This window comes from Mesoplodon mirus (genome assembly GCF_964341445.2).
Source record: "Mesoplodon mirus genome assembly, chromosome: 8".
Classification (NCBI taxonomy): Eukaryota; Metazoa; Chordata; class Mammalia; order Artiodactyla; family Ziphiidae; genus Mesoplodon; species Mesoplodon mirus.
The window spans coordinates 94814936-94959114 of NC_138984.1; the positions used below are offsets into that span (position 1 = coordinate 94814936).

At 37.7% G+C, this 144179-nt stretch overlaps 1 protein-coding gene across 3 annotated transcripts; it reads left to right on the forward strand.

Annotated features, from left to right (window-relative positions):
- Positions 1-7054: 7054 nt before the first annotated feature.
- Positions 7055-96915, forward strand: UBE2E3 (ubiquitin conjugating enzyme E2 E3). Of its 3 annotated transcripts, XM_082631185.1 has the most exons (7): positions 7055-7403; positions 7840-7904; positions 8444-8662; positions 10472-10522; positions 90456-90588; positions 94493-94640; positions 96281-96915. In XM_082631185.1, the coding sequence occupies exons 3-7, from the start codon at positions 8469-8471 to the stop codon at positions 96376-96378; spliced, it is 624 nt and encodes a 207-aa protein (XP_082487311.1). In that variant the 5' UTR covers positions 7055-7403; positions 7840-7904; positions 8444-8468; the 3' UTR covers positions 96379-96915. The 3 variants fall into 3 exon arrangements, with proteins under 3 accessions (XP_082487311.1, XP_082487310.1, XP_082487312.1); XM_082631184.1 differs by lacking the exon at positions 7840-7904 and having other exon boundaries at positions 7056-7403; XM_082631186.1 differs by lacking the exons at positions 7055-7403; positions 7840-7904 and adding an exon at positions 7698-7812.
- Positions 96916-144179: the final 47264 nt, after the last annotated feature.

Consider the following 144179-nt stretch of genomic DNA (forward strand, 5'->3'; position numbering starts at 1 on the left):
CCATTTTAAAAAATATTGTTTTACTTCTTTGATATAAAGACATTTAAGTAAAATGGAAACTTGTTTATCATTGCAAATTAAACTACTTTCTTTGCAGCCCCAAATTGAAACATATTGTTTCTTACTGAATCTCTTCCAATTAGATAACCACTTGTGCAATATGGAAAAGATGGCCAGAATCACAAGTAAACTGGCCCTTAACCCAAAATGATTGTTTGCATATTTCTTCCAAATCTCTTGTATACATTTTCCAGGCAATCATAATTGCACATACAAGTTTGTTTTCTGAAGCAGAAAGTATACACTTAACCTGATTTTACATATGACATACTGTAAAGCATCTTGGAAAAATTTAAGTGACGTAATGTTAAGTAAAAACAACAGTTAAAAAGATGATGCATGACATCTTTGTTAGTTTTATTAAGTAAGTAGGACATGAGCTGATCTCACAGAAAAGGATTTACCATGAGAAGGAATTGTTAGTACAAATGATAGTTAAAATACTCACTGTTTTATATTCATGTACAGTCCATTGAGTGAATGGACCATAATTTACTAAAGCATAGCCTTTATGTGGGACAGTTTGAGTGGTTTCCATTTTTATATAGTATAAATTACACTGGGATAAACATTGTCAAGCATATGGCATTTTTTAATATTTTGGATTATTTCCTTAGGATAGATTCCCAGAAGTAGAATTACTAGGTTAAAGGGTATGAACATTTTTATGACTCCTGAAACACATTGCCAAATTGCTTTCCAAAAAAAGGTTATATCAATTTACAATGCCACCAGCAATACAGGAAAGTGCCCTTCTCATAATATTCTCACAAGTATTTGGCATCATACAGCTTTTAGATTTGTAAATTTTGTGGAATATATATATATGTGTGTGTGTATATATATACACACACACATATATATATATATCTTAGATTTTTAAGACAACATGTAGTTCTCAATAACCTCCAATTTCTAATCTGTCCTTTAACTGTCTATGATGATTTGATATTTTTATAAGTCTACTTAGAATTATATGTGATGTATATTAATCTTTTTTCATAGTACAAACTGCTCTATTTTGATGTTTCAGCTTGGTGACTGCATGTGCGTATGTGTGTCAGGAAGCATACTGAGGATTCAATTTTTGTACCTGGTCAAATACATATTTTCTTCTGTGATTTTTCTTTTTCTGTTGGTTTTTAGCATAGCTTATCATAACTCATCTCTATCTATAATAAGTAATCAAATTATTCTAACTTCCCCAAGGAGCAATTTTTTAAAAACTTAACTCTTGAATTCATCTGTAATTTATGTTGATGTATATATATATATATATAAGGTATGGTTCTAAGTTATGTTTTCCATATTGGGAACTAGTTACCTCAATATCATTAATTGAATAATCCTTCATTTTTCTATGTTTTAGATGAAGTCTCATTTGTTATATATTAAATCACCTAATTCTTACTTCTTCTGTTTCAGTGATCTATCTGTCCTTGAGCCAGAGCTTACTGTTTTATTTAATGAAGAGCCCCTTCACAAAGCTTTTTAAGGATTTTAAAAATGGCCTTTATTTTTTCTTATATCGACCTTAAAACTTTGACAAATTCTGAAAGTCTACGTGTATTTACATTTCTTTTAATTTATAAAAATAAAAATTTTTTAAAGTTAAAACAGTATTTATTTTCACAAAATGTACACCTCTGTATTTATTGACACCATTTTTCCTCATTATAATAGTAGCCTGCTCATTAAAAAAAAATGCTGAATATAGAAAGAATTAAAAAGGTTATTCATAGTTGCTCTAAAGTATAAGCGTAGTTAACCTTTTATTTTATTTTATTATTTTTCTTTAAAGTTTTTTTTGATGTGAACCATTTTTATAGTCTTTATTGAATTTGTTACATAATTGCTTCTGTTTTACGTTTTCGGTTTCTTAGCCTCGAGGCATGTGGGATCCTAGCTCCCTGACCAGGGATCCAACCCGCAGCCCCTGCATTGGAAGGTGAAGTCCCAACCACTGGACCGCCAGGGAAGTCCCTAGTTAACCTTTTAGAGTATATTCCTTTCAGATATTTTTGTCTTGCTAGCTGTACAGATATAGTACATATTCATTTGACAGATATTTATTGAGCACTTACTTTGTGCCAGATACCTTCCTAGGCATTGAGTCAAGCTCTGGTTTCACAAAATGGACAAATCCTGCCCTCACTAACATTTTATCATAATCCATTTTTGCATATTCCTCATATGTATTACTTTAATAACTGCAAATTTTATTGTGTGGGTGAATCAGTTTGTGTAATCATTTTCCTATAGTTGGACACTCCCAATTTTTCAATGCTATTTTTTCCACATTTAGAATACTTTCTTAAGATACATTTCTTGAAATGGAGAAATTTGGTTAAAGGCTATGAACACATTTAAGATTCCTGACACAGACTTACAAACTGCTTTTCAAACAGCTAGTACCAACTTTCATTGCCACTGGAAATGGACAAAGGGAAATTTTTTTACTAATTTGCCAGCAATGATTATAATCACTAAAAACTGTTTTTATTATTTTGATATGTATCTCATTTTATTTTTCCTTTTTTTTTTGATACCTAGCAAGGTTGAGGGTTTTGTTTTGTTAAAATAAGTTTAAATAAATGTATTTTTAAAAAAATGTATCTGTTCAGGGAATTCCTTGGTGGTCCAGTGGTTAGGACTCTCCACTTATACTGCAGGGGGCCCAGGTTCCATCCCTGGTCAGGGAACTAAGATCCTGCAAGCCGGAACTAGGATCCCACAAGCTGCACGGTGTGGCCCCCAAAAAATGTATCTGTTCATGACTTTTGCCTTATTAAGGTGCTTATGTTTTCATTTCATGTGTACAAGCTCTTTATGGAATAAAGACACAAGCCCTTTTCGGTATATACTCTCCCTCAGAATCATCTCAAAGGAGAAAAGCGGGAAATGATCACTGAGTTTTGTGCCTTGAAGTCCCTGAAGTCAAACAGAGGCTTAATGCACCTTTCCATTTCCGCACCCCAGCCAAGGGTCTGGCACACAGCAGGTTTTGTACACATGACACAATGGAGGAACACTAGATGTCAATCAGTGCATTGGACTCTGGAGGTCCAGAGACACTGAGACTAACAATGGCAACCATGGCTTCTTAAACTAAGCCTGGGCCAGGAAATGACTTCCTAATAAACCAAACTCTTTTTTTTTTTTTTTTTGAATGGATAGTAAGAGAGAGTTTTATAGCCAGAGGACAAAAGGATACAAGTAACTGGATAGCATCTGAAACAGCCTGAAAAAAAGAAGGGTAAAAGGAAGGGATGTTGAGAAAGGTTACTGTGTGGAAGGAAACAAATGAAAGCACTCTGAAATCAACAAAACAAATTAGTAAGTATTCTATATCCATTATGTGTAAGGTATGTTGTTGGCCATGGTGGGTGATTTTAAAAGATCCGTGGCCCTACCGTAGCTTATATAATCACTCAATTCAGAAACTTATTAAGCAAATCAAACGTATATTCCTGTAGAATTCTTGGTTACACACACACACACTCATGTACCTATATAACACTGAGACCCACTGAAAGGCATGGGAGAAAGCAACTCCCAAACCAGGTAAGTCTAAAGGATTCTGGGTCCTGCCTTGTCTGCCCTTGTAATGACCAGTTCCTTTTGGTCACAGCATTTGGGGGGGAAAGAGAGAAGAGGTCTTTGTGGCAATATCCGCTGCAATTGAATTTTTTATCTTTCCTCTTACTTCTGCCTTTTTCAGAGTTGTGAGTGAGAAGCTGGCAGGACCCCATACCAAGAAGAGAAAAAGAGGAAACCAAGAGGGAACAATCTTCTTGTGGTAGCTGATGTCTACTTTGTGGTACTATTTTGAGGGGTCATATGGGAAGAAATTTTTATTACATACTTTATAGAATAATTTGCACTAGATGAAATATGTATGTGCTCAGGAATGCCTATAAGACATGATCCCTGTTTCCAAGGGTAGACACGGCAAAAAAAAAAGAGAAAGATAAAACAATTACAAAACAGGTGTCCTGTGAGGAAGAACTTCAAGTTAGATAACAATTCATAACTTACAAGTTGCTTCTGGTCAAGATAGTGATGTCAGATGACCTTGGAGGAGAGCTGTAAGCTGGAAAGAATTTCTTGAACAAACCCCTTTAGTCAAGTGAATAATGGTAGCTGAGTACCTAATACTGTGAGGGCAGGCCACTAATGTCCCTCACCTTATGGAGCCATTCATTTTCTTTATGGTGACTTTAACAATTTGGTAAGTACTATTTATTGAACACCTATTATGTCCCAGGTACTTCGCCCAGAGCATTATCTATATTATCACTTATTGATCCCTCCAGGCCCGGTTCATTGCAACTTCTTCTTTTTTTTTTTCATTGCCACTTCTTTTGACCCACACCCCATGGTGCATAACCCCACGCTGAATTAATAATTCCATTACTAATTTTTAATTCATAATTAATAACACTCCACTCATTCTGTCCACTCCTTGAATGCAGCACTTCTCATCCTGTAGTCTACATTTCTGGCTGTTCCACTACCTACTGAGCTCAATAAGAGCAGCACCCATATTTCACTCCAATTTCTTAGCATTTGGTAGTTCCTAAGTAATCTGTTACGTGAATATTGAGTGGAACTCCATGACTTCAAACTCATTGAAGAATCATGAAATTTTTGAGCAAGGATTTACACTTCTGCTACATACGAGAAAGACTGAACTAGAAAGAGTAACTTGCCTGGGTTTCCCTGATGGTGCAGTGGTTAAGAATCCACCTGCCAGTGCAGGACACACGGGTTCGAGCCCTGGTCCGGGAAGATCCCACATGCTGCGGAGCAACTAAGCCTGCGCGCCACGACTACTGAAGCCTGCGCGCCTAGAGGGCGTGCTCCGCAACAAGAGAAGCCACTGCAATGAGAAGCCTGCGCACCACAATGAAGAGTAGCCCCAGTAGCCCCCGCTTGCCGCAACTAGAAAAAGCCCGCGCACAGCAAGGAAGACCCAACGTAGCCAATACATACATACATACATATATACATAAATAAATACAGTTTATTTTAAAAAGAAAGAGTAATTTTCCTGAGGTCACATGAATTTGATAGAATAAGATTAGAATCCAGTTCCCTTGCTTTTCAGTCCACTGTTGTTTCTTTTATCATGGAAAATGCTACCAAACACAACTAAATATCTTTATCTACCAATCTCCTAGACCCACCCTAATCCTATCAGCAAATTGCCATTGGGCCTTCAGTCTACTTCTGTGATATTAAATTTCCTAAACTATCCCACTTTTTTATATATAGCTTTCCTTTCACAACTTCCCATTCCAAATAGAGCAAAATCCAAACTCCAAATTGGTTGGCTTTTGCTGTAGCAGCACAGTGTAAAAGTTGGGGGAAACTTCTGCCTGTATTTTCACTAACAAGCTCTTTCCACAGGTGCACTTTGATCCAGCCCAGTGAAACTTCTTGTCAACACACACACCATGCTCTGTCTTCCACATCTGAGACTCCCTATTCCTTCTGACTAGAGTGTCCTTCCTCCTAATCGACCTGGTGCACTTTAATGACCTGTTCCCCTTCTGGACTGGTTGCTTCTAGCACAGAATAGAGACCTGGCTTGAGTCACACAGTAATTGAATGAGTGCATTTTGTGTGTCCAGCACCTAGGGCATAGCCCTCTGAAAGGTTCGCTGAATGACTGTTGTCTTTGGAAAATCACAGAAATGTAACTTACTCGTCAGAATTGTAAGCACCAATTTACCAAAACTTTTCTATTTGGAGGAAAAATAATATATTGGCTCACTCAGCCTTTTTTTCTTTTTTCCTTTCATTCTAGTTCAGATGTTATGACTCTGCTATTGTCACTCCCTCTGTGAACTCCACATTCTCCCAGCACCCCTGCCCCTGACACTTGTGGAAGAGGAATCCCCAAATTCCTTAGGGGCTCCATCACTGGAGCAAGTTCTCAGTAGCAGGAGAAGGTCTGGGCTGCAAACAGGAAGTTTTTGTACTTCTGGCCACTTTGTGCCCGGGGCAAAAACTGCAGAGTCCACCTGGAGATTGCAAGCAAGAATGACAGAACAAAACTAACCTTCCCTTAACCCCATCTGAAGCTTTTCTGCGTAGACATTCTGACCCAGTATCACTTAGGGCTTCTCTTTCCAGAACTGGCGTCTAGCAGGCACGTCAGAAGGGCATCCAGCAAAGCATCAGGTATGAACCCTCCTTAAAAGACCCTCTTCACTTTAAAAAATCTTGAGTGGGACATTTCAATAATTGTTCTGAATTTTTAAGTTTTCAAAGCATCCGAAGGACCTTCCCCTTTGGAAGGCTGAGGGCCAAGGAGAAGCAGAGGCTGGTCACCTAGTCTCGAAATCCATTTTTCCTCCTTCAGTGCCCAAGACCCCATCTTGCCCCTTTAGCTCACACGAGGGGCAAGAGGCAGCTTTCCTCCGCCTGCGTGCCTGGCTTCGTCAACGACACCCATTAGTCTCCAGTCTTCCAGAGCAGCAGGAGACTCCCGGCCACGCGCCCCGGGCCCTTGCCCAGGCGTGGGGGCCCCGTGGACCACGCTGGCCCGTGTGTAGGGAGAGGAGATGCGGCCAGCCCCGGGGATGACCCTGGCCCCAGCCTGCGGGGCGGGTAGTCCAATGGGCAGCCTCGCTCCGGAGGCGGGCTCAGGCCGGAAGCCACCCCGCGGCACAGCGGCCCCGCGAGACGGCGCCCGCGCCCCCGCCTTCTCCGGTACCGGCTCCGCGGCCAAGGGCGTCAGGGGCCAGCCCGCCGGGTCCCCGCCGCGCTCTTTGTCCTGGCCACGCGCGGGCGGACGCGTGCGCCCCCCGGGTGAAGGGAGGCGCGGAGAGAGCGCGCGGGAGCGCGCGGGAACAGCTCGCGCCCGCCGGGCGCCGGCAGCGCGCGCCCCTCCGCCAGGCAAGCAGCGAGCGAGCACGCGCGCCGCCGCCGCGCCCTCCCCTCCCCCCCGCGCTCGCCTTGGAACTTGCTGACTGCGCGGCCGGGAGGAGCCGAGCCGGGCGGCGGCGGCGGCGGCGGGAGGCCACAGTGCGCGGGGGTCTCCCGCGTCCCCTACGCCTCGCCGGGAGCTCGCGCCCTCGCCCAGCCGAGCTCCCACCCCCCCTTTTTTTCCGAAGGCGCTGGGCGGCGCCACCCTCCGGCCGGAGCCCGGCACTGCACAACCCCCTCCGACTTTCAATGTTCCACACTCCCCGGCCAGAGCCTCCTCGGCTTCTTTTTTTCCCTCCCCCCCCTTCCCCCCCCCCAGCTGCCTCCATTTCCTTAAGGAAGGGTTTTTTTCTCTCTCCCTCCCCCACATCGTAGCGGCGCGCGAGCGGGCCGGGCGGGCGGCCGAGGTAAGGCGGCGGGGCCGGGGGGCCGCGTGGGGGGCGGCTGGGGCGGCGGCAGCGGTGGGGGAGGGGGCGGGGGCGGGCAGCTTTGTTCGCGCCGGGAGCCCGCGCCGCCGGTGTCCGCGAGCCGCGGCGGGGCCGGCCGGGCTGCTCGCATCACTTGGCGCCCGGCGCGGTGAGCGCTGCCCGCGGCCCCCGCGCGGCCCTCCCCACAAAGGGCCGCGGAGCTGCGTGGCCGCCGTCGCCGGCCGCGGCTCGCCTCGGCGGGAGCGGAAATTTGTTGCACTTCTTGGGGCTTTGTTTGTTTGTTTGTTTTTCCTCTGAAAATTTTTTTTTCGTTATTTTGGACAAAATGTCGGTCCGTGATGTAAAAATTGAGCGAGGAACCTTGATGGCACGGGGAGCTTTGCAGAAGGTGCAGTTTGAATTCTGCTTTTCCCAGGGTGGCAGCTCGGTCTTGGCCGGATGAATCTTCTCTGCTGGCGGTGAAAACGGCCAGAGCAGCTTGTTAGTTGATTTTTTAAAATTCGTTAAGTGTTGTATTTAAAGGTTTACGGGCTCAGAGGAGGAATCGCCACCTTAAATAAGCATATGGGCTATTAATAGGGTATGTTTTCCTCTCGGAAAGGGAATTTGGTAGCTTTGACCAATGTCACTGTGTAAATATTTAGACGTTTTTAGTGACTTTTTAACATTTTTCAGCGAGCTCTGTTATTTACAGTGTGTCATATGTTATTAATGCTCGTTGCCTAAGTTCCCTGGCAAATCTGTTTCATGCCTTCTGAGAAAGTAGACAATTGATAGATTGTCCAAGGGATGGAAAAAAATGTGAGTGGGTTTTCTAACTTGAGTTCGGTAAAGCCCTGAACGCCGCCGTTGTGAGACACATCACCTCCCCAGTAACCTTCCTGTACGATGAGATGTGTGAACACTTTTGAAGCGTTTTCATTAAAATATGATTTCAGGTGAAGATTAAGAGAAGAAAATGCTGTTGGCTTATTTCTTAGACTTACATTTCCTTTTTTTCCCCCTTTTCTCTTTAAAAGTTTTCCAAGAAATAACTTCACCAAGATGTCCAGTGATCGGCAAAGGTCCGACGATGAGAGCCCCAGCACCAGCAGTGGTAGTTCAGATGCGGACCAGCGAGACCCAGCCGCTCCAGAGCCTGAAGAACAAGAAGAAAGAAAACCTTCTGCCACCCAGCAGAAGAAAAACACCAAACTCTCTAGCAAAACCACTGCTAAGTTATCCACTAGTGCTAAAAGGTAATGTGTAAAAAAAAGGATTAAGCACGTTGTCAGGTTGTCTTCCAAATGGCTGGACGCTTTTGTTGGTTTTATATCAGTAGCAATAGTTCGAAAACATTTCCTTTGCGCTCAGTTTTATTTGGACTTGAATGAGTTGTCATTCTTTAGGTGGCATATAATCCGCCTCCCTAGAATTAGACTTTTAAGCAAACTCGTTCTATACTTTGGTGACTTCAGTGAGAGTGTCCTTGAGCAGAGATTGGACTAACATCTGACAGATTGTTTAAGGAGTTGGCAAGGAAAATTTGGTGAACCCAAATTAGCTGGTACATTGAGGATGTTTCCTTTTTATGAGTCATATTCGGCTTCCTTGAAATTGACACTTAGATCAGCAGTGTCTTCATGAAGCTTAATGATCAGAAATGGTCATGTTTGCTAGAAAATTTGTAAATTCAAGGCCTTGGCTATATTTGAAAGCAGATTTTAAAATTGTGCTCCAAATCTGCTTTCAGTTTTACAAACCTTACTTTAAGTCGTGTATCCCAGGTATTACTTTTGGTAATTAAGCTATGGTTATATAGCTCTGTGTCCTTGTGAGGGCAAATAAAACTGAAAAGTAGCCATTTACATTTTAGGTGGCACTTGGTGAGTGACAACTTTGTCATTTTTCCTGTTCACTCTAAAACTTGTGGATATGCTCGTCACGTTAATACTCAACAGCAGGAGAAACATATTTTGTTGGATATAAGGGAAAGATCATTTGTTTCTTGGTGATTTGTGTTATCTGTAATGGTGAAAGAAAGACTGTCAGTGGGACCACAGCAGTGGTAGTAGCAGTGGAATACCCATGATTTCTAGTAATTATACATCGAATGCTTCCATAGCGTTAACCAGTATCGACATTTTACTGATTTTTGTTGATCACAACCAAAAGAGAAAGAAAACGTAAAAATAAATAAAAAATAAAAACAAGAGCTGATCAAATGTTGGCATTCTGTAGCGATATTCTATGGATTTTCACCTCTATTACATCAATAATCAAGTATTAATAACGAGAATATTTATGAAATAACAGCAGTCTTTGAGATAACTTAAAATTCTCAATTTGTTGTTATCTTGTTGATGAACATATTAGACACATCTTAAGTTTTGAAAGCATTTTAAATTTTAAATTTGAATAAAATAAGGACTGCGTTTTTCCCTCTTACCTCAGGGATGTCATTATCTCTTCTCCCAAATTTATTAAATTTAAGTGCTGTAACTTAAGGTCAGGGAAAACAGATTCAGTTAAATAAGAATGCCAGAATCCTTTGGAAGTTTTTCACTGGTAAAAATATTTGTAAATTTCAAACTTTTTTTTTTTTTTTGACAGATAAAATATTGTCAAAATTATTAATGTACTCTTGCAGTAGCTTGTTAACTCTTACCTTGGTAAAAGTGACTTGAAGTCATTGTCAAATATTCTAGTGCTTTCCCTCCTCCCTTCTTGTCTCATTTGCATATAAGCTTGAAAAGAGAATTTCTTTGGTAAAAAGTGTTTTAAAATACATTTTATATCCTTTACTGAGTACTAGTGGGGGGCTAGTTCTCAAATCAGGTGTAAATGTCTTACTTATTTATAGTAGCAAGTGAGAAAAAAAGCTGCAAAGTTTCTGTTAAGGGATTTGGGTTATGCCTCTGAGAACAAAGAGGAAGCAGCCATGTTAGCATTACTGAAGGCGAAGCCAGCCTTGCATTTAACTGCATGGTGGTAGAGGGCAGTGTAATTCCCCGGTTATTCTGTAGACTCCCTCAAATCCTTTTTGTCTGTTCTCATTTCACTAACAGAATTCAGAAGGAGCTAGCTGAAATCACCCTTGATCCTCCTCCTAACTGCAGGTAAGAAACAAATTTTGTTTTAATTTCAAATTGTGGAAAAATAGCAAGAGATTTATGTATTGTCCTTGAATATGTGTGCTGCAGAAGAGGCTACATTTGTTTCTTTTCAGCTTTGCAAGTGGATTAAACAAAAATTGTCTTGGGTGAATTAAATTAATTTGGGAGGATAAAACCCTTTTTAGCGTGTATCATACACTTTGGACTTACGAATATGATTTTGTGCTTCTTGCTGGGATTAGTATGAATAGTGCTGATTTTTGTTCTGCTGTAATAGTTCTATACTGTGTTTATTCAGAAGTATATTGCAGAAACTTCTAAAATTTTGCTAAGCATTAAAGTTACTGCTTGTGTGCAATCTGAACTGACCTTCCAAATTTAGAAAGTGCTGAATGTGGTGTTACAAAATGTAAATGCAGTAAACAAGAGTATAGTTGTTTCTGTTTGATTTATTCAGTAACTTGCCTTAAGGACAAATTTTACGTGCTAAGCTAATGGTTTTAGTTGCTGTTTTCTAGAGAATGCCTTGCTGGAATTATTTACATTTTAATTAAATGGCCTAATTTGGAAAATTCTTAGTAATTTTAGTACTTGAAATATGTGTATAAAAAGCAGTGAATGAGTTGGAATTTGTGGGAAGAAGTCATTTCAGTGAAACTCATGTAGAATAATTTAAGATTGTTGGTCGGTATAGGTGTATTAAAAGTAACTGGTTGATAATTTTTTCCCTGAAATTTTTTTTTAAATTCCTCTTACTTAGTGCTCACTTTTTCAATAGTGACTTTATGGCTTCCAAAATTCATCAAACTTAGAAAACCAGTCTTTAGATAATTTGCATGGAGATACCTGCTCAAGAACAAGAGTGGCTGCTAGAAATAAGGAAGTGTGGTTTGATATGAAAATGTTTTCTTGTCTTACCTATATTTTTGCTACAAGTTGTGTTCACTTGTGATGATCAGACCTATTTCTGAAGTCTACTTGAGATATAATAGGATATAATCCAACTGCCTCTTATCATGTGTGTTAACTGGCTCCTCCAATAAGGTGATCTGATCCTTATTTGCTCATACTTGTAATCAGACATTTCAGTTCAAAAAGGAAACATGAATGTATACTAATTTTAAACATAGTGGTATGTCAGATCTCAAAGTAGTGCTTACGAGCTGCACTGTCCAGTAATGTAGCCACTAACCACTTGTGGTTATTGACCATTTCAGTTGTAGTCCAAAAATGAGATGTTCTGTAAGTGTAGAATACACATCAGATTTTGAAAACTTAGTATGAAGAAAAGAACTTTTGTAAAATATCTTACTGATTTTCTGAAAAATATTTATTGCATGTTGAAATAGTAATATTTTTGATATGTTGGGTTACATAAAATGTTTTAAAATTAATTTCTTTTTTTACCATTTTAATATGGTTATTAGACAATTTAAAATTACATATGTGGCTCGCATTATATTTCTGTTGAACAGCACTGCTTTAGAGAATAAATAAATCAAAGTATTTCCTTTCAGGCTTCTAAATGGTGTGTCAAATCTGTAGCCATTTAGGGAGGTCAAGTTAAATTTGCTCTGTGGAAGAATCACTTAACTTGCAGAGTGTATTCTGGTATTTCTCATTGTAAAAGACGTAAAGATCTATCAGTTCAAAGGTCTTAAATGTTTTAAAATTGCATGTTAAGGTCAAACATTTTTTAAAGGTTTTTGTTGATTTTCTGCAGATGGCACAAACTAGTGTTCTTGTGTAAATCTAACGAACCCAGTAGAGATGTGTGAGATGCCCTCAGAGCAGTAGCTTAGTGTTGCAGTTGCCGAAGAAATGTGCTCTACATGTTTAGCCCAGGAATGTTTCCACAAGGTCACTGACGATTATTTTAGAGGAAGCAGAGTCTTTCTTGGAGATAGAAAGTTTAACTTGTTATTATTTTTCTCTTTATCTACCAGATTTCCTTTCAGTCCATGAAATAATGCTTCACATTTAGTGATTAGGCTAGTGAAATAGTGAACCTTTGGGCTTGCCCGTGTGCAGTAACTTGGGATACATCATCTGTGCTTTCCCTTGTCACAACTTGTGATCACTGTCAACTATTGCAAATTACATCTTTCAGTTCTCTGCTTCTTGTTATGTATGAGTTTCTTTGTGACTGTGTGAGTGATTAAAGAAAAAAAAACGGAAAATATGAGTCTTAGTAGGAGACTGGAGAAGTTTTTTTTATTAGTTTGGAGACAGCCTTCCTTCATATGCTGGATAAGTAAAATACCCAAATAGTTTTGTGTGTTTTTCTATAAGTCTTCAGATTCTTTTGGGTGGAAGAACATCTAGCCCTTGTTCTTGAGCAGGAATTTGGAATAGTGAGTGTTTAGTGGAGGCCTTTTAGGATTTTGACAGCTAATTTAAAATTTGTATTGTATTTTTACCTTTGTGTCATACTTGTGGTGTTCTTGTAATTCACAGGTGCGTTGGTGAGAATTTTAGCTTTATGATGATCGTACGGTTTAAATTTGTTAATTTTTGTCTTAATTAAAAGTGGGACTCCATATTAATAAATTCTAGAGTATGTGAATTCATATTGCCTGAAATCTATGAAACCTAATTCTTTTGACTTTAATGTGTAGTTAATCAGAATTCCATTTTGGTTTTGAATATGATTTTTATAAGCTTATCAAAGTACGTGACACATTTAATTCTTCCTCAGGGAAGAAATGTAAAGTATGTCTGTGTACATTCAGGAAAAAGTTGAATGGAATACAAGAAAACTCAACAAAACCAAAATTACTCAGACTTGATTAAGATTTTTCTTAAATTCCTTCCTATGTTTAATTAATAAAATATTCTTTAGTTACTATACAGCTGTGTCAAATATGTATACACCCAGGGTGATCATAGGATAGACTTAATTACTGAATTAAGTGTGTGGCTTTAAACATGTTTGAATACATTTTGATAGTATTGACATTTCTTTTCCCAATAGTATAAAAGTTTGGTAAAATGTTATTTCCAAAGATTTGATGACATTTCAATTTTTAGGTATTGGAGTGCTTTAGGCCAAAGCATTCTAAACATAGGGATATGACATTTAGTGCCTTCAATTCATACTCTTTACTGTATTCCAGATTAGAGTATAAACAGCTGATACACCAGTGAGAATGAAGGGAAATTGTATGTGCTATTAAGACATTTATGTTCCATCCAAAGAGTGTCCTTGTCCTCTCAGGACTTGACAGGTGGTGGAAGTTTAGAAAGGTGCTGGATTTTGAACTTAGCCTCTAATTCTTTCTGTATCTGAGAAAGTAGAAAAATACTCTCCAAAAATATTCTTTAATATGTTCAGATTGAATCTGTGTTAAAGTAGGTATTCAGGGACATTTGTAAATAGTTTTTGAATGTGGGAAAGACCTTATTGGGAGGGAGGTGTGACGGTATCAAGTTATAGTATTAATATGCGAAACCTGAAAGTAGGTACTAAGTGCTTGCAAATTTTGCTCATTTCCTTCTTTCTAAAAAAAAAAAAAAAATTAAGGGAAGCAGTTAAGTTCTAAACCAGAAGTTGGCAAGCCCTGATTTATTTGTAAGCCTAATTGTCTAACTGGATGAGCTCTATCTCCCTTTGAGGGTTACCACCACTTTGCACCATTTCTAGGGAAGATAGAACTTCGCTGCTCAAAGGGTGGTCTTCAGACCACCATCATCTGCATCACAGATGAGATTTTAGAAATGTAGAATCTTGCCTCCCCCACTGCAGAAGTACTGAATCAGGATCTGAATTTCAACTAGATTTCCAGGTGAATTGTATGTATATTAAGGTTTGAAAAGCAGTGGTACTGGAACTGGACTGTCTGGGTTCAGATCCCTGCTCTGGCACTTAATAGCTATTTTAACTTAGATAAGGTATGGAATATTTCTGTCTTTCAGTTTCTTATCTGTATAATGAAGATTAAAATGATATCCCTCTTTATAAGTTTGTTGTGAGGATTAGATGAATTAATATGTTTAAAATTTTTTTAACGATATAAACTTGGTCAATAAAGTGGCCGTAGCATGGTTAAAGAGCTAGTTTATAGCAGTATGCCTTCACTCTTGCTGGCATTTTCTCTAGTGCATCAGCATCCGACTGTAGGAGTAATTTCATCTTAACCAGCTCCGCACCTATTTATTGAGACTATGTCAAGCAGCTGTTTTTCTGATGTTAGTAAAAGCAGTTCCTTGGAACTTGAGTAAAAAAGAAAATAAACCTAAGAACATTGGGTAAAGCTGAACAAATAGTATATCCTCTTTAAAGGAATATGCATAAGGTTAATGATACTTAATTCAGTAGAGAATGCTCTGACTGTCCAATAAATTAAAATAAAAAATTTTTAAATAATGGTGATAGTTATGTTTTCCCTTTTAAATGTTCCATTGTAGGAATTTGTAGTTTTACTGTATTGAGAATGAGATTATATCAATGTTTTTGTAAAATTTAGATCCTGAATTGATACAGTTTACTCGTTACCTAAACATAGCATTCTCTCCTTCTCTGGAGAGATTTTGGAAGCTTTCTCTAATTGGTGTATGAAGGCAGGTCATGATCAAAATAACATGTGATATCTACATAGCTTTGTTGGTTGCTTATACAATACTTGGTTTTAAACCCTCCCACACATATGGATAGATTGCTTTTTCTTTTTTACTTATACATTTGATTGTTATTGGCCAACAATATTAGCCAGTTTGTATTAGCCAGTGTGTGCTATGTGAAGGTACCCTATTTTATAAAACAAAATTGTGTCATTAATCATCTAGTCCTTTTGTTTTCAACTCTTGAAAAAAAATCCTGTAATTGCCTTTTTATAAAAATTAAATCTCAGTTGGACGCTCGATTTGTGAAACAGTTAAGTATAGAACTACTCTGACTGAAGGTGTTTTCCATCTCACTCTACTGTGGTCATCTACCAAGGAATAGTTCTTATTTTATTATAAATTAATTACATTTTGGCATCAGCATAGACCTCAAAAATCATGAGGATTTTTCTTGGTACTTGGACATTCCTGATAATTTGAAATGTTTTATTTTTCAATAAGCTAATAGTTGGTTCAGCACAGCTGTAATATCAATACATGAATCCAGTATGTTAATACTATACAGTATAATTATTTACTTGTTTGTCTACCTTCTGCAAGAGTTAGTGTTCCTTTGAAAGGAGGATTGTCTTGAACATTTTTCTGTCTTGCTTCACACAGTGCTTTTCATGTGAAGATTTATTAAGTTAGTAAATAAGCTGAATTCTGTCAGATTGACGGGAATAGAAATTACAGGCAAAACAATGAATTTGGATTGGAGAAAATCTATTAAATATCCCATATATTCTTTACTTTTTCATAATTGTAATTTTTAATGTGATTATTCAGAGGTATTTGGTTACCATTTTTATTATAAAAGGAAATTGATTCACAGTAAAGCTAATTATTTCCCTCATATATGCCAGTGTAGCAGAAGGACTCAGTTCTGTTGTGACTAAAAATTTTTTCCAAAAGAATGATGTGATTGAAAATAATATTCTTCCCCATCTAAAGGTCACATTTTCATTAGGGATCTGTTAAGTTCAGTGCAGATAATGTAATTAGAAAGTATGTGAAAACTGTGCATTTAAAAAGTTGCATGGTTACTTTGCTGCTGCATGCAAGACTCAAATTGTTTTGTACCCTTCTATACATAACCAACTGGTACCTTATTCTCTCCTTGAATAAGTTGCTGTAACAGCAGATGGGTATGTTTAGTTATAAGAAAGTCAACAAGTCATTGTTCCTGAGAGTGCCCGGCGCTCCGATTGATAACGGAGAACTTGATCTGCCATTCTGGTCTTTCCTACAAAATTAAGATTAAAAACATAGCATAAAACCACCTGTAGATCTAGAGAAATAGAAAATGTTTTTTTTCCCTTCTCATACTGCTTTTAACAGGGAAGTATATTTGGCATTTTAGAATCTAGAAGAATAAACATCTTTAAACGTTTAATATTTCTCTTGCCTCAGTTCTCAACTGGAGGCAGTTTTTGCCTTCTTATTCCCTCACCCCACCCTGGCCTAGGGGGCAATTGGCAATGCCTAGAGACTTTTCACAACTGGGGGAACAGGGGCTGCTACTGATAATTTAGTGAGTAGAGGTTAGGGATGCTGCTAAATACCTTGTAATGCCTAAGTCAGCTCCCTCCAACAAAGATTTATCTGAGCTATAAAATGTCAGTAGTGCTGAGGTTGAGAAATCCTGCTGTAGATGTTTATTCCAGTACCTTGCCTCTTTAATTTTTACATAGTTTGCTTTTTACCATTTTCCTATCTTACTAGTGATGCCTACTGAATACATTCTCCTATACCTTCCTCAGAGTTGGTGTCCCCATCTCCCACTACTCTTGTGCTGTAGTTTATCTTATGTTATCTGATACATGTCTGTTTTTTTATGTGAACCTACAGGAATGGCTACCTTGAGTACCTGCCAAATTATGGTCTATTGAGGCCAGAAATGCTTACAGCAGTATTTTTAATTAACTAGTCTCCTTCTAGTTAATTATACCCTCTCATGATTTAGCTTTAGGCTGGTTGTATCTGTGTGCTACTGGGAATATTGTAGTATCATCAAGTAGAAATACCATTGGAAAGTCATCAAAATTCAGTTGGATTCAGTACGTTGATTGAACTACAAACAGGTTAGAAAGCCATGCTCTTCATTTGATTTTTATTTTTATCATTAAGACCATACAGAGATTATTTACTTCTATTATTGTTACAAGTCCACAGTCCTTTATTTCAAACTCTTGGGGCCAGTAATGTTTCAGAATCTGGAAATTTTAAGATTTTAGAAAGGGAATGTGATATATTTGTTGTGTTTTATGTAACACTGCCAGTGGGATCTGGAGAAGCACTCCATAATCAAACACATTCATATTTCTACAGTCAAATTGTATGAATGTTCATATTAAGGGGATAAATAGACACTACAGATAGTTTTTGGTTAGTTCATGTTTGGTGTTGCTGCCAAATTATTTTTCTCCAAACTTACTTTTTTTTTAATCTTTGATTTTTAGAGCTTTTGGGATATTCCAGAATTGCGGGTAAGCAATTGTGGCTCTATAATACTTCTGTTACAATGGCAAGTGACTTCAGCTATTTTACTCATGGTGAAAGGGTGTTTAAAGTCTTGTTCAGCTTTTCTTTCTTTTACCTGTTTCCTGATAGCTGTTTTTAGTTTCTCAGTTGTTATTTTTGTACTGTTGCTTTTTTTTTGTATAATTTGCGTGCCTAACTAGAAAAAAGTTTAGACTCTTGATTTTAGAATTTTTTCTCCTTAAGGTGAAACTATAAGTATCAGTTTCTTTTTAAGTTGTTCTGTGTACATTGGATTACTTTTCTACTTTGCTATCAGAATTCTCTTTTAAGCATTCTATTCATTCTGGATATACAAAATTACACAGAAAGGAAGATATCCTTTAATACCTAAGCTCAGGACTTGCCATTTTTATGTATGCATTTTGTCTAACATTTGAGTGCAGTTAGGCTGTAAAAGGAGACGCTGAATTTTGCTAAGCTGTGTTGCGTTAACAAACAAACCTAGAAAGCTTATAACATGAACATATAAACGTTTGTCTCACTTGTATGAAGTCCTCTGTGGGTCCAGGGACTCTCCTGTTTAGCTCTTCCACGTGTCGGCTCAGATCTGTGCAGCTTACATCTTGTAGCCCTGCCATTTGGAACATGTGTCCAGGCAAGATAGCTAGAGGGTCATGTGCTGGCTAACTGTTAAGTGCTTTGGTCTGGAAGTAAGGCATGAATTAATCACATGGCCTCGACCAACTGCAAGGTGGCTGGAAAATGTTGGGGAGCATATGGATATTCAGTGAGAAATCGATTTCTCTCCCTATATTCAAAGGATATATACTTCATGAATAGGTGAGCACCCAGCCTGACACTACTGGATTCCATAGTATAGTGCCTATTAATATGCTATTTTATTTAATTCCCAAAACAATCCTTTCAAGTATCATTCTTGTTAAGATTTCAAAAGCTAATCTGAGAGTTGTCACACATGTAGTGCATATACATAACAGCTCCAGGGCAAAAATTTAGGCTTACTTTTTTCTTTTTTAATTTATTTATTTATTATTTTTGGCTGTGTTGGGTCTTCATTGCTACTCGCAGGCTTTCTCTAGTTGAGGGGAGCGGGGGCTGCTCTTCGTTGTGGTGCGCAGGCTTCTCTTGTTCAGAACGCGGGCTCTAGAGTGTGCAGGCTTCAGTAGATGCGGCGCGTGGGCTCAGTAGTTGTGGCTCATGGGCTCTAGAGCGCGGGCTTTATAGTTCTGGGGCACAGGTTTAGTTGCTCTGCAACAAGTGGGATGTGGGATCCGCGGCATGTGGGATCTTCCCGGACCAGGGCTTGAACCCATGTCCCCTGCATTGGCAGGCAGATTCTTAACCACTGCGCCACCAGGGAAGCCCTTTAGACTTACTTTTTACGTGAAGGTAAGCACTTTTGCTTTTGTACACTGCTGCTTGAGAAATCTGGTAAAAGCATTCAGAGTTGTTTAAGGGTTTGTAGGTGCATGCTTTAGTATGAGTACATCCCATTTGTTTGCTTATAGTCTCTTGAAGGATCCAAAATACTGTATGGTTTTAGAACCTGGCAAGTGAGGTCCAGATGGTGAGTTGGAGAAAGAAGAGTTGCCTTCTTTGGCTTGGGGGTGCTAGGCTCGCCTTGGGGTTTTTTTTTTTTTCTTCTTCTTCTTCTTTTTAAATCATTCAGAAGCATTTTCTTTTCAAGGAGCATTCCCCAAGTTGCCAGCTTTCTTGGCTATTCTCTTGCCTTGTAAGGAAGAAGGTCAGGGATTGAATATGATCGTAATGGAAAAGGCAAATCTTTGTTCTCTAGCTTGTAGTTCCTTGTGTAAGGCTTTTCTTTGGGCAAAGCAATGAGACTTTATTTATTTATTTTTTTTTTTGCTGTACGCGGGCCTCTCATTTTTTTTGCTGTACGCGGGCCTCTCACTGCTGTGGCCTCTCCCGCTGCGGAGCACAGGCTCCGGACACACAGGCTCCGCGGCCATGGCTCGCGGGCCCAGCCGCTCCGCGGCACGTGGGATCCTCCGGGATCGGGGCACGAACCCGCGTCCCCTGCATCGGCAGGCGGACTCTCAACCACTGCGCCACCAGGGAAGCCCTTATTGTCCAGTGTTTTTTTTTTTTTTTTTTTTTTTTTTTGCGGTATGTGGGCCTCTCATTGTTGTGGCCTCTCCCGTTGTGAAGCACAGGCTCTGGACGCGCAGGCTCAGCAGCCATGGCTCACGGGCCCAGCCGCTCCGCGGCATGTGGGATCTTCCCAGACCGGGGCACGAACCCGTGTCCCCTGCATCGGCAGGCGGACTCTCAACCACTGCGCCACCAGGGAAGCCCTAGCAATGAGACTTTAAATCTGCCTCTACTTTTTTGTCTGGGGTATTGTGAAGCGGTCTATGTTTATGAATTGCTTTGAAGTTGGAAAAAAATCTGTGGATAAGAATTTCTAGCTTTATGGAGAAAAGTCCTAATCACAGGATTTTAGGAGTATTTTAATGCTGATTTCTCAGCAACATGTGCACTTGTTATTTTTTAATACTGGTACTAGATCTGACTTTTTATAGAAATTTGGCTTTATATTAGATCCCTCTTAATTTTGTCTTGTTTTATATCGTTTCATAGTTTATTTAAACACTATTTTTCCTAAACTTGTGAATTTATACCAAAATATTTCCATATAATAGTATGGAGATTTGCTTTTTTCCTAGGAGTCTCTCTGGAAGAGGAACTGTTTCACTTAGCAAAACAGACCTAATGTTTTCCGTGTGACCTGCTAGGTTGATATAGTTCATTTCAGATTGATAAAACTAAATGAGTTTTATGAATCAAATCTGTGTCTTGCATCTTGTCTAAATGCTGTATTAAAATTAAATTCTAAAGCTTTCAGCTTTTTCTTTCTGTTGACATTTTATCAGTTTTATAAGGGTATAAAAGGAAATAGCGTAAGCTTGTTTTTAGCACCTGTTTTGGATGTGATGGTTAGTAAGATGTGATTAACCTTAAGTAATAGCAAGAGGGTCAAATTTCTAGAGTTATTAAATTTTTAAAATCCCAGCCTCCTGTTTGGTCCTTGTTGTAAATAATAATTGTTTTAATTTTATGGTTATTTGCAACAGATAAAACTTTGAAAGGAGTTGCAATATTGCCTTGTTCATTCATTGTCCAAGGTTTAGTCTGTCTGTTTTGGAGGGATTTGGACCAGTTTTGCCATTCTGAAGTTTCTTTGCTGCTTCACTGTCCCAGAGTAAATGTACTTTGTCATTCTGTTTAACTTCTAGCTTGTCTGGGGAAAAATAAAGACATCTCTAGTCTGAAATTGCTTTTGGGAGTATAGCTCCACATGTTTTGGTCTGAGTGAAAGGCCTAGGGAAACATGAATTTTGTTACCTTTTTATTTTATTTTCCTTTACTTATAAATCATCATGATGATTCTCCCTTTATATCCATGGGACTCGCTTTTCATAAACACCATTCATTCCCTTTCTGAGGGTGGTTATTTGTAGTTTGTTTTGCCATTTACAATCTTATAGGTCCTTTACAAATGGATCATTTTTTTACATTAAATTTTAGTAGGTCAAGAATCCATTTATTTAGGGTCCCCAAGAGAATCGATCTCAGAAGATTGTGGCTACACATTTTTTATGGCTTCCTACTGCTTTCTGTAGTCTTCTCAATTTAAACAGTAGCAACAACAAAATATAGAGGGCATCATAAAGCCTTGGCTTTATGGTTTTATTTTTGTTTCACACTTGTTTCTAAGGGTATTGGTAATATTTTTGGATTTGTAAATACTTGTAGTAAATCTACCTGCTATCATAAAGAGGGGAAATCTGGCATTTGAAGGGTTTAAACACAAACTTAGATGCATGTGACCTGTGTGGAATTCAGTGACCGTTTTAACTAGTGCACCTTTAGATTTTCTTTATTTTATTTACATCAGTGTCTGTTTAAAATTTTTAAAGACATTTCTGTTATGTTCTCCCAGATGCTTAATATCCCCATATCCATTAGAGGACTATGCCAAGTATTCATTTTGTTATTTTATAAGCCCAAAAATAAACATGTTGCAAATGATCGCTTTTCCCTCCTGCTGAGGTTTCTTAATTTTTTTAAAATTAACTTATTATGGAGAACTTGAAACATATACAGAAGTAAACAGACTAGTGTGATAAATACCCCTGTAGCCTTCACCCAGTTTCAGTAGTTACCAACCTTTGACCAATTTTGTTTCATCTATAACACCAAACCATTTCACCCTCCCATATTACATTGAAGCAAATTTCAGACATCATTTCATCTGCATTTTTAAAGAACAGCTATTTCAGTGTGCATTTTCAAAAGGTAAGGACTTCGTTTAATTTAACCACAATGTCATTAACACATCTAAAAATATCAAAATTCCTGAATCAGTCATTGTTCAAATTTACAAATGTCTCAGGTATGTCTACCTTCCTTCTTCACAACTAATTTGAATCAGTATCCAAATAAAGTAGAGACACTGATTGGTCGATGTTTGTTATGTATCTTCCAATCTATAAGTTCTCTCTTTTTTGTTTTTGTCTTTCTCTTTTTCATTTTTGCAATTTATTTAATGAAATAGGGCTGAGTTTCTAAGTGTGGATTTGCTTATTGCATTCTTAGTCATAGTATAATATCTTTCTTTGTGTTCAGTGTTTCCTGTAAAATTGGGAGTTAGGTCAAGTTAGGTTCATATTCAGGGTTGATAGCCCCCCACACTTTTTTTCTTTTTACAAAACTGCTTTATAGGTTTTAGTGAGCTTTTCTATCAGGAAACACATCTGATTGTCTTTTTGTGATGCTGGTAGCTATTGGAATACATCTCTTAAGAGAAATTTACCCACATCTTCCATTTGGTTACCAATTTGGTGAGTTACATAGTGAAGGCATACATAGAGTAAGTGGTTAATTCTTCCCCTTGTTTATCAGATTTATTTTTTTCTTCCTTTTCATAATAATAATAATGGTTTCCTATTATCCTTTTCAGACTCATTGTGAACTTGTATTTGTTGTGTTTCATTCCATTGCAGTACTTCAGTATATGCTGCTATAGTCCTTACAGACCTTCTTAATTTTAAATAAACTTCAACTTAAATTGCTTTGCCTTAGGAAACTTTGGATGTATAAAAGTTGCATGGACATATTTGGTGGTAAAATAATGCAAATGCATGTCATTCAACTTAACCAATGCCCTAGGTGTTATTTTAAAAACTGAATACTTACTGAAACTATTGCTTTAAACATAACATATTTTCCTGGCCACCTCTTCATTTGTCAAGGGATAATCAATGTCTTAGCATTAGAATAACCAAAATTCCTTTATTAGAACTATATGTCTGTTCTTAAGTTCTGAATTAAAATAGATTAAGGTGGAATGCAAAGACCTTTATCAGAATCAAATTATCACAAGAATTAAATTTAAAAATGAACTTTGTTGTTCATTTTTATCTAAATATACAAGGAGAATACACAAGAAAAGCGACCTTCTTTGTCTGTTTACAGTGTTTCTTACCAGTGTCCACTTTGGCATTTTGGACTGGGTTGTTCTTTGCCTTAGAGGACACTGAGCATCCTTGGACTTCGCTGACATAGTGCTAGTAGGGCCTCTCCCAGTATTGTGGCCACCAGAAACCAACTCCTTCTCCCATTTCCAGATGTCTAGGGGGGAGGAAGGGTTATCATTTCCAGTTGCAAATTACTGGTCTAGATTCCACATTATAATGATAGCAAATCATAATGCTGTAATAAAAATATTTTTGTATAACATTGCTTTAAGTAATGTATAATTTGTAATAGACTTCTTACGTAAAATCTATCATGACCAAATGTGTATGATTTTACTGCATATGAAATTGTCTTTTATGCAAAAAATATTTTCTTCCTCTAGCATTTTACTTTTTACACCTCCCCCAAACTCTGGAATCTTTCATTAAATTTAAGCTTTTTGTATGACCTTAACGTGTACATATACACACTCTCTGGCCAATATGTATCTTTGTATATTCCTTTGATCTTTTTATTGTGAGTGAATTTGATTTTATTTACAGGAAAATCTGTGCTCTTAACAGGATTTTTCTGCTAGCCCATTGCCTGAAACTGAACCTTTCCTTTTCATTTATCTCCAGTCTCTTTCCAATTATTAACCTTATCCTGTTTCTGAGAGTTTTCCTTTTTTTAGGCCCATTTAATTGTCATCTTTTCTCTTCTTATCCACTATCTGGCTGCCCATTTATCTTTTAGTTTACTGAGCCATATATATAGCCACATCTCCACTTTTCTGTCTTGTATTTCTTTCATCTTTTTGTAATCTGGCTTCTCCTCTTCTATTTTATTTGAAAACGTTATTTGGTAATCTGGCTGTCAGTGTTTTCTTCATATGACTTATTTTTATTTCTTTTTTGTTTTAACTGCCTGCCTTCTTATATGTCTTTACTTTCAACTTCTTCTGATGTCCCTGAAATGTCTCTTCTTTCTCCTACTCTTCTTTAAGTATTTAGTATTTCCTCTTATGTGGGGTATTACTCTTTTTTTTTCACTCTTGTATCTTTTATCCCTTCTCATTTCCCCTGGGCACTCATGCCACATTGTGTCACAGCTTTTTTTTTGATTATGGAATTCCCTCAGGAATTTTAGTGGGTGTCCATCAAAATGTTCTGCATTTGGTTCTTAACTTATCTTTATTTTTAATTTCTGTTATGTATAAAAGCTATGCTCTGGCAGAAGTGGTCTGCTTCCCACCCCCTGGGCATAACATGGGTTTCTAGGCTCTGCATCTCCGTTTACCTTCTCTCACTGCATAGAATGGCTTTCATCCACCAAACAATAGTGCTCCTTTAAGGCCCATTTCAAATCCTACATCTTGTGAAGCCTTTCCTGCATATCTCTCTTTTGAGAGACTTACATATTTATTCTCTGCTACTTATCGCCTCTTGTCACATGCCCTTTCTTTCCAGCTGAACTGGGCACCAGAACTGGGTGTGGAATGTTTCTTTATATTTTCACCTCTTAGTATAATACTCTTGCACTACATTTTAGGATAATGTTAATGAACTCCTAAGTTGAAAGTAGTTCTGAAACTAGCCAAATTCTCAAAGGTGTGGCATACCACAGGAACCCTACTTTGACCATACATCCTGGTTTATATCTTTTGTCTTGGTGTAATTGTTAATAGCATTTCCTTTCACTTTCAGAAATATCCCAGTTAGTATGATAAGTTGTAGGGCTACCTTACCCTAATGCTGTATGTGGGCAGTGTTCTGGTTAGGCTTGGTGAATCAAAATATTCTTGTAATCAAGCATTGTCCAAAGCAGAGATTCTAATTTCGTAGTCCAACAGTGGCCTGAGAATGTGCATTTTGAGAAGCATGTCTTAGGATTCACGTACTAGCTGCACTGTAATCAGTTTTTTGAGAAATAGTGCTCTGAGGTTTAGGGTCATTGTTGGGATGAGGAGAGTTGGGAAGGGACGGGGGAAATAATGAAATACCATTTATTCTCTATGAAGCTAGAGAACAGTTAAGATCGTGTTTCTTACTTGGTTTTTAATGGCTAGCTGTTTCTTAACATAAGCGCTCTCTATACTTTGATCGCCTGTGTCATAATGCAAAAGATTGGTAAAAGTGGGAGGAGTGTGCGAAACACTAGGGCCGTGTGTATATTTATATGTATGTGTGTGTAGCTAATGACTTAATGAGGGCATGAAATTTTAGTGCAAACAGCTGAAAATAAAAGTAAATCAGAACTTAATAAGATGCAACTTTGGAGGAAGATGGCATTAGCTAAAAGCACCAGAGACATCCCTAAATCTTACTAGATGTTTTTATTTTTTAAAAAAAAGAAAATTTAAACCAAACTTCAACAGCAGTCTCTTAACGATAATCGACAGAGGATGATTCATTTGAAAACATGGATTAGATTATTTGTAAAATAACTTCTAAAAATTTATGCTTAATACTTTTATTAAATACTTTTCTCTATAGATTTGCAATTAAGATGTTTTAAACTTCCAAGTGGTAGCTCTTTCCCATGTTATCTTTTATTCTAGAGCATAGGAAAAGATGACAAACTACCTTAAGCATGTTTTGAGGCAAATATGACCTAAGTCCCCTAGCATGATACTAGTACTGCCAAAATGACAATGGTCTAATTTCATTGATGAACAAAGAGCACTAAAATTGTAAAAACAAATAGAATACTCTTCAAACAAAGGAAGTTTGTTGCAAGACTGAAGAATGGCAGTTCCCAGTCCTCTGATATATCACAACAGTAGGCTAAAGAAGAAAAGTTATTGAGCGTTTCAAGAAATACATATGATATAACTAAAAAAAAAGAAAAGAAGCAGACTTACAGATACAGAGAACAAATTAGTGGTTATGGGGGGAGGGCCAGCATAGGGGTAGGGGATTAAGATGTACAAACTGTTATGTATAAAATAAGCTACAAGGATATATTGTTCAACACAGGGAATATAGCCAATATTTTATAATAACTATACATGGAGTATAACCTTTAAAAATTACCAGTCACTATATTGTACATCTGTAATTTATATAATATTGTATATCAACTGTACTTCAATTTTTTTTTAAAAAAGAAACACAATATGAAATAAAAGCATTTGGTACATTTTATCCACTCATAAGTTATGGACATTTTGATTGTTTCCACCTTTGGGCTGTTGTGAATAGTGCTGCTGTGAACTTGTGTGTACAGGCATTTGTTTGAATACCTGTTTTGAGTTCTTTAGGGTACATTCCTAGGAGTGGAATTGTGGTCATATACTTGCCAAACTGTTTTTCACAAAGTCTGTGCTACTTTACTGTCTCACCAATAATGTATGAGGGTTCGAATTTCTCCACGTGCTTGCCATACTTATTTTCTGTTGTTTGTTTGTTTGTTTGTTCATTATAGCCATTCTGGTGGGTGTGAAGTGGCATCTCATTGTGGTTTGGATTTGCATTTTCCTAATCACTCCTGATGCTGAGCACCATTTGGTATATTTTAACTGACTCTCAAATCTTAAACAGTGAAGTAGAAGAGAATTTTTCCTTAAAATAATAAAATATGCTTCTCTTTAACAAAAAGCCAATATTCTATTTGTTGAAAATACTTGCGAACAGTTCTTTTAAATTTAGGGGTGGGGGGAAACCAAAGGTGCCACCATTATAGTTAGGTAATAACTGTGACTATAAAATTCCCAACTATTGGGAAAGCAGAGACAGATTCCGCACCCTTCCCCTCACCCCGCCCCGCCTGCAAAACAAACAGATGAGCAAAAACTGTCCTTTTGTACATCCAGGAAGTCCAGCTGACCCAGATAAAGGGCTCTGGAGTTAGACAAATACAAGTTCAAGTCCCAGCTCCACAAATTAACTGTGAGCTTTGAGCAAGTTAACTCTTCTCTCAGAAATGCGGATAATAATCCTATTTCATCTGTTTATTTTAGTGAGTTAGATATTACATACCTTGTATATGTTGCATGGAATGGTAAATAGCAGTTATATGGAAAAATAAACAGGCATGTTTATGGGAGAACATTTTGAAAAAACGAGGTATTAGAACCAATGATTGTACAAAAAAATAATTCTAGTCCACAAGTAGCAGTGATGAGTGGGACAGAATACGAAGATATTATACAGCATGGTAACTGATTTATTTCTCCGGTAAGAGTTAAAGTCTTGTGTTCAGCAGCCATCTTTTGCATTTTTCATTATCAGCATTTAGCCCAGTTTCTAGCACGTGGAAGATACATATGTATTTTTTTAAGTTTTGTTGAATACAGGTTCAGATTGACAGAGAGTATATTAAACAAACACTTTAAAAAAATCTGTTAAAGTAACTTTCCAAAACATGGAATTAAGAGTACTTATTAAATCAAGTTGAGGTAAATGAATAGTGATTTTAAAAATTGTTAATTGGCCTTCTCTGGCGGCGCAGAGGTTAGGAATCCACCTGCCAGTGCAGGGGACATGGGTTTGAGCGCTGGTCCGGGAAGATCCCACATGCCGCAGAGCAGCTAAGCCTGTGCACCACAACTACTGAGCCGGTGCTCTAGAGCCCACGTGCCACAACTGCTGAGCCTGCGTGCTACAGCTGCTGAAGCCTGCGTGCCTAGAGCCCGTGCTCCGCAACAAGAGAAGCCACCACAATGAGAAGTCCGTGCACCACAACAAAGAGTAGCTCCCGCTCACCGCAACTAGAGAAAGCCCGTGTGTAGCAAAGAAGACCCAATATAGCCAAAAATAAATAAATTAATTAAAAATAAAAATTGTTAATCACAACTTTTATAGTATAATCTCCATATGGATGAAAATCTTAAATATACTGTAAAAAGTCAAATACTTATGTGTAACATTTCAGGAGGTTTGGGGACCACAAATTTCCTTCCAAGCACTAATTTTATAAATGGATTATTACATTTACTGTAAATTAGTATGAAGAGACAAATTAAAATTTGTCATTTATTCAGGAAAGATACTTGGGAGAGAAATAACTTTATACCCTTTAGAAAGTTGAGAGCTTGCATGTTGAAAGTAGAATTAAAAGAGCTTCTTAAATAGCTGGTGAAAAGAAAAATAAAATTATGTTTTGCCTTGACTTTCCCCCTTATGAATGTGTGGGGGAACAAGAGTGGAAATATAACAAAAGAGAAGATTTGGAGAAGGGGTGGGTTAATGGAACACTAGATCAGTAGGTTTGTTCAAGCACAATGGAAGGAATAGGCGGAAAAGTAGAGAAAAAAATAGAGATTAGCCTAATGAAACTCAAAATTGAAGATAAGGATCCTGACATGGAAGGGCAATAGGAAATCTCTGCAGAGTATTGAAAAGAGGAATTAGGATTTAGAGGTGTAACAGATGAGCCTCTAAAGTGAGTTGTAGTGGTTAGAGACTTAGGTAACTAATTGACACATGGATGCTCCTAGGGGGAAATGATCTGGATGCAGTTCATTGTTCAAATCAATTAATATATTATTTTCCAATATGAATGTGGAGATTTTATAATTTTACCTTTTTAAACCTCTTGTAGTGCTATTCTCACTTTTAAATACTCAGTGACTAAAAAATGACACTTACATATGTCTTTGTGTTTTAATAATGGAAGTTTACAAGGAAGTTGTACTTTTCTAGCTGTTGCACATTGGGGATTCAAAGACTTGAGTATCACAAGCAACAGGCAGTAATTACATTATCACAGAAGCCCAGTTGTTATTAGTAGGAACTACATGTGGCCTTCCACGCCTAGCTGGCAAATAAAATTCTGGGAATTAGGTTGACTTTATGATTGGCCTACTAACCACCTCTTGAAATGGATTTGTTTTAATGGATTTCTGTTTTGATGAAAATGTGTATCAGTTGTTGGCTGCATGACAAAAGCACTAGTACATTAGTAACAGCATAATGTTCAAGTATATAATCTATATTATATATTAATACATTTATTCTGTATTTGTAGTGTTCACTGCTGTTAACAAGTCCTAAGAGGTTGTGTGAAAAGTACGGAGGTGGGACAGGAAATGTAGATTGTGTAAATTGGCAGATGCTTATCTCTTTTTTGTTGTTAAAGACAAACTTAGGAATGATTACAAATGAAGGAAGTCCTCTAAACTCATAGATTTAGATGCTATGACTTAGAACAGTGCCGTCCAATAAAAATATAATGCAAGTCACATATGTAATTTTCAATTTTCTAGTAACATTATTAAAAATATTTTAAAATGTGAAATTAATTTTGAAGTTTTTATTAATGCAGATATCCAAAATTATTATTTCGACATGTAAACAATATATACAGTATCTTTGAAATTTGGTCTGTATTTTACATTTACAACATATTTCATTTCAGACCTAGCCACTTTGTAAGTGCTTAATAGCCATAGGGAGCTAGTGGCTACTGTATTGGACAGCATGGATTTGGAATGTTTGCCATGTCTTTTTGTCTGTCATGGGTTAACTTGTCTTTTACTCCCTCTTACCACTTTTTATTGTGCATAGATTTTAAGAACTGGGACACACCCCAGTTTGTAAAAGTAAGATTAATAACCCTTCATGGCTGGAGGTAATTAGATGTGAAAGGTCTAAAAGAAAGCTCAGCACCCAGTGTAGAAATGCAAGCTGTTTTCCAAGGGATTCTGTTTTGAAATATATTTCTCTGCCCATGATTCTTCATTATTGCTGTCTTACGGTAGTATGTGCATCCTTTTCACTTGCGAAAGAATCTTTTCTTTTTGTGAATGGAGAGTATGTCTTGAACATCACTTTTGTGACAGGAAGTATATTTGGCTTAATTAGGATTCCTAGATGGAGGAGTTTATTTAGTAAGGAGGTTACATTGGACTTAAATGTATTATTATTGGTTTTCTAAGCTGAAATGTCATGTTATGAGTTTAATTTTTTATATTAACACCTTTTAAGCAAATGTAAGCTTATGTATTTGTAACTCTTTTACCTTGTTACAGATAATCTTGCCATTAGCACTCATGTTTTAGACAGTCTCTAATGAGCAAATACGGTGTTCTCACTCTGAGCATTTTTAGAAGTACTACTTTAATTCAAATTATTTGTGTCTTATTTTCTAAGAACTTAATTCCTGGAGGGATAATATTATCTCAAGATGTAAAGTTGACTTAATCTAATTACAGTTGGACCTTATTTGATGTAAACTTTAAATAAGATAGATAGTTCTCTGTTTTTTTGGATTGTGGTTTTTATTTACTACCCTAATGCCATAGTCATTTTGCTGTTTTTGAACACTTAATTTGAATATTAAAAACTTCATGAAACAAAATTTGCTTATAGTACACGGTAGAACCAGACTATGTTTTCCAAGGCTTCTAATCTTTTATATTTTTATACCATTTTTTCTTATGTGTTGAATTATGATAAGTGTCACTTAATTGCAGGTATGCATGCCCATTTGATGTAATAGCTATTACTTATTGACTATGCTGGTTACTTTGCTAGGTAATGTACATGTATTATCTTTTTTCTCAGTTCTCTCAGGGAGATATTATAATCATCTTTTTAGAAATGAGAAGAGTAAATCTTTGAGAGATTAGGTAACTAGTCTAAAAACATGCTAATTAATTGTGGAAGCAAGCTCCAAGCTCAAGTCTGTCTGATCCAAAAAGCCATGCTGTTCATCACAATGCCTTAGATATTCTGACGGCATCAGGTGTGAGTGTGTGAGTGTGTGTGTGGGGGGGTGCACGTGCCTTAGTGCACGGCTGTGTGTATTTGTGTGTGGGAGAATGTGTATGTGGGGTGGCGGTGAAGAGATGAGGATAATCATTTTAGCACAGTACTCTGTGAATACTTGTCAGTTTATGCTTGTGTTGTGTGCACATGCTTAGGGCTTGTTTCTTTTTAAAGAGGCCTGGGCGTTATAGTCTGCTATACTTGTAAGAAAGTAATATATATTATGTAGTGACGATCAAGGCTGCTGTTGCTTCTTGGCCTTTTGCCAAATGTAGTTTTGAAGGCTAGTACTGGTATATTAAATCTTAAGGTATACTATATCTTACAAAGAAAATATTTTGAAAAAAATTACATAAAACCCAAGAGTTTATATTTGCATATACTTGCGTACCGGCAGCCTGTAAGCCAAACGTAGCATTGTGTGTTTGTGTGAACTGTTTTAAAAAACTGATTTTGAATGCCTGTATCGAGACTCACTTGGTTGCAGTAGTAGAAAATTCAAACCAAACTGGTTTGAGAAAAGCATTAATTTGTTGGCATTAACTGAATAATGGCACAACTGAATAAGTTAAGTTGTCTCACATAACTGGAAAGTTCAGGGTAGAGTTGGCCTTAGGCATGTCCTCAATGTCTTGACTTACCTCTCCATCTGCCAGGTCTGTTTCCTTTTAGTTGACTCCAATATTGTACAGGCTTTGTTGTTGTGGTTATAGAATAACTAACTGCGAGTGCCTCCCAGCTGCATCCTTTAGGTTCAGATGCAGTATGAAATAGTGTGAGATTACTGGCCCCAATATATTTCTGTCAGAAGTCCAGTTGCATCTCCATAACTCTAATTGGGTTCATCATTGAATCAATCACAATGGGGTGAGTGGAGTAAGGGTGAAATGTTATGCACTTATGGTTCATGCCTATCCCTGATATTGGGGTAGGCGTATAGGTTATGAGAAGGGCTGCAAATGTGAAGTGGCTTACCACACATCAGGTGAGTGGGGCTGAGTAGCAAATCCAATGTGCATTTCTTTTGGGGTGGCAGGTATTCTTTTTTTTTTTTTTTTTTTTTTTTTTTTTTTGCGGTACGCGGGCCTCTCACTGCTGCGGCCTCTCCCGCTGTGGAGCACAGGCTCCGGACGCACAGGCCCCGCGGCCGCTCCGCGGCATGTGGGATCCTCCCGGATCGGGGCACGAACCCGCGTACCCTGCATTGGCAGGCAGACTCCCAACCACTGCGCCACCAGGGAAGCCCCGCAGGTATTCTTTATTTCACCATAGTCCTCACTCTTTCAAGCGTGCTGGCTTATTTAAGTAATTTACATTACCTGCTTGGTACTGTCGAGTACTTGGTTTTAATTCCTCTGGTTTATATCTTCCTGTTATCGGAAATTATTGAAGAATTTGTTGTGTTTATATAAATGTATATTTTTCTCTACTGAATTTAACAGATCTATTTTTATAGTTTAATCTTTTGGATATCTGTGGCTTACTTTTTGAATAGGAAATTACATTTGTTTGAGTTGTGGAATGGCAAAGATGTTTACAAAGGGTTGGGTTATTTTTTAACCAAAACAAGTTTGTTCCTTGGTTAAACCTCAGCCAGTTGTCTTGAACTGCTTCTGGCAGTTTTTTAGAAGACCCTGTAGCCAAGGTTTCGGCATGTATGTATAGTTACAACTAAACCAGGAGCTACTAATCTAAACACCAGTGGATGGGCTGCTATAGTTGGAAGGAAGAGGTTCCAAGCCTAGCGCTTCTGTAGGAACAGAATCAGAGGCATTTCTAGAGTCCCTGACTCAGAGCAAGCCAGAACTGGATGGGGTAGAGAGGCACAAGTCTGTGGCACTATTTGGGAGTTGTGTCAACAGGTTAAAATTAAGAGTGGGATCTAGAATTGAGTACAACTAATGTAGAAAAAACTCTTCTGACAGGATTCTCTTGCACTGGCATTAGATTCAGAGCCTTAGGGTTTGCTCTCAGGCATGTCTTTGCATGTTTTAAAGACACACCTCTCAACCCATTGTCTATATTTACTTTCTCTATATTGATGGTGATTTCCGATTTTGTCGACTTCCACTCTTTGCCTTTAATCCTTTTGAGTCTAGGGTGGCCGGATAAAATACAGGACACCTAATTAAATCTGAATTTCAGTTACACAACAAATAACTTGTTAGTATAAGTATGTCCCAAATACACATGGGATATACTTATACAATATTTCTTGTTCATATGAAATTCAATTTTAACTGGGTGTCCTGGGTTTTTCTTCAAATAAACTTCTTATTTTGAGACAATTGTAGATTCATATGCAGTTGTGAAAAATAATTCTGAGAGACCACCCTGTATTTTTATTTGCTAAATTTGGCAACGCTCTCTGGGTCTTTTCATCATGAGGCAACCCAACCTCAAAGCAATTGTGTTTTGCCAATAATAAATATTAGTTGGAAACCTTTTGGAGACCCTCTAATACTTCAGAGAAGATTGATTTTTGAAAGAATAATGTTTGAGGTAAGATACTACTAAAAGTACTTCAACATTTTCAAAATTGCAGAATAAAATTACTTTAAAAGCTATGCAGGATACTGCATTGGAAATGTTAGGAAACAATGAACTAATTTAGCTTGAGACATCTCTGAACAGGTAATATTTTGAGCCAGGTAGTCTCAGATCTCTTTCATCACCCAGTCCTTTAAAGTCGTTACAACTCCTTTGACCCAGATTTGGCAAGAGGGTTTATAGTTCTATCTTTTCTAGCAGTTTGTGGTGATTTCAGAACTGTGGAATTATAATTTGCCTACCACACCTTTGAATAAGATGGGAAACAGAAAAGACCGGATGCTTTGGGTTTTCAGAGTTCTTGCTCAAATTGAATCAGCTAGCTTGTTTCAATTTGTCCTTTTTCCTCATCTTGACAGGATAGCATGGGGAGAAACATGACCAACTTGTTTCCCACACAGCTACTTAGTCAATCCCAGCTGTTACTCTTCATTGGTAAACAAACCTCATTAGTACTTTTATTTTAGAATAGACTGAACTGGGGGAAAGGAGAGGAAGTAGAACTGCGAAGTAAAACTGTATATACTTAGTAAAAATTGATCATCTCTCTTTTTCCTTTATGCTTGGAAATAGTTGGGTAAATAGCTCTACAACATTGTTCTCTAATGAGGAGATGAAAATTGGAGCTGGAATTAATTAGTCCACTGGACCTTCCATTGGGTCAGCTCTGGTCTCCAGCTTTACCTCCTCTGGAGGGGCACTGCCTCGATATGTTCTTTGTGTCACCACTCCCTGGGAGGCAAGACAGTGCGATGAGGCCTTTACGGCAGTGGTGCTGCTGCAGGGCTCTGATTACAATAGCATTGTCCAAAGAACTTTCTGCAGTGGTTGTAATGTTTGATCTGCCACATTTGGGAACTGAGCACTTAAAAGGTGGCTAGTACAAATGAGGAACTGAATTTGTAATTTAATCTTATTTTATTTTTTATTGAAGTATTGTTGATTTACAATGTTTCAGGTGTACAGCAAAGTGATTCAGTTATATATACCCATTTTTTTTCAGATTTCTTTTCCATTATAGGTTATTACAAGATATTGAATATAGTTCCCTGTGCTATACAGTAGGGCCTTGTTTATCTTTTTTTATGCAAGGTAGTGTGTATCTGTTAAACCCAGATTCCCAATTTGTCCCTCCCTAATTTTAAATTTTAATAACCATATGTGGCTAGTGGCTACCATAGTGAATGGAGTCTTAAATCTTTATCCAAGCTTCTTCAGGAATAGACAGGTCAATTTGTGTTTGTTCCCCAAGCATACACTGAAAATAAAACCAAACAAATATAGTATTTTGAATAGTCTATAGCCTGGCTTTTTAAAGTAGGGCTTGACAGGTGTCAAGATCTAATCATTTAAGCTTTGGCCTTAATGATAAAATCACCAGTTGTGACATCATGGGTCTCTACAGTATAGACAAATATGATTGCTGTACCAGTCAGGCAGTTATTTTGTATGAGGGTTTTGTTTTTCTACATGAGGCTTGGCTGAATGCTTTGCAAGTAAATAATTCTGATATTTCTTGAACAATCACTATTGCTGGGCATTATTCCAAGTCTCACAGCAGCTTTATGGATGTTATTCTCACTTAAGAAGAGAAAACTGAGGCACAGAGAGAGAAAATAATTGCCTAGGATCACACAGTTCGTAAAAGGTGGAACCAAGATTTGAACTCAGGCATACTGGCTCGAGAGTTCATGCTCTTAACTTCTGTACTGCACTGATCTTGTTAAGTTGTTGTTAAAGTGGCCATAGACATTTTGTTTGTATGCCTACAAGCTGAGTACTGGTGGAAAATGTGTTCTTAGTTCCAGTTGAGGTCCAGGGATGTATACTGCAGCCCTGATTGTGTAAGGAAAAGTATCCCGGTTCTAAGCCATCGAGGGGAGTGCTGGGGTCAGCTCTGGGTTCTAGCTGAGCGATAGCTTGGGCCTGGCTCCTGTGCTGAGGATAGGGGAGTGGGAAGGGAATTCCTCAGTGGCTTTGGGTTGGAAAAAGGGCGTACTTAAAGCAGATCAGGAGCACTGGGCATGGCTAAGGCAGGTCAGCTTCTTACAAGCAAACATTAAACAGTTACTGAGAGGTGATAGATTAATCTCTTGGAAGGTAAATTCGAAATAATAATTTGATACATTATGACCATATACTTTGACAGAGTCATTCAGTCTAACAATACTTGTTCCTCATCAGACCAGGCTATAATTTGTTTTATTTTCCAATGGAAATATAAAATTAGTTGAATAGAATAACACTGGGTCTTGATGCATTAAATACTATGGCAATGCTAAAAATACTATGGCAGTGCTATAGACAGTTGTTCTAAAACAGCGTATTTTATACTGTTTGTATAAGGTGAAGGAAGTAGTTATTTCTCTTAGCCAACTCTTTTTTTTTTTTTTTTTGCCACACCACGCGGCTTCCAAGCGCCTTGTGGGATCTTAGTTCCCCGACCAGTGATTGAACCCGCACCATCAACAATGAAAGCGCAGAATCCTAAGCACTGGACCACCAGGGAATTCCCTTTTAGCCAACTCTTGACATTTTGTCACCTGCCTGCTCCTTTTGAAAGAATGTCCTATCTACTCTTGATTATCCTCAGTAACTAATGCTAATGTGTTATTTTTCCTAGGCATGTACTATTTTTAATGTTGACAGATTGGGCACATTACAAAATAAGTGACTAAAAAATAAATTATCTTTTCTACCATTTATCTTCAGAGACACTGTGAGTTATTAAGTTATCATATGGCTTTAGTCTATTGTAGTATATATGCACCTGCCTGAAGTCATGAACAAATATAAATTTCTTCCTTTCAGTATTTCTGTTCTACTGAAGTGTTGATTGTGAACATGTCTTTGGACTCCTGTACTCTAAAGTATGTGCTAGCCCTCATTTATTTAGGAAATGTAAGAAACACTGTTTTAAGGATATGTTGATATCTAGATTTGCAGGGTGGTATTAATAAGGACTTTGGCACTTAGCTACTTTATAAATGCTTTTTTATCATAAAATTACAGTTTATGATTTTTTAATAAACTAACTTTTCCAGTTTCTTTAATACATTTTTTATTCTTCATCAATTGTCCTCTTAATGTATTTGTATTTTGATATCGTAAATACTATTTCTGTTCTGTCCTAATCTAGCCAGATATGTTGTTGTAATGGGATTCTAGTTACATCCATTTTTTTTACCCTTTCTGGATCATGGTAATGTTTTACCAACTAGAAACAGAGTAAGATGAAAGTCTACTGAAGTATTACTTCTGGTATGGTACTGGTACAACAATTAGAGGATATATATTTGTGGTAGACTGTATTCTTTTGTATTATTGTGTTTCTCTATGTAGTTCTTTTTTCCTTTTTTAAAATAAATTTATTTATTTATTTAGTTTTGGCTGCATTGGGTCTTCGTTGCTGTGTGCGGGCTTTCTCTAGTTGCGGTGAGCAGGGGCTACTCTTCATTGTGGTGTGCAGGCTTCTCATTGCGGTGGCTTCTCTTGTTGCAGAGCTCGGGCTCTAGGTACGCGGGCCTCAGTAGTTGTGGCATGTGGGCTCAGTAGTTGTGGCTTGCGGGCTCTAGAGCGCAGGCTCAGTAGTTGTGCACGGGCTTAGTTGCTCCACGGCATGTGGGATCTTCCCGGACCAGGGATCGAACCCGTGTCCCCTGCATTGGCAGGCGGATTCTTAACCACTGCGCCACCAGGGAAGTCCTATGTAGTTCTTATTTTCAAAGAAATCAGTAGTAGGGTCAATTTCCGGTGTCTTAGAGCTGGTTACTAACATGTTATTGTACTGTTTCTTGTTTGTCCTATCCTTTATAATATTGAAGGGTTATTTTTTGAGGTGGTTGCTTTTAGCTGATTTCTTTTTAAAATAAGAGTAGTGGTTGATATTATTGGTTGTAGAAGAAGTCAAAGGGATGTTCATATATTTCCAGGCGTGCCTACCTGCCCTAAATCTTTTTGTGTGCTCCTCAGTTATAGTAGGTTACTGCTGTTACTACTAAAAGGGAGATCGTGTGCAGGGACTATGCAGGTTTTTAATATTCCTATCAGATTGAAAATTTTCCTCACTATGGTGTAAAAATTCTGTTAGGTTTGGCGTTGTTTTAGTTAGATTTTGATAATTGTTTCGTGGTTCCCAAGAATGGATTCAGAAGTTACATGTGAACTTGATTCGCACAGTTAGATATAAAAGGAAAACAGTAGCTAGTAGAATTTTTCTCAATATCATGTTATACTTTTCCTTTTTCTACGTTTGGATAAATAGTGCTTTCTATTGGGAGTTAAGAATAGCTAAAACAGCCTGTGACTCTTAAAACCTGTTTAGGGGAAAAGAAACCCTTTCTGATGAAAAGAAGTACGATGTTATAGAGTATTGAATATATGTACCTCCTGCTTGTAGTTTTTGTTATATTCTCTTATTTTTGCATTTTACTCTTACATGGATGTGCTTATTGGCAATATTCAAATCTGTCTCAGATTTTTATGTGTGCCTTGGGTGCCTCTGCAAAAATGAACCTACTGATTTCTTTATTAGTGAGTGCCCTGAGTTAAAACGTACTACTGAAGACTTATTACTTCAACTGCACATCATAAAACACAGGGCCTTTGTGGACTTATTTACTGTTAGCCCCTAATGTTGTTAGTAAAATCAAAGAGTGATTTGGTGACTTGGCCATGAGGTCTTGACTCATTTTTGATCAGAGCCAGAACAAAAGTCCAGATCGCCAGGCTCCAGTCCATTGTTCTTTCTAGTGCTCCTCAAGCAAAATTTTCTTTTAGAAAGATAACCCAGTAGCTGCAAAGGAGCCATGATATAGAATCATCATTTCTAATTATATTAGTTGCCAGGTAATGTTCTTCCATTCTTCAGCTTTCATCTTAATGCCAGCTTTGTGTGAGCTATAACAGTTTAATCACTGAGATCCTCTGGCAAGTAGTGTTATAAAAATTGGATCATAACATTATTTATTGTTTTATTTTAGCTTTTGAAGCGAATGAGCCGTGTATCTTCCTTTTAGCTGCTTTTAGGAAGAACAAATGGTAAAGATTGACTGTAACATTTTTTCCAATTATTTAATTTCACATTATGAACAATGGTTTGTATTTATTTGTTCTTAAATTCCCTGAATGAGGCTTATTAGGCAAAATGGACTCCATAGAATACACCATGTTTTCCTGTCACTTTAGTGTTTTCAGAATTAAGCTTTCAGTGTATGTGTAAGGGCAGATCTCTTGTGTTCCACGGTGAGGTAGAGGACTCAGGTATTAGGTGGGAGGAGGAAAATTAATTATTGTCTTCTTTTGAGAGAAAGCAGTGTGATTGGTCCCTAGCTACAGATTTGTTTTGTCCCTTGCCAAGAATGATAATTTTTAACAGTATGTGTATTCCTTTGTTGTGTGCCAATCCTGATTAGATTAACAACACCAGTTAGATTGGTTTTTAACAAATCTATTACATATATAGGGTATGCTAGGAATTTTCAAACATGTCAGGCAAATATTTTATTTTGTCTTACTGAGTTGATAGAGAGCCAAGATATTTGTCAGTTATAGTTATCATGTGAATCAGTGTTGTCTGATGATTAACATTATTTCCTAGGTAGTTTGCTGTATAATTAGGTACTTTACTAGCTTTTTAAAAACAAACAGACATGGTTGAGTTGGGGGGAGGTGTGTGTGTCTGTATACATACACACGCACAAGTGCGTGCACTCATGGATTCATGTTTATGTGTGTGTAATTGATTTTAAGTCGTTTATCTACACAACTACACAATGTCAGGTAAGCGCACAGAGGTTTAACATTTAACAACGCAGTAATCTCTTTGTTAGGCCTGAAGCCAGTTTGGAAGATCTGACTAGTAAAAAAATGCAGTATATTCCATGAACACTAACAATTTGATAAACACACATACACACCCCTATATCTGTCATTTTATATACATATATATGTAATTAACATCTATGTTTTGAATTAAGGTGTTAAGCCATTTGATGATGTCATACTTTAGACTAAAGTTTTATTATTATCATCTAATAACACATTTGTAGTCATGAATTTAGAGATATTGATAAACATTAACATTTCTCATATTGAATGTTTCTGGCATCCCTACTATGTATTAGACATTACTTGGTGTTGAGAATATAATAGTGAACAAGTCAGCCTTTGTCCATATGCTTCTTCCTTTTTAGTCAGGAAGACATGTATATTAATTTTTTTTAATTGCAAATATATTAAGTGCAACAAAGGAAAAATACTAACTGTTATGATAGATGCCATAGGGATTTTGTTAGCTATCTATTGCTGCTTAATAAATTACCCCACAACTCAGTGGTTAAAATAACAAACATTATTATACTTTCTGTGAGTCAAGAATTTGGAGAGGATTAGCTGAGTGATTCTGGTTAAAGATCTTCCATGAAGTTACAGTCAGGGTATCAGCAGGCTGAAGTTATCTGCAGGCTTGATTAGATTGGAGGATCCATTTTCAAGATGGCTCACTCATATAGCTGTTGGCAGGAGGCCTTAGTTCTTCACCACATAGGCCTCTCCATAGGCTGCTTAAATTTCCGTATAACATAGCAGCTCACTGCCTGCAGAGTAAGCGATGGGGGGAGGGTGTTGGAGTGTGGCTTCTCCATGTGGCCTGGGTTTCCTTAGAACATAATGGCTGAGTTTCAAGGGCAAACATTCTCAGAGAGAGAAAGACAGAGAGAGAGGGAACTAGATAGAAGCTACATTGCCTTTTCTGACCTAGCCTTGGAAGTCATACAGCATTACTTCTGCTGCATTCTGCTCATCAAGGTGGTCTCAAAATCCCACCCAAATTCAAGAAAAGAGGAAGAAACCATACCTCTTAATGGGGAATGCCAAGGTTCTGGAAAAAGCATTTGGACCACAGAATTGATGTGGTCATTTTTGGAAAATACAGTCTGTTGCAGAAGGGAGAGGAAGAGAGGATGCTGAGAGATCAGTTAACTTCTCGTAGTCCAGGAGGGAGATGATGGTGGTAGTAGTGGGAGTGGAAAGAAGAGGATACCTGTAAGAGATAGGCCAGAAGGATGGACAGAATCTAGCGATTGAAAAGCTGTGCATGGTAAAGAAGATGGGATGTTAGAGAAGACTCCTATGTTCCAGACGTAAGCAGTCAAGTGGATGTGGTGTCATATTCTGGGATGGGAAATTTTGTATAAAGACCAAAGTGGGGAAGGAGATTTTGTTTTCGTTTTCAATGGTTTTTGTTTTCAGTGGCTATGGTGGGCTGAGTTGGGAATATTCTAAGTTTATTTCTGAACATACTGAGTTTGAGTTATATGAGGGACATTCAACGGGAATGGAATGCTGCTAGTCTAGTTCAGAGAAGCAGTCTGGGCTGGAAATAATTATTTGAGAATTTTAGGTATATAGATTGCAATTGGTATGGGTAGGTTCACTTAGGTGAATGTAAACTGAGAAGATTAAAAAGGGGGGAAAGGTTCTGAGGAATGTCATCTTTAAATGATTGATTAGAGGAGACTACATCAGCACATAAGACTGAAAAGGACTGGCCTGAGAGGTAGGAAGAAAATAAGAAGAATATAAGTATGTCAAGGGAACCTAAGGAAGATAGTATTTCAAGAGTGCGTAAAAGTCAAGTAAGTTGAAGGTTTAAAAATATTTTGTGGATTTGGCCTCTTGGAGGTGACGTTAACAAAATTGTTTTTGTAGAAGAGTGGAAGTGAAGACAAATTGGAGTGGTGTGAAAAGTGAGTGGGAAGGGAGGAATGGCGGTGCCTGATGAGTCAACTCTTTTAAGAAGTGTGGTTAAGGAGGAGAGGAGGGGGACTGAGGCCAGTAGCTGCAGAGGAGAATGAAGTAAAGAGGTTTTTTTTAATTAAAATTGTTTTCTTTTTTAAGTGGAAAGGGCTTGACACTTGAAATGCTTATTTAATAATTTAGAGAGATTTATAAAAGGTTGGAAGAACCAGGGACCCAGAGAGAAAGAAATTTCTTTGTGTTAGAGGCCTGGAAATGCCAGAACAGTTCAGAGAATAGGTGTGTTTGGGACTAGCAGTTTGGATCCCATCTGAGGACTGTATCACCCTAGTTAACAAGAAGATGGGGAGAGAGGGTGTGAGGAGCACCTGGGTCTGATTTAAAAGAGAGCTCAAGGGTAGAGGACAGAACTGGACCAGAGATGAAACCTGGATCATAGGAAAGCCTGGAGCTGAGGATGGAACACTCCCTGGGACAGGGAAAAAGAGTGTAAAGCCTGAAGGAGGGCCAAAGGGTTTGGGAAATCTGGAAGAAGCATAGAACTGGGAGCTCAGATTAAAGCAGGACAGTGGCCAGGACTCTCCAGAGATTACGAGAGTGTGCAGGTAAAGTCTGAGGCCTAAGAGGGGCCACTAGGACAAGGGCAGGGCCAGTGAGGCGAGCTCAGAAATGAAAGTTTAGAGTTGGGTACATCTGAGGTTGGGACCCTGGAGGATGAGTTGGGGGCATAGGGTGGGGAACCAAGTATGAGTCTCTCTTGTACTAAGCCAACAGTTTTTCTTCTAAGACGAGACCATGAATGCTGCAGCTTGGGCAGTTTTCTCCAAGGGGAGATAGTTTGTATGTATACTACCATTTTGGTAAATGTGACTGATTCTAAATTTGATTAATCTGTCATAGCTCTGGTTTCTTCCTTGATCTAATTTGTGTAGAAGTATTCCTTTCATATGTTGCTTATTTGAAAAGTGGTAAATGAAAGGTTTTTTAAAAAATCTCTTGTTTAAATAATACTTAGATCCAGAATGCTTCTTCAGCCTGCCTTATCTTTCAACTCCCAACTAAAAAGAGGGCTTTGATAGCCAGAGAATAGGGGATTTAGGCTGCCTTTCTAAAGAGAGCTATTGACCTGAGGGACTGAGTCCTACTGACGGCAGATTTTCTTGGTTACAGAAATCCCATCCCTCGTGTTGTCAGTCATCATCTTCCAACTTGCGAGCTTGGTTTACTTTTTTTCTCCATTTCCTTTCAACAGTATCTTTACTTTCTGCTTTCTCTTTACCTCAAAGATCACCCTAGTTAATTTTGTTTATAATGAGACTGCCAAAGTGGCTTTGCTTTGGTTTCATTCATGCCTGTTGGACTTTCATTTGCTTTGCTTTTGGTACTTGGATGTCTATCTCTTCTAAAATGAATATTCTTAAATAACTAATAAAAAAGGTTATATTACAGTAGTACTTTATTCCAGTAAAACCTAAAGAACAGTGTTTATATTTAAAGATTCTGTCCCTCTTGGAGGACTATATACTGGTAATGTACATGCATACATAAGCACACAAGCACCCATGTTTACACATGAGGTTAATATCTTTACGTATACATATATTTGACCTATAGGAAGACACAGTTTTTGTACTATATATCTATTGGGATGGTGTGTGTGTGTGTGCGTGTGTGTATACCTATATACACATATACATATTTCAGTGTAGATGATCTATTCATTATTAGCTTTTGTGCCGGAGGACCCAGGGGAGCGTAGGTAGTTAAAAACTGTGTGCCCTTCTTACTTGCTGACAGCTCTCTATTTTGTTTCAATTTCTTATGTTTGTTCTTTTATTAGACCTTTTAATAAGCAGGTTCTGAAAAGCTTGAAGAAGGAAATGATTTTAATTGCAGGAGTTAGGGCTTTTTCATTCTGGTTTTTCCTTCTGCTAGGATTCTTCATCTTTGATTTGATACAATAGTAATATCAATAAATGGACGCAGGGTAGTAGTATAACATATATAATTTTTTTTCCCCCAGTATCTGGAGGATCTAGAAAAGCTTATGCTTTTTGTGTAGGGGAGAATCATTTTCCTGATAAGTGATTATCTGGGCTAAAAGCAGGAGAGATCTATGTTCTCTGGACTCAGATTTTTCATTATAAAATGAGGAAGTTGAAAATACTAAAACTCTGAAGTTTCTTTCCAGCTCTAAAATTTATGAGAATGTGGGTTCATGAAATTCTTAGTTGACAGGCATTAAATCATTGGAGCATGTTCAGATAGTGCTCAAAATTTGCTGCCCATAAATGTCACTCAGAAACATATTAACTTTGCATTAATCTTTTTCCTCCCTACAGTATATACTTTCAGACTTTCAAAATGCACTGTGCAGTGGCCTTTTAATTTTGTTTTTATTTTTATTTTTTTTTAAGATTTAATTTTATTTATTTTTGGCTGCGTTGCGTCTTCGTTGCTGCATGCAGGCTTTCTCTAGTTGTGGCGAGCGGGGGCTACTTTTTGTTGCAGTGTGTGGGCTTCTCATTTCAGTGGCCTCTCTTGTTGCAGAACACGAGCTCTAGGCACTCGGGCTTCAGTAGTTGTGGCACATGGGCTTAGTTGCTCCGCAGCATGTGGGATCTTTCCAGGCCAGGGATTGAACCCGTGTCCCCTGCATTGGCAGGCAGATTCTTATCCACTGTGCCACCAGGGAAGTCCCACAGTGGCCTTTTTAGCTTCTTGTTTCAGTTTGTTACTTTGGAGAGCACAACATGGATTTTATTTTCATTTCACATTTTGAAGGAATAATAGTAACTACAGAACTTTCAGGAGTGGGGGACTTCATTTGTAATTATATCAAAATTTATTTTCATTGGAGGGCACAATGTACAGTGATTTTTTTTAAGTCTATTTACTGTTAGTTTTTTTCAAAAGGTTGATATATTAGTTTCTTTGGGCTGCTGTAACAAAGTACCACAAACTGTGGGTGGCTTTAAACACAAATTTATTATCTAACAGTTGTGGAGACTAGAAATTCTTGAACACAAGATGTAGGCAGGACCATGCTCCCCTCTGAAACCTGTAGGAGAGACTTTTTCCTTGTTTCATCTAGTCTCTAGTGTTTTCAGGGAGTCCTTGGCATTCCTTGGCTTTGTAGATGCATCATTCCAGTTTCTGCTTCCATTATCACATGGCCAGCTTCTCCTTGAGTGTCTCTGTATCTCTTTTCTTAAAATGATGGAAGCCATATTGGATTAAGGGTCCACCTTTCTCCAATATGACTTCATCTTAACTAATTACTTGTGCAATGACTGTTTCTAAATATGGTCACATTTTGAAGTACTGTAGGTTAGGACTTCAACATATCTTTTGCCAGGGGTTGGGGGGAAGCACAGTTCAACCCTTAATTGTTGATGAGATTATGATCGTATAAGTACTCATGTACTAAAACCAGATTATTGTCCTCTTGCTCCTTATTTCATAAATCTTTCAACACTGCCACTACCACCTTTCCATCTGCTGAGCAAACGTTACTGAATTCTGTTTGTTTCTGGTATCTAAGATCAAATAAAAGCCTTACAGTAGATTCAGAGAAATGTTGAAACTAGTTTTCATGTAAAGCTAAGAGAAAGAAGGTGAACAGTTAGAAGTGGGTTACATATGTGATGCGCAAGAAAAAAATATTAGGTTGTCATAGGAAGTAGAAAACTTTAAATTCACCTTAACATATCCAGGAGCTCCTTGATGTGAGTATAAAATCCAGTGATGTGGCTGTAGCTGACTGGGTAGATTACAATTCTAATTAAATTTTTAGATTCAGAGATTGATAAAAGATGAAAAAGAAAGGGAGAATTTTATCCTTCCTGTTTCATAATGTTTTATTTGGAAATGTTTCAGTATTTTAATGTATAAGCATTTGAAACTAATGAAAGGGTTATTGTATACTTTGTCAATAATTTTATAGACTACTGTGCATAAAAAGCAGTAATTATTTCAGGAAAGATGGTTTAACAGGTACAAAAATAATGGAGTAGATCATTGCTACAGCAATATACCACTCTTTGTAGACTTGCATATATAATAATACAGTTGGAATTAAGAAACATGAGATTAGTTGAGATTGTGGTATTTACTGGCAAACAAAATATTAATCCCAATGGAGTATGGTTCTCCCTCTTGAAATTATGTATTCATTTAAATTAATTTTTCTGTCCTTATTCAGGTTTTAAAAATTAATTATTCACATAATTGCAAACCCCTACCACCCCCTAGTTAACAGTTTTTCTTTTTAGATGTGCTATATCTATTAACAGCTGTGGTCATGGAACCAAGTAAAGTAGTTTAGTAGTGGTTTTTTGTTTGTTTTGTTTTAAATTTAGGAGTGTTTTGAAGTGATGGATTTATTAATATTCTTGTAGACTATCTGTTTCTGTTAGTTTGTACTTCATCTTTTTCAAGGATCATATGTAGGTTGGAAAATGTTTTTGGAGTTTGTTTTTTTAACTTAAATGATTTCTAAGTATACCTGCAGGTTCAGAGTAACAGTCCTGAGAATCCATGACCTAGGTCTTCCTTATATATGAAACCACTAGTTTTTCTCTTTTGATCAGTTGTTTTGTTAAGGGAAAAAGCTGCCCTGTCTCACTCACAACTTTTGTAAAAATAAAATAATGTGTGTATCAGTTTGGAAATTGTAAAACATGTACAGTTGTAAAACACAGTAAGGTGTCATTAATAATATTAGAATTTAAGTGGGAATGTGTGATGTCCTCTGATTAATGTTTGTTATGGTAAACATACTATAAATCTAGGAATTATGGAGTGCTTTTTAAATGAATATTTAATAATGATCTGATGGTTATGAAATTTAACCTTTTCATTAAGATTGTCTTGAAAATAAGATTAATTTTGCTAGCTCGATCCATTTCAAGAAGACTTAGGTGGTAGGAAAAAAATTCAGTCAGTTCTCATTATCTGCAGTGGTTATGTTCTTTAGTGTTGCCACAAACACTGAATTAGTGAATATTGAACCATTGTCTCTAAAGGAAATACAGGATTAGTTTCCTGCGAGCCTCTGGTTACCTTTTCGTCAACAGATGAAGGCATAACTTTATGTTTTTGTTTAAAGATACCTTATCTAATATATACTGTTAATTTATTAACATTGAACCGGTGGCCAACAGCACTATATATAACTCAGGCCTGGCGAGAGCTTATGTAACACATATGTTTTCTTAGGGCACATCAGAGCCTTCTTGCATTTCGGGACAGACACTAGACAGCACTTCAGCACTATGCTTCGGGGGCCATTCCAAACAGCAAGTCACACACAAAAAGCACAAAAAATGGGGAAAATGTGGTACTAAATAGACCATGAAAAGAGGACTTGTTTACAGTATGAGAGCTGAAACAAGAAGGCAGAGTTTTTATTATTTATTTATTTATTTACGGCTGTGTTGGGTCTTCGTTGCTGCGCACGGGCTTTCTCTAGTTGAGGCGAGCGGGGGCTGCTCTTTGTTGCGGTGCGCGGGTTTCTCTTTGTGGTGGCTTCTCTTATTGCAGAGCGCGGGCTCTAGGCTTGCGGGCTTCACTAGTTGTGGCGCACAAGCTTAGTTGCTCCGCAGCACGTCGGATCTTCCCGGACCAGGGTTTGCATTGGCATGGCGGATTCTTAACCACTGCGCCACCAGGGAAGTCCCGAAGCAAGTTTTGTCTTGTTCTACCTTAGCTGAAACTAAAATTTTTTGCCACTGTGTGCACATGCCTCGAATGACTGCAGAAGCACCGCTAGTATTGATTTGGGGTTTATAAATGTATTTTGAGGAGTAGGTGAATTCAAATATAAAATCCATAAATAAATGAGTATCAACTGCCTACTGAACAGTGAAAGAATGAGTTGGGTTGTTATTAAATTGCTAAAGTTGGATTCAGAGACTTTTCATCTTAATTCCTTAAATTTATATTTACAGTAAATAAACTCTATCTTTATCTTTTGATTTCTCAAACAATATAACCACAAAAATCTCCATTATCCATGATATTTGTAACAAATAAGTAAATACAGTGTAATGCCTTGCCCTTTCATTTGATGATAAGAAATCTGCTATTCAAGGAATCATGAAATGCTGTGTGGCATCAGAAAGATGACAGAGGACTTTGGCCAGTGTGGCCAATGTGCGGCATCCCTTATGCTACCTGACTCAGCAGTAGCCTAAGCAACTGCACTCTGACAACCTCTGGGTAATTCTGGGTGTAAATCAGGGGCATCCAGTATAGCAAAGGGGTTAAGAGTATGAACTCTTGTCTGTCTTGGTAAGATCAGTTACTAGATGTGTGACTTTAGTTCTGTTAAGTTTTTTGTGCCTCAGTTTCTTTTTTACAATGAGGAAAATAATAATACAATCATGATTTTGGTGAGAGAATTAAATTAACTAATACATAGAACATACATAAAATAGTGCCCACCACTTAACTTACTGCTCAGTAAATGTTAGCTGTCATCATCATTACTATTGTTACCATCCTTAGTTTAAGCAGACCCATTTTATTCCTCCCTGCCCCTTACTGTCATGAGTGATAGAGCAATTGAAAACCCCGTGCTTTATAGTTTTCATATTTGTAACCTCTCCCAGCATTCCTTTTTATCATCGATGTAATTAGTCGCTCCCCACCCTTTTACTATTGTTGTAAGAGGTCAGGAAGGGGAAGAGAGAAACATGTACGTTCAGTCCTCCTTTATGAGCCAAAAGTTGATATGGGGACTTGAGCAATGAGTCACCAAAGGATTATTTTTTTTAATATTTATTAACATCTTAATCTTTCTTCCCCCAAGAATAGTCTTTTGACTGACTTTTTCTTAGAAAATGGTTGACAGTGTATATAAGATTGACTCTTAAAGTGCATTATGGATTATGTTAAGACTTGATCAGGGAAAAGTGAGACTCCATCCTACTATCCTGCCATCTTGCAGTCATTCAGCATGAATGACTGCATGAAAAATAATCCAGAAAATTTTTCAAAAAGGAGGGAACACTTAATGAAGTATTTGGGGAACTGAGTTTCAGTCACCATGAAATGAACAAGCAATAACAAGCAATAACAAGATTAGGTAAAGCTCCAATAAAATAGAATTGTGGAACTATAAATTATACTTTAATATTTTTCCTCAATTTATTTTCAAACTTCACATTATACCTATATATATGCACACATATGTACGCACATAATATCCTTGTATATAAAATATAGTAAAGATGTAACTGTGATGTGCTGCTGTGTAGATATGAGTCAGTGGTTTTTCCAATTTTTTTTCCAACATTTTGTTAATGAAAATGTTTAAACATACAGCAAAGCTAAAAATTTTTTTTAAACATCTTTATTGGAGTATAATTGCTTTACAATGGTGTGTTAGTTTCTGCTTTAAAACAAAGTGAATCAGCTATATGTATACATATATCCCCATATCCCCTTCTTCTTGGGTCTCCCTCCCACCCTCCCTATCCCACCTCTTTAGGTGGTCACAAAGCATCGAGCTGATCTCCCTGTGCTATGCGGCTGCTTCCTACTGGCTATCTATTTTACATTTGGTAGTGTATATATGTCCATGCCACTCTCTCACTTCCTCCCAGCTTACCCTTCCCCTGCCCCGTGTCCTCAAGTCCGTTCTCTAAGTCTGCGTCTTTATTCCTGTCCTGCCCCAAGGTTCTTCAGAACCTTTTTTTTGTTTGTTTATTTAGATTCCATTTATATGTTTTAGCATACGGTATTTGTTTTTCTCTTTCTGACTAACTTCACTCTGTATGACAGACTCTAGGTCCATCCACCTCACTAGAAATAACTCAATTTTGTTTCTTTTTATGGCTAATATTCCATTGTATATATGTACCACATCTTCTTTATCCATTTACCTGTCGATGGACGCTTAGGTTGCTTCCATGTTCTAGCTATTGTAAATAGAGCTGCAGTGAACATTGTGGTAGATAACTCTTTCTGACTTATGGTTTTCTCAGGGTATATGCCCAGTGGTGGGATTGCTGGGTCATATGGTAGTTCTATTTTTAGTTTTTTAAGGAACCTCCATACTGTTCTCCATAGTGGCTGTATCAATTGACATTCCCACCAACAGTGCAACAGGGTTCCCTTTTCTCCACACCTTCTCCAGCATTTATTGTTTGTAGATTTTTTGATGATGGCCATTCTGACAGATGTTAGGTGATACCTCATTGTAGTTTTGATTTTCATTTCTCTAATGATTAGTGATGTTGAGCATCCTTTCATGTGTTTGTTGGCAGTCTGTATATCTTCTATGGAGAAATGTCTATTTAGGTCTTCTGCCCATTTTTGGATTGGGTTGTTTGTTTTTTTGATACTGAGCTGCATGAGCTGCTTGTGTATTTTGGAGATTAATCCCTTGTCCATTGCTTCATTTGCAAACATTTTCTCCCATTCTGAGGGCTGTCTTTTCATCTTGTTTATGGTTTCCTTTGCTGTGCAAAACTGTTGAAGTTTCATTAGGCCCCATTTGTTTATTTTTGTTTTTATTTCCATTTCTCTAGGAGGTGTGTCAAAAAGGATCTTGCTGTGATTTATGTCGTGGAGTGTTCTGCTTATGTTTTTCTCCAAGAGTTTTATAGTGTCTGCCTTACATTTAGGTCTTTAGTCCATTTTGAGTTAATTTTTGTGTATGGTGTTAGGAAGTGTTCTAATTTCATTCTTTTACATGTAGCTGTCCATTTTTCCCAGCACCACTTATTGAAGAGGCTCTCTTTTCTCCATTGTATATTCTTGCCTCCTGTATCAAAAATAAGGTGACCATATGTGAGTGGGTTTTCTCTGGGCTTTCTACCATGTTCCATTGATATATATTTCTCTTTTTGTGCCAGTACCATGCTGTCTTGATTACTGTAGCTTCGTAGTATAGTCTGAAGTCAGGGAGTCTGATTCCTCCAGCTCCATTTTTTTCCCTTAAGACTGCTTTGGCTATTCAGGGTCTTTTGTGTCTCCATACAAATTGTGAAATTTTTTGCTCTAGTTCTGTGAAAAATGTCATTGTTAGTTTGATAGGGATTGCATTGAATCTGTAGATTGCTTTGGGTAGTAGAGTCATTTTCACAATGTTGATTCGTCCTATCCAAGAACATGGTATATCTCTCCATCTGTTTGTGTCATCTTTAATTTCTTTCAGTGTCTTATAGTTTTCTGCATACAGGTTTTTTGTCTCCTTAGGTAGGTTTATTCCTAGATATTTTATTCTTTTTGTTGCAGTGGTAAATGGGAGTGTTTTCTTAATTTCACTTTCAGATTTTTCATCATTAATGTATAGGTATGCAAGAGATTTCTGTGCATTAATTTTGTATGCTGCTACTTTACCAAGTTCATTGATTAGCTTAAGTAGTTTTCTGGTGTCGTCTTTAGGATTCTCTATGTATAGTATCATGTCATCTGCAAACAGTGACAGCTTTACTTCTTTTCCAGTTTGGATTCCTTTTACTTCTCTGATTGCTGTGGCTATAACTTCCAAAACTATGTTGATTAATAGTGGTGAGAGCGGGCAAGCCTTGTCTTGTTCCTGATCTTAGTGGAAATGGTTTCAGTTTTTCACCATTGAGAATGATGTTGGCTGTGGGTTTGTCATATATGGCCTTTATTATGTTGAGGTAAGTTCCTTCTACGCCTACTTTCTGGAGGGTTTTTATCATAAATGGGTGCTGAATTTTGTCGAAAGCTTTTTCTGCATCTATTGGAATCATATGGTTTCTCTCCTTCAGTTTGTTAATATGGTGTATCACATTGATTGATTTGTGTATATTGAAGAATCCTTGCATTCCTTGGATAAACCCCACTTGATCATGGTGTATGATCCTTTTAATGTGCTGTTGGATTCTGTTTGCTAGTACTTTGTTGAGGATGTTTGCATCTATGTTCATCAGCGATATTGGCCTGTAGTTTTCTTTCTTTGTGACATTGTTGTCTGGTTTTGGTATCAGGGTGATGGTGGCCTCCAGCATGAGTTTGGGAGTGTTCCTACCTCTGCTTTAATTTGGAAGAGTTTGGGAAGGATAGGTGTTACCCCTTCTCTAAATGTTCGATAGAATTCACCTGTGAAGCCATCTGGTCCTGGGCTTTTGTTTTTGGAAGATTTTTAATCACAGTCTCAATTTCAGTGCTTGTGATTGGCTGTTTATATTTTCACTTTCTTCCTGGTTCAGTCTCAGGAGGGTTGTGCTTTTCTAAGAGTTTGTCCGTGTCTTCCAGGTTGTCCTTTTTAAGGCATGTAGTCGCTTGTAGTAGTCTCTTAAGATGCTTTGTATGTTTGCAGTGTCAGTTGTTACTTCTCCTTTTTTATTTCTAGTTCTGTTGATTTGAGTCTTCTCCCCTTTTTTCTTGATGAGTGGCTAATGGTTTATCAATTTTGTTTATCTTCTCAAAGAACCAGCTTTTATTTTTATTGATCTTTGCTATTGTTTTCTTCATTTCTTTTTAATTTATTTCTGATCTGATCTTTATGATTTCTTTCCTTCTGCTAACTTAGGGTTTTTTTGTTCTACTTTCCCTAATTGCTTTAGGTATAATGTTAGGTTGTTTATTTGAGATGTTTCTTGCTTCTTGAGGTTGGATTGTATGGCTATAAACTTCCCTGTTACAACTGCTGCTTTTGCTGCATCCCATAGGTTTTGGGTCATCATCTTTTCATTGTCATTTGTTTCTAGGTATTTTCTGATTTCCTGTTTGATTTCTTTAGTGATCTCTTGGTTATTAAGTAGTGTATTGTTTAGCCTCCATGTGTTTGTACTATTTACAGATTCTTTCCTGTCATTTGTATCTAGTCCTATAGAATTGTGGTCGAAAAAGATACTTGATAACGATTTCAATTTTCTTAGATTTACCAAGGCTTGATTTGTGACCTGAGATATGACCTATCCCGGAGAATGTTCCATAAGCACTTGAGAAGAAAGTGTATTTTGTTGTTTGTGGATGGAATGTCCTATAAATATCAGTTAAGTCCATCTTGTTTAATGTATCATTTAAAGCTTGTGTTTCCTTATGTATTTCCTTTTGGATGATCTGTCCATTGGTGAAAGTGGGGTGTTAAAGTCCCCTACTATGATTGTGTTACTGTTGATTTCCCCTTTTATGGCTGTTAGCATTTGCCTCATGTATTGAGGTGCTCCTATGTTGGGTGCATAAATATTTACAATTGTTATATCTTCTTGGATTGATCCCTTGATCATTATGTAGTGTCCTTCTTTGTCTCTTGTAATAGTCTTTATTTTAAAGTCTGTTCTGATATGAGAATTGCTACTCCAGCTTTCTTTTGATTTCCATTTGCATGGAATATCTTTTTCCATCCCCTCACTTTCAGTCTATGTGTGTCTCTAGGTCTGAAGTGGGTCTCTTGTAGACAGCATATATATGGGTCTTGTTTTTAATATCTATTTAGCCAGTCTCTGTCTTTTGGTGGCAGCATTTATCCACTTACATTTAAGGTAATTATCGATATGTATGTTCCTATTACCATTTTCTTAATTGTTCTGGGTTTGTTATTATAAGTCTTTTCCTTCTATTGTGTTTCCTGCCTAGAGAAGTTCCTTTAGCATTTGTTGTAAAGCTGGTTTGGTGGTGCTGAATTCTCTTAGCTTTTGTTGTCTGCAAAGGTTTTAATTTCTCCATCAAATCTGAATGAGATCCTTGCTGGGTGGAGTAATCTTGGTTGTAGGTTTTGCCCTTTCATCACTTTAAATATGTCCTGCCACTCCTTTCTGGCTTGCAGAGTTTCTGCTGAAAGGTCAGCTTTTAACCTTATGGGGATTCCCTTGTATGTTATTTATTGCTCTTCCCTTGCTGCTTTTAATATTTTTTCTTTGTATTTAATTTTTGACAGTTTGATTAATATGTGTCTTGGCATGTTTCTCCTTGGATTTATCCTGTATGGTACTCTCTGTGCTTCCTGGACTTGATTAACTATTTCCTTTTCCATATTAGGGATGTTTTCATCTATAATCTCTTCAAATATTTTCTCAGTCCCTTTCTTTTTCTCTTCTTGTTCTGGGACCCCTATAATTCGAATGTTCGTGCGTTTAATGTTCTCCCAGAGGTCTCTAAGACTCTCCTCAATTCTTTCCTTCTTTTTTCTTTATTCTGCTCTGTGGTAGTTATTTCCACCATTTTATCTTCCAGGTCACTTATCCGTTCTTCTGCCTCAGTTATTCTGCTATTGATTCCTTGTAGAGAATTATTAATTTCATTTATTTTGTTGTTCATCATTGTTTGTTTGCTCTTTAGTTCTTCTAGGTCCTTGTTAAACGATTCTTGTATTTTCTCCATTCTGTTTCCAAGAGTTTGGATTATCTTTACTGTCATTACTTTGAATTCTTTTTCAGGTAGACTGCCTATTTCCTCTTCATTTGTTAGGTCTGGTGGGTTTTTACCTTGCTCCTTCATGTGCTGTGTGTTCGTCTGTCTTCTCATTTTGCTTAACTTACTGTGTTTGGGGTCCCCTTTTTGCAGGCTGCAGGTTCGTAGTTCCTGTTGTTTTTGGTGTCTGCCCCCAGTGGGTAGGGTTGGTTCAGTGGATTGTGTAGGCTTCCTGGTGGAGGGGTCTAGTGCCTGTGTTCTGGTGGATGAGGCTGGATCTTGTCTTTCTGGTGGGCAGGACCGTGTCTGATGGGGTTTTTTGGGGATGTCTGTGACCTTATTATGATTTTAGGCAGCCTGTCTGCTAATGGGTTGGGTTATGTTCCTGTCTTGCTAGTTGTTTGGCATAGGGTGTCCAGCACTGTGGCTTGCTGGTCGTTGAGTGGAGCTGGGTCTTAGTGTTGAGATTTAGATCTCTGGGAGAGCTTTTGCTGTTTGATATTTCATGGAGCCGGCGGGTCTCTGGTGGACCAGTGTCCTAAACTCAGGTCTCCCACCTCAGAGGCACAGGCTTGACACCCAGCTGGAGCACCAAGAGCCTTTCAGACACACGGCTTGGGGGGGAAAAGGTAGAAAAAAGGAAGGGAGGGAGGGAGGGAGGGGTAAAATAAAATAAAATAATTAAAATAAAAAATAATTATTAAGAGGTAGAAAATTAGAAAGAAAGAAGAAAAGAAGAAAGAAGAGAGCAATCAAACCAAAAAACAAATCCACCAATGATAACAAGTGCTAAAGACTATACTACAAAAAAAGAAAAAACAATAAAACAGACGGACAGAACCCTAAGATAAATGGTAAAAGTAAAGCTATACAGACAATATCACACAAAGAAGCATACATATACACACTCACAAAAAGAGAAAAAGGAAAAAATATATATCTATATATTAAAAAAAGGAAGACAACAATCAAATCAGTAAACAAATCTACCATTGATAATAAACTCTAAATGCTAAACTAAGATAAACATAAAACCAGAAACAAATTAGATGCAGAAAGCAAACCCCAAGTCTGCAGTTGTTCCCAAAGTCCACCGCCTCAATTTTGGGATGATTCTTTGTCTATTCAGGTATTCCACAGATGCAGGATACATGAAGTTGATTGTGGAGATTTAATCCGCTGTTGCTGAGGCTGCTGGGAGAAATTTCCCTTTCTCTTCTTTGTTTGCACAGCTACCGGGATTCAGCTTTGGATTTGGCCCCACATCTGCATGTAGGTTGCCTGAGGGCTGCTGTTCTTTGCCCAGACAGAACAGGGTTAAAGCAACAGCTCATTTAGGGGGCTCTGGCTCACTCGGGCGGGGTTCGGAATGCGGGGCGAGCTTGCAGAGGCAGAGGCCAGAGTGAAGTTGCAACAGCCTGAGGCGCACTGTGTGTTCTCCCAGGGAGGTTGTCCCTGGGTCACGGGATGCTGGCAGTGGCGGGCTGCACAGGCTCCCGGGATGGGAGGTGTGGAGAGTGACCTGTGCTTGCACACAGACTTCTTGGTGGCTGCAGTAGCAGCCTTAGCGTTTCACGCCCATCTCTGGTGTCCTAGCTGATAGCCCTGGCTCGCGACCGTGTCTGGAGCTCATTTAGGCGGTGCTCTGAATCCCCTCTCCTCGCGCACCCTGAAACAATGGTGTCTTGCCTCTTAGGCAGTTGTAGAGTTTTTCCCAGATTCCCTCCTGGCTAGCTGTGGCGCACTAGCCCCCTTCAGGCTGTGTTCCTGCAGCCAACCCCGGTCCTCTCCCTGGGGTCTGACCTCCGAAGCCTGAGCCTCAGCTCCCAGCCCCTGCCCGCCCCGGCGGATGAGCAGACAAGCCTCTCGGGCTGGTGAGTGCTGGTTGGCACCGATCCTCTGTGTGGGAATCTCTCCACTTTGCCCTCCGCACCACTGTGGCTGCGCTCTCCTCAGTGGCTCCGAAGGATCCCCCCTCCGCCACCCGCAGTCTCGCCCACGAAGGGGCTTCCCAGTGTGTGGAAACCTTTCCTCCTTCACAGCTCCCTCCCACTGGTGCAGGTCCCGTCCCTATCCTTTTGTCTCTGTTTATTCTTTTTTCTTTTGGCCTACCCAGGTATGAGGGAGTTTCTTGCCTTTTGGGAGGTCTGAGGTCTTCTGCCAGCATTCCGTAGGTGTTCTGTAGAAGGTGTTCTGTGTGTAGATGTATTTTTGATGTATTTGTGGGGAGGAAGGGTCTCCCCTATTACTCAAAGCTAAAAATTTTAGTGACTACTTGTATGCCCACCACCTGTTGTTTGTCACTGAGCAATTTATTTCTATAAAGGTAATTTTATGTCACAGTCTCATAAACAAAGCTGTACACTTTAAAAAACAAATATGTCTTCCCCCGAAGTCTTTAATAGAAATTAAATAAAGGTGTCTCTTTTTTTAATTAGGGTAATTTGCTTAAATTATAGTAATTCAGATGGAGTAACTTCAAAAGTAGGTCTTTCTAATGTGTATTATCATACTGTTTCACATCAGTTCTACTAATAAAAGTAGAAAAATAGCAAAATAATTCTCATGATTCCATTGACAGTACAGCCAATTGTAAAACATTGTTAATAATATCAAGTAATTTTTAGGGTCAGAGTGTTTTGAGGTACAGTTTCGGATTTATTGTGGGTCTATGCATTTGTCCAGAGACCAGACCACTTTGCTCAGTATGCTTGAATTACTAAATGTATTCACTAGCCTAAAGACTCTCCTACATAAATCAGAAACCCTGCTCTTAATAGCATATAAGATAGTGCAGTAAGTTTACTATTTTGTAAATGTTTTCATTTTATTAGCAGTATTTTATTTACAAATAAATATAATTTGCACAGGGTCATTGTGTTGATTTTTGTCACTGAGGACGTTACCTATTTTTTCCCGGTAGTTGATGTTAAAATGTGAATAGCGTTGTTGGCCAAGGTGACTTCAGTAGTTTCCTTCAGTATTTATTGTGAAAACAGGTATAATTGCCTATAATATATGCATTTAAAGATATTCTTTTAGAACAGTTATCTAAGAGGTACCTTTAATCATAGTTGTTAAATACCACTTGTCACTTTTTTTTTTGGTTTTAAGTGACTAACAGACTGTTATTTTTATTTATTTATTTATTTATTTATTTGCGGTACGCGGGCCTCTCACCGCTGCGGACTCTCCTGTTGTGGAGCACAGGCTCCGGACGTGCAGGCCCAGCGGCCATGGCCCACGGGCCCAGCCGCTCTGCGGCATGGGGGATCCTCCCAGACCGGGGCACGAACCCATGTCCCCTGCATCGGCAGGCGGACTCTCAACCACTGCACCACCAGGGAAGCCCCCAGGCTGTGTTATTGAACTTGTCTCAGAAATGATAGAAATACCGGGTCATTATATTAAATTAATTCTGGATTTGGATCATATTATTGGCTATTAATGATCTTCCAGAGTCACATCTACATCTACATATGTTAGCGGTAAAGACTTAATAAAAGAGAAAAAAAAAAGAAAAATGTTAAGTTCACATTTTGTCTTCTATACGAATAACTCTAATGTAAGTGTACAGCCCTTTTTTATTTTTAAAACTCTAAGATAATTAAACTTTATATGAAAACAGTTTTCAAGAGAGTGGGAAATGGACTTAAGGAAAGTTGTACAGTAAGCTTGTACTCACATTTTACCTAAAATGTATAAAAATTATTTTTAAGTTCAAAAATGTTAACATTTGAATAATACCAGGAAGCAATTTTACTTCGTTTAGAGGGTCAACAGAATAGTTAATAAAGTGATGATAGAACTGAAGAGACTTTTGCTCTAGGATCAAGTGTGTTGGGATAATGAATAAACAGTTTGAATTAAAACAGCAGAAAAAACGGAAACAGCAAACTCAAGTCCTTTGGGAGATTTAGTCATAAATTTTGAAAGTAATGATTTGAGCCTAATACTTCAGACGTTTTCATAGAACAGAAAAACATGTAAATGTATCAGTAGCTTACATATTCTATAGATTGTTTGGGCATTTTCTTATAATCTGATTTTTTTAATTTAAGAAGACATTGAATAAACCTAGGTAACTCTCTCAGTTAAATTCCCTGAAAAGACACCTGTGGGCTCATAGAGAATTTTTATTTCTCATGCTTTCTATGTCTTGTTTGTCTGAAGGTAAGAAAGAGGCTCCTCTTCGCAGGTATATTTTCTGTCAGGGAGTTATTAGATCTTTAAACCATTTTTTGATAATCCTGGGAAAATGCCCTCCCTCCAGAGGCTGAGAAAAAAAGAAAGAGATGGGGGGAAAGCTGCGTTTCAAAGGAATTAAGCTGGATAAATCAGTGTTCTTCAAGTTGCAACAATGCCATTAATTTAAATTTGGGGTATGAGATTTGTTCGACCATCACTTCAAGTAGATTACATTTCCTTGACTGGGCTGCCTATACTTCTGTTGTGTCAGTCAATATGGTTATGTTTAATTAAATCTGTGGCAATGCCAGTATTGGATCCGTTGTACATAAATTGTCAGTAATCTTGTATTTATTTGATATTGATTGAAATTCATGTCCAGTTTGAGTCTGTTGACCATGTGACATTTTGTATAATTTCTATGGTTATTGTAAACATAAAACTGATAACCAGTTACCTAGGAAATTCTATTTTAAATGTTTTGATTTGGATTTATCTAATCAGTCAGAAATATCTCTCTCTATGAAGCTAATTATTTGTTAGTAAAAAGATTTGTGGACCAGAATTGTGCAGCATATCCAAACTTAATTTTATCTATTCTTTCCTAATTTAAACTACATTTATGAATGTTGTCATCATTTTTAGTAAACTTTATTCAAAATTTCTTAGGTAATCTGTACTCCTTTAAAATGTTACCTGCAACTTTTAAAATTAAAGGTCATGTATTTTATAACTCATGTTAATTTCAAATTTATAGCAAATATAGGGCTTCCCTGGTGGCGCAGTGGTTGAGAGTCCGCCTGCCGATGCAGGGGGCACGGGTTCGTGCCCCGGTCCGGGAGGATCCCACGTGCTGCGGAGTGGCTGTGCCCGTGAGCCATGGCCGCTGAGCCTGCGCATCCGGAGCCTGTGCTCCACAACGGGAGAGGCCACAGCAGTGAGAGGCCCGCGTACCGCCAAAAAAAAAAAAAAATATATATATATATATATATAGCAAATATACGTGTATGTATATGTATGTGCATGCGTGTACAGATTAAATCTTAGAATATAAGATGGACTGTAACAAAAAGTGTAGGCAAGTTTTATAGTAACAGTATCCTGCTTTTTGCTTTTCTGGCTAAGAAGTTAGTAACTGCATCACGGCCAGCCAAACCTCTTGTTTGAAATGATAGGCATGGTTAACCATGATTTAAAATACCCAATAAATTTGAAAGTAGAACTATTTAACCCATTAAATGAAAAAATCTTAGCAGGAATTCCTAGATGTAAAGCCATTTAATTCTGAGATTTAACTTAAACAATTCATTTATGGGTAGACTTCTTAAAAGTTTTGTTATTGGAGCATTATGGAGGCTGGACATTTTGGGTTTTTTTAAAATTATTTGAAGGTCTGGGGGAAAAGTGTTATATAATTAAGAGATGCAAGAGAATTGTAACATATTGTGTCTTTTAAAGGCTTTTAGAGTGACAGAAAAGCCCAGATTCTCTCCTAGTATCACTTTTTAAATGGAGTTTTGAAGCTGAATGTAGTTCAGTTAGGTTTTGTTTGCTATCTCCCACTCTTAACATTGCTGTAACTACTTTCCTAGTCATTTGATTCTGCAGAAAAATTATACTCTTTTATTTTGTTTGTAAGTATACTATTATTATCTATGCACTACATAATGCATAGAAAAAATAGATGTAACATGCTATAAAGCGTAGTGATAAAATAAACACTGATGACCTCTCACCTACCTAAGGGACTAGAATACATCATTGAACCTATATTGTCCATCCATATCCACTCCTCTGTTTCCCCTCACCCAGATGAGATTTTAAAAATTATTCCCTTACTACTTTAAAAATATAGGTTCTCTGTACATTCCTAAACAGTGTATCTTTTGCTTATTTTTGAGCACTGTATACTTGGTATCATAATGTAATTGGACTCCTACAATCTTCTTTTTCTCTTTTGTTGAAACTGAAAAAAAATTTTAATGAGGTATAATTGAGGTTTAACATTAGTTTCAGGTGTATAACAGTGATTCGATTTATGTATTTATTGGGAAATGGTCACTACAGTAAGTCTAGTTAACATCTGTAACCACACATACTTTAAATTTTTTTCTTCTGATGAGAACTTTTAAGATTTACTGTCTCAGCAACTTTGAAATAGAAAACACAGTATTATTCACTGTAGTCAACAGGCTGTACATTACATCCCCAGGACTTGTTTATTTTGTAACTGAACGTTTGAGCCTGTTAACCACCTTCACCCATTTAGCCTGCTCTCCATCCCTCTGCCTCCAGCAACAGCCATCTGTTCTCCATATCATTTTTTTTTAAATCCCACCTGTAAGTGAGATCATATGGCATGTGTCTTTCTGTCTCACTGATTTCACTTAGCTTAATACTTTCAAGTTCCCTCCAAGTAGTCACAGATGACAAGATTTCATTCTTTTTATGGCTGAATAATATTCCATTATATATACGCCATGTTTTTTTAATGCATTTATCCATCAGTGGATATTTAGGCTGCTTCCATATCTTGGCTCTTGTAAACAATGCTGCAGTGAACGTGTGGGTGCATATATCTTTTTGAGTTGGTGTTTTCATTTCCTTCAGATACATACCCAAAAGTAGAAATGCTGGATCATATGGTAGTTCTATTTTTAAATTTTTGAGGATCTTCCATACTGTTTTCCATAGTGGCTGCACCAATTTACTTTGCCATCAGTGGTGTCAAGTCTTGCCTTTTCTTCACATCCGTGCCAACAATTGTTATCTCTTGTCTTTTTGACAGTAGCCATTCTAACAGGTAAGAGGTGATAGCTCATTGTGGTTTTGAATTGCATTTCTCTGATGATTGGTGATGTTGAGCACCTTTTTGTGTACCCTGTTGGCCATGTGTATGTCTTCTCTGGAAAGATGTTTATTTAGATCCTCTGCCCATTTTAAAGTCAGATTCTGGTGTGTTCTTTTGTTATGTTTTTGTTTTGTTTTGTTCGCTTTCATTTTTGTTTTGTTTTGTTGCTATTGAGTTGTATTTGTTTTAAAATATATTTTGGATATTAACCTCTTGTCAGATATATGATATGCAAATATTTTCTCCCATTCTGTAGGTTGCCTTTTTTAAAATTAATTTATTTATTTTTGGCTGTGTTGGGTTTTTTTGTTGCCTCCTGTGGGCTTTCTCTAGCTCATTGTGGTGGCTTGTCTTTGTTGTGGAGTACAGGCTCCAGGTGCGTGGGTCTCAGCAGTAGTTGCAGCTCACACGCTTCAGAACGCAGGCCCAGCACGGGCCTAGCTGCTCCGCGGCATGTGGAACCTTCAGGGCTTGAACCCGTGTCCCCTGCATTGGCAGGCGGACTCCCAACCACTGCCGCCACCAGGGAAGTCCCTGCCTTTTCATTTTGTTGATGGTTTCTTTTGCTGTGCAGAACTGCTTTTCAGTTTGATGTAGTCCCACTTGTTTACTTTTACTTTTGATGTAGATCCACATGTTTATTTTTGCTTTTGGTGATCCATGTCAGGCAGCTTACCGCCTGTGTTTTCTTCTAGGCTTTTTATGGTTTGAGGTCTTATGTTTAAGTCTTCTATCCATTTCGAGTTGAGTTTTGTATTTGGTGTAAGATAGTGGTCCAATTTGATTCTTTTGCATGTGACTGCCAGTTTTCCCATCACCATTTTGTAGAGACTATCCTTTCCCCATGGCTCCTGTGTTGCATGTTAAATGACCATACATGTATAGGTTTATTTCTGGCTCCCTATTCTGTTCCATTTATTTTGTGTGTCTGTTTTTATGCCAGTACTGTACTGGTTTGATGACTATAGTTTAGTAATAAAGTTTGAAATCAGGAAGTGTCACGTCTCCAGCTTTCTTCTTCTTTCTCAAGAGTGTTTTGGCTATTTGGGGTCTTTTGTGGTTACATACAAATTTTAGGATTGTTCTATTTCTGTGAAAAATGTCATTGGCATTTTGAAAGGGATTTCATGGAATCTTTAGATTGCTTTGTACAGTATGGACTGTTAAATAACATTAATTTTTCCAATCCATGAGCACAGAATACCTTTCTATTTATTTGTTTCTTCAGTTGGTTCATCAGTGTCATTGTACAGGGCTTTCACCTCCTTAGTTAAATTTATTCCTATTTATTTTATTCTTTTTTTAATAAATTATTTTTTTAACACCTGTATTGGAGTATAATTACTTTACAATGGTATGTTAGTTGCTGCTGTATAACAGAGTGAATCAGCTATATGTATACATATATTGCCATATCCCCTCCTCTTGTGTCTCCCTTCCACTCTCCCTATCCCACCCCTCTAGGTGGTCACAGAGCACCGAGCTGATCTCCCTGTGCTGTGCAACTGCTTCCCACTAGCTATCTACTTTACATTTGGTAGTGTATATAAGTCCATGCCACTCTTTCACTTCGTCCCAGTGTACCCTTCCCCCTCCCCACGTCCTCAAGTCCATTCTCTACGTCTGCATCTTTATTCCTGTCCTGCCCCTAGGTTCTTCAGAGCCTCTTTTTTTTTTTTTTTTTTTTTTAGATTCCATATATATATGTTAGCATACGGTATTTGTTTTCCTCTTTCTGACTTACTTCACTCTGTATGACAGACTCTAGGTCCATCCGCCTCACTACAAATAACTCAATTTTGTTTCTTTTTATGGCTGAGTAATATTCCATGTATATATGTGCCACATCTTCTTTATCCATTCCTCTGTCGATGGACACTTAGGTTGCTTCCATGTCCTGGCTGTTGTAAATAGTGCTGTAATAAACATTGTGGTAACGTGACTCTTTTTGAATTATGGTTTTCTCAAGTTACACGCCCAGTAGTGGTATTGCTGGGTCATATAGTGGTTCTATTTTTAGATTTTTAAGGAACCTCCATACTGTTCTCGCACCAACAGTGCAAGAGGGTTCCCTTTTCTCCACACCCTCTCCAGCATTTGTTGTTCGTAGATTTTTTGATAATGGCCATTCTGACTTGTGTGAAGTGATATCTCATTGTGGTTTTTTTTTTTTTTTTTTTTTTTTTGCGGTATGCGGGCCTCTCACTGTTGCGGCCTCTCCCGTTGCGGAGCACAGGCTCCGGACGCGCAGGCCCAGCGGCCATGGCTCACGGGCCCAGCCGCTCCGCGGCATATGGGATCCTCCCAGACCGGGGCACGAACCCGTATCCCCTGCATCGGCAGGCGGACTCCCAACCACTGCGCCACCAGGGAGGCCCTCATTGTGGTTTTGATTTGCATTTCTCTAATGATTAGTGATGTTGAGCATCTTTTTATGTGTTTGTTGACGATCTGTATATCTTCTTTGGAGAAATGTCTGTTTAGGTCTTCTGCCCATTTTTGGTTTGGGTTGTTTGTTTTTCTGATGTTGAGCTGCATGAGCTGCTTGTATGTTTGGAGATTAATCCTTTGTCTGTTGCTTCGTTTGCAAATATTTTCTCCCATTCTGAGGGTTGTCTTTTCGTCTTGTTTATGGTTTTCTTTGCTGTGCAAAAGCTTTAAAGTTTCATTAGGTCCCGTTTGTTTATTTTTGTTTTTACTTCCATTTCTCTAGGAGGCAGGTCAAAAAGGATCTTGCTGTGATTTATATCATAGAGTGTTCTGCCTATGTTTTTCTCTAAGAGTTTTATAGTGTCTGGCCTTCCATTTAGGTCTTTAGTCCATTTTGAGTTAATTTTTGTATATGGTGTTAGGAAGTATTCTAATTTCATTCTTTTACATGTAGCTGTCCCGTTTTCCCAGCACCACTTATTGAAGAGGCTGTCTTTTCTCCATTGTATATTCTTGCCTCCTTTATCAAAGATAAGGTGACCATATGTGCGTGGGTTTATCTCTGGGTTTTCTATCCTGTTTCTAGGTATTTTATTATTTTTGATGCAATTTTAAATTGAATTTTTAAAAATTTTCTCCTGCTGATAGTTCATTATTAGTGTATAGAAATGAAACAGACTTCTGTATATTTTTAGATTTTTGTCCCATTGATTCTCACTTCTCCTTCTAGGAGCCCTGTGATGCTAATATTGGTCCTCTTGATGATCTTCCATAAGTCCCTTAAGCTATCCTTACTCTTTTATATTCTTTTTGCTGCTCTGATTGGATGAGTTTTGCTGCCTTTTTTTTTTTTTTTTTGGCCATGCTGTGCGACATGCGGGATGTTAGTTCCCCGACCAGGGATCAAACCTGCGCCCCCTGCAATGGGAATGCAGAGCCTTAACCACTGGACCGCCAGGGAAGTCCCAAGTTTCACTGCCTTCTGTTTGAGTTTACTCATCCTTTTTTCTTCCTCATTTAGTCTGTTGTTGAAACCCCTCTATTGTATTTTTCAGTTCAGTTGTTGTATTCTTCAGCTCTGTAATTTCTGCACGGTATTTTCTTATATTTTCTATCTCTGTTGAAATTCTCACTTTATACATTGTTCTGACCTCAGTGAGAATCTTTATGCCAGCTATTTTGAACTCTTTATCAGGTAAATGACTTATCTCTGTTTCATTAAGGTCTTTTTCTGACATTTTATCTTATTCTTTTGTTTGGAATATATTCTTTTGATTCTTCATTTTCCTTGACTCTGTGTTGGTTTCTATGCATTAGATAATTCATCCATCTCTTAAAGGAGTAGTGACCTAGTGTAGCAGATGAACTTTATTGTTTAACTTTGCCCTAGCTCTTAGTTGTCTTTGAAACCTTGAGATAGTACAAGCCAGCCTACTTTGTTCTTAGTTGCTCCCAGTAATTCAGGGTGTGTCAGTGTCCCAAAGGGAAGGCTCTTAATCAGCACCTAGATTCAGGCAAATTGGAAGCCAAATTCTCAGGTAGTATCTTTTTGTTGTTGTTGTTGTTGCTGTACGCGGGCCTCTCACTGTTGTGGCCTCTCCCGTTGTGGAGCACAGGCTCCGGACCCCCAGGCTCAGCGGCCATGGCTCACGGCCCCGGCCGCTCTACGGCATGTGGGATCCTCCTGGACTGGGGCACGAACCCGTGTCCCCTGCATCAGCAGGCGGACTCTCAACCACTGCGCCACCAGGGAAGCCCCATCAGGTAGTATCTTTTAAAGTATTCAGATATACCTCTTTCTGGGGAGGACTGGGAGATGAGTGTTTCTGTGTGCTTTCTCTGCACTGAGCCCTGGGGTGATAGCCAATTAAGAATTGTTTGTTTGCTACCATCTGTTGATCACAAGCCCTGCTGGCCATCAGAGCCAGGGTATGAGGGTGGCACCAGACTTCTGCACAAGTTCCTTGGAGATTGGAGATACCAACAACCTGGAGTCAAGTAGAAGGAGAGAGTGAAGATGATACCCGTTGGCTTCCTGTTCTTTGGGGAGATTTCTCTAGGCCCCTAGATGTGTATTAAAGAGGCCTGCCCTCAGGTAGAAGCTTTCAAGATAAGCGGATGACCTCTTTTATGCAAAGATAAGGTATTTCAGTCAGCTGCTCTGTGCTAGGCTCTGTGGGATAGCCTTGGTGAGTCTCTTTGTGCCCTTTAAGACCTGTTTTTCATTTCATTATAGCCTTGTGGGTCTCATGGACATATGTCCCATTATCTTTCAGAGCTGATATTTTGGGGGCCTTTCTCTTAGGTACAGGCCTTAAATGTTGCCATCTTGAAGTGAAACCTCTTTTTCTCTTAAATTGTGTTTCAAGATTTATTTGAGCCATGGCATGTAGCTGTGTAGTAGGGAATATCAAGTGTTCAATGTTTATTTTGTCATGAGCACTTTTAATGTGATGATTATTTAACATGTGTTCTGGTATATGTGAATAAATTCTTTACGTCTATATCTAGGAGTGGAATGAGGGTCACAGGGTATGTGTGTGTTCATCCGTGCAAGATAATGCTAAATTGGTCATGCACCATTATATAGTCCCGTCAGCAGAGTGCAGTAATTCTCTTTGCTATATATGCTTATCAATACTGACACTCTGAAGACTTCTTGATTTTTTTTCCCTAGTCCATGTGTATCATTCTCTTACACGGTTAGAACTTTTTTAGGTCATGGTTAAGAACTCTTCACCTGCTCTAAGGTCTTGAAGGTACTATCAATATTTTATTTTTAAAGTCTTGTCCTTCATATTTATTTTAAATCTATTTGGAATTGGTTCTTTGGATAATGTAAGTTCATGGTCCAGTTGCATTTTTCCCCGTATGGATAACTGTTCTAGTATGATTTATTGAATAGTCTCTCTGTTGACTAGAGTACCATTTCTGTCATTTCATGATTCTGTGCATGGTTCCATGCTGGGCTCTTCTGTTCTATTGATCAGATTTTCTATCTCTGCACAGATACTACATGGTACTGTTTTAATTACTAAAATTCTATTGGGTCTTGATATCTGTTAGGGCAAGAATCCATGCCTCCTTCATCAGGAGCTGCTTGACTGATCCATATAATTTGAGAATCAGCTTATCAAATTCTTGAAAAATTCTTTTTGTGGTCTTGATTGGAATTTTATTGAACTTGTTTATCAAATTAGAGAAGTGAAATTCTTAAAAATGTTGAATCTCTTTGTCCATGAATATATATATTACCGGATTAATTTAGGACTTCTTTGATTACAGTTATGTTTTACAGCTTGTTCTATGTAAGTATTGTACATCTTTTACTAGATTTTTTCCTAAGTATTTAGAATTTTGATGGTATGTATTATAAATTACATCATCTGAAAATTTCAATTTGTTCCTGTTCTTCTATTTAGAAATTAGGTTGACTTTTTTTTCTGTCCTTGTATTTAGCAACATTGCCTCAACACTTTTATCAAATCTAATACTTTGCTTAAACATTTTTTGTGCTCTCTATGTAGACAGTTTTATTATCTCCAAATGACAGTTTTCTTTCTTCTTTTTTAATCCCTTTTCCATTTAGTTCTTTATCTTACTGTAATATCCACTAGGTCGTAAGTGGGTTTCCTGTCTTGAGATTTTAAACAGAGTGGTACAAATTGTTGTCTTTAAAAATGATGTTTGATGTGTATGTTTGAAGGATTACTGTTAATCAGTTAATGAAGTCCTTTTTTCTAATTTTCTAAAACGGCATTTTTGTTGTTTGTGGTGTTCTTATGGAAACTCTTTATTGGGTATTAAAATTTTCATCAAATGCTTATCTGCTATTGGAAGAAATAGTCATGTTTTTTTCTCTAGTCTATTATTTATGAGAAATTGCATTTGTATAATTTTTCTAATGTCAAACTAACTTTGCATTCCCAATTTGGTCATGATATATCATCCTCTTTAATATAAACACTTTTGGATGTGGTTTATTATTAAGAGTTTTGCGTCTATGTTCGTTAGTGCGATTAGCTTTTAACTCTTTTTTAAAAATTCTGCTTTATTATCCTGTTTTTAATATCAAGGTTATATTGGTCTCAGAGAAGAAATTTTTTGGTTCTTCAAAGAGTTTTAAGATTGGAATGATCTTCTACTTAAAATCTACTTAAAATTTAATAGAACTCTTCTGTAAAACAATATTTGGACCTGGTAATTTTATATTTGGAGTAGCTTGGCATAAAGAAAAGGTAGAGATTATCTACTAGTCCACTTAATTGATTATAGCGGTATTCTCATAGTCTGTTTCTTTTGGTAAATTATATTAATATTTTTCTAGGAGTAGGACCATTTGTCTAAGATCTTTTTCTTGTCTGTTGTTTGTGCCCTTTTTCAGTCAGTCTTGTCACAGGTTTGTATATTTCATTAGTCTTGGCCAAAATAAATAAAAAACACTTTTAATCTTTGTTGATTCTCTATTTTGTGTTTGTATTCTGTTTCACTAATTTATACTTTTACCTTTGTAATCCTTTCTTATTTATTGTAGCTTATTCTGTTGTTCCCTTTGTAGTTTTTTTTTAGTTTGAGTATTTAGCTCACTAATCATCAACTTTTCTTCTGTAATGTAAGCCTGTGAACTGTAAATTTACCTCTAAGTACTGTTTTTGTGGTTCCTCTGATACTGTGGTTCTAAAAATTTGTTGAGATGTGCTTTTTGGCCTAATACATTGTTAGGTTTTGTAAGTATTTTCAGTATGTTTCAAAAAATGTGTCTTCTCTGATTGTTAGGTTTAGGTTTCTGTTTGTCTCCATTATATAAAGCTCAGTAATTGTGTGTTCAAATATTTTGTATCTTCTTTTTTTTTTCCTACTTATCGAAAAACAAGCATGAAAATGTGTGCATTTGTTTAATCTCTCCCATAGCAGTGTATCTTGAGGCTATTTTATTAGCTAAAGCAAGTTTGAAATCATATGCCTCAGTAAATTGAAATGTTTATCTTTTTTTTTTTGGCTTTCCCACATGGCTCGCGGATCTTAGCTCCCCAACCAGGGATTGAACCCTGGCCATGGCAGTGAAAGCACCGAGTACCAACCTCTGGACAGCCAGGGAATTTCCTGAAACATTTATCTTTATAGCTTTTGGGTTTTGTCTTTTAAAAATACCTTATTACTCTTTGTGTGTATGTGTGTGGGGGACAGAGAGAATTCACTTTGACAGTCTTTGAAAAGTGATTCATTTATATTTATTGGACTGGGGCTTGTTTCTACTATCTACTTAGTACTTCCTATTTTTCTGTCTTTTCCTGTACCTGTCTCACTATTACCTTCTTGCACTTCTTCTTTCTCCCTTTTTAAATTTATTGTAGGTTTTTTACATGTTTATTAGTTTCTCTTTTTTTTTCATTTTTTTCCTCTTTATTTTTAGAAGATACACACTATTTCTGTTTTCTTACGGTTCCCTTGAAATTTTACCATGCCTACCTACAGTTAATATCTTAACAGCCTCTCATGTAACACAAGGACTTTGGAACATTTTAACTCCAATCAGCTCCTTTCCTGATTTGAAATGGTTCCACACTAACAATTTTATAAATGCCATTGTTTCTGTCTAACTCAGAGTTTGCCAGGCTCACAAGTGCCACTTTGGAAATTCCATATAACCTGTGTTTATCATCCAAGAGTTATTTTCTGCAATGGGAAACCTACATCAGGGAGGGACTCCAATAGCAAAACCTGGAAACCAAAACCTACTGATAATCACTCTTCTGAGGTTTTTCTTCTCTGAAGAAGCAGAAGCTTCTAGTGCTACTTTGAGCAGATTCTGCGTTCACTTTTCCTTGGGAGACATCTCTGACAAAATGAACTTTCATATTGAAGTAATATCTTATGAAAGCTAAAGTGAACCTCATTATTTCAAAGGGAAAGAAAAATAGAACACAGCCCTACTTATTCATCTGGTAGTAATTGTATGAAATAACATATTCAACATTAATTTTTAATTGGTGACATTTATTTCTCTGTAGAGTCAGCTTCTGCTGATAAAAGTGTATATTATTCTTTCATATATATAGACTACAGAAAAATCATTTAGCTAACTTATTCAAATGACCCCTATCAAAGGGAACCTCTGTAAGGTAGAGAGTATGGATAAGATAATGAAGTTTAAAAAAACATTACAGTGACTCATTCACTGTTTTTGCATATGCTCTTTGCATCTTAGAACTTTCTCATTTGTGTGCATTTCTTTATAGTTAACTCTCAGTCTGTTTTACCAGGTATTTCTTTTTTTTCTGAATAAGAAAAATTGACAGTCTCTGAATGTAAAAGAGAAAATTTTAAGTGTATCACCATAATTTGGACATGCAAAGGAAATGAGATTGAAAAAATATAATTTTCAAGTGTGCTTCCTTATTCCCAACTATGATTCAGAATCACTGAAATTTATGGGCAAATGTTTCATGTAATTTTAGGATTATCTAACACTATCTGAAATTTCTTGGAGCTAGCATGATGTAATATTATTTTATACCCTACTCAAATTTTAGTATGTATTTGAATTGTATTTCATTTCTATTTATATTGAAGTTTCAAAGCAGGTACTGAGGAGGACAAAATATAAAGGACAGGTGAAATGGTTTTAGTAATAGAAAACACAACTTTATCATTGTCATGGAAATTTTTCTAAAGTTAAAGGATACATAATAATATCTTCAGGGAGGAATTGGTTTGAGACTTGTAATTTATGAAAGGTAGAGAAAGGGGTAAGGTAAGATACTAGTATTTTATATAATTCCAGGTAAATAAATTCTATGTAGGTAAATGACAAAATTCTGACTTAGTATTTATAACTTTTAATTTTTGTGTATATATAGCAAAAGAACTATTTTGTTGCAGTATTTGTGTGCATCCTCTTTAAGGGACAAAACCATTTTCAGCAATGAAAATTTAAGCCTCCAAGTGAAAAATTTCTAAGGTACCTGCTGTGCTATGATTTGTATGATGCAAGGATATGTATGAAAGTATATATATGGAGATAGGCAGACAGACGTAGATATATAAGGATGGATATATAATGATATATATAAAATATCCTTATACGAATATTTGTATGTATTTGTTTTACACACACACTCATAAAATATTCCTTTTCCTGGGGTATTCTTTTTGCTGCTACAATTACTAGTTGTAAGAACAACCAGTTCTTACAACTAGTAATTTTTCTTCTTTTTTTTTTTTTTTTTTCTTTTTGCGGTATGCGGGCCTCTCACTGCTGTGGCCTCTCCCGTTGCGGAGCACAGGCTCCGGATGCGCAGGCCCAGCGGCCATGGCTCACGGGCCCAGCCGCTCCGCGGCATATGGGATCCTCCCAGACCGGGGCACGAACCCGTATCCCCTGCATCGGCAGGCGGACTCTCAACCACTGCGCCACCAGGGAGGCCCTTTCTTCTTTTTATGCACAAGAATTTTCATCATTCTATTGATTTTTAAATGTGTTCCTAAAGAGTATGAGTTCACTTTAAAATAATTATTATTGTTAATACAAGTTTTACTTTATATGTTCCCAGGGTTCTTGGCAATGGCAGTATGGGGACAAGAGGAGGGTCACATAATGGGCAATATATGCTTATAACGAATTTTTTTAATCCTTCAGTAGTCAGCTGTCTTTGTATTCAAGATTTATTTTATGTGATTTTGAACTCTAGAGGTATATATTAAAGTAAGTATATACACACACACACTTAAGTAAGTGTGTATATATATCCACATACACACACTTGAAGTACGTATTTATACTTATCTATATATGTAAGTCTCCAGTGTGGTAGGTAATATCAATACAGTACATTTTTTAAACAGCAGAGACATAATCCTTGAAATACCAAATTTTTAATTGAAATGAACAGGATGGAAGTACTGGATACAACTGGTACCACCTTGGACATTATAATTTTTGGAAATGAAGAACAAAGTTGGAGGACTCGGACTACTTGATTCCAAGACATACTGTATAAAGCTATAGTAATCAAGATAGTGTGGTATTGGCATAAGGATAGACATATAGATCAGTGGAACAGACTTGAGGGCCCCAAAATAGATCAACACAAAAATGGTCAGTTGATTTTTGACAAATGTGCCAAGGCAATTCAGTAGGGAAAGGACTTCAACAGATGGTGCTAGAATAACTGCATATCCACGTGCAAAACTGTGAGCCTTGACCTTTGCCTTGCGTCATGTATAAAAATTAACTCAAAATGGGTCATGTCTTAATGTAGAGGCTAATGTAATAAAACGTCAAGAACAAAACATACGAGACAGTTTTTATGACCTTGGATTAAGCAAAGATTTCTTAGGCCTCAAACAGCATGAAATAAAAGAATAAAAATGGGTAAATTGGGCTTCATCAAAATAGAAAACTATTGAGAAAATGAAAAATCAAGCCACAAACAGGGAGAAAGTATTTGCAAAAACTGTGTCTGATGAAAGACTTGTATCCAGAACCTATAAAGAACTCTTATATCTTAATTATAAGAAAAACAAACCAATTCAGAATGGGCAAAAGATTGAATGTACATGCCACCTACAAAACTGTATAAATTCCAGTGATGCTTAATATTATTAGTCATGAAGGAAATGTATTTAAAATCACAGTGAGATACAACTACACACAGACTAGAATGGTTAAAATTAAAAAAAAAAATCATACTAAGTGTTGGGAAGGATGTGGAGTGGTTGGAGCTGTCATACGTTTGCTGTTGAGAAGGCAAAATGGTGTATCCACTTTGACTAATAGTTTGGCAATTTGTTGTTATAAACGTACACTTACCGTATGGCTCATTGTTCGGTTTGAATTGTGCCTGCGCCCCCCACCCCCCGCCAAAGGTATGTTTAAGTCCTAACCCTCAGTATCTCAGAATGTGACCTTATTTAGAAATAGGGTCATTGCAGCTTAATATAAGTTCTTACTTGAGTAGGGATTTCTTAATCCAATACGACCTGTGTTCTCCGAAGAAGAGGAGAGAGACAAAGAGGATACAGAGGGGAGAGATGGACTGCTGAGGATTACAGACGCTAACATCAACTAAGAAAGAGACATGGAGCACGTTCTTTCCTAGAAGCTTCAAGAGAGCATGGCCCTACCAACACCTTGATTTCATACTTCTAGCCTCCAGAACTGGAAGAGAATACATTTCTGTTGTTTAAGCCACTCAGTTTGTGATTCTTTGTTATGGCAGCTCTAGGAAACGAATACACCCACCAATACAACTTACAGGCATTTACTTAAGGGAAATGAAAACATGTTTTTACAGAGATGTACTTTGAATATTTATAGCAGTTGTAGTCCTAATAGTCAAAAGCTGAAAATAATCCAGTATCTACAAACTGGATGAGTGAATAAAAATTGTGATATATCTGTGTAGTAGAATGAACTACTGATACATGCCACAACATGAATGAGTCTAAAGGGATTATGCTAAATGAATGAACCCAGTCTCAAAGTTCTGCTTACTCTATACTTCTACTGATATGACATTCTAGAAAAGGAAAAACTGTGATGGCAGAAAGCAGATCAGTAGTTCTTAGGGGATAAGGGTGGAGAGAGGAGATTAACTGCAAGGGACATGAGGAAACTCTTGGGGTAGTGGAAATGTTCTGTATGATGATTGTGGTGATGTTACAGGACTATATATCCTTGTTGCAACTTAACCAATTGTCCGCTTCAAAATGGTGAATTTTATTATCAATTATAACTCAACAAAGCTGATTAAAACATGTAAAAAGGAATATAATAAGTGGTCCCATTGAGTGTATAAGGAATATGCTTTTAGGTTGAACAAAAAAACATTTAAAGATTGTATAAATCGTACTTTTGGCCACCATAAAATTTGTGACAATGGTGTCAATTGTAGAATCAAAAAGTGCTGTATCTCGATAACTTAGAAGTGAAGATCGTGTACTCTAGAAAAGGATTCTGGTGATGGTGAAGACACTGATGTCAAGGAGCTGAATAAAATTTTAATGAAACATGAGAAAAGCATTATTTGCAAGTTAATTTTTTATTTTATTGGGTGATTTTAAATATCTCAAAACTAGTGAATATTTTAAATGGCTGACTGTTTGCTTGGCATTCCTAAAAATTGATGTAATTAGATTGGAGGGAAAAAACTTTTTGTCTCTTTGTACTGGGAAAATGGTGGATTGCCTTATATTCAGGCATGCATAGAGCCTTCTCTTCTACACAGTTAAGCAGAGTTGATACATCCTCCTTCATCCTTCCATGGGACATTGAACTGTCTATAGTTCTGCACATGTTACACTGTGTTGCAACCATTCTGTAAATTTAGTTATGTGGCATTTTATTTATCTTTTTTTTATCCCTACCACGGTCTACAGTGCCTGATTTCTGATGTACATAAAATAAAAAATTGGTGGATAGGACAAAAAATATTTTTATAAAGAATCAATCTTGTGCCATGATGCCTTTTATCATGCTTGACATTTACTCAACAAGCATATTATTAAATGTTATGTGGAAAGCATTATACTAGCTGCTTTGGGACGTATAAAAATGCTATAACATCTAAACTTCTAAGGTTAGAAGAAATTGTAATCTCTATTTAGTGGAAAGTATAATATAAAGGATGAGGGTGACTAATCACTAGAGCTTTCAGGTGTATCATAGGTTAAAATACTGGAAAAACCGTTTAGCCTGATGACAAAGGAAATCACTTTTCAGCAACTATAATATTCAAAGTAATCATAGTTTAAATGTCATTTAACAAAACAGTTTCTGGGATTTTTATAAAATTATTCTCCTTACTATTATATTGTTAGGTTGATCAAAAGAGTTGGACTGTGCAGGAAATGAAATAGTCTTTACCAGGAAATAGTGATTTCCTGATGACAAAGGAAATCACTTTTCAGCAACTGTAATATTCAAAATAATCATAGTTTAAATGTCATTTAGCAAAACATTTTCTGGGATTTTTATAAAATTATTCTCCTTACTATTATATTGTTAGGTTGATCAAAAGAGTTGGACTGTGCAGTAAATGAAATAGTCTTTACCTTGGAAGAACGGGAGACTTGAATTTTCATGAGTAGGCTCTTAGTGTTTTCTTCTGATGCTTCAGCACATTTCCTTTTCTCTAAAGAAGTACAGTGAAGAGTAGTGCTTCAAAGATTCACTGGCATTTTTTTTTTTCTTTTTAAAGTAGATTTTAGAGTGTTTAATAGTACTTGAGACAAAGCCCTTTACCTCTCCTCATAGGGGCACTGAACAGTAATGCAAGCTTAGTACGAAATATATTTTATGTACTAATGGCTAAAATGGATGTCAGGGTTTTCTGTGAGTGCCGTGAAACAAAAGGATTCTTAATACTGCAAATTGTGATAAGGTTTTGTCAAATAGAACTATATTCATTCCATGGCTGGTGCTTTCACTCGGTGGATTGAATGACAACCAAAACTTGGACACGAGGCAACGTAGTCTAGAAGAGCATTGGAGTGTGAAGCAGAAGACGTCATCTCTCATCTGGGCAGACCTTAGCACTATTGACTTAGTGCTATAATGGTGCCTACGCCTTAGGCAATAGAAAGCAATTGGAAATGAGAAAATATTTGTGAAACCTTCTGCTAATATCTGTCAAAACTAAGAAATTAATACTGGTAAATTACTACTAACTGAACTGCAGGCTTTATTCAGATTTTATTGTTTTTTTCACTAATACTCTCTTTTTGGTTCCAGGATCCATTCCAGGATACCACATTGCATTTAGTTGTCATGTCTCTTTGGTCTAACACATCAGTTTTCAAGAACATTTTAAGTTTTCCAGATGTTTGATAATTAATGTTTGACTTGTCTCAGGAAACAGAATATGTACTGAGCATCACTCAGTCTTGTCCTGTTAACTCAAGACTGTTGTTGTGTAACATGTTACTATTTGGTGCCTTCAGGGGTTGTTTACATGTTTCATGTTTTCTGCCTTGACCTCAAGCTGCTGTGCTCTTCTTCTGGTTGCCCCTCCATCTGTGTAACCTAACTAAAAAACCAAACAGCAGTGTGTATTAAATTAGTTCAGAAGAAGGGAGAAGTCACTTTAGTATTAGGGAGGGCTTTCTATTTATTAATTAATTCCAATAAAGTACATTGAAAGAGACAGGGATGATCATGGAGGTGGGAGAAATGGCATGATCAAAAACATGAGGAATTTTTCCAAGGATTCCAGAGGATTTCTAAGCCTTCCCAATAGTTTGTTACTTCCATTCTTGTGTTACAAGAATGACTGCTTAAAAGGGCTTGTTGAATGATTGGATATGGGGCCTGGAGAAGAAGGAAGCTTAAAACTCAAGTCTGTATAACTTGAACAATAAGTGAAAGTGCTATTGTTTTTAAATAACATTTATTTTCTGATTATAAAAGTATAATTATTATAGAATATTTGATAAGAATCAAAAGCAAAAATATACATAATAAAAATCAACTATGATTTCAGTATAGACATAACCACTGTTAATGTTTCCATCTATCCTCTTTAAAGTATGATATATATACATATTTTTTACACTTTGATTACTACTAATACAGTGTTGTGACCTTTTTGCACATTAATCTGGTATGAGCATTTTCCAGTGTCAGTAAATCTTCAGAATCTTGATTTTTAGTGACTACATTATAGTTCATTGAAAACCATGTCATTTAACTATTACCATTTTGTTGGACATTTGAGTCTCATTTTTAATTTACTTTGAGACTCCTTGTACAAAAATCTTTATCCACGTCTCTGTTTATTCTCTTAGGACAGCTTCTTGGAAGTGGGATTACTTGATCAACTGGCTCTTGAGACACGTAGCTAACCTTTAAAAAGTTATACTCCTCTCTCCTCCCATCAGTAATGTGTGAGCATGACTGTTCCTCCCACACTTTTGCTATCAAGTACTATAATTTTTGGTCTTTAGAAGGGCCAAGTTTTATTTTGAAGATTATTTTGACCTTGTTGAGTTTGAGGTGACAGTTGGACAGATAAGTATAACATTCAGTAAGTAGTGCTTGAAGAAGCAGAGTGATAAATGCAAAATATGCACACTACAATTAAAGATTTAGAAACCATCTATATGTAGTTCATGTGAAATAAGTTATCTCTAAGCAATAACTATATATAGTGTGTGTAATGATATCTGTGGTATATATAACAAAAAGTAGGGTAGTTAAAGACTGATGAACTTTAGGGCAAACCCAGATAGTAAGAGATGGAAGTGGGGAAAAAAAGGATCTTTCGGGCTTCCCTGGTGGCGCAGTGGTTGGGAGTCCGCCTGCTGATGCAGGGGACGCGGGTTCGTGCCCCGGTCCGGGAGGATCCCGCATGCCGCGGAGCGGCTGGGCCCGTGGGGCGCGGCCGCTGGGCCTGCGCGTCCAGAGCCTGTGCTCCGCAGCGGGAGAGGCCGCAGCGGTGAGAGGCCCGCGTACCGCAAAAAAAAAAAAAAAAAAAAGGATCTTTCAAGGTGATAGAGAATGCAGGGTTAACATGAGTAGGAGGTTGTGTTTTCTGTAAGGTCTTACCCTAAGGAGTATTTTAGCTTACGGTGCAGCAACTGCTTTTGTAATTTAACATTTCTAACCTGGTTTCAATATTCCAGTGTTATGCCAATAGAACTGTTTTATGTCACATAGATTAATATATTTTTGATCTTCTTAGTGAACCTTTTGCTGTCTTATATTCTTTTAGATGATATTACTAAAGACCCCAAATGGTAGTTGCAGGTCTGAAACTGTTCAGGTCTGTTTTAAAAGTATTTTATAGTACGGTGGTCATAATAATATCTAGTGATGTTACTGATTAATGTTCTAGACTTAATGATACATGTTAAATGCAAAATATACTATTTTAAACAGTATTTTACCCATCTCTAATTGCTCTACTCGGTATTTGTGATTTTAAGTCTGCTTCTGCTTTATAATCAGAGAGGGAGAGAAAAGGCAAGAAAGCAGAGAACAGCAAGAGCAAGGATCTAGAACTATCATAAAGCATTTTACTTTTTAGAGACAAATGTATAGGCAAAATTATTTGTGCCTTATATGAGTAAGAATATTTTTGAGACACTTTCTCATTTGACCAATTTTTTTCAAGTTGTTGTATTCTGCTGCTTATCATTGTAGCTTTTTGAGGTGGTGATTGGGAAGGTGTCCAGGGAGGCTGGCATGCCCCTGGCTGAGCCCAACCAGAGTAGCATTACCTTCATAAATTCACTGTAATCCAAAGATGATAATGAGTTTTGGCAAGAAGTTATCATAGCCTGTTAACATCTGTCTGTACAATAGGAGTAACAGTTACACAGCCTAGATAATGATGTCATATCTGAGAATTAGAATATTTTCTTGTGTTTCTATTCTGCCATTTCCCATTCTTCTGCATATCAGATCTCCTGCTCCCCCAAGTTGTTTTGAATCTTGGCTGCACTTTATATCACCTGATGAGTTTTTAAATCTCTGTAAGCTCAGATCACACAGCACACTCCCACACTGATTAAATCAGAATCTCTCAGGGCTACAGCCTAGGAAATCAGTAATTTTTAGAGCTCCGTGGGTGATTCCACTTGGAAGCCAAAGTTGCAACCCATGGTTTCAGCTGTAGTAATACCATCAGTGAACTTAGTAGTTATCTTTTTTTTTTTTAATATTTATTTAGTTGGCTGCGCCGGGTCTTAGTTGTGGCATACAGGATCTTTAGTTGCGGCAACTTAGTAGTACTTAAGAGGGTTGCTTATTAAAATCACCTGGGAGTTTTTCTCCACACTGTTCCTTCCCTCCCTCTTCCCCTATTACTGGAGTGAACCAGTGTCAACTGACAGGAGTATAACCCACTCCTTAGATGTGTTAGGACAAAAAAAACAAAGGATCAGTTTGTTAAGTACTCTTTTTCCTATACTCTTTTTGGGAGATATTCTGCTTATGTAAGTAACTTTGCATTTATCCAGTATTATTTCATGTTAATAATTTTGTGGTGTTTGTTTAGTATTTGTATAATCTCTGTGAGGGCAGAGGTCATGTCTATTCTGTTCATCACTCTATTTTCAGTACCTAACAGTGCCCAGCATATAGTGGTTACTCAGTAAATGTTACAAAAATGAATCATTAGCCCTGAGTTTTGGGAGTATCTCACTTACAGTTTTATATCTATATGTACTATCTATATTATAAAGCTTTATAGTTACATTATCTGCTAAGGAAAAAGATCTTCCATAAAACAGAACATAAACAGGAAATAGATTTATTTAATTTTGAAAGTTTTTTGCGGGTCAGGGATTCAGTGTGGATTATTAAGTTTTGAACAAAGATGCAGCACACAACACAATTCATACTTGGCTCTCAAATCAAACTTCAAAACAAAACATATAGAAAAACTAAAAAACACCAACAGGTACTTTTAGAGTTTGTGCTTAGTTTAAGCTTCATGATAAAGTAGACTAGAGCTTGTACATTTATCAGCTTGTTAGTTGTATTTTACCCAGTCATAGTCTTTGTCTTAAAGTAGAAGGTGGTAAATTAAAATGACATGATCCTGTCAAATATGGTTGACTGGTGATACAGATTTGCAATTCATTGGCAAAATGGCTTAAATTTTGGATGAGCTCTAGACTTTATAATGTGCAAAGAATGGGGGAAAGGATGTTACCTAAGATATCTAAAAGCTGTTATTAAATCTTTGTTATTCCAGAATTAGGAAATCTCTAGTGCCAGAGTGCTAGGATTGAGGATAGCATAGCATATCATACAAATTCACTCTGCCTATTTAAAAACCTTTATGGTTTAGATTTTCTCCTGTAACCTTAGTGCTTTACTCACTGGGTTTTCTGTTGTTTTTTTCCACCCCCACCCCCCCACCACCTTACTTTTTAAATTAAGAAGCAAGTAAAAAAAATACTTTTTTAAAATACATAGTGAACAATCCAGAATAGAATAGAAGAGAGTATACAGTGAAAAGTAGGTTTTCTTTCTACTGTAGAGAACTATTCTTAGAGGAAACCACTATTACCATTTTCTTGTGTATCTTTCCAGAAAGAGTCTGTTTATATTGCCAGCATACACATGCAGATAGCTTTTCATATCCACTGTTCTGTACCTTCCTTTTTCTTTCTGTTTCTTCTTTTTTGTTCCCCCACCAACCCCATTTAACATATGTCTTAGAGATCTTTCCAAATTACTTTTTTATTTTCCTCACAGTGAGCTGGTATGATCCCCACGTCCTTACCAGATGAAGTCTTCCTTAGTCTATAACATCCTTTTCAAACCCAGCTTTCCCCCATATCTCTTCATGTAATTAATCTCTCCTCTGCTTTGCTCCCATTTTTTTTTTGTCCCTCTGTTACACACCTGTCACAGGTCTGCCATATATTATCATGACTTATGTGTGGTTCTCTCATCCCAGGTGTCAACTCCTCATCTCACTCTGTATTCTTTCCACAGTCTGGTTCATCCCATCTGCAAGACTTTAGTTACCACCTGTGTACCAAGGTCTCCCAAATTTATATTTGCAGCCCAACTCCCCCCACCACACACACACATCATTGACATATTTATTTCTTGTGTATCTCAAAGGCAGCTTAATCCTAGTGTATCCAAAACCAGCTCCTTGTTCATTGTCTGTATCTTAGTAAAAGGTATCTGTATCCATCTCAGTTGTACAGTCCAGAAAACTATGAACTATTCTTGATATCTCCTTCTCCCTCACCTCCCATATTCCAAAAACATACGTTTGGTTGATTTTTTACTTCCTAAATCCCTCTCAAATCCATCCTCTTCCCTTTATCTCTGGTATTACCTTAGTCCAGTCTGCCATAATCTTTACCTGAATTATCACAGTAGTCCACTGACAAAGCCTCTTTGGTCCTCTTCCAGACCATTTTCCACACAGCAATATAAGGAATGTTTTCAAAATGTAAATATTAGTGTGACCCCCTTCCCTGCTTAAGATATTTTGATGTCTCCCTGTTGCTTTTAGGATAAAGACAAGATCTTTAATATAGCCTAACAGGGTCCTGCACGGATATTTGTTACTAATTGCCTCTTCAGTTCATCTCTTACCGCACCCCACCCCCCAGTTCTCTTTGAGTCTCTACCACACTAGACTTAACTTGCAGGCGCTGCCGTTCACCTTGCTTCTTACTACCTCAGGGCATTTACATATGCTGTTCAGTCTTCCCCAGCTCTTCCCTTTTACCTTCTCCTAGTTAACTCCCACTTAGAGTTTCAAATATCATCTCAAACATTGGTTAACTCTGTGAATCTTCCCTGCACTGCCTGACTAGGTCACATCTTCCTGTCACTCAGCAAAGTACATATACCTCTCCTCTGTAGCACATTTTCTGCTGCATTTGTGTGTGTGCTAGAATTTGACTAATCACTATCTACTCAGGTAGGCAGTAATCTCCCTGAAGGCAGTGGCCTTTATATCTTTAGTTTCCTGCACAGGTGCTCAGCACAAAATAGTAGACACTCATATCTTTAATGAATAAATGAATGAATTTGTTTCTGTTTTCTCCATTGACTCGTCTTGTGGAAAGTATGCAAAATTTTACAAAGGCTCAAATACATATTTCAGGTTCAAAGTGAATCCATATGCTCAACAAGGCACAGTATGGCTTAATAAGCAATGTGTACCACAGACTTCCTAAGGCCTTAAGTTTACCAGAAAGAGGTCATTCTGGGGGTGGGGAATGGGAAGATAGTTGTGAACTGCTAGCAGATTTCTAGGTCTATTTTGTAGTTAGTGGAATTATTTGCCTGTATTGTTTCCTAAGCCATTTCCCCTCTCCCATTGTCTTATATTTCCCTAATAAATGGTGATCTCCTAATTACTTTCAACCTAGAGAAATAAAACTTTTCCCAAAGCAGTCAGGAATAAACCTGTTCACTTATAAAACAACTGAAGTTTGGAAAGAAATAATAAAGATATGGTTAAGATTGTATTCTCTCTAGATAGGCTGACTGTGTCTGCCTACCTATTAGCCATGAGAATTTAGGGGAAGCTATTTAACTGCTGTGAGCCTTGGTTTTCTCATCTGGGAAGCTGGGATAGTTACAGTATCTATCTCATAGTATTACTGTGAGGACTAAATGAGATATACAGCATTTAATGTAGTGACTCCTGGCAACATACAAATGCTCAGTCAGTGCACAGGTTGCTGCTGTTGCTGCAGCTGCTGTTCTTGTTGGGACACATTTTCCCAGCACAGAAGTTGTTCAGTCTAGTTCACACATACCTTCTCCCCCCACTCCACCTTCCTGTGTCACAGGGAAGGTAGAACTCTGTAGGCTTCAGCCAAGAGACAGTAGGAGGCCCTAGGAGGAGAAAGGGCGGTGGGCGTTTGCATTAGCGATTCGGAGGGGAGGGTAGGTACTCTTGATGTCTCCATTAGTAAAAGAAAAGTCTGGATCTTCACATACATGGCACCTCACTTAAAGTTATGGGGGAAATGGTTTAAATTGACTTGTGAGCCAGCATTGAAACCACCATTTATATTACTGTGGTTAAAATGTGATCCAGAGTTCCAAATTACCTGATTTTAAAACACATTATTGTGTTTCAAACTCTTTCTATAAACCAGCACTTAAAGAAACAGTACTTTTTGCTTTAATATGGAAACATTTACTTGTTCTAAACTTCATTTGTATTTTTTTAAATTAATAAACGTTATTTTTAGAGCAGTTTTAGCTTCACAGCAAAATTGAGCAGGAAGTACAGAGTACCCGTGTACCTGCTGTCCTACATGCACAGCCTCCTCTCTCCCAACATCTCACACTGCACCAGTACATCTGCTACCATTGATGAGCCTGCATTTGACACGCTGTCATCACTCGGTGACTTTAGTTTACATTAGGGTTCACACTTGGTGTTCTACGTCCTGTGGGTTTGGATGAATGTATAATGACATGTATCCACCATGGTAGCATCATACAGAATAGTTAGACTGTCCTAGAGATCCTGTATGTTCTGCCTGTTCATCCCATCCTCCCCATTAAACCCTAGCCACCATTCATCTTTCTACAATCTCTATAGTTTTGACTTGCAAGAATGTCATATAGTTGGAATCATACAGTATGTATGATTCAGATTGGCTTCTAGTAATATGCATTTATGTTTCCTCCATGTCTTTTAATGCCTTGGTAGCTTATTTATTTTGAGGGCTGAATAATGTTCCACCATCTGAATGTACCACTTTATTTATCCATTTGCTTACTGAAGGAGATCTTGTTTGCTTCGAAGTTTGGACCATTATGGATGGTCCAAACTATATAAACGTTCAGTAGTCCAAACTACTATAAACATTCATGCGTAGGTGTTTATATAGACATAAGTTTTCAATTCATTAAGTACCTAGGTGCACAGTTGCTGGATTGTATGGTAGGAGTATGTTTAGTTTTGTAAGAAGCCGTCAAACTATCTTCCAGAGTGGCTCTGCCATTTTGCATTCCCACCAACAATGAATGAGAGTTTTGTTGCTCCACATCCTCACCAGTATTTGGTATTGTCAGTGTTTTGGATTTTGGCCATTCATATAGGTGTGTAGTGATATCTTGTTGTTTTAATTTGGAGTTCCCTAATGATGTTTTAGTCCATTTGGACTGCTCTAACAGAATACTATAGACTGGGTGACTTACAAACACCAGAAATTTATTTCTCACAGTTCTGGAAGCTGGGAAGTTCCAGATTTCGTGCCTGATGAAGATCTGCTTCATGGCCCGTGAATGGCTGTCTTCTCACTGTGTCCTTCCATAGCAGGAGGAGCAAGGGAACTCTGGGGGTCTCTTTTATAAGGGCACTCACTGCCATTCCTGAGGGCTATATTCTCAGGACCTAATTCCCTCCCATAGCCACCCCCCCACACACACACACACCACCACGTCGGGCGTTGGAATTTCAACATGAACTTTGAGGGTGGATGGGAGACAACTCACAAACACTCAGTCCACAAAATGTGATGTTGGCCATCTTTTAATATGTTCTTTTGCCATCTGTGTATCTTCTTTGGTGCGGTATCTTTGTTCATGTCTTTTGTCCATTTTTTAATTAGGTCGTTCATTTTTTCTTTGAGTTCTAAGGGTTCTTTGTGTATCTTGGATAACAGTCCTAATCAGATGTGTCATTTGCAGATATTTTCTCCCAGTCTGTGACTTGTCTTCTCATTCTGTTGATGTTGTCTTTTGCAGAGCAGAATATTTTAATTTTAGTGAAGTCCAGCTTATCTGTTATTTCTTTCCTGTATTGTGTCTTTGGTACTGTATCTGAAAGGCGTCACCATACCCAAGGGCAACTAAGTTTTCTCCTATATTATCTTCTAGGAGTTTTGTAGTTTTACATTTTATATTAGGCCTGTGATCCATTTTCAGTTTATGTTCGTGAAGGGTGTAAAGTCTGTGTCTAAATGTCATTTTTTTAACATATGGGTGTCCGGTTGTTGTAGCACCATTTTTTGAAGACTGTCTTTGCTCCATTGTATTGCCTTTGCTCCTTTGTCAAAGATCACTTGACTTTATTTATGTGGGTCTATTTCTGGCCTCTCTGTTTTGTCCCATTGATCTATTCGTCTATTCTTTTGCCAATACCACACTGTCTTGATTACTGTTGCTGTATAGTAAGTCTTGAAGTTGGATACTGGCAGTCCTCTGACTTTGTTCTCCTTCAATATTGAGTTGGCTATTCTGGATCTTTTTCTCTCCATGTAAACTTTCTAATCAGTTTGTTGATATCCACAAAATAATTGGCTGGGATTTTGATGAGTTTGCATTGAATCTGTAGATGGGAAGAACTGACATCTTGACAGTGTTGAGTTTTCTTACCCATGAACATATAGTAGTCTCCATTTATTTAGTTCTTCTTTGATTTTATTTGTATTTTAACAGATTTTATATTAATATATAGTATTTTAAAATTTAGTCATGGTGGATAAGGTCTATTGAAGTTATACCAACATGGCATCTTAGCTCAAGCTCTTTCATTTCTGTAGCCGTAAAATTAAACCCACGCTTAAGTAAGAACTTTGTATTAGGACTTTTTTTTTAATGCACACTACACACACAGGTATATTTATTTTAACAATTTAATGCTTTAGGACGGGACACTCACCAGTACACCACTTTTCATAGTTATGTCCGTCTTAAGTCAGACATATGTTATATTCTTTTCTCCTTGAATTTAATTCAGCTCTTCTTAAGATTGCCATAGGGATAAAAACCATACAGATTTTAGTGTAAATCTTTGCAGTTGGCTTAGTATGAGATTTAAAAATTGTATAAAGAAGCATTGTGTTAAGAAAAGGATATTTGTAAAATGGAATCTGTTATTAAATTAAGCATTTGAGAGTTCTTGTGGGGAATCACACCAGTGCTGTAAAAGGCTAGTGTTTATGACCCTTGCAGTAACAGTAATTGCTGAACGAATATTCAAGTGATGAGAAAATGGATTTTGCTAAGATCAGTCCTCTTGCTGCTAATGTTTAAAATATTGTTACTCATTAACAATAAGAGCAGCTAGTAACAGAAAATTCCCAGGTGCAAGTTTGTCACTCTATCTAAACTTTCTGCTTTTTACTTTTGTTTGTTTTGTGCAGAAGATATAATAGCTTATGGGAAACATGGTATTTAAAGGGAGGAAGGTAATGTTTGCAGGGGAAAAACAGGAAAATAAAATACTCTTTTTCTTAGTGGTATTTAAACAAACATTGACGTCCTCAATTCTGGAATTTAACAATTGATCTTTCTTTTTGGCATTAGCAAAATATTGAGGTTGCACTAAACAAAGCCCCTGTTAACTTTGTCTCTGCCTTTTCCTAATTTGACTCAGAGCTGGACTGATTTTACTTCTGCTGTATCAGCGAAGTAAATTACTAGGTAAATGAACCCTTTCTTATGAAATAAATACATGTTTACCCCACTATCTGAAAGTAGAGTGTTCCTATGAAACCTTTCGTAAGCCTAAATGATGTGAAGCGAAGAAGCAGTTACCTTAGGACACATCTTGCTAATGGCAGCACAAAATAAATCGAGATAAAGCACAGATGCTCACAGACACAGTTCAAAGCTCCGGAGGCTTGATGCTGAGATGCTGAGTGTAGTTCCCAGGGAAGGAGCTTGGTGGTGCCGCTCTCCCTGCCTCTAAAATGTTCACTGCAGAACAGACTGAACGCTGTTTTTGCTTTTCACCTGTTTTTTTAAAAGCGAAAATCTTCTTTGCATCTCTTTTGGTTGGTGAAAACAGGTACTAATGTAAGTCTTTCGTAAGAGCAAAGTGGCATAAAGGGAGTTTTTTAAAAGCAGGGGATACCCATTTAAGAAAAAGTTCCCTTTCTGCTTCCCCCTTTCCTCTTTTCCCTTTCCTCTGCCATTAAACATGCTCTGTGACAGGGGTCCCCAACCCCCGGGATCTAATGCCTGATGAACTGAGGTGGAACTGATGTAATAATAATAGACGTAAAGTGCACAATAAATGTAATGCACTTGAATCATCCTGAAACCATCCCCCCTACCCCCGGTCCTTGGAAAAATTGTCTTCCATGCAAACGGTCCCTGGTGCCAAAAAGGTTGGGGCCCACTGCTCCGTGAGATCTCTCTTTCCTCTCCCCTTGGGCAGATCTCACAACTCTTTAGTCACTTTGAGTTATTAAAATACATCTGATTTTCAGGGCATAAAAAGCCCATTTCACCGTAAGTTGAAGAGCCTGGTCCACATCTTGCAGCCTCATGGAGCTTCCATTTCTAGTGGGAGACGGACAATAATAAGTAAGATAAATAGATAAAATATATGTTAGAGAGTGATAGATGCTATGGAGAAAAAATAGAAAGGCGAGTGAAATGTGTGGAGACTGTATGTGACATTTTAGATAGAGTGGCCAAGAAAGGCCTCACTGAGAAGGTGGCTTTTGAGCCAAGAAAGACCTGTAGAAGGTGGTGGCACAAACCATGTGGGTATCTTGAGGAAGAGCATTCCAGGCAGAGACACTGGTGTGGAGACCCTGAGGTGGAAATGTACATTTTAGTTGGAGAAACAGGTTGCTATAGCCAGTTGAGCGAGGAAAGGAGGAGCAGATAAGAAGGATGGTAGTGGTGATGTGCCTTATAGGTCAGAAGACTTTGACTTTAACACAGAATAAGGAGGTAAGCCATTGGAGGGTTTTGACCAGAGTCCCATGATCTGATTTACTTATCGCTCTGACTGGTTGTCATTGAGAATAGACTACCGTGGTGGGGCTTAGGGCCTCAGGTGGAAGGAAGCAAGGAGGCTATTGTAATTAACCAGGCAGAGAATGCTGGTGTTTTCAATTATGGTTGAGGTGGTAGGAGTAGGGAGAAGTAGTAGAATTTGAGGTATGTTTTGAAGAGAAAACCAGTGGAATTTACAGGAGGTGGGATAGAAAGAGTGTTGTCAAGGGTGAGGTCTAGGTGTTTGCCCTGAGGAACTAAAATAATAAAGGGTTGCCATTAGCTGAATTAGGGAAGCTTGTAAGAGGAATTGGAATATCTGGGATTCAGTTTGGGGCATGTTAAATTTTTCAAAATTACTGGATACAAAATATTAGATTTCAAAATAAAGAGTGTTTAGTAGGCATTTAGATGTATAGCTCTGGAGTTTAGTATAGAAGTGTAGGCTAGAGATACAGGTTTGTAGTTTCAGAGCTTACTGATGCTATTGGAAGCCATAAGACTGCAGGAGATCAACAAAAGAGTAGATGTAGTTAGAAAGGAGAAGAGGTTTAAGGACTGAGCTCTGGAGGATTGGCAATATTTAGAGGTTAGGGAGATAAGGAACAGCAATAGTGATTGAGAGGGAGAGGCCAAGAAAGTTAGGAGGAAAACCAGTCAGTATGTTATTCTAGCAACAAAGCAGAGAAAGTATATCAAGGAGGAAGAAGTGACCAACTGTGTCAAATGTTGCTGGGCCAGTCATATAAGATGAAGATTGAGAAATGAGCGTCGAGTCTAGTGATGAGGTCACTGGTGACCTTGGATGAGAGCTGCTTCAGTGGAGTGGTGGGGGGAGTTAAGAGCCTGTTAGAGGTAATTGAAATGAGAGCTGGAGGGGGTAGTGGAATCGTGATTAGTTTTTAAATAAAGATTGGGGAAGTGGCGCTGTAGCATCCTTGTGGGCATGATTCACCAGAGAGGGAAAAATAGATGATCCAGGATGGAGTGTAGAATTGCTGGAGTGTTGTCCTTTTGGAAAAGAGAAAGAGAGAAGATTGAGAACTAGTGAAAAGGTGTGGCTAGCACCCATCTTGAGATTGTCAGCATTTAGCACCCATTTTCTACTCAGCTGTGAAGCCTCAGTGGCAGGTCAATTACTATAAAATGTTATGTTTGAATTAGGGTGGAGTCAGTTGTGCCTCCAGCACACCCACACACACCCTCCTTACCGCCCCCAGCCCCCCATCTTGATTAGCAGGTGGCACCTTTGTGAGAAGGAAAATGGGGGCTCTTATTCCAGACAAGGCAGCCAACAAGAGCTGGATTTTTAGCCCTAACTCACCTTAGGCTAGGTTCCTTAGAACACAGCCATAAGCTGCAACCCTACTAGGTCTACTCCAAAACAGTAGGGAAAGTCACATTTCATATCCTGCTGCAATAACCATATCCTTAGTGTCTTGTAGCAGAATAGCATAACTGAGAAGACAGCAAATTTAAGAACCAAGAACTTGGTGTGGGAATTCCAGCTCTTCTACCAACTGGCAGAGCAGAGTTAAAATGGATCGCTTACTTTCTGTGAATTGGTTTCTTCAAGTGTAAAAGGAGGGGTTTGGCTTCAACCAGATCCTTTTCATGCTGAAATTCTGTGATTCATTAAAATATAGTAATCCCCAGCCATCTGAAGCATAACATAGTTCTTCTGCCAAGAACCAAAGAATATCACCGAGGAAATTTGGTTTCTTTGGAGAATTGCTCTCCTTAGGTTCCTACCCAAGTAAGTATTTGCAGAATTTGACTGGAGATTAAATTACACATAGTAGCACTGAAATTATAAGAGGAAATACAAATATAGCAAAACTATTGAAGTCAATAGAGATTTATGCAGACTTTGTCCAAATTCTCTTGAGTATTTTGTAGCTGTGGGACCTACGGAAAGTTATTTAACTCTCTGAACTTTAGTTTCCTCATCTAAAAATAGGAATATAATAATAGTACCTACTTCATAGATTTGTAAGGAGAATTAAATGAGATATGCGCTGTGGTGCTTTGACAGATGCTTGGCTTATTATGGAGTAAACCTTAGCTGCTGTTGTTATCATCATCATCATTATTATCATCAGTGTGTGACGTGTAGTTTAAAACATTTTAGTATAGCAGCTGTACTATAAAAGTCTCATACTATAGTTTTATAACGATTACTTTGAGTCATCAAGGGAAAAATTAACTTAGAAAAGGAAATGCCATTGAATCAGTTTAAGCTTCTCCTTTTTTTAAACAAAATTGGTACTTCATTTTGTATGCCTTTAGTTACAGTGAAAATACCCTTGAGGAATATACCTGATTCTCAGATGATAGAACAATGAGCCATTACTGTAATTAGTTCCAGTTGCTGTGTATGCTTAAAACTTAGAGAAGATAGTATTTTTCAAAAGTGTATTTTCCCTAAATAGGCCATAAAAGTAAGATTTTATAGTTCATATATATCTGCCTTAAAGATAGGTTTTTGAAACATCCTGTAAACATTTTGATTGTACCGTCAAGTTTTCTCCACCCTTTCTGTATGAACTGTTGTCAGAGTGATTATTGATAGCATCGCCTACTTGATGTTTACAGTCTGCAGTGTATGTTTTACAGAATGAATAAGCTATAGTTAAATCATTTAACGTATACCTGAATGTCCTATTGTAGTTAGTGTGGTTGCTTTATCAATGCTGGTTTGCACTTATTTTAAATCAAACATGCAGATCATTTATAAACTGATGGTCATTTTAAAAGAAGAAAAACTTTATACATAACTTAGTGCAGAAAGTCAAGTTAGTCTAAAGTGTAAAGGTTAGAGAAAAATGGAAGTCCGTAAGGTAAATTTGAAAAGGGTTTAAGGGGTATTGGATGTGTCTTACTAACAAATAACTGTGAGTTTAGACTTTATTTGTATTATCTGTCATTGTAGTTTATAAATGAAATGATGGTGTTGAACACAATGTAATGTACTTGGGGTTTAGTAGCACCTAGCACTCAGACCTTGAACAACATTCCCACTAAAAGGAACCAGGGCTCCTTGAAGAAATGGCAGATTGCAAGGATGGGAGCCTGGAACATATCGTTAGGCCAGAAAGTAAGGAAGTGTTCCAAAAAATGATGGTGGCCTATCACAAGGATACAGGGTCATTTTGAAGGTGTTCCCAGTGGCCAGATCTGGGGTGATTTGAGTATCAAAATAATTAAATTCAGTAAGAATTCTAAATCATTAGGAAAAAAGATAGGAATCCATGAGACCTCACCAATAATACACATACATATTCATAGAATCAGGAGAAGAGAGGGCTCAGGGGACAGCTGGTAAATGTGGAGGAAATGCTGACATTGGAAAATTATGATTTTATCACTATCATAGTAAGGTTTACTTTAGCCAAGAATCACAAGTCGATGTTAAATCTAGGGGAGAAATTCTGATGAAGAGTGGGGTATTTGCAAAGGTTGCTTATTGGTTGCAGTAGGAAAATTGGACAGCACTTGATCTGCATAGTGAAAATTAACATCACCAGTGTGCCTCTGGATGTGACACCCTGAGAAGAACACAGCATCACTTACGTTCTCTTCTAGCCAGGACTGAACTACCTGCATCTAATCATAAGGAAACATCAGACGAGTTCCAAATGATGAGCATTCTATTAAAAGAAAAACTGTATTCTTCAAAAATATTAATATTATAGAAGGCAAAGGAAGGCTAAAAGGCTCTATATTAAAGGAGACTAAAGGCACAGGATATATAGATGGTTGATCCCAAGACTGGGATCTTGTATCTGGAGGAAAATTAAGATTTTTTTCTAAGGCGTAATTGGTTCAGTTGACAACATTATTTTGCAGATTGTAGGTATTGTATGGATTTTACTTTTACTGAAATTGTAGCTATATTGCAGTTGTATTAGAAAATGCACACTGAAATATTTATGGGGAAAGGGCCATGATACATTCAACTTACTCTCAAATGATTCAGAAGAAAAGCACTTTGTGTGTGTGTGTGTTGTGTATGTGTGGTTTGTTTTTTTTTTTTTTTTTTTTTTTTAGGAGGAGGCGATGGAGAGGGAGAGAGAGGGAGTTGATAAAGCAAATGAGCAAAATGGGATTCTGGATAAAGTTATACAGGTGTTCTTTGTTTTTGTGATTTTTCTATAAGTTAGAAATATTTCCAAATATGTTTATACACACATGCATGCACAAGTTGGTTGAGACTTATTTCTTTTATACTTATCTCTTATTGTTCTAGACTGCTAATTTACCTTTGATACTTAATTGGTTTAAGATGTTAAATTCATTGATCACAGATATACACATTGATTTTTAATTTCTTTTAAATAGTGCTGGGCCTAAAGGAGATAACATTTATGAATGGAGATCGACTATACTTGGTCCACCAGGTTCTGTATATGAAGGTGGTGTGTTTTTTCTGGATATCACATTTTCATCTGATTATCCATTTAAGCCACCAAAGGTAAGAACCTAGAATTGCATTCTTTAATACTTATCCTTTTCCACAGTCAGTTTATTCTAGGGGATGGATGCAGTTATTTTTATTTAATTGTTTTTCATGGATTATACAGAAACTCTCATGTAACCAAGGATTTTAAAACTAGAAGTAATTGATTTGTCTTTTACAAATAACTTTGTAATCAGCGGAGAGTTTGTTAATTGTAAATAAAAGTATGCCACTTTTCACATCAGTAAGCACATAAATTTTAGGTTTATGATATGAGAAAAAGTATCTTATGAACCTTGCTTAAGAAACCTGTTGGGATAAAAAGTAAATTTGTCTGACAGCTTCCGGAAAGAAGAGTTAAGTAACTTGAATCTTGTGTTAAATACCCTATCTTTATAGATGAGCAAAGACTAGAAATCTATAGCAAAGAAGAGAGAGCTAGTACTATTTAATAAACTTATTTTGTGCCCTCTGTAAGTATGATGCATTGATGGGAGTGAGGGCGGCTGGGTGACTTAGGCCTCCTGTTGTCTCTGAATGTGAATTAGGTGGATAACAGCGAGAAGGGTTGAGTTGTGTCTTGTGATCACTGGCAATTATTTTTCAAGTCTTAAACATAACAGTTACTTGAATAGCTTCCTCCTCTGACTTCTCCCAATAAAATGGTCAAGCCAGCAGTTTTTACCATCAGTATTAAGCCTGAGCATAATTATGCTGTCGTTAGAAAGACTTCTGACATGTCAGGGAGAAGTGTTATCAAGCCCTTAACTGTCAACGTAGTTCCTTATGTTCCCTTCACTATTTAAAATATATGTTGCGATTTAATGCCTGCCTCACGTGCATGTGTGTTGTTATGTGTGTGTGTGTAAAAATAAAGGATTTTTTTTTTAAGGCGGCAGATCATTTCTCCCTTATCTAACAAGGTAACAACAGTTCCACCTAGTGGTATTTACCTCAAATTGCAGATACCAAGTTTCCCTATCACCTAGAGGTATTGGCTGTCAACTACAGCTGTCAGTTTTTGAGTGCTTTACTGTGTGGTCCCACCAGAACCTAAGATCTTTAAATGATTGTCTTATTTAATGTTCTCGGGTATGTCTAGTATCTCTTGCTAGATCAATCAAAGAAAGGGACAAAACCCTCATGTTAATAATACTGCAGATTGTCTTCACATTCAGAATGACACATGTTAAATGCCAATATATCATTAACTATTCAGTTTGCCTTCAGTGCTTAAGTTTTCTGTATTATAGCAAAAAAAACCTTAGCAAAATAGCACATGACTGTATTTATAGTGAGGCTTATTTCTACTTTCATCATTTTTCATATTGGAATTGGTTTTAACATGGTAGCAAAATTAGAAAAAAGTTTGCAATATTTAGTTTTTATGAAATTTATACATGAGGGAAACTTTGTTAAAGGAAGAAACATTTTTCTTAGAATCTTTCAATGGAAAATAGAGATTGACTAGCATAGTTCTATATATGATTTGTCATAATTATGTTGGTTAATATGATGGCTATTTATTAATTTAACATGTTAATTTTTTTGCTAAAGTCTCAATACTTTTATTTTGTAACCCTTTAATGTTGATCCCTTCCTCTTCCCTAAGATATCTTATGTAGCATTATTAAGCACTCCTCAGATCTATAGTGGGACAAGTGAAAAAGAAATAAGACTTCTGCTGTTATCTTGGTTTAGGAATAATTATTTCTCTACAGTTCTGCTTATTTTTGAAGTTCAAATAAGGTGTTGAACTTCTTGAAGAATAATAGAAATTTAATTCTCTTCTGTTCATTGATTGTTAAAAGCTGAAAGGAATCAGAGTATTAATTGTGTTTGTAAGTCATGCATACCTATTGAGTAGTCAGCTGTCAACGATATGAACATACATTATTCCCATATTCTGGAGCAGGGCTGTCTAATAGAAATATAATGCAAGCTACATGTGTAATTTTTTATAGAAACAGTGAAATTAATTTTAATAATATTTTACTTAATCCAGTGTATCCAAAAATATCGTCGTTTCAACATGTAATCAATAGAAGCATCATTAACGCCATATTTTACATTCTGTTTGATATTGTCTTTGAAATCTGGTATGTATTTTACACTTCTAGCCCATCTTAATTCTTATAACCACACTTTAAGAGCTCTGTGTAACTAGTATGTACTGTGTTAGAACAGTTCTAGAGTTATATACGGTAGTCCCTCCTTCTCCTCAGGGGGTATGTTCCAAGACCCTCAATGGATTCTTAAAACCACGGATAGTACTGAACCCTATATGATGCTATTTTTCCCGATGCATAAATGCCTATGATAGAGTTTAATTTATAAATTAGGCACAGTAAGAAATTAATAATAATTAATAATATAAAGTTAGAGCAGTTATAACAATATACTGTAATAAAAGTTATGTGATTGTGCCCTCTCTCTCTCTCAAAATATCTTGTACAAACTTAATGCCTCTTCCACTGTAACTCAGCACTTACGCCTGTAGCTTTTTCAGCTTGATGTACAACAGCAAACCTAGCACAAGTGTTTTTATCCTTTTACAATTTCACGGATAGAAGACTCATTCTTACCATAGATCTTAGCAACCTCAGTGTAGAATTTTTTTTCCTGCCCTTATTAAGTCAAAAACTTCCACCTTTTCACTTAAGCAAGAATTTTACAGCTTCTCTTTGGCAGATCTCAGTTGCCAGCATCACTGCTCTTGAACTTTGGGGCCATTATCAAATAAAGTAGGGTGACTTGAACACAAGCACTGCGGTACCGCAGCAGTTGAACTGATAGCCAAGATGCTACTTAGTAGACTGACTGGGCAGGATTATGCGGGACACCCAGGCAGGGTAGAGCAGGACAGTGCAAGATTTCATCATGCTACTCAAAACAGTGCAAAATTTAAAACGCATGAATTGTTTATTTCTGGAATTTTCCATGTAATATTTTTGGACCCCAGTTGACCTCAGGGGTCCAAAACTGAAGCCATGGAAAGCAAAACTGTGGATAAAATGAGTACTACTGTGGTCTCTTTCTCCTCCTTCACCACTACGCCAGTGGTTTCTTTCTTGTTTTTAATTATGCGTCCTTATCAGAAATACACTTTTGAGTGCTTTAAACATTGTCTTCCCAGACTCCACTTGGGAGATCACAGTGCATTGCTAGTTCCAAGGGATCAGGAACTGTCTTTTTTCTTTGCAACTCCAAATTAAGAATTAGCCACCCAATTTGTGTTTGTGATTGTTTGAAACTGGTGAGTGTTTGTTTCTATGATTGATTCTCTTTTTTCACATATCTCAAGGATATAATAGTTTCCTTTATTCAGTAGCTTAGGACCTTACTTGTTTCGTTTTACTGTCTTAGTCTAACAAGACAGTGAGCCATTTGTGGAAATGAAAGTCTGAGAAATAGAAAGGCTGGTGATTTCACCAACCTTCTCCAGTATTTTCTGACACATGGCAAGAGATTAGCTAAGTTGGTGACCTTTTTCTACTAAGAAACTAATGTAACTTTAGCTTTATGTTTAAAAAAACTCTTCACTAGTTTCTCTTACCTTTGGCACCAAAACGTTTCTGTTCTCCCTCACTTCCTGTCTTTAAATAGTGGTGTATGCGTGCATGCCCACACATACATTCATAGAATTACCGTATCATTTGTTTAAGCAATTCAGCGACTCATTTGGTTTAAAAGCAATATAGTTCCTGCTATACTGGGTAAAAACAGTTTCTTTGAACTGAATTAAATAAAACCATTTAATTTTGCTCTTACTTAAACCTAGTGTTTGTTAGCTCTTCAGTGAAATTATATGCTATTTGCTATGATCTGTGATATGTTCCACTTCATTTTTGCTAGTGAGAGTTTTAGTTGGTAATAAAGCTTTTTATTTTCTTTCTGTCTTTAATGTCACTGCCCTTAGGTTACTTTCCGCACCAGAATCTATCACTGCAACATCAATAGTCAGGGAGTCATCTGCCTGGACATCCTTAAAGACAACTGGAGTCCTGCTTTGACTATTTCAAAGGTTTTGCTGTCAATTTGTTCTCTTTTGACAGACTGCAACCCTGGTAAGCAGATTTTTATTAACACATACATTGAGGCTACAAAAACTGCATTTTTTTCAGTTTAAAGTGAAGTTGAGAAGTAAATGCTGTTGGTACAAAGATCAGCATAAAACACTTTTTGAGGAAATTATCAATGCCATTTCAATTAGAATAGACCAAAAGTTTCACAATAACTTCCTTTAATTTGTTAATGGCATACTACCCTATAATTATTTTCTCCTGTCATTGGTGACTCTCTGTTTTCTAAATTAATGGAGGTGTACAAACCACTTTTGACGGGAGTGAAGTAATGTTTCTTACACCACTGCCTCCTTCTCTTGCTCCTTCCATGCTGCCATGTGCTTTAACACAGCCTCTCAGTATTGAAGGGCTTCTTGTTCTCCCTTCCTTTTTGGATTATGGTTGGTTGTATTAGATGTGGTAATAGTCGATATCAAAATGATAGCTGATGAGAGAGTTAGACTAGATTATGATTTTAAGAACTCAGAGATAAAGTCATTAGTGTGTAATCTGTAAGAAATGCCTAACTGCCACACATGATCTTTAATGTGGGTAGCTGACTTGCAAAAATAATGTTTAGACCTGGGATTTCGCATATGCTCTCTTACTAAGTGGTCATTTTTTAAAGAAGTTGGCTTATTTTTTCTAAATATTTAACCAATCACCAAAGGTTATTACTGTTATATTAGGCCTAGCAGTTATACATATACCCAAAATACAGATAGATAGATAGATAGATAGATAGAATGATATATAGAAGGATATTCATTATGACATCTTTTATTAAAGCAAAAGATTGTAAATAACCTACATATCCATTAATAGAGGATGTAGCTTAATGAGGTAGCTCTATGTGAATGGATAGAGAAAACTCTCTAAGATATATTAAGTAAAAAAGCAAGGCACTGAAAAAAAACACACGTGTGTAACAATATTCTAAATGGTTATAAATGTGTATAATGTCTCTGGGTAGAAATGCTGTGAACAGGTATAAATTATTTGCCAGGAAGAGAAACTTCTGAGTAGTTGGAGTCAGGAGGGAAGAGAGCTTTACGTTTTACTGGCTGTCGTTTGGTGTACTTCAAATGTTGTACATAGTACATAGTACACCTTTTTTGAAAAAAAAATTCAAAATAAAATTTACATCTCAGATTCAATTTCTTACTCAGTACTATTTAAAACAAAATGGCAAGTAAGCTTTCAAATGGAGGTAAGGGTAATGATTTAAGTCGTGTTATTGTACAGAATGAAGGAAATATTTCATTCTGAATAGCATTGCATCATAGGATCTGAGTTTGGAAAAATTAATTTTTAAATATCCGTAGAAAAACAAATACAATCATCTAGCACACTTTTATTGTTCAATAAAATGCTGAGTGAAAAATAGTTTTTGTATGTTAAAGGCATACACATTTTTAAAAATCAGATTTATCAACTCAATATTTATTTTTTATAGAGGCTTTTCTAATTTGAATATTAAAATATAAAGATGATTATGTTACTTCAAACATTTTTCTTTTGAGAAATTAGCCATTATATATCAAGATGCTGCTGAAAAATCAGCATTTCAGTTCAATAGACTGTTAGAACTGAACCTTTAAGACACCGTATAATATCTTTTAATGTTCTTTCCACTTTTCCAGCGGATCCTCTGGTTGGAAGCATAGCCACTCAGTATTTGACCAACAGAGCAGAACATGACAGGATAGCCAGACAGTGGACCAAGCGATATGCAACATAATTCACATAATTTGTATGCAGTGTGAAGGAGCAGAAGGCATCTTCTCACTGTGCTGCAAATCTTTATAGCCTTTACAATACGGACTTCTGTGTATATGTTATACTGATTCTACTCTCTGCTTTTATCCTTTGGAGACTGGGAGACTCCCCAAAAAGGTAAATGCTATCAAGAGTAGAACTTTGTAGCTGTAGATTAGTTACGTTTAAAACGCCTACTTGCAAGTCTTGCTTCTTTGGGATATCAAAGTGTATTTTGTGATGTACTAAGGATACTGGTCCTGAAGTCTACCAAATATTATAGTGCATTTTAGCCTAATTCATTATCTGTATGAAGTTATAATAGTAGCCGTAGATGACTAGGAATTATGTCATTTGTATTAAACCCAGATCTATTTCTGAGTATGTGGTTCATGCTGTTGTGAAAAATGTTTTACCTTTTACCTTTGTCAGTTTGTAACGAGAGGATTTCCTTTTACCCTTTGTAGCTCAGAGAGCACCTGATGTATCATCTCAAACACAATAAACATGCTCCTGAAGGCATAGTTTCCTGTCGTAATATTTTAAGTCAGTCTTGTTAGAAGGTGTGTCTGAGATGATTGTTGATGAAATAAAAATGTGAATATGAAGATTAACTACAGAGGACTAGTATAAATAAATCATTTATTAAATTGAAAACATTTGAAATCTTATAAATGTGTAGAGTTTTTTTCCTTTAAGTCCTAATGAGAGAATACATGAGTTTAAATATACAAAACTGCGTTTTTTAACCATTGGTCTCAAAAAAACATAAAGCTCTACTTTGATAATATGATATTTGAGCTAAAAATAACGTGAAATCCTGGCTTACAAGATTTTGTTTCCAGAATGATGACTTCTGTTCACCATTGGGCAGCATTGTCAAATAACTTTAATCTGGTAGCCCTTCTGTGTCTTTCATGCATTTTTGACTTCTAATCCTGTTCTTGAATTTTCATGGTGTTTTTGGTGTGTGTTACCATTCTTATTATGCACTAGTCCAGCAGATATAGGCAGAGGCAGAGATGAACATAGAAACCCTTGTCTGCCCTGAAGGTAGACTAGAACTCTGGGTTACTGTGCAGTTGTGGCATTATTTCTCAGTTGAAAGAATAGGGAATTTTAAGGGTTTAATAGGTTATATGAATTCCTTCTTTCTAGTTATAATTATTAAATATTAGATTTCTTATAGGAGTTAGTTTATTTTTCAATATTCAGTTTGGTCAACAGAGTATAAATGGTTTTTTCTATGACTGGAATAGTTATTGAGGTAATTCTCTGGTCATGTAACCAAGGTTGTGGAATATGGGCAAATGTCTTCTCCAGTCCTAAATATGGAAATAAAATACCACCCTAAAATTTATAGGCTGGAATTATTAGCACAAAAATACATTGCTCCAAGATAATAAAGTAAAACATTTCTAGTTGTATATACCCTCACAAAGAATAATGGACTCCTACTTGAGTATTTGTCAGTAAAAGTCTTAAATCAGGGTAAAAATAAAATTACACTTCTATATCTATCTTTCACTTAATGCACACCCGCCTCTCTGCCCCCGCCAAAAAAAACCAAAAAGAATCTCTCCACGTTACAAAGGTACACCAAACAGGCTTAGGCTTATGAAAACCTCTGAGCCTTCACTATTTTAAGCAGTAACTAATAATCTGTACTGGAGTTCAAGTTAATGAGATGAGAATGGGCATCTTTTATGTAAGCTATAAGGATTTCTATGTAGGTGAGCTGTAGAAAGTAGTTTTTACCCACTTTCAATATTGTACATTCTGCATCCTAGGTTAATAAACTTCTCTCTTAGTCCTAGAAAAGCATTCATCATAGTGAGTATCAGGATGTTTGGAGATGCTATCCTTTGACTTCCTTCATTTGCTATCAGCCTAATTACTACCACCAAACTGCTTACTTGTAGGCTGTGTCCCATACTCACCTGGGACAGAGTGGAGAGAACTGGTGACATAAAAATATTTGTGGCTCTTCCACAAACTACCTTTGTGGCCTTAAATAAAACACTTTCATCTCTTATGTAAAACTCAAAAGAAGTTAATTTCATTATTTCCCTGTTCTCTATTAGTCCTTAGTCCTCAAACTCAGTCATTCTAACCTTACAAAATTTGTTATGCTTGTTCCACTTTCTCTTGCTGGGATCAGGCCACAGTTTCAGACGGACTGAGTAATAAGTCATCATTTCGGTTCCTACTATTAGGTTCTCTTAAAATTCTGAATTTTTAAAAATCTTTTCTATTTTTGATCCACTTCCCAGTTACATAGATGTCCATCCATGTGTATTACAAATAGGTTTTTTTTTTCCCCCATGGAACTTTGTTCTAGATGTAAATTGTGATATTTTAAACCTAGACTTTTTCTTATTCATTAAGAGCAAATTTTACAAGTCCAAATGTAATGAAAGTATTCAAGAATGGCCATAGCACCGTGTACCCCGTTGAGCCTGGAGGGTTCTAATTATGATCATGTGCCCTCAGAGGGGCCATGCAGTGCACAAACCACTACATGCCAGGCTCCACTTAGTTACTGAGGTGCCTCATCTTGTTTAATATCCCTCAGAAAGCTTCAGGAGAGAGACACTCTGATGATCCTTAGTTGACAGAATAGAACTGATTCACGGACAGGTTAAACAACTTGATGCAGATTACATAGCCAGTATGATGCGGAGGTACAGCCCCCATTCTTTACCACTAGGCTAAGAGTTTTTGTTTATAGCATTACAGTTAGTATTTAATATATATATGTTTATATGTAAAAGCGGGTATACATAAATTAGAAAACTTCTGAAAGGTAATCTATAAGATAAAGTACAATTTTGCATTTTAGTCAATCCTTATTTTAATCTTCTATTTTAGTCTCAAATGGAACCTTACAAAATAAGCCTTTATTAATTGATTCCAATGAATACAAGGTATGTTTATTTATCTTGTCTCAGACATTTGTCATAAGAATACTTTTAATATCACTGGCTTCCCTTTTTTAATTTGGAAAATGAGATAAATGATGTTATTTTAAATTTATGTAACCGTGCATCACATGACCACATCAGAAGATATATATTGATAAATTTATCAATCATTTAATGATGACCTTTTTCAAAACAAGAAGATACATTAGTTATCTAGACATTGCCTTTTTTTTTTTTTTTTCCTAAACTAGGATATCCTAACGTGTCACAGGGATAAAATTCGTAGGTTTGATTTGGCCCGTGTGTATGTTAACTCTTTCTAATAAGGACGTGGAGGTGCTGTGTACTTGGAGTCAGTCCTCTGCTTGCCCATGTGTGTTCTTACAGCAATACAAGAATGACTGCATTGTAAAACTCAAGTCAGTTTCAGTCCTGTGGCATCACATAGTAACCTGTGTCCTAGTCACGTTAATGCAGTACATTTGCACGTCTTCAGCTGACATACTGTGGTCTTTGGACAGAATCATGGCATGATTTGAAGCATTAATAATTTTCATAAAACCATTGCAAATGATTTGAAGGGGTTGAGCTAATGATTCTACAAGAATTATCCACTTATATTTCAGTTAGTGTTTCTTACTTTAGATGAATAGAATATGTAAATAAATCCCTTGTTTCATGTTTCAATTAAGTTTTTTCAAGTAATACTGAAATAATAAAAAATAATTCATAATTACATTTTAGTAGATAGGCATTATTTGAAATAACAATTTTTTGTAACTAGTTTGTTAACCTTTTTTTGATAAAGTTCTTAAGTGATTTAAGTGAACTGCTCCAGTGCGTAATGGGATGTTTCTACACAGTGGAATGATAGTTATGAAGTGAATTTCTAGGACTGGTGTGGATAAGTGGTGTTAAAGCCTTGTCAGACAGAATCAACCTAGATATTACCAGTGAGTGCATTTAGAGAACTATAAATTGACTTTAAATCTTTTGTATCTGTAGGTTACCTTGCTGAAATCCAGTGAGGCTAAAGCCAATTATGCAGGTCTTTATAACATAGAACATTAAAAGCAGTTTTTCCCCCAAATCTTCCAATTCCTAAAGTTTATCTCAAGTCCAGCTCTTTTGATGAAACCTTTCCATTTTACTATCATGTACCTTCAGTCTGTCAGTCTCTCTGTTTCTCTGAGACACCGTCTGTACAAACATCGGAAATAATAGAAGCAATTCAAGCATGTATACATATTTCCAAGTGTGATCAAACAAGTCAGGTGCCCTTCTGGGCAAGAATTCTTTTTTCTTTCTTTTTTTCTTTTGGGTGGAGGGGGGTGGAGGGGGGAGGGTAGTTATACTATGTACCACCTTAACTGACCTCCATGGTGAGTTTATTCTACAAATTTTAAGAGTTTGCTAATTGAATGTCCTTTCAGGCACTGTGATGCATGCAGAGATGAATACATTCTTAAATAGTTTTTTTCCTGTCCAAATAGATTTTTCCCTCTTGTTAGCAGAGGAGAACACATCTTTGCTAATGTGTATCCATTTTCTACTGAATGAGAAATCAAACAGATGTCCCTGCTGATTTAGCTATGAAAATATTAGTATAATAATTAGGTAAGTTTTATCTAATCTATACGATGTTAAACATTCTTAATACTATTTGATGCTTTGAAAATAATTACTGTCTTTCAAACTACTCTGAATATCCAATATCTCTAGCATGCATTTTGATACTTTATTATATTCAGTTTAACACTTCATACATACTCTAGATAGTGAGCTTTTGGAGGATAATATCTATAGTCCTTGTCTCTCTATCTTAGCCCAATATATAACATGATATATGTTTGCTGAATGAATGAATATCATGGGTGTAATCTTCTCCATAAGGTTATCCACGGACAATGTAAAGCATATAAGTCCTGTCTTCTTTAATCCCCCATCATACTGATTCAGTGCTTTATACATGGTAGGTGATATTCCTGTAAACCTGAAATGTGAGAAGTAGCAATGGGTTATTTTCATAACCTACTTAATGCCTACTTGTTTAAAATGGAAATGAATTAATCTTGTAATTTTAAAAGTCCTTAAATATACCAAAATGCTTTCTGTCCTACAAAATGTACATCATTTCCCATTATCATTACTGTCTTAATTGATATATTTCTCCTATTCCTTTTTACTGGTAAAAAGGAAAAAGGTAATGGAATATATGTATCTTCTTACAGTATTCTTTTAGGGGTATCTAATAGGAAAAATGAAAAGTGGTAGCTTTTGAAAAAATTTCTTTTAAGAGAAATATTTTAGGGAAAAGGAACAAGTATACTGTACTGTATAGTAGTACAAGGGCGGGGGGCAGTCCTGGAGTGTTGAAAGTTAGTCATTGAAATATTATCCAAATCTCTTCATTTTGTTTTTCTTTCCCACTTCTGTCTTCTGTGAGAAAGGGAAATAGAATAGGACAAAGAACCAGACAGGCCACTTTTTTTCTTTATTGCCCCATGTTATTCCTGAGCCAGTAGGTGTAATTGAAAGGTGACAGGGTAAAAGCTCCCTAATTCCAGAAGTGTAATTCCACCTTCTCATTGTAACATGAGTATTTCGTAAGTTGGCTAAGCAAATTCAGGTATGTTGGCTGCTTACTGCTCCAGGCCCATCTCACACCGAGAGGGGAGAGAGATAAACCCATGGAGAACGGGTTACTGAGCATTGTTGGTCACCAAGAGAAGTTCTGATACTTGGGGCAAGTGCGTAAGGAACGTTAAAGATTCTCTAGGACTGAGACCGGAGTGCTTTATGACAAGTCTTTATATGAGCATGTCATGCCTTCATCTCCCTAGTGATGAAGAAGAGGAATAGTAAGGAACACAAGGTGAGGGAGTAAAGCTGTATTGCAGAGATATTGCTGGCACCCCTTGCCTGATTCCTTTATCATTTTTTAGGAGCACGTTAGCCCTCTGCTGAACTCTTTCCCTGGCCACACAATTCCCAAATGGTAAAGGTCATTTTAAGTATTCATGTGGGACAGTTTTTTCTTCTGTAATTTTTTTAATGACACATTTTATTTGTATGTCACCTCCCTTGATCACGAACCCCTAGAAATCAGGGATCCAATTCATTTCACTAACATTGGTTTAGATACTTAGGACTAGCAGTGAACAAAGCACACAAAAATCCCTATCCTTAGGGCGTTTACTTTCCAGTTCAAGGCGACAAAGTTTAAAAGGGGGAAAAGTGTATATATATGACAGTAAGTGCTATGTCAAAAACAAAACGGGTAAGAGAAGTAGGGAGTGTGCTGAGAGGGAGAAAGGGGAGGTTGCAGTGCAGTTGTGAAAGGGTGATCAGAGAAGACCTCACCAAAAAGATGAGTCAAGAGCTGAAGATGGTGAGGGATAAGCCACGCGGGGTGAAGAGAATTGCAGGCAAAGGAAATAGCAAATGAAAAGACCTGGGGGCAGGAGCATGCTCAGTGTTTGCCGAAACCAGCAAGGGCCCGGAGAAGGTGGGGCAGAGAAAGCAGCAACTAGAACAGCAAGAGGCAAAGTCAAGAAGGTGACACTGAACAGGTCACGTAGGGCCACGTAGTGTGTGGAGTGCCTTGTGAGGAGTTTGGGTAGTACTCTAAGTAAGATGGAAGCCACTGGAGGGTTTTTTAGCCAAAGAATGATAGGTTTATGACCTGTTTGAGAATTTCTGATTACCGTTAGGAAAAAGACTTGTGGGGGAGGGGGAGAGGGAGCCAGGCTAGAGATACTGATGACTCCAACCTGGATGGCATTAGTGTAGATAGTAAGAAACGATCAGATTCTGGTTCAAGGTAGCCAATAAGATTTTCTCATAGATCTAACTATGTGGTGTGAAAAAGGAGTCAAAGTTTGGCACCTGAGCAAACTAGAAGGCTGGAGTTGTAGTTAATTAAAGTGAGGAACCTGGGGGCGGCAGGTGGGGGCATGCAGTAGGACTGGAGAAAGATGAAGAGCTTCGCTTTTGACAGGTTAAGTTGGAAGTGCCTGTTAAGCATCCAGATGGAGGCGTCAGAGCAGCGGACATCCGGATCTGGAATTCAGGAGTTAGTTCTGGGCCAGGCACAACATTTGGGATTCATGAGTGGATAGGTGATATTTACAGCTCTGGGACTGGATGAGATCATCAAGGAAATGAGTGCTGCTAGAGAAGAAAGAAGTCTGGGCACTCCAACATTAAGCTGAGGACAGACACGAGGAATCAGCAAAGGAACCTAGGAAGGAGCAATCAGGAAGTAAAAAGGAGAAGCCTTGGAGAGAGTGGGGACCTGAAAAGGAGGTGAAAAGTCTCACGGAGGTGGGAATGATCTACAGCTTCACATGCGACTGATGAGCCACCTAAGATGCAGATGTGGACCGAAATGGCCATTTTATTTAGCAACTGACTGATGGCAAGCGTTGTTTTGTTGGAGTGGCGAGATCAAAAGCTCTGTTGGAATAGGTGCCAAAGGTAATAGAAACTGTAGACTTCTGACAGTTTTCCAGTAGAGAAATGGAGAGTCGTTTTCTTTTTTTAAGATGGGCGAGAATTACACTGTATGTTGATGGGAAAGATGAACAGAGAGGGAGAAACGGATGAGTAGGGCAGAGAAGCAATGTCCTCGAGAAAATCATTTGTACTTTACTGGGGGTGTTTCCAAAGCCCCCTGCACTTCCCTTGGACATTTATTTCTCTTCCTGAATAGACTAGGAGCTCTTGGGAAGCACAGTATCCCCACTTAAAGCAGTACTGACCTTCACGAAACTCTTGAGCTCTACTAGTTAGGCAGGAGAAGATGGGATGTAGCACACAAGTGAAGTGATTGTCCTTTGCTGGGAATGCAACATCTCGTTCCATCCATAGTTAATAGGAGAACAAGCAGAGGGCAAGGGGATAGGTCCAGGCTGGAGGGTAGTTGTGGTAGTGGGGAGCCTTCTTGTGGCTTCTACTCCTCCACAAAGTAGGAAGTGGTTATTGGCTGAAAGGGAGGATGGGGGGACCAGACCTCATGTGTCTGTGTGACTCCTCTGTGCCCAGGAGAGTGGTCATTTATTGTCGAGAGAATAAATGAATGGTTAAGTGAATTGTTTAGCTAGATGGGCCTTTGATTTTATAGTTACATGTTAATAATGAGCAAGTAATTAAAATTCCCCTAGTGTCTGGAATGGCTGTTCTTCATCAAGTATGGTTAGCAATTATTAGCTGACTTGAATCTTGAGCACCTTAATATTTTCTTTCCTTAAAGTGATTTTCCTTTTCATTGAAGAATCTACCTTGACACCAAACTTAACTAGATTTAAAATTTTAAATCAACAAATTTAAGTATTTATCACTAATGCTGCTTTACATGCTGGAAGCGGGAGAAACTTACATTTCCCAAAGAGCTCATCAAAGTCTAGTCAGGAAAAGAGATGTCCTAGGTAAGCACAGAGAGCTTTCAGGAAAATGGCTAATCAAGAATCCTTTCTTGCCCATTCAGATGATTCTAGAAAACAGAGCAGTGTTTACCCCAGGTCTACTTTGTAACGTAGTAGTGAGAGAAGGATACAGAGATGCCAACTCCTATTACCCTGACTTTACCCCTGGTTCCATGGTAAGACACTTCCAGTTCCAGGCCTTCTATTCCTTTACCTTGCTCAGGAAGTAGGGAATTTGAAGGACAAGTTTCATTTCCAGAGAACCCATGGGGCAGTGAGCTAAGGACCAGGACTCATACCTTCTATTGTGTTTCCCTTTCCCTGCTCCTGTCCTGACTTCCTGCTTCCAAGGTTCATACATAAGAAACGGGGCACTTCTTAGCTTATTTTCTCTGAAAACCTGGTCAGTGACAGACCCAAATCACAATTGGCTCAACCACTTAATTTTGCCTAGAGAGTCAGGAATTAAGAAATACTTAGCTTTTATCCTGATTGAGTCTTGCTGAACAGTACTTTTGCTGTGTGATTATTGCACATTTATACCCAACTAATTATCTGAACTTAAATAGGGTATGACTCTTCTTTCTTAACCTAAATTAATCATAATAATATTCTTTAGACTATCTCACACTTACACAGGCTGATACTTGCTGGCTTTTCACTTTATTTCTGAAGGACAGCATGTTTGGATTCTGTTCTCAGATTTTTCAGTCCTAGGTCTAATTCAGGCCCTTATCTGCAGGAGTCTTTTAAGTCACCCTCTTGTCCATACAGAGGACTCCAATCTCTTCTTCATGCTGACGTCACATTGATCTTCCCAGAGTAAGCACACTCCTTGCTCACAGACTTCAGTGGCTGCCCACTGTTTTCAGAGTAAAGTCCAAACTCCTTAGAAGCCCAGCTTTCTGTCATGACATCAGTACGCCCCCATATGATGAAGCAGCATCTATTTCAGTAGTAGGTTCAGATGCACTGGTTTTTAGTGAAATACCAGAGTCATTCTGGCCAATGGCAGCCGTTCTATCTATCACTTAAAAATATTTTCTCAGAGAAATAGCAGTAGTGACTCATTGAGAAAACTTCCTTAATCTTCTGACTCTTCTTCAAGGCCTTCTTGCTCATAGGACTACAACTCTTTGATGCTCTGACACTTTTATAATTTCTTTTACTACTAGCAGTTCAAAGTATTGATGCATATAACCTTGTTGCTGGCTGTGTTAAGTTTCAAGCATCAGAAAATAGATTGCTTAAGATACTTTGCTTGGCATACCAGTATTTTATATCTGAATTGATATACTTGTTACTTCAAGACAGATGGTGCATTGCTTCTGTGCCTAATAGCATTTGGCAGTGCTGAAATTTAGCCTTCTGTTCAATCCAGAATAATTCAGTGATGAGTGGGCAACTTTGTACTTTTTTTTTTTTTTTTTGCTGGATTTGAATATTTGGAAGTGTTTTAGCTTACTTACTAACTATATGTAAGCGCCTTCATAAAATGACATTCCAAGTGTAGGCAAGTACATAATCAGGGGATGAGCACTGTGTATCAGTTTGGCGTATGGCACCACTTGTTTTTATTTTCATTATAGTGATATGTTTCTAGAAAGATTAACGAGTATTCGGCCACATTTAAACATGGGCACAAAACTTTCCAGGTTTAAAGTTAACTGTTAGGCTAACAAGAGTTAACATCAAAGGGGAGGGTTTGCAAATGTTGTTGAAGTGAGTCTAAAGGAGCAGAGGTTTTTAGGTCTCATGTTGATTGTGTCTCCTCAGTTTCACTTGATTCCCCTGGTTAATACCTCTCCTCAGGCACCTTGCTAAGACAGCATTTCCTTATTTAAGGCCTGGCTGGAAGATTGCAATGAAGAGCATCTCTAAAGCCCTGTATTTTGTTACTTAAATTAGAAATCATTTTGTATTCTTTCTTATTTGCAGCTTGTTAGAGCTTTCCTAGTGAAATGTATTTTCTCTCCGTGTACTTTCAAAGCAGGATTTATGTAATTCTGTGGTTATCATTAGGGGAAGACTGGGTGTTAGGATGCCAAAAGCCCACAACATGAGAACACTCCAGTGGGGACATCTGAAGAGCAACAGCAAAAGCACCGTCCTTCTGCACTTGGTTGTGGGTTCTGTTTGTTGATGGAGGATGTTGATGGTTGATTTAGGAGAGGGCACTGTGATGTGGAGAAAACGTCCATCCCATTTAAGCTTTGGGAAAAGGTTTACTCCTTTGAGCTGGGGTTAAAGATACTGTATTGCCTGCTCTCCTAATTCTGGAAGGATAAAGAGATCAATAGAAAGTTTCCTCGGATTCTGTAAGTCAGACCTGTTTCTATTTTTTTCTACATTTCCAGAGAAGCCAAGATCACAAAGACTGGGGCATTCTGTATTCGTACAGATTATGTAATGTTACTGTAAATTCTTTTTCTGACAGTTAATATACTGTGCACAGGTACTCTGACCACTTCTCTAGATTCATTTCATATAACACACCCATGAACTGAACTTCAGAGTCACCGCTTCTTTAGCATCTACAACTTGTCTGGAAGTTGTCTGGAACATGTCTGGAAGACTCAGTTCCTGTCTACTGTGTAGTGGCATACCTGGGACAACGGAACTAGAAGAGTGACTTAGGAGGACACATTTACACCCAAAGGACTCACGGCTTCTCTGAAAATCACTGCAATCTGCTTATTTAACACAGTAGGGATAGTAACCTTAGCTCTTAAGTCCAGGTTCTGCCCAGGAATCTTTTTTTTTTTTTTTTTTTTTGCTGTATGCGCGCCTCTCACTGTTGTGGCCTCTCCCGTTGCGGAGCACAGGCTCCGGACGCGCAGGCCCAGCGGCCATGGCTCACTGGCCCAGCCGCTCCGCGGCACGTGGGATCTTCCCGGACCGGGGCATGAACCCGCGTCCCCTGCATCGGCAGGCGGACTCTCAACCACCGCGCCACCAAGGAAGCCCCCAGGAATCTTTAAAATCATCATTTCCAAAATAAAACGTTACCTTCAAATAAAATATGTATTACACATATATGAAAACTAATTACCAAGAGTTTTCGCCTGACATATTTTGACACTTTGTCTTGAAAGAAATGAATAGAGAGATCACAACTTTTAAATTTTAGTTGTATTATCACTTAGAGTAATTAAAGGTCATTGATGTATCCACAACAGTTACTTCGTGAGTAAAACACTGTAATAATAGTTATTTCAGTTCTAACTCCTGGGTCTTCAGATTCTGAACTCTAGGGTCAAAATAGTTTAATTAAACACCAGCCTGTGATAGAGTAACTAAGCTTTCAAATTTCTTATGTACTGTCTTATTCTGTAAGTGGATTTTTTTTTTGAACTTCTCTGGGCCTGACTTTCCTCAATTATATAACTGAACAAAAAACAATGAACAGCACTGCAGAAATGTTGGGAAAATGATGGGAGAATTTTGTTTAGTAGTAAAACACTGAGCAGTGTAAAGTGTCTGGAGAGACTTATTTTAAGCAGTAAAACAATACAATTGCAAATTGTATGGATAATTACATTTTTGAGTACAGCATGAAGCTTCACTATTAGAACATTGTTTTTGCTTGTGCTAATAGGTTGTGTCGCATCTTTTTTTGTTGTTTTTTGTTTGTTTGTTTTTGTCTCTGGGCTCTGAAGATTGGAGTTTACTCTTAATTGCCAAGAAGGACATAAGTGAGTATATTTCTTTTTTTTTAATTTAACAGACCAATAATGGATACATATTTATTTCAGAGTGTTTGATTATAATTAAGCAATGTAGATGCTGTAAGATTCTTCTAGATTTTACACTTGAGAGCTGGTCTGGTCTACTCATTTCTAGATGATTCTTCTGATTCCCAGACAGAAATGAAAGACTGAAGGAATTAAAGAATTTAGACTCATTCTGGGTGTGGTGGGAACGAACTCATGCACGTTCCTCTCTAGAGAAAAACCATACTTTCCTAATCCTTGAGGTTTCTTTTAATCCCATGTTTCCTCCAGACCAACAGTAAGATGTTTTCACTTTCTTTCTTTTTTTTCTTCTTTCTTTTTCTTTTTTTTTTTTTCCTCCAGAAGAGGTGTGGTGGAAGGGTCTGCCAGAACCAGAGGCTAAGCACACAGCAGTATAAAACAAATTCTTTATTCCAGCTTCCAGAATTCATCCTCTTCAAACTTTCCTGTTCACTGGAATAACGAAGCCATTAAACAGTGGTGTCAAGAAGTCTCATCCAGTGGTTGAAGCTCGGTAGAAAACAAGGAAGCAGGCAGGTGTGGATCCAGTAGACCAGCTTCACTCAGACCGTCCCACTTTCACTAAAGGGGGTGGGGAAGTGGGGAGACAAAAGTTAAATTGGTACTGAAGCAGATCTGATGTGACTGTGACAATCTTCCAGTGGGTATTTGTTGATCTTAATTTAAATAGTCACGTGTTAAAAATGTGAGTGTCAGATTTACTTCCTCCCAAGGCCACTCAGCTATGCTTCTTGTAGTCTTTGGAAGGGATGAAGAGGAAACACAGAGCCACACTTTAATGATGGTGCTAGACATTTGTGAAAGCCAAGTGTAATCGTAGAAACATTTTATTTTATATTTTTATTCCAAAGTAAATGCAGTGTACTAAGTGAGCAGGTTTAGATAAATGTTTCGTGATATGCCAAAAAGGTTACACATATATTTGCTTAAAGAAACTCTCCCTCTGGATTTAATAAAAGTCTAGCCACAAAGAGGTACAAAATTTAACTCACGGGATGTAATGAAAAACCTAGAAAACTTTTCCCACACATTTTCCTTCCCTTCCCTCCCTTCCCCTGCCTTGTCTTCTCCCCCATCGCCCCCCTCCCCCCAGCCTTGCTCGCCATGGTTGTAGGAAAAGAAGAGCAGCCGAGCACATAGTTATGTTGTTCCTTTAAACTCTGAATCAGAGGTTTTCTGGGATCTCCCAAACTACAGTGCTGAGGAGCTTGTTGCTACCCACCGCTCGTCATCCCACAGCTTCTGATTAAATATCTTGAGAATTGGCCAGTATTTTTAATTGAACAAGGGAAAACTTAAATATACAGGAAGTGTACCTTTGTTTTTTAATTCATTTGTATATTTTCTTGATGCTTCGCATAAAGACCAAAAGGTGCTTTTGCTTCTCTCTGCCCCTACCAGAACTGTGGAGTTATTGTGGGGTGTATGGTATTCCATAGCACACCATAAATCTCCACTAGATGTCAGTGTGTCACCAAATGAAACCAGTTCAGCGCGCTCTCCAGACCTGTTCTTGAAATATTGAAAATGGGAACTCATCTATAACTTTTTAACGAGAATGATACAGAGAACTTTTAGTATACAGGTGAATAATAAGTTATATTTGTCAATCAATCCTAATAAAAATGAAATCTTTAAAAAATGTTGTACCTTTCATCTGAGGATTTTAAAATGCTTTACTTATATTCTAGTTTTTGCAACAATATCCCCAAAGAGATAGACTGCAAGTATTCATTTTACATTTTACAGTAAAGTACCTGAAGTGCAAGGAGACAAAATGATTGGCTCAAGATCACACAGACGACATCTGATAAACCCAGGCTGGTATTTCTGCCATCACAGAAACTACTCTACCTAAATAGTGCTGCTTGCTCCTTTGGCATGGAAAGTGTACTTGGATGCAGATGCCCTTTATTTCTCATGTGTATTAACCACTTTGCCTAAAAAACAAGCTCAAGAAAAGTGGAATAATAATTAAGAATGATTGAAGATTATTGATTCAATTAGTATGGAGATGTTTAAGATGTAATTTTAAGGTTTTATAAAGATTGCACAAAGAAAATGTGCTAAACAATGTAGATAACTTTTAAAAATTATAGCAATGTTTTACCTATGCTATTTTACAGGTGGTGAACTCAGACCAATGTTAGCCTTGTCATAGTTCATATGCTCAAGTGCAGAAGGAAAGAAACGCAGTTGTAATTTGGTCTGGAAGGTTGAAGCTCTTGGGTATTTGGGGATTGATGGACATATTGCATTTTGTAGGTTTTACACTGTATAATTTTCGTAAAGAGGAGTATACGTACTGTCCTGTATATGAGGATTTAAATAGTGATTTTATCAAAATTGTGTAAATACACAAGTTACAACTGTGTAGAAATCACGTTTGTGGATAGAGATTAAAAGATAACACATTAGGGTGGTGAGATTATGGGTGAATTTAATCTTCCCCTCTATATGTGGTAACATTGTTTTTATAATAAAAAGGGGAAAATGGTTTTTATTGTCTTGTAAAAATTTGCCACAATCTCCACTTTAGAAAGGCTTGTTTCCTGTCAGTGAGGTACCTTGTAAACAACTGAAATTCAAAAGATTTGTTTTGGTTTATTTACTTCAGTTGTTTTAGTTTAATCACAGAAACCAAGGTTAAACTGGCGGAAGTACGTATTTTCAAACCTTATGTAGCTGTCTTCAATTTGTGTTTTCCTTTGAAACGGTGCAAGGTTAAAAGAGTCACCAGTAAAGTTCAAGAGATTTTCAAAATTAAGAATTATAATAGCTATTGATTTTGCATGCTTGGACCTATGTTTTGGTTGAGAACTTGTATTTCTCAAATCATGCATGGATCAAATTGAGGTATAAAATAACATTTCACATATGTGAAAGAAAACTTGTACTTTTATGATATGTCTCATTTCAGTAATAACAGTGTAGCCACCCTTGAATTGTGTATAAAAGCTTCATGGGCAATAATAAAACTTATACAACTGATCGGTGATTATCCATTGGAGAAGTCAGGCATGTGTATCAGAATTGCCTAGAAAACTTTTTAAAACCCATGTTTCCCTGCCACCATCCCCATCCTGTGATCACAGATTTCCAGATTTGGCGCTGGGGTGGGTGGGTGGAGAACGCAAGAGTGTGTGATTCCAGGACTGTGCGATTCCAGGACTTTTCAGGGTGCTGCAAAGTACTGGTGCTGATGGGACCTTCAAAGTCACTCCCACCCCAGGCATGCCCTCAGTTTGAGTTAATTCTTGGACTCCTGGAGCCGCTAAAACGCCTTGAATACTGGACACTCAGTTGGCTAGAGTTATTTGATAGTTGTAACAAACCTAGGGGATAGCTGAATGGAGTTGATAGGCTCCCATTTGGAGGTGAATTCTTTGTTCAATCAGTTCCTGTTAAATAGAAGGTAAGGAATCCAGGGGGAAGACCAGGACCAGCTCAGCCTCTCTTATGCCTGATTTGTAGCGTATCAAATACTCCAGCTCCCACAGAACCTGTATTTTCTCTACCAGTTTCTCACTGTGCTTAGAATCCCACCATTAGATTCATTCTTGGGCTTAAAATATAGGCATCTCCAGAAATCTTTCCTTTTTTTTTTTTTTTTTCTTTTTGCGGTATGCGGGCCTCTCACTGTTGTGGCCTCTCCCGTTGCGGAGTACAGGCTCCGGATGCGCAGGCCCAGCGGCCATGGCTCACGGGCCCAGCCGCTCCGCGGCATATGGGATCCTCCCAGACCGGGGCACGAACCCGTATCCCCTGCATCGGCAGGCGGACTCTCAACCACTGCGCCACCAGGGAGGCCCAAATCTTTCCTTTTTAATGCTGATATTACAGGAATCGGTAACACACTGAGTTTTATTAGTTTTATCAGGAACTCTACACTAAAGGTCATTAGCTCAGAAAAATCACTCTTCACCCCTGACACCTGGCTGAAGCAAATTGTTGGGTAAATGGGGATTTTGATAAGGGAAAGAGGGAAAAGAAGCCTGGAGCATTCTAGCTACTACTTGAGAAGACAGGCAGAAGGGGGCAGGGGCTGATTGCCCAAGGGAGTACCCTCCAGGCGCACAGAGGAAATCAATTAACTAAAATGCAGGCTCTGATTGTAGTTGTGGGCAGGAGAACCTGCATTGCAAGCTCCTAAGTGAGGCCCCTGCTGCTCCTGTGGAGGAGCTTCATCTCCTTCACCTGTTGTCTCTAGCAAGTCCTACACCCAGCACGCAGGGGTCCAGAAGTTCTTGTTATTGCACTTCAGTGAGACTGAGAATCACCTGGAGAGCTTGTTAAAGCAAAGTCCTGGGCCCTACGTCAGAGATTCTGATTCAGTTGGTGAGGGCCGCGAGTTTGCCTTTCCAGTTGCTGATGCCTGGGACTGAGTGGCAATGCTTTAGACAGCATATCTCCAAGCCGCATCTGCAACCCTTGCAGCGCACCCGATACCCCAACATACGCCGAAGTTCTAAGTCGTGGGCGCTTCCTGACACGCTGCAAAGGTGAGCCCAGCATCCTCATATTTGCCAAAACGTTATCATCTAGGAGATACCCCATTCAGGCTCTCGTGATGTTGTGTTTCTTGTCTTTGCAAACTTAGTCACACACAGGAGCATGAAGATTTTGTATTATGTCTTGCATACTAATTTCTCAGGAGGATAAAGAATAAAATTCAGTAGGCATGGGACTTCAAAATCATTTTGATCAGTTTCCTGGCCTTGGTGGGTTGAATTGGTTGAAATCCACAACCTGCTTATGGATGCTCAGCAGGAATTAGGAATGATACTGTTTGTTTGTTTGTTTGTTTTGCGGTACGCGGGCCTCTCACTGTTGTGGCCTCTCCCGTTGCGGAGCACAGGCTCCGGACGCGCAGGCTCAGCAGCCATGGCTCACGGGCCCAGCCGCTCCGCGGTATGTGGGATCTTCCCGGACTGGGGCACGAACCCGTGTCCCCTGCATTAGCAGGTGGACTCTCAACCACTGCGCCACCAGGAAGCCCTAACACTGTTTTAAATATAGCAGACTTTTCCTGGCAAAGTCTCTTAAAAACTTTGATAGAAATATTTTAAGAACTTGGAAATTCTTAGGGGTTTTTCTTGGTTTGTTTTTTGTTTGGGGAATTTAAGAATTCAACACATTGAAAATGAAAAAACATCCGCAGAGTACTGGAAAAAATTTCCAGTTCTTGTCTCCTTAGAATGATGCTTATTATATTCTGGTTAAGCTGAAGGATAAAGATGGGGCTAAGTATAAAAGTATTTTAAGTTAACTTGAAAGAAATTTCAGTCTTAATTATTACTGAAACATTAAAATACAGAACAGATTATTGTTTGCAACTAGCAGTTCCCTTTCCATTTTAATCAGTTCCTTTCTTCAGTATCTTTGAGTGTGTTATCTTTATTATGAGAAAATATGGTTACAGTTCCTCGACCTTCATATAGCAGTGTTTAATAATTAAGGGTTATCAAAATTTGTCTCAAAGATTAACTATGCTAAATATTATTTTTAAATATATTTTTAAAATACATTAAATATAGAGTTTTCTTTCATTTTTAAATCAGTTTTACTTTTATTAATATGTAGCTATCCTCTTTGAGCTGTAGAGTGCTGTGATTTGTAAAATTTCTCTCAGCGGGCATGCATTTAAGAACATTAGCTTACCTCATTGGAGATTTGTGAGAACTGTTAAATAATAAAGTACCCCACATGCCACAGCTGGGTATTACAATTGGAAATAACTAAGAAACCTTGGTTTCATAACAACATAAGAACATGGACTCAATGAAACGACAATAATAAGATTTGTCAAATGTTGCTTGTTAGAGTCTGGTCTACTTAGCAGTGCTAATCTCAATCTATCAAGAGCGCATTTCTTTTCCTTCCATATTTACAGAAACCTCTATGTCGTCCACTATAGTGGATGGATTTCTTAGGTAGCTTTCAGTGTTAGTAGTCCAGTTACATTACCAACCGCTCTATCACGATAAAAGATTTTCAAATGGGAAAACTTCAATATCCCACCAACACAGGCCACTTTCCTTTGTTATATGCTCTCCATAAGCAGGCCTTTTTCTTAGCAGAAATCGCTTTAGTCTGTAACTAAGGTATTTTCTTATTTGTGTCTATTTGACTATACATCGTCCTCACCTGGGCTTCTGGGCGCATGTGCACAAGGACCATGCCTTATGCTTCATTGCAAGCCCTGGGCCCAGCATAGTGGTAGCAGCTGAAACTACTTTTTATTAGCAGTTATCTGCTCTGAAAGATTTTTCTATACTCACAAGTAACAGGTATTATTTCCCTAGGTCATCAGCCTCGGGGACCGGTCAGAATGTGTGTTAATAGTTATTTTGTACTTTGGTCCCTCACATTTCTCTCTAGTTCAAATGAAGGAGAGGTGATTGCTTGGAAGTCTCCCAGCTGCCGTCTTCCTTCTGTTAAAACGTGGCTGCTTTGACTTTCTCTCACTGACTTCATAGTACAGGCCTGGGAACCCAGGGGCCGTGGCTGCTGCTGCCTCTGCTCCACAGCCTCCGCCCCTGTGCTTGGAGCTGTCACTTTACATAAAGGCTGCATCTTCCATGGAGATGAGAGCCATCAGGGCTTGAGAGGCTTCTCCGTATCCTGAAGCCATACTTTTCTGCTTCCGCTCCTGATGAAGGCAGCAGCCCCTTTGTAACGAGAGACTGGGGAAAATCTTGTTTGTCTCATCCTAGACTACAAGTAGGCTCCTTGGAAACACAGTTGTCATTTTTCTATAATCAAAGTCTAACCTGAAGATGGACACACTTTTGTGCCCTTAGTAAATTCTTGTGAGCAAAGCATAGTTGAGAGGTTCGTTTTCTACTTCTGGGTTAGGGACTTGAAGCTTCCATCGTGTTCCTTCTCCTGGTAAAAGTGAACCACCACCCTGCCCACAACCCCTCCACTGGAGCGCATCATCAAAGGAGCTAGCTAGCCAGGCACACTCTTTCTAATGCTTCTGAAATTGTTTTGAGTTGTCTCTTACCATTCTCAGCCCAACCCAGCCTGAGCATTCTCTCCTAGCTCTGGCAGGGAGATGTGTGCTCATCAACCAGGCTGGGTCCTACCTACCTATGTTCCAGATCCTCTTTGCCCCGCCAAGCACTTCTCCCACTCCCTGGCACAATTTCCTGTGAGAGAGGGCAAGGGGGGTTTTGACTAGGAAAATGTACATTCCTATCTTAAAATGTGACATGAAGGAAATATATAGAAACAAATGTTTTACATCAAGTTTATTTCTACATTTAGCATTATTGCTATTTGGGGGAGGGGGTTATAGATATAAAACGTTTTACAAGTTTTATGAGTTTAAAATAAAAAGACCTTGGGCCATCTGTCCCATTTCAATTTCTGTTTTTAATAGGAAAACTTTGGCTTTTCTCCACCCTGGTTTTCATCAAGATAGTACCTCCCTTTCCTCTATTCCTATGGTATATGTTTTTACAGTATAATCTTGTTATCTGGATTAATTAAATCTTTAGTTTTGTTACGGAACCAAACTTTGGTCCACTCGCCTGCATGCAGTAAAACCAATATACTGACACCGGGTTGTGGTGAAGCAGAGTGTAGCATTTACTGCAGGGCACCAAGCAAGGAGTCCAGGACAGCTAGGGCTCAAAAACCCCGAACTCCCTGAAGGGTTTCAGCAAAGCATTTTTAAAGACAGGGTGACAGAGGGACATCCCAGGGTATGTGATCGGCTTCTGGGCAATTCTCTGATCAGTTGATAGTGAGGTAATAGGGCGGTGTCACAAGGATTAACATTATCAATCCTTAGGCTCCAGTAGTCTGGAGGGCTACATGGTGTGGGTTTTAGCATCTGTAAAACAACTCAGGAAATGTGTATCAGATACTATTATCTAGGTACTTCAGAGAGAAGCTAAAACAGAGGATACTGGGGAGAGGTCTGTCCCTGGAAGGCCCCATAGTGTCCTACTCGGTTACAGTTTTATGCTCAGTAGAGAGGAAGTATGATTTGATCATTACCTTAAAGCTTTTAACAAGGGTTTGTTTTTCCAGTTTATGAGAAGCAGACAAAATTTGATGAGTTAAATCTCTCAGTATCACACAGTAAGATGGTGCATATAGTGTGGCCGTTAACCACATGGTCTCTTTACCCCATGTTAGCTGTTTAACCTTGGGTAAATTACTTAACCTCTCTGTGGTTTAAATTTTTCATCTATAAGATGTACATAGCAATAGTACATATTTTTTAGGGTTGCTATAATGAGATACAGGTTGTCAGTGCTGCTGAAAACTCAGCCTCTGTGCACCAGTGCTGAATCGAATCTCAGAGACAGAGTTTTTGGTGAAGTAGAAAAGAACAGCTTTATTGCTTTGCCAGGCAAAGGGGGACACAGTGAGCTCCTTCCCTTGAAAACTGTGTGTCCCAACCCAGGGGAATTTGGTAAGGAGTTTTATAGCAATGGTTCAATGGTGGGGTTGCTGATAGGATTAGGGTATGTGCAGGGCCTGCACTCCTTTCATCTGGTCTCAGGCAATCTCTCGATGAGCTTCTCTGGTTTCTTTAATCTGGCCTCAGGTGGTCTTCTCTGGAATGAAGAATGCTAACTCCATTTGTTGGGGGTTTCGGGTTCATAAAGAGCTCAAAGATTGTTATGTGTCTCCCTTGAGGGGGAACCAGGACCCTGCCCCAAGGCTGCATTATTGTTTCTTGGCTGCTCCTCCCTTGTCTCTGCATCCCCTCCCTTCCCTGATTAGCAACTGTTTGAATCTGCCCTTTGGGACTCAGGGAAGGTCATGAAGGCTAGAGTCTGTTTCCTACAAACAAGGAACAGGGTACAGAAAGGCTTTCATGCCCAGGAATCCCACAGGGTCCTGCTCGGTTTCATCAGGAGTGTAGTGTAACTCTACACGAGCCTGGCACAGTTAGGTGCTCCATCAGCATCAGTGTACAGTAGCAAACAGCTCCTCATAACCTTTATTTTCAGAAAAGGAACCCTATTTCCTAGACAATCTGACTAGTTCTTTTTCTAGCTCTAATTGCATGATTAACTGCACCTACTCCAGCCTCTCACAGGGGGCTTATTTCTTTACTTAGCGTCAGCATTTCTGACCATAGATGAACTTAAAGAAGATGGAACAATAAATAAAGCAGTAGGCAACTTGTGTTGTGGAAGTCTTCCTTGTCATCGTGTTGCAAAAGGATCCATGCCTCTGCCCAAATCCCAGAGCGCTTCCTTGTAGTAACTTCATGAAGCTGTCTTGTATTTGGCAAATGTCTGAATAAATCTCTTAACCATTGTCAGGTCCTAAATGTGTTTAACCCAGCTGAGGACAGATTTCCTGACTAGGTACAATGGACCAGTCCCTGGGGCCCGTGCGTGCTGCTTTTCTTTTCCTGCCAGTTCTAAGTGTGCCACCACCAGGTGTATAATTGCGCTCTCAATAATTGGCATTCAAACCTTTAGAACTTGGCCCTAGGAATTGGCAGCAGCAAGAATAAGGCAATGAAATTCTTGTTCCTTTCGTCATCACTTTCTATTTTGTATAATTGTACTCTTTAATATCTAGGCCCATCATTTATCGCAAATATATTGATTTCTGAGAATCACTTATTTTACAGTGCCTTCACTTTATCTGACCTAAGATACCTGTGAAATGGGTAATTCCCTTTCTCTTTCCTCAGGGGTAAGCCCCAGGGGGTAAGCTGGCAGTGGGCATTGTTTTGCATAGGCCTTAGGAGCCTCAAGAGAGGGCAGGGATAGGTATTGACTATATGCTTTAAGGATCATGTCCATCTTCAGGACTCCACCCAGAGCTTGTGTTAAAAGGTCACTCTAACTGCTAGAGCCTGGATCCAGCTGAAGAAGGAGCTGAGCCATAGGGCGCAATGCAGGTGTGCAGTGTTGTGGTTTTGACAGCACTGTGTGTCATTCAGCTGCCTTGTTACCCGCAAGAAGCCTGTGCAGCACTGAATGGTCAAAGGCTTTGTGACATTCTAAAAGCAAGAGACATCACCCTCTCTCCTATAGAGGAATAGAAAGGGAAGAACAGTCTAGATAAAAGAGGCATCAAGTATAAAGGCCTGATAGAGCGGATGGTGTGGGTGAGGTTTCTAGGGGCAGAGTTGATTGACTTGCTGACTAATTGGATAAGAAACCTGAAGATGGGGGTGAATTTTTTTAAATGACCCTGACCCTTCTAGTTTGGATGACTTGCTACATAGTCATGCTGTCAATCAAGAAAGGAAATGTATTACTAAAGAAGGGAGTAAGAGTAAGAGAGGGTGAGAACTCACTACAGCTATGCCTTGTCATCTCCATATGGGATTTCTTTGATTCCTTTTTTTTTTTTTTTTTTTTTTTTTTTTTTTTGCGGTATGCGGGCCTCTCACTGTTGTGGCCTCTCCCGTTGCGGAGCACAGGCTCCGGATGCGCAGGCCCAGCGGCCATGGCTCACGGGCCCAGCCGCTCCGCGGCATATGGGATCCTCCCAGACCGGGGCACGAACCCGTATCCCCTGCATCGGCAGGCGGACTCTCAACCACTGCGCCACCAGGGAGGCCCTGATTCCTTTTTTAAAAAGCCTCAATATAGGAGATTTTATTGAGACTAAGTACTTGCCCAAGGTTGCAAAGCTAAAGTGGCAGAAACAAGATTCAAACTCAGGACGCTGCAACTACAAAGCCAATGACCTTTCGTTACACCAAGGAGAATAGACCATAAGGCACACTATCTTAGGATGCTTCTTATGCTGCTAGCTCTGTGCCCCAATTCTAAAAATGATCCTATGTATTGAAATGCCCCCAAATTAATCATTATTGTGAGGACTCAATGTCTGCAACAACCTGCCCAGGCTTTCTCAATTTACATCAAATGCTATTTATTTAATTAAAGAGAAAATTATCCACACAATTGAACTACCAAAAATGCAGCACTGAAGTGTTTTGCTGTTTTGATAATTATAAGTTTGCACGGGAGCCTTGAAACTGAGCATCAAACGTTCTGTACCAAATCAACTGCCAGTTCTATGACCTTGTTATAGCAAACCTCCCTTACTGGAAATCTTCATAATTAGAGCCCATCCTTCACTAGTGCGGCATGCTGTTGCAGACACAATTAACGACCTCAGAACCCAGATTGGCTCAGGTCCTGAGCAATATTGGCGGGAGACCCATCAACACTATTTCCATTTCTCACTATTGAGAACATAGGCCCCATGTTGTCCAAGATCCAAAGCAGTGTTTCTTAAAGTGTGGTTCCACAACTCCTCATTTGGGCTGAAGCTAATAAACGAGTGCTTGGGCCCCACTCCAAATGTATTCACAGAAATTATTGCAAAATGATCCAAGAATCTGCATTTTAATAAACGTCCAATATGACTTTCAGGTATGCTGTTTGAAACAGCTTGTCAAGATGTGTGTAGACAGACCACTGTTACAATTGTGTTGTTGACAGCAGAGGGATTCCTCCCAGGGGAACAGGCAAGAACAGAGTCCTTAGAAATGTTTTTTCTACAACCATCTATTGGTCATTTGCCTTCTATAGGTGATGCTGAAAACTCAGCCTCTGTGTACCAGTGCTGAATCGAATATCAGACAGAGTTGGTTTTTCTTTAATTTATTTATTTTATACAGCAGGTTCTTATTAGTTATCTATTTTATACATATTACATATTAGTGTATATATGTCAATCCCAATCTCCCAGTTCATCACACCACCACCACCACCCGCCACCGCTTTTCCTCCTTGGTGTCCATATGTTTGTTCTCTACATCTGTGAGAGACTGAGTTTTGGGTGAAATAGAAAAGAATTGCTTTATTGATTTGCCAGACATAGGGGGACACAGCAGGCTTGTGCCCTGAAAAACTGTGTGTCCCAACCCAGGAGGATTTGGTGAGGAGTTTTACAGCAATGGTTCAAGGGCGGGGTTGTTGATAAGGATCAAGGTGTGTGCAGGGCCTGCAGTCCTTTAATCTGACCTCAGGTGGTCTCCTGATGAGCTTCTGGATGTTATCAAACTGTGATCTTCTCTGGAATGAAGAATGCTAACATCTTCCATTTGTTGGGGGTTTTAGTTCTGAAGGAGAGTTCAAAGATATTGTTATGTGTATCCCTCAGAGGCAGAACCAGGACCCTGCCCCAAGGCTGCACTATTGTTTCTTGACTGCTCCTCCCTTGTCTCTGCATCCCCTCCCTTCCCTGATTACCAAATGTTTGAAAGGCTTCCATGCCTAGGAGCCCCACAGGGTCCTGCTTGGTTTCATAAGGGCACAAAGGAAGTCATCATTTTTACTTACCTGTGATATTGCTACAGTCAAGATACACAGATGATAGCAATACCTTTCTAAAAAGCTGCCTCTCCTCTTGCTGGTTAAAAGTATATGTGCTTTGAACAGAGAGGTATTTCATATGCTACAAAACACTGGTGTTTGATTTTCATAGCATCCTTTTTGAATTTCTGTAGTTGTAGTCTGCAATTTTTGTTGGAGTTGGCCAAGAATATTTTTCTCCCAAGTAATGCACTAGTAAACTGCTGTGCAGGGGTACCCCAAAACAATGCTCAGTGAAACTGGAAGCAGAACTGTGTCCCATAGGGAGCACAGCATATCATCATCACTGATTTTTTTTTAACAGTATCATATGAAACCAAAAGTGACCAAGAAAAAGCAAAGCAAAGTGTTTCTGCACAGCTTTTTGGCTCCAAAATGCCATTATTTTTATATTGATAGAGCGATCAATAAAATAATTTGATGGATGCACGCATCCATGTTGTTAAGTGTGAGAGATATTGATTGAAGAACCTCAGCCAAAAATATGTTGTGCCCAGAAAACTACACTTAGGGCTAAAAGGGAGGTACTTTTTGAGAGGTACCTCAACAAGCGTTTGATAAATAAGCATACTAGATCCGTTCTGCTCACTGGTGGAGCCCAAGTCCTACCCTCCCCAAATGACATGTTTTGTAGCTTGTGATTATGATGAAGATTAATTTGGGAGTATCAGCCAAAGCATTGTGACACAGAATTAGTATAAAATCTCAAAGAAATGATAATTAACCAGATTTTGTTATCATGAATGATTCTGCTTAAAACATATAGCTGAAAATTTGAGAGACTCAGACAACTTCCTTGTCATCTCTCTCTACAACATTAAACAATGACACACTCTGATGTTCCTGGTTACTTTTACTGAGTTTACTGGCCCCTTCTCTGAACTGGTCTAGAGACTAAAGTATATAAATATGAAAATATAGGGATTAATCATCAAATTAATGACACATACATATATCCTAATGTTGGGGGCCATTAATGTTGGGGGCAGCGGTGGAGAGGAGACTGGATCTGGGATGGACTAATCAGGAAGACTTCCTGAAAGAAGGGCTATTGAGCTGAACTTTGATAGGAATTAAATAGGGAGCAGAAGGTAGGAGAAGAGTGTGGAAATACCTCTGATGATAATGAAAAAAGTACGTTTGGTAGATGGTTTGCTGAGAAATAGGTGTAGGAGAATACTTGCTTTGAAAAGGAGTGAAAAATAAGGTTGAAAAAGTGAATTCACTGAAACCAGTTTCCTTGAGGATGATGGGGTACATGCAAAATCTCTGCCCTGAGGTCTTCAAAATATATGCTCCTGAGAGCAAAAGTACCAACATACAGATGAAAGCCCCTCTTAGCAATCACCTCACACAAAAGTCCAATGGGGAGACAGTGGAGATACAAATTTGCATCACTGCAAAGCAAATACCTTAAAAAGCCCAGTCACAGCAGATAGTCCTTCCTTGGCCCCTCTACCACCGAAGGTTTCATTGATTCCTCTCACCTCTTCCCAGTTTCTTTCCATCTTGCTGGCTCTCCTCCCTTCTTCTCTCTGACCTTTACCCATCTTTGCTCCTTTTATTTACAGGGGAAAAGACAAATGAGAAATCCCTTTCTTCATCCCATGCTGAGCGGCTTCCCGGTCCTCTGACATCTTGCTTTCCACTATGCTCTGCACTAAGGGGGAAAGGAAAGCACACAAACATGACATCTTCCTGAACAAAGGCAGTTCTTTCCCTAAGAGACATTCTGGTGCCAGCTGTGAAAGTCCTAAGAAAAAATTAACTTCACTGAACGTACAATGACAAACAAGGACTAGAACAAAAAGGATTCTCTCCAGGTCCTCTTAGCTTGCCCCTGTAGCTCAAGCTCTCTGTCTCACTAACTTGGACACTCCACCTACATTCGCTTTGTAAATGGCAGTTGGTTTATTTCCTGGTGATCAGGATCCTTCCCCTCCCCTCTCCTCCCCTCCCTGCTTTTCTCCCCTCTCTCCCCTGTGGTGATGAGAGAGGAATAAAACTCCCCCTGCCAGGAAAAGTCACTTAAGACCTGGGGTGCTTTACAGTGCTCCCTGGAAGCAACTAATATTCATTACTCGTTAATGATGTCTTGCCCAACATAATGTGGGTCTTACATTCACATACCTTCTCTTATTTAATTATCTCCATAACTTTGTGAGAGAAGTATAATTATCCCCATTTTTATACATGTGGGAGCATAATATTTGAGAAATGAAATAACCTGTCCAAAACAATACAGAAAATTCAAGACAGAATAGGATTTGAAACCAGCTCTGTCTTCAGGGATTTGAGAGTAAGTTAGTTTGACTCCTTACTACTTTCTACTATTTCAGCTTCTCTTCCAAAGTTTTCTTCCGTTTATGTCTTGACTGAAAGAAGAATTGCAGCTGTGTTAATGTGAACATAACCACCAGCATGTCATCTCTTAAATTACTATTAAAATTACAAATATGCTTCATATTAATGATCCTCTTTGTGCATTTCTCTGTACTGCAATCACACAAAACACCTAATCAGTTTATCTCTGCTTTTCCATTTTCTGTCTGAGGATTTCTTTAGCTCATATCCTGTATTATTTAGTTCAGACTCATTCCTCTCAGCTTTCAAGTCTGTTCTCAATATATCCTTAAAAACACTCCTATACTAGTCAGATTCTCCAGAGAAACAGAACCAATAGGACATGTGCATATACACACACAATTAGAAAGATTGATCAAAAGTGAGACTTATTTTAAGGAACAGGTCCAAATGACTATGGAAGCAAAGGCAAAATTTGCAAAGTAGGCTGGCAGGCTGGAGACCCTGGAAAGAATTGCAATTTGTGTTCAAAGACGGGCTCAGAGGCAAAATTTCTTCTTCCCTTGGGGTTTTCAGTCTGTTTTCTCTTAATGTCTTCAGCTGATTAGATGTGGCCCACCCATCTTATGGAGCATTATCTGCTTTACTCAAAGTCTAATGATTTAATATTAATCCCATCCAAAAAATTTCTCCACTGAAACATCTATAATACTGTTTAACCAAATATCTGGGTACCATGGCCTAACCAAGTTGACACAAAATTAAGCATAAAAACTACTTACCCCCAAGCCATTTCTTTTACCTAGGTTCACATTTGCATGTGCAGAAAAAAATGCCCTGAAGTATACACACTTTACAACTAGAGAGGATACATCACCTTGGGCAGTGGGAAAGGGGGAGAAATTTACTTTTTTGGTCGGACCACTCTATATTGCTTAAATTTTTTTCAGAGTGCATTGTGATCACTGTTACTTATACAGTTGTCCCTTGGTATCCCTGAGGGATTGGTTCCAAGACTGTCATGGATACCAAAATCCACAGATGCTCAAGTCCAGTAGTTAGCCCTCTATATCCATGGTTCAACATTCATGGATTCAACCAACAATGGATCATGAGGTATTGGAGCATTTTTTGAAAAAAATTCGGCATATAAGTGGACCCGAGCAGTTCCAACCTGTGTTGTTCAAGGGTCAACTGTATTTTCAAATTAGTTTTTAATCAAAATAAAATATACCTATAGTTAAAGTAAAACAATAATACAAAGCTTATGAGGAGATTCCCAGGCCTCTCTTCCAGCCCTCTCCAACTTCTGATTCCCATTTCCTGCAGGCTTTCAATTTTAACTCTTAAAACTTTTTTTTTCTTCTGGTTTTAAACTCTCTGTTTCCAAAAACGCATTAATACAGTCTTGGCTTTCAAATTTGAGACATTATCTATTGATACCACACTCTACCATGGAAGATGGAGTTTTACACTACCCCCTCCCATACTTTCTCCCAATTTCCCTCATTCCATTCCCCCCAAACCATATCACATTTGTGTTAAATATATGTTTAGTGTTGCATTATTATAATAACATAAATGTCTTCCACAGCAAAGCAATATATTATTTTATAATTAAATTTCCTTTCTTATACAACTTACTGTCCCCCCTCATTGCCTAATTTTATTTTGTTTACTTAGTTTTCTATGTTCCTATGGTTAACTCATTTCCATACTACTACATCTCTAAAACTTGTCTTAATATAGTTTCACACATAGCTAACATATCAGTTTAAATGTTTTCCTCAAAGTCAGCACTTTGAAACTTCTGTCTTCTATTCCAGTCCTAATCATATACTGGTTATTATTTAATAATATCTTCCCTGTTTATTTTATCTGAAATAGTTTTCTGGAACTCTTATTAATGGATATTAGAACTCCTCATCTGATTCTATTATTTTCTTATTTTTCCTCTCCTGCTTTCATGCTTTCTCTGATTTTGTTTTGTTTAATTTTCTAAGCTATATCCTCAACATTACCTTCCAACCTGTTTTTGAATCTTTTATTCTATTATGTTTTTGGTTTTTAAGAGCTCGTTCTTGTTCTCTGAATATTCCTTTTTCTGGTCTCTTGCTCTCTTTCTTCATGAATGCAATATCTTCTGTCTCTCTTTTAACTTGTCTTCAGCTTACTGCATTGTTCTTGATTCTTCCAAATTTTAATTTTTCTGCTTATTTCATTTGGTTTCTCTCTTTCACATCAGCAGATTTCCTTAAATGCCAGGTGATTCTTGATTGTTTATATTTAAGAGTCAGTCACTAAAAAGCTGATTGGAAGTTCTATGTGCATGGCTGTGTTCACTGAGTGTGTGGGTTTCACTATAGGATAAAAAGGATTTTCCATGGTAAAAACACATAAATGGTGGTTTAGGTAGGATTTTCCTCTTTGGTTTAGTTTAGTAACCAAAGGAATCTTCCAGTTTTCAGCCTGGGAGTATATCTTGTTTGCCAGAATCTGCGTGTGGACTGGAGCATGGTCTGGTTTGGGAGGTGGGGTGGGGAGACTGGAATATTACTGTCGGCATTCAGGCTTTCTTTTAATACCCCCTTTTTCCATAGATGCCTCACCCTTTCTTTAGCTGTCTGTTGTCCTGGAAGTACCTATTACATGAGAGTGGTGGAAGGTCATACAGGGTGGGGGTGGAAGTTCAGGTGTCCAATTGACAATTAGATACACTTAATTTTCAATCAGTGCTCCATGAATTCATCAATATCTAAAAGGAATTCATCATTACCAAGTGGGTTTCATTCTAGGTATACAAGGCTGTTTCAATATCTAAAAGTTAATCCATGTAGTCCACTATATTGATAGACTAAAGAAAAAAAATCACATGATCATATCAATTGATACAGAAAAAACACTGGTCAAAATTTAGTAAACAGTCATAAAAACTCTCAGAAAAATAGAAATAGAGGGGAACTTCCTTGACTTGATAAGGATAATCTATAAAATGACTACACTTAATATTATACTTAATGGTGAAAGACTGAATGCTTTCCCTATAAGACAGAAAAAAACAAGGATATTCACACTCACCTCCCTTATTCAACATAATACTAGAAGTTCTAGCTCATGCATTAAGGCAATAAAAGGAAATAAACGTAATACAGATTAGAAAGGAAGTAATGAAATAGTACATATTTGCAGATGACATGGCTGATTTTGTAGAAAATCCCAAGGAATCTGCAAAAAACCTCTAGAACTAATTAGTGAGTTCAGTAAAGTCAAAAGGTATAAGATAAACATAAGGTCAAAAGATATAAGATAAACATATAAACTAGACATAAGATATAAAATTAATAACATTTCTGTACACTAACAATGAGCACTGAAATTGAAAATAAAATACCATTTAAAATCATTCAAAAGAAGAGAAACACTTAGATGTAAATCTAACATATCAAGTGCAGGACTTGTTGCTGAAAACTATACAACACTGATGAAAGAAATCAAACATCTATATAAATGTAGAGGCATACAATGTTAATGGATTGACAAATTCAACATAGTAAAGGACCATTCTCTTCAAACTGTTATACATATTTAACTCAATTCCTGTCAAAATACCAGCAAGATTATTTGTGGATATAGAAAAGATTATTCTAAAACATATATGGGAAGCAAAAGAACTAAAATAGCTAAAACCATTTTGGAAAAAAACTAAGTGGGAGGAATTTATCTACCTAATTTCAAGACTTATTAAATAGCCACAGCAATCAAGACTGTGTGGTAGTGGCAGAGGGATAGAGAACCTAGAAATAGATTCACATAAATATGCCTGACTAATTGCGGACAAAGGTGCAAAAGCGATTTAATGGAGGAAAGATAATGTTGTTAAAAAACATGGTGCTGGAGTAATTGAACATCAATGGGGAAAAAAAGAAAAAAAAAGACAATGAACTTTGGATTAAGTTTTTATACAAAATACTTTATATACCTTATACAAAAATTACTTGAACACGTGGACTTAAGTGTAAACCATAAAACACTAAAACTTTTAGGAAAAAACCAGAAAATCTTCAGGGTCTAGGGCTGGGCAAAGTGTTCTTAAACTCAACAGCAAAATCACAATCCCTAAAGACAGAGTTTATCAATATTCAAAAATAAAACTTTAGCTCTAGGAAAGACCCTGTTAAGAGAATAAAAAAAGCAACAGAGAAAAAAGCTGGGAGAAAGTTTTTGCAAACATATCTGACAAAGGACTGATACGTAGAATATGTAAAAAAACTTTGAAAACATTTTTTAAAATCCAATATATAAATAGACATAAGATGTGAAGAAGCATTTCACTGAAGAGGATACAGTGATGGCAAATAAGCACATGAAAAGATATTCAACAGTCTAGCTATTTGGGAAATGCAAATTAAGACCACAATGAAGATATCACTACACGCCTAATAGAATAGCTAAAATAAAATCAGTAGTAATATCGATGGCAAGGATTCAGAGAAACTGAATTATTCATACATTGCTGGTGAGAATGTAAAATGGTACAACCATTCTGGAAAGCAGTCTGGTATTTCGTTAAAAAAAAAAAAAAAAGAAAACTAAACATGCAACTTCTATATGACCCAGTAATTGAACTCCTAGACATTATCTCAGAGAAATAAAGAATTATAAAAACCTATACAAAGATAATCATAGTAACTTTATTGGTAATAGCCCTAAATTAGAAGCAACCTAGATGTCCTGCAACAAGTGAACATTTAAACAAGCTGTGATATATCCATATGATGGAATATTACTTTGCCATAAGAAGGAATGATATAAATTTAATGCAGAAATAAATTTGTTATATTGCTTTCAAGGGTCAGTGCTTATGCTAGTGAGCACTGATCTAATTTTATACAAAAGCTATGAGGTTGGACCAGCCTCGTCATGGGAGTATCTATTTGCTGCTTTGCTCTTTGGACATATCTTCTTCCCCATACCTTTGCCCAAAGAGAACCTAGTCACTTCCGATTATTGAATATTCTAAAATATTAAACAGTATATTTTAATATTTCTAATATTAGGTTCACAGAATATGTTAATTAAGGAATATTTTTACCCTCAACAGTATGTAGTAGTATTGATTTCACACCAAGTTCCCAACAATGATCTATTCGTAGTTTAAAGACTAAGTATTTTACATGTTTACTTATTTAAGAACTTTTTACAGAACTTAGCACCTGGTAAAGTGGCTATATTAGGGTTTTGATTGCTTAGAAAGCGAACTAATAGGGCATATGTGTGTATGTATGTATGTATATATATTTGTAGGTAGGTATTTCTTTGTTATAAGGAATTAGCTCACGTGACTACAGAGACCGAGAACCCCAGAGCCAGGTGTAATTCAAGTCTGATCTGAAGGTCTGAGAACCAGAAAAGCTGATGGTGTAACTTCTAGTCTGAGTTCGAGCCAGAAGGCAAAAGAGACTGATATCCCAGCTGAAGACAGTCAGCGATAGAGAATTCTTTCTTATTCAGCCTTTTATTCTATTAGGCCTTTAAATGATTGGATAAGCATCACCCACACTGGGGAGGGCAATCTTCTACTCAGTCTGATACTGACCAGGGTTCTTGGCCTTCCTTAATCATTAGAAATTGATAAGAGGCCAGACAGGGAATTCAGGCAAGGTTTTATTGGGGCCCCTGCTGCAGCAGGGGGGAGTGAAAACAAGTAACAGCTTCCCTTGCTTGCTCCCCAAGGGTGAAGGTAGGGTTGTGTCCAGGAGTTGGGCCAGAGGGGAGGCTTAGGTGTTTTTCCCACCCCTTTGGTGGTGTTTTATGCAGGAGGCATGTGCAGTACCCTGCTTTTCTCCCAACACCTCTTTTGCTCCCAGCTCTTCAGAAGTGGCAGTTGGGTTTTTTGGTCTTTTTGTACCTTGTTGTCCAGAATTTGCCCCAACTGCACATGCCTACAGTTATTTTTAGTCCCTTATCATTTCTTTTTATGTTGCTGGAGGAGAGGTGTGTCCAGGTGCAGCACTGCAGCTCTGCTTCAAAGGGTCCCAGGTCCCAGCCTGTCTCAGGTCTACAGATTCAAATGTTCATCTCATCCAGAAACACCCTCCCAGACACACCCAGAATAATGTTGAACCAAATATCTGGGCACCCCATGGCCTGGTCAAGTTGACACATACAATTAACCATCTCAGTGGCATAGCTTATGTTGACCTTTGAAACAGAGTGAATAATATGAATATCAACAAAAAAGAAAAGAGGCATATCAAGGGTAGAATGTTTTTATCAGGTCATGAAACAAAAGTCAAGGATTCCAATGCATTTCTTTTTTGTTAGGGTGGTTTTCTTAGGTAGAAAGTAGAAGCACTGCCTTGTCTGTGCCTCACCCACGCTGGCCTTATTCCTTTAGCGCTCTTATAGCCCTCTCCAGTCTCAGTTTCCCCAGGTCTCATGATCCAAAACCTGTTGAGTTTTCTTTTTCCTTTCTAAACCTATCTTCCAACTTTCCTGAGTACTCAGGGTCTTCTTGTCAGATATTTTCATTTTGTGAGGCCCCTAGAATAATACTAAATAAAGCACTACTAAATCAGGATTACAGAAACAATGGCATATGTTAAACGTTTGTATTTAACAAATGAACATTTTAACACAAAAATTTGTAATAGACCTTGTTCTGCCAGTTTTATCAACCTCTTTCTGTGCCTGTGGGTGTGGCCGCATTTGGAAGACAATGGCTAAGGTCTAAAAGCACAGTTCTTTGTCAAGGTTGATTTGAGTCCAAATGGTCCAGATCGCATTCCTTCTCTACTAAAGACTATATATACCTTCCCTACTTCTTTTTACCGCTAGTAGTTCTTGACTTTTCTACTTTTAGATATCTGGTGAGCAACCAGTGCTGCTTCCAACGTCCTTTTCTCACTGTCCAAGCAGTTCAGCCCAGAGTAGAGGGCCCAAAACATCCTAACTCTTGGGAAAGAATAGTCCTCAACCCAGGTCTCTAGAGAGTGTCAAACTGTGAGTGTAAAATGGTTTTAGTATTTCATTACTTTAATTTTATGCCTTTTACAAATAATTTCTCTCCTTTGGACCACTGTATTTCTTTTTATAGAGAAAAATGGAAACTTCAGTTTTGTCACAGTTACACTAAATTTAGATTAAATTTATATTCACATTCAATGTGACAAATTTTTCTTCAAACGGAAAGTTTCAGAGGTGGTTTTATTGATTAAAAAAAAAAGCCACATTAATACTTAGTTTCTTTTAATCATGTACCATTCCTTAGGTTTAAAATGTATTTAGTTTTAAATAGGGAATACATCCACATGGTTTAAACTACAAAACTACAGTGTCCTTCCCACCTTGGCTCCCAACTCACCCGGGCCCCTCTGTGAATGTAATTTTTCCAGCTTCTTGTCTATTCTTCCAGAGAGACTGTATATATATTTTAAAAAAACATATTTTCATACAAGTGGTAGTTTGTAAGACACATTGTTCTACATCTTGCTTTCCCCCAACTGAACCAACTATCTTAGAGATTGTTCCACAGCAACATAAAGCTCTGTTTCATGCTTTACTTTATGGATGTGCCATAATTTACGTAAACTGATCAACAGTGAAGCTTACAAATACCTGTGTAATTTTGTACTTATAGCACTTCAGAAACACAGGGGAGTATATCTGTAGGTTCTGTAGTGTAGGATAAATCTCTAGAAATTCACAAATCTTTTTTTTTTTAAACAGGCCGCTGTCATCTCAGCTACAGAATTTTCATGTACTTGATAAATGCACAAAACAAAATGGTTTTAAATCATATTTTAATTTCAATTGATAGCATTCTATAGCTTTTATGAGGAATTAGATCTTAAGACCTGGAAATGGTGTGTGTACTTGCTTTTGCTTGGTTTTACTCTCTTCTCCTCTTTCCTTTTTTCTTTTTATATTCTCTTTTCTGTTTTTCTTTTCCTCCTGTTTTCCTTCTTTTTTTCCTCCCTCCTCCTGCCTCCTTCCTTTCTTCTCCTCTCCATTTGTTAAGATCACACCAGCTTCTATTTGGTTTCTATTAATGGACAGATTGAGAGCTACGTAACCACTAGGTGGTGGTACAAGAACATAGGGAGAAGTATTTTCGTAAACAGGCTAAGAATTAGTTTTGATTTCCTGCTCAGTTTTTTTTTTTTTCCTGCTCACTTTTTAAATTGCTATCCACTTGGGCCCTTAAATGCCTCCTAAGGGATGTCGTTGTGATCGCTGTTTAGCAGTTGAGCCAACATAAAATTGATGTCGAGCTTTACAACAGCTGTTATAGACCACTTCATGTTGATGTTGAGACTTTTGAAAAATGCTCATGGCTTGAAAATTTTAGCTCTGCCGTAGGAATCTAAGTTTTCTGATTTGAAGTACTTGCATTTATTTCTGACTGATTTACAGATCTTACAATGTTACAGTGGAGACTAAGACTTTATAATCGTGCTTTATTTAGCTGACTGAATTTTCAGTTAGAAAAAAAGCACGACACTTTCCCAGCTCCTTCCTATGGAAACGAAAAAAGGCATCTGCTTACTGTGGTTTTACCCTATTGACTGCAATTCGGTGTTTTATACGACCTTGCAACATTGATCTTCATCTAAAAGAGTAAAATAGGTGTTTTAAATGATTTTGGAATTTGATGTGAAAGTACTTTCTGTGTGTGTTTGCTTAATTAATGTTTGGAAGTCTACCCTGTCCTTATTAATATCCTGAAGCTGTGCTTAAAATTTTTGGGATTGGTTGATTCTCCTTAAATCAAACACACAACACACACACACACACACACACCCCACACACACACGGGAATCCAGCATAAATATTGAAGTATATTTGCTTATTTTAGAATTGTGTGATCATTGACATTTACTCTCTGCTGAAATTCTGTATAAAGTATTCGGTACAGGAGTGTGGTCATGATTATCCTGTGAAACATTCTGCTGGAAGTCGCACACACAAACTCTCATCCCTGTTGGATTTGCAGAAGTGGATATACAATGACTTTCCTGTTTTGTCACAGTGTGTTCATGTCAAGTGGCAAACTCACCCCTTCCTGAGAAGTAACCTTACAACAAAGTACCTACTGACTTGCTTTGATGGGTCAGGTATTTTTGGACAAGTGTTGAGGCATGTCACCTTATTTCCATAGCTATTGATAGCTCTACATACAATTTTTGCCAGTGCTCACTGGGTTAGAAAATGAAGAAGCAAACATTTTTGCTAAAGTGTCTCACAGGTTTTGATGATAATGGTGCCTTCTTACCATTTAACATGTCTAGTCTTCCTAATGAAATTCTATGGTCTGGTGTACAACAGGGGTCTGTTATAACATCACACCTGAAGCCTTCATTTAAGGCATTTTGTGTCTCACTAAAGGGAAAAAAGGCTTTTTTGTACCTGTTCACACATTAGGAAAAAAAATAATAATCGCAGGGTTCAATTCAATGGTAGAGCATTAATTCAAAAGAAGCCTTGCTCAGATGATGAAACCATTACAACATTGTTCCAGGAAATCAAATCAACTGCAGCCGATTCCTTGGTTTTATTAGGAAAGATGGCCTATTTTGTGATCTGCAATGTTTAAATCAATTGAACAATAGTGAAATCACTCCCCTGAAATGGCTATTACACAGCTTGCAACCTTTTGTTCAAGAGATTAAGTTTGCATCTCCTCGCATTATCTCCTTGTAATTGGAAAACCTTCATTTTGACAGAGAAAATGTGCCAGTATCCCTGTGAGCTTTGCCACAAGCCAGTGCAGAATGCCATCTGGTGGATGCATGCCCCAGTCGAGCAACAGCCTCCTGTCGGCTTGTATCTGGAACTTTGCAACAGAACAACTAATAGCATCTTAAGCTCCATTTGTCTAGCTCGCTAGTGCTCTTGGCAGAGGTCATAACCAGCAGTGGTTTTGTTGATTTGCTGCATCAAATATAATTAGGTTAAAGCACTCACTGACAGAGGCTCTGATAATGGCATAAGAGCCTCAGGCTTAAATTTACCCATTGTGTCAAATTTAAGTTTAGATCAACAAAGACATACTAATTTCATCACTGGAACAATAGAACTTAATAATTTTTAAACATGCTTATTTGGGATAACAAGATTTTCTTTTCTTTGGATCTCATAATTGTCTCATGTTTTTCCTTTTATTTTATTTTTCAGTCTTTGGTTTCCAACGAAGTGGTTGGTATTTCTTGCTAGGAAAGATAGTGTCATAGTACATGGGCTATACATCCCTTCCGAACCTTACATTTGAGCGCCTTGTGGAAAATGATGAGGTGTTTTTATCAGGTTATATCAAATAACTTTGAACATTAACAGTTTCATACTCAAAGGGTAGAGGTAACATTATTACTGACCCTTTAACCCTTGCTTACTGGAAAACTCCAGTAGTGTCAGAAGCCCCTTTATAAATGAGTAAGTTTCAGGCTCTGAGTAAGATGGAGAAACCATTACTTTGGGTTAAACTTAGGGCAAAGCTGGGCCCAGAGCACAAGATACACTTTAGCTGCTATTAAGAGTCAAAAGAAAAATACAAAAAAAGAATTTCTGCAGAGAAGGAAAAATTCAGCAGATATAAGGTTTAACAGTTTCCTGCATACATGTTGTAAAACAAATCAGCAGAGGTCTGTGCAAGAGAGGGAGAGCTTGGACTTGGTCTCAGTGGGGTGGTAGTACTTCCCTGCAATGGCTGGGCTGATGATCCGGATGAGGCTTTTTAAAGAACTAGCAGAGGAGTGAAGTAGGATGTCACATGCAAAATAATAATATGTGAAATGCATTTTTTACTGACTTTTACTCCTCTCACTTCCATGGATTCTCTAATATCCCTCCAATACTAGAGCTTGCAAAGAAACCGCTATGAAATTTCCAGGGGGTGGCAGTGATTTCTGTGGACTTGCGGAAGCTCTCTTAGTTTGAGTGTTCTAGGTATGCTGCTTCTGATAAAAGCAATAGCCATATGTGAGAATGAGGTTAACTAAGTGTTTATTTGAGGTTTTAATATCACACACACTCTAGGAATAAAGCAATTATCGTCCTGTTAATTTCATATTCATGTATGACTTATTTATTTGTTGTTTACCTCTCTGCATAATGAAAATGCCATGGAAATCTGCTTCTTCTGGTGCTCTAATTTTAAATGATGCTAAACGTTATGTATAATTTCAAGTTGCAGATTGCTATTTCCATTCTATTTTAAGTACTATATGTATGAGAAGCCCCTATGTTTTTGCAGAATGCTTTTTAAGCAGAATCAAAGCATAATTGTCTAAGTAATTACAGAATAGGTAGTTAATAGATCAAAACATGAGTTCTAAGCATTATATTTTGAACCATATAGTAATCTGAGCCATATATATACATATTATTATACAAATACATATATTATACAAATATAATCAGAAGATAACAACACATTGCCCCTACTGATAAATTATTTGTATCTGTTTATTTGTAATCTCATGGCAGAGTCAATATTTGGTGAAGTGGTTCTGAAAGTTTCAGGGCACTGCAGTTTTCATCTATTTACATGACATGATATTTTTAAAGAACTAGTCACTGGCAGAATTCTAAGCTAGTTCATCTTCTGGGGATATAACTAAGAAAAAGAAAAAGAAATTCATATCCAATATACGTGAATTCTCTCTCCAGTCTGGGAATCAACTCAAGTTACATGCCTCAAATTCCACTTCCTGAACCTTTCTTTATTCTTCTCTGCTTAATACCAGATCCATATCTGGAACCAGAATTGTGTGCTATCCAAGTTCGTCTAAATATTTTATTTATTCAACAAGTATTACTGTGTGCCCGCCATATATATGCACAGATAAGGTCCCTACACCTGGGCGGCTGCGTCCAGATTGAGAAGATAACACACAGATGGGAAATACTGAATAAATTATACTGCAGGTCAGTATACATTTAATACTCCAAAGGCAGAAATTGTTGAGGAAATTCATTGCTGAACACCCTTAACACAGCCTGCAAAGCTTGGTATGCGCCAGTTGTTCAATCTCCATTGTTATTTACAAAAGTGAAGCTTTGAATTAAAAAAAAAAAAAAGAGCACCATCTGCCTACCCGAGTAATAATGCTTGGTTTTATTCCCAAGCATATCAACCACTGGCTTGGCATTTTAACTAACTGAAGCACTTTTCTCATTAGAGTGTGTCTGTGTCTACAAAGGACCTTTTTTGACTGGCTGCTCATTTTAACATTTCTGCCCCCTGACTCAGCCTTTTGATGAACATGAAGCTTTCCATTTATTAGTGTGGTCAGCTTGTCAAATGACCCTTGCATTCTAGGTAGCTCATGTGCAGGTTGTTGGCCTTCGACAGTTACTTATTCAATCAATCCTTTTAGCAATTGACAGCTTAATCAATATTTATATTGAGTGTCTATTTTCTGTGGACCCAAAGGGCATATATAGCTCTTTAAAGGTGCAAAGGACTACAATATGATGCCCGTGCAAAACTAAATTTCAGTCAAAGAAAAAGTACATAAAAAATATTCTATTTTAAGCAGAACTTCTAATTGCCAGATTGAATGTTATACTGAATATATGTTACATTGAATATATTCATCCAGTCAATCATTTACTCAACAAATATTTATTGAATGTTGTGATGTGCCAAGTACTCTGTGATTCACTGGAGATATAAAGATGAATAAATCATGCATGGTGCCTGCCCTGCCCTATATGAATTTAGAGGAAGTAGATACAGCTGTCAGCTAGAACCTTGTTACTTAAAGTGTACCTGAGGGCTGGCAGCAGCAACCTCACCTAGGAGCTTGTTAGAAATGCATAATCTCTCGCTTTATTCAGAACTATTGAGTCAGAATCTGCATTTTTAACAAGATGCCTAAGTGACTTGAAGTTTGAAAAGCCAGAAAGATTATGGAATGCTTTACAGAGAAGCTGAAATAAGTAGAAGTCACCAAGTTTTATTAAAAGAGGAAGGAAGACACATTTAGGAAGGTTATAGTGCTTTCTTGATCGGTTTGGGCTGCTGTAACAGAATATCATGGACTAGGTGGCTTATCAACAACAGAAATTCCTTTCACACAGTTCTGAAGGCTGAGAAGTCCAAGATCAAGGTGCCCAGCAGATTTGGTGTCTGTTGTGGGCCCGCTTCCTGGTTCATAGACCGTGTCTTCACACTGTGTCTTCACATAGCAGAAGGGGCAAGGGGACTCTTTGGGGTCTTTTTGTTAAGGGCACTAATCCCATACATGATTAGGTCTGCTCCTATGACCTAATCACCTCCCAAAGGCCCCACATTCTAATATCATCACGTCGGTGATTAGGTTTCAGCATATGAAGTTTTGTGGGGGTAGGGTGGGGATTGCATTCAGTCTACAGCAGAGAGGATTAGCTATAAATCTAAAACATGACTCGAGGTAAAGTTTTGGAAGCTTGTTGGAAATAATACTTTAAGAAATGATGGGAAATGACCCAGTAATTGGTTAATGATTCACAGGGAGGAGTAGTGGTTGACAAAGTATGATAATATGAGATTCAAGGCTGAGAGGAGGCAGAACGATTTAGATTCTAGACTCCAGAAGTAGGGAGACGTTGCCAATGGTAATGCAGTGCCTGGGGGTGGGGCTTCCTTATCCAGAGCATGTCGAGGCAACCATTAATGTTTTCAAAGGTGATTTTTATTTAAGTTTACTTATTTATTTTTATTTTTGGCTGTGTTGTGTCGTTGTTGCTGTGCGTGGGCTTCTCATTGCTATGGCTTCTCTTGTTGCGGAGCACGGGCTCTAGGCACGTGGGTTTCAGTAGTTGGGGCACGAGAGCTCAGTAGCTGTGACTTGCGGGCTCTAGAGCGCAGGCTCAGTAGTTGTGGCGCACGGGCTTTGTTGCTCCGCGGCATGTGGGATCTTCGCAGACAGGGCTCAAACCCGTGTCCCCTGCATTGGCAGGTGGATTCTTAACCACTGCGCAACCAGGGAAGTCCTCAAAGGTGATTTTTAAATGAATTTTTAGGGCTGATATTTTTTGAATCCTAAAATTGTAGTGAAATCCAATAATAGATATAAATCAAGCTATAGCATCTTATATACACCAATTTTTCTAAAACGTCTATAATTTATTAGACCTTAGATATGGGTAAAAAGGAGTTATCCGGTAAACTGGATCAGTAATCTTGCTTCAAAATTAACGGAGAATGTTATTTCGGAGAAAAGGGCTCTTTACATCTTTATCTACATAGAGTTGTGTCTTTATAATCAAGCAAGGTCCTACCAAGATTGTGAGAAAATGAATTTCTGTGGTGCCTTAATCATGCTTTCTGTTTCCCTCCGCTCAGCTGTTGCAGTCTCGAACACACGAAGAAAGAAAGATACCATTGTGGAAAAAGTCAATGAGGATATTATTGAGGGACTGGTGACCTTCTCAAGTGCGTCTTTTTGAATCACACTCTGTCAAGTGGTTTCTGTCCTCTTGTGAGGTCCGTCCTCTACGCGGGGATGCTTCCATTCTCCAGTTTGAAAGCATTTGGGGTGGGGGCAATTCTGTGTAACCCAATTAATCCTGTGACAATCGTAAAAAATTTACATTGGCTTATTAGGCCCTTAAGACTGCTTCTGCAAATGACTTCATTTCTGAGAGGCTTTAAAAATGACATCCATCCAAAAGAAAGATTAAAAAATAACCCCCCAAAAACAACATCCATATCTCACATTTTATGGGCATCTGTTAGTGTGGCATCCAGTGTGCTTTACACACATGACTTATCTGCACATAAACCTGAGCTGACAGGGAGAAGCCTGCAGCTTTCCAGTAAATGACAGACTTAATCAGTGAGACACAGAGCCCAGAGCTGTGTCCCGGACAAAGTTTACCTTACAAAGCTCAGAGAACACCACGTGAACATTTTCAACGCTGATGTTTCCAATGTATCAGCACAATTGTTAGAAGTTATTCTTTCCTCTGAAAAGAGTGTCTCAAGACAAGTTGTTGGATAAGTCCAGGATTTTTTTTCTTTATCAGTAAGTATGGGAAGCTGGAGATGTGAGAGTGATGATGCAGGGGTATGGAAGAAAGTTTTGTAGCTGGAGATGGGGTCCATTGGTGAAATTTTTGTTGCAGACTGAGATTAATTGATCTAATCATTTGAAATGATATTTTCAAAGTGATAATTTTTAAAAATAATTTAGACAAACTTGTTTTGGGATGAACCTTTTCTGCAGAGCCACAGAGATATCCCCTCATCAAATGAAATAGTACGTGTACTGAGCATTTGTAAATGTACAGTGTTTCAAGGATAATACTTCTCATAACTTTAGTTTCATGGTTGAAGACGTTGCATTACAAATATGAGTTATGTACACACAGATGAATATTTTGCTGGTGGCAAATCTTCAGCATTTAAGGGTAGATTTGATATTTTACTTATGAAAGTCGTCTGGAGCTATATGTTATAAATTAGTCAGGTGGTCAATTTCTAGTAAACTACCTTAGGTCAAAAGAAAGATGGAAGGAAGGATGGATGAAACGAAGGAGAGAATAAAGGCAAAAAAGACCATGCAACTGTGAAATAAGAACACTTTTACACATTTGTATTAAATTCTCGCTTTAGTTCCACATGGCACCGGCAAAGCTTTACAATTCCTTTCAAAGACACTGTGATGGAAGCAAACTTTTGAATATCTGTGTTTCAGTGTGTTTGTCCCAAATAGGTTTCATTGTTCTGCAGTCAGATTTAATGCTTATGAATTACTTGATTTTAGCAATCGTTTTCAATATTTATTTCTGTATTGAGAGCCACATTATATATACAAGTGCACTGTTTTCATCATTACTGAAAATAGACATTCTCAGTTTGATTTTTTTATGTATGAAAATTAGAATCTATAAAGTATCACATTATATCATTGGAAAGTACAGAGCAGGTGAGACTATTTTCTTTAGCTCCCCAAAGGATAGCCGCATTTTATGAGAAAATTCATTAGGATCAGCAAATACCATTTCTGAAAATATGAGGGTATAGTCAAAAATTATTTCCTAACAGACACAGTAAGACTGTATTTTTTTCCTATCTATATCGGGCATCCTTTGACTCAGTGTCAGTTTTATATTTTGTCTCTCTTCATGCTAATATTTTATTTTATCTCAAATTTTTTTCCCACTACGTCAGAGTCCCACCAGTGAGAAGGACTCAAAATAGCTTTCCCAGTGAAGAAAAATCAAAACAAAACAAAAAGGAAAACTGGGTGCTGATAGAATTGCCACGTGGTGACTGGCTATTGGAGTTCAGCCCAGGAAAGAGAAAAATGTGGTAGCGCAAGTGGCACCACATAAATGATTATCCGTGGAAAAAATGTCACACATCATGTGGCCTCTGTCTGTTAATTTAATGTGATGCACTTGAGTGTAAAAATAATGGGCTCTGTCAGCCTTATTAATTATCTATGCTTGTTCTAGAAGTCAGGATCATGAAATGCCTCCGAACCACCTAATGTAATGGGCCATTTTAGAGCTTTACGTGCAAGTCTCTGAGCGAGCAATTGGCAATCCCAACGGCTAGTTCATCTGCAGTTAGAGATGTTGTACTAAGCTGGACTTGCATAATAGCCATATTGGCCACAAGATGATGGAATAATCGATCTTTCTATAGTGGATTTCTTTAGCCTGGTGGGACAAATTTCCTAGTTAATGAAAACATTTTGATGCCTGGGGCGCTTCTCTAGCTCATGCTGCCTCTGTTTGTCCATTATAGTTTAAATATACTGCATTTAGGTTAATGAAGGAAGCAAATTAGTCTGTTAAAATTGCTCACATGTGTTTCTTTGGTATATTCTTTCATATGGCCCTTTGAAAGCAAGAAGAAAAGCTAGCAGATAGCTAGCTTGGGAACTATTAATACCTTCACGCCTGAGAATATACTAATGGGGCATTTTAGGAAAAAAATATTTGTGAGTGAGTCACTGGCTGCTGAGGGCCATTGCTTCTTTCATTCTTCAAGCAAGTTGATCCATTTCAGTGTGTGTGTGTGTGTGTGTGTACATTTACACTGTGAGCTGCTGAATGGCAAAGACCATGTCTTTTTTTCTGCCTTGGATCTTGGCATTGTGTTAAGTACCCAATGATTTTGTAATGCATGTTTGTGAGGGGATAGGTATTCTAGTGCAAGTACACAAAGTTTGGGTCGAGAAGCTTAGGTTTCAGTTCTTGTTGATACTTGCTGGCTATTTGACCTTGGGCAAGTCACTTATCCTCTCTGAATCTCACTTTATCACCTCTAGAAGAATTATAATAATATCCATTCAACTTATGACATTCTTATTTGAGGATCAAATTAGATTATGGAACTAATGATAAAATGCTTTGTTGGTGTTTGATGGCATTATCCCTCTATTATTACTACTACTACTATTATCAAATAAGATTTAAGATCTGATCTACTCATAGATTTTTAATATTGTGATGCTCTTTCTTACAAAGTTCAGGAAAGCGTTTTGTTGCTATTGTTTTCTATGCATCTGCCTATGTATCTAGTATCCAAGGAGTACAGTCTCCTTAGATCATTCTGGAAAGAAAAATTGTTATGAAGGAATAAAAGTGAAAACTTGATATCAAATATTCAGGTCTGTGTACTGCATAACAGTTATAAAGCAGTCTAATTAGATGAAGATCATTATTTATATAGTTTCTTCCCATTGTAACTAGATTGATAACCAGATTTAGTGATGCCATTTAGATGTACGTCTCACCAACAGGGCTTTTCCCTTCACTTTTTAACAGTGAAAGCGAATTGTTCAGCTAAAGCTATGGGACATTGAGTAAGCCACTTAACCCACCTGAACTTTAGTGTTATGGTATAAAATGAGGAAATAATGTTGAATGACATCTAAGGCCCTTTTTAGCTCTGCAGAGATCTGACTCTTTGATTTGTGTGTCTTTGAGTATGACATAAGTAAATGATATTATACTTTTCACACCAGGAAAAGAATTGTCTTCAGCTACTTGAAGTAGCTCTTCTCAGTTTTTCTTGATTATATTACCTCTTCATTTTCTTTGTAGCTCTTACCACAGTCTCTATTTATCTTGTTTATTTGTTTACTTTCTTATTTAGGATTTGCCTCTCCATGAGGTTAGAGATTATCTTGATCACTGATAGATGCCCAGTGCCTAGAAAAGTGAGTGCCTGGCAAAAATATGTGTTGAATGGATGAATAAATGAGTTCATGAATTCAGCTGTTTCCAGAGTGCAGCCTCCTTATTCTTTAAAATAATTTCACTCGGAGTTCAGTGGGATAAAGTTGTGGTTGAATCTGCTCTTTATGTAAAAGAATCACTAGAGGATATGGTTAAATGTTTTGCTTTCTATACATGAGAACCATCTGTATTTTATTTATTTATGGCCTTATTACTTTAGCTAATCAAGAGTGGGATTTTCATCAGTAAGTTGTTTATGTGCTTGGTTTTTTAAAACTAAATTTGATTAGCCACTTGGTTCCTAAAATTTATGATTAGTTGTCATACTTGAGTGTATAGTAACTCTAGGTACATTTTTGCAATTATTTTACTTTGCAAAATAAATTTGTCCATAAGGGGCATACATTTCCATGTGAGAGAAGAATTTTTATCACCATTAAATGTGAATTGTAAATTTCACAATTCACTGTGAAAAGTAATACATCTTGAAATTTCCTACCAAGATATTAGAACATTACCAGTTCTTCCTCACTTATGTAGTTTCCCTTAACATGAAAATGTTCGAAAATCTTGTCATTTATCCCTTATGAACTGGCTGAATTACTCCTTGCTTCAACATACATTCAAGTTAAGGTCAATCGGGGAGCTATTTTCTCAGCTTTAAATTCATTGGAAAGGTAAACCTTTCTTTGTAAGATATTACACCTTGGACCTTGACTCCCCATGAAGTAAACCCTTTCAAATTAGAAAAAAAAGAATTCAAATTGATTTGTAATGCAGGATTGTGAATATCAGTGACAGTAGTGTCTGTTATTCCCTTTTATAGGACTCTGTAATGACTCTCTTTTGAACAGTTAAAGGAGGCATTATCTTTCATTGTCCTTATTGTTTATAGACAATATGGAATAGTTTTTTTTAATGATGTTACTTTTATCTATAAACTAAAAATTTTTCTTCATTGAAAAGCTGTCACATTTTGGTAGAGTGTATTAATGACAGTTTGTTGGAGGCAAACGTTTGCAACCTTCTATGGATCTAGGAACTATTCCTGACAGTAAAATTAAGCTCATGTGTGTTTCATAAGAATACTTTAGATTACAAATAATCCAGGAGGTAAAAGTAAACCCAGTGACACACTAAGGAACACAGGTTATGGTAACATGATAAGGAAAACAGGAAAGAAAATCATTTGCCTTTGCTTGCCTGCAAGACATTTGTTGTGCCTTGGTCCCGGTGGGCAAAACACTCTTCAGAATATCCTTGCTGTGTAGCAAGAGTTGAGCAAGAGGCTCTCACCATAAACTTCTTTCAGTATCACACATGCATGTGTATATATTCCCACGATACTTTTATTTTGACAATTCTTGAACTGTAACACATTGCATATTACCTGAGTACAACTCGTTTTGAATAGTCTTTAAGAAGGTGCAAATTATGGCTTCAAAGTGACCCGATAGAGGTGAAAATGAACGTTAAGCACAACATTTCTAAAATGGAATCATTTAAAATATATACTTATAGATTTGAATTCAGAGTCAGTCTACTTCGCTTTTTAGTTAGGAGTTTACTGCCTTAAAATGGGAAATAAATGTGTGAATGCTCTCCAGGGTGTGAAATTCTCCATTTGTACAGACTGGAAACTTGGTAATAATTATGAATATAGAAATAGCAGAAATTATACAGAAGTTTAGCAACATTTCAATTTTAGATGCAAGTATTTCAGAGGAAGAGTTTAAGATCTTCTTGGAGAGATTTTTATTGCAGTCTTTGATATTAAAAAGTTAGGGATTTCCATATAGCCTACAAACGCTACTTTTCTTGTAATTTTAAAACAGAAAATTACCTTGACTAATCTCTTTTTCTTTCTAAAGCTGCTTATTCTAAGTGTGCCTGAATCTGATAAACCCATGAGCCCCAACTTAACCCAACCTAAATGAAACTTAACCTTTTCTCTGTTCTCACATCAGTGGACAATGGGCCTCAGCTGCAGGGAGCATTAGAGAAGCTTGCCCAACCTCTAGGCCAGCTGGAAGGCCAGGCTCCCCCGCTTTCAGCCAAATAGACACAGGCGCTGAGTCACCCTAGGGCAGAGGTTTAACATGGTTTGAATGAAGCTTGGATTTTGAAGTATCCGTCCCTTTAGGTTGATGTCACTGGGCGTCCAAGACTCCTCTTTCATTAACCAGCCTCACATCGATAGCAATGGTGACACAAAACAGCCAACCGCTAAAACAGTTGGTCCTTTTTTATTATTTGTCATTTTGTCTATTTGCATGAGAGCCTGGCAGCATATGGCCCGATGAATTAAAAAAAACAAAACCCTGTAAACTCTCATCTACTGGCCACAGCCTCCAGCTCGTGGCATTAGCAGGGACTAGCATGGCTCCACCTGCCACTTTTCTGGAGAGGAGGGCATAAACTGATGACCTACTAGGTTTCCACAGCCAAATAGTGGTCAGCTAATGCCATGATTTAATTCCTAACAGTACTGTCAGAAATGGCTAGAAGTGGCAACACCCACTGTTTCAATACTAAATTGATTGGCAAGCTACCCGCTCTCTGCCCTAATACTCTATGCTAATTATGCCATGGCAGGCCAACAGGAATAGAGGGGAGAGGAAATGCTTCAAATCCATGCACGCAGGTCAGCTTTGGGTAGAAATACATAGGGATGTATACTCATATTATTGTTCCCAACTAAAAGGTATGAGCAGCAAATCAGGGAAAGAAACAAACCTCTTTGCAATGCATCTATTTACTTTCTTATACAGTTGGTCTTTCAAAGTCAAAGATTTATATGGTTCTTGGATTTTGGTTTTTCTGAATTAGCCATTTTCTTTAATCATAAAGTTGGAGAAAGGAAATTTATTTTCCA

Bases quoted from the DNA above. Each gene is read 5' to 3' on its own strand.
- UBE2E3 (XM_082631185.1), top strand. From the start codon at position 8,469: ATGTCCAGTGATCGGCAAAGGTCCGACGATGAGAGCCCCAGCACCAGC. The intron at 8,663-10,471 runs GTAATGTGTAAA...TTTCACTAACAG, and splicing joins TTATCCACTAGTGCTAAAAG to AATTCAGAAGGAGCTAGCTG. The intron at 90,589-94,492 runs GTAAGAACCTAG...CACTGCCCTTAG, and splicing joins ATCCATTTAAGCCACCAAAG to GTTACTTTCCGCACCAGAAT.